Source organism: Aotus nancymaae, unplaced genomic scaffold (genome assembly GCF_030222135.1).
Source record: "Aotus nancymaae isolate 86718 unplaced genomic scaffold, 86718_ANA_hifiasm-v0.15.2.pri h1tg000058l, whole genome shotgun sequence".
In the NCBI taxonomy this organism is placed as follows: Eukaryota; Metazoa; Chordata; class Mammalia; order Primates; family Aotidae; genus Aotus; species Aotus nancymaae.
In genome coordinates, this window is record NW_026988472.1 from 5,103,535 (window position 1) to 5,225,430 (window position 121,896).

The following is a 121,896-nucleotide window of genomic DNA, read 5'->3' on the forward strand; positions in this document are numbered from 1 at the left end:
TAAAGGACCTCTTCAAGGAGAACTACAAACCACTGCTCAATGAAATAAGAGAGGACACAAACAGATAGAGAAAGCTTCCATGCTCATGGTTAGGAAGAATCAATATCATGAAAATGGCCATACTGGCTAAAGCAATTTATAGATTCAATGCTATTCCCATCAAGCTACCAATGACCTTCTTCACAGAATTGGAAAAAACCACCTTAAACTTCATATGGAACCAAAAGAGAGCCCGCATAGCCAAGTCAATTCTAAGCAAAAAGAACAAAGCTGGACACATCACACTACCTGACTTCAAACTATACTACAAGGCTACAGTAATCCAAACAGCATGGTACTGGTACCAAAAGAGATATAGACCAATGGAACAGAACAGAGGCCTCAGAGGCCACGCCACACATCTACAACCATCTGATCTTTGACAAACCTGACAAAAACAAGCAATGGGGAAAGGATTCCCTGTTTCATAAATGGTGTTGGGAAAACTGGCTCAACAGAAGTTATATATGAGGCCAACAAACATATGAAAAAATGCTCATCAGCACTGGTCACTAGAGAAATGCAAATCAAAACTACATTGAGATACCATCTCACACCAGTTAGAATGGCGATCATTAAAATATCTGGAGACAACAGATGCTGGAGAGGATGTGGAGAAATAGGAACACTTTTACACTGTTGGTGGGGGTGTAAATTAGTTCAACCATTGTGGAAGACAGTGTGGCAATTCCTCAAGGACCTAGAAATAGAAATTCCATTTGACCCAGCAATCCCATTACTGGGTATATACCCAAAGGATTAAATATCATTCTATTATAAGGACACATGCACATTTATGTTAATTGCAGCACTGTTTACAATAGCAAAGACTTGGAACCAATCCAAAAGCCCATTGATGATAGACTGGACAGGGAATATGTGGCAGATATACACCATGAAATACTATGCAGCCATAAAAAAAGATGAGTTCATGTCCTTTGTAGGGACATGGATGAACCTGGAAACCATCATTCTCAGCAAAATGACACAAGAACAGAAAATCAAACACCGCGTGTTCTCACTCATAGGCGGGTGTTGAACAATGAGAACACATGGACACAGGGAGGGGAGCATCACACACTGAGGTCTGTGGGGGGAGCTATGGGAGGGGCAGTGGGGGGTAGGGAGTTGGGGAGGGATAACATGCGGAAAAATGCCAGAGATACGTGATGGGGGGATGGAGGCAGCAAACCGCATTGTCGTGTATGTACCCATGCAACAATCCTGCATGTTCTTTACATGTACCCCAGAACCTAAAATGCAATAAACTATATATTTTTTAAAAAAAAAAAAAGAATGTATATTCTGTTAATTTGGGGTGGAGAGTTCTGTAGATGTCTATTAGGTCCACTTGATTCAGAGCTGAGTTCACGTCCTGGATATCTTTGTTAATTTTCTGTCTTGTTGATCTGTCTAATATTGACAGTGGGGTGTTAAGTCTCCCACTCTTATTGTGTGGGAGTCTAATTCTCTTTGAGGTTCTCTAAGAACTTGTTTTACGAATCTGGGCGCTCCTGTATTGGGTGCATATATATTTAGGATAGTTAGCTTTTCTTGTTGAATTGATCCCTTTACCATTATGTAATATGTTGAATACATTTTACAGATGTGTTATAATACCTTAAATATGACATAAAAACTCAAGTGACAAAAGAAAATAATAGACAAGGGATTGAGTGAAGATGGCCAACTGGAAGCAGCTACAGTACACGGCTCTCATGGACAGGAATGAAAGGGGTGAGTAAATAAAGCAACTTCAATGGAAACATCCAGGTTGTCTCACTGGGACTCATCAGAAAAACAGCTTGACTCACAGAGAACGGAGAAAGCAGGGCAGGTCAATGGGTCATCCAGAGTGACACTAAGCCAAAGGAACCTCCCCCGGCCTAGGAAAGCAGTGAGTGAAAGTGTGATTCCGGGAAACCACACTTCTCCCATGAATCATTGCAACCCGCAGGTCAGGAGATTCTCTCATGAACATACTCTACCAGGGACTTTTTTCTGACACACAGAACTTTATGAAGTCTTGGCAGAGCAGCTGCTAAGGCACGCACGGAGTCCCAGGAACTTTATATACTGTGGTCTCGGGATCCCCAGCAGCGGGGACTGCAACTCATGCAAGTTGGGCGCATATGAGAAATGACTGCTAATGGGTATGGAGTTTCTTTTGGGGCTAATGAAAATGCTTTAAAATTAATTGTGACGGTGGTTGCACAATCCTATAAATATACTAAAAACCATTGATGTGTATACTTTAAATGGGTGAATTATATGCTATGTGATTTATGTATCTCAATAATATATTATGTTATATATTTCAATAAGGGTTTACATATAAGAAAAGAAAACCCAGAGAACTTAACACCTTGTATTTCCTCAGGTTCCAACATCTCTAGCCAGTATCCTTTTTCAGTGCACCTTTCAGAGCCTTTTATCTTTGTTTTCTGTATAACATCTAGGGTTTTTAGTGGATAAATAGAGAAAATTGCATTTAATTTTTCTTGTCCTGTTAGCAGAAATCATTTGTTTTCAAAATTACCTTTTAACTTTTATTTTTAAAATTAGCTTATAATACATTTTTTATTTATTGTTCTATAAACTTTAACACACGTGTAGATTGGTTAACAACTACCACAGCAGGATACAGAACAGTACTATTAACTCCAAAACTGCCGTGTTCTATATCTTCATAGTCATGCCCTTTCCTCATTTCTAAATTCTGATAACCTCTGGTCTGTTTTCTGTTACTATATAAATGGAATTCTAAAAAGAATAAGAGATTTTTGAGAGTAGCTTCTTTTATTCCGTGTAGTGCCTTTGAGATTCATTGAAGTTGGTCTGTGTATCAGTAATTTGTTTCTTTTTCTTCCGGATTAGTATTCCATTACATGGATACACATACCACAGCTTGTCTATACATTCAATCATTAAAGGATATTTGGGTTATTTCCACTTTTAATGACTATGACTGGAGTTTTTAAAAACACTTGTGTACAGGTTTTTTATGTACATAGTTTTAATTTCTCTAGGGTAAATACTTGTTATGGGATTTCTAGGTCATATGTTAAGTATATGTTTAACTTAATAAGGAACTGCCAAACTGTTATGTAGCAATTCTACCATTTTGCATCTCTGCCAGCAAGATTTGAGAGTTCTAGTTCTCCTGCAACATCACCAGCACTTGATGGTGTTATATTTTCAAATTTAGGTATTGTCATAAGTATATGGTAGTATTTATTGCACCTTTAGCTTTTGTTTCCATAATGGCTAATTATGGCGAATATCTTTTCATGTGATTATTTGCCACATTATATCCTTTTTGGTCAAGTGTCTGCTTGAGTCTTTTGCCCATATTTAAATTGGGTTATTCATTTTCTAATTATTGACTTCTGTGGATTCTGGCCAGAAGGTTTTTGTTGAATATGTGATTTGCAAATATTATTTCTCACTTGGTGGTTCATCTTTTCCTTCTTTCAGCAGTGACTTTCTAAGAGCAAATGTTTTAAAATTTGATGAATTCCATTTTATCAATTATATCTTATTTATATTGTGCCTCTGTATCTAATAACTCTTGCTTATGCCCATTGTATAAAGATTTTATTCCATGTCTTCTTCTTTTTCACTGAGGCTAGGGTGCAGTGGTATGATCTTGGCTCACTGCAACCTCTGCCTCCCTGATTCAAGCAATTCTCCTGCCTCAGCCTCCCAAGTAGCTGGGATTACAAGTATGCACCACCATGCCCAAGTAATTTTTGTATTTTTCATAGAATTGGGGTTTCACCATATTGGTCAGGCTGGTCTTGAACTGTTGACCTTAAGTGATCTGCCCGCCTTGGCCTCCCTAAGTGCTGGGATTACAAGCATGAGCCAGTGCACCTGGATCATAGATACTCTATCAAGTTGAATAAATCCCCTTCTATTTTGTGGTGTTTTTTTTAAGTCATGAATGTTTTTTTGAGTGTGTGGTGTTTTTTTTTAAGTCATGAATGATTGTTGAACTTTTCCAGTTGATTCTCTGCATCAATTGATATGACAATATGAGTTTTTTTTCAATCTGTTTTGTATGGTGGGTTACATTTTTTATTGAACCAGTTCTGCGTTTCGAGACATAACTCATTTGCTTGTGAAGTTTTATTCTTTTTATATATTGCTAAATGTAATTAAGGAGAGATGGGAGAATTGCTGGAGTGATGTGTCAATGAAGTAAAGGGGGTGGGCTCAGGTGTCCAAGTAGAAAGGTTGGCCTTAGGAGCAGCAATCTGTAATCCACAATAATACAATTGGCATATGTGTAAGTAGGTGGGAAGATATGGTGAGAGACTGTGGAATTTTCTTCTGATGGCTTCTATTTTTGATATGTTAACCAGTGTAACCTGAGCATAGGAAAGGTAGAAAAGGATGTCAAGGCTAGCCATATGCAGAAAGCTGAGACTGGATCCCTTCCCTTACACCTTATACAAAAATTAACTCGAGATGGATTAAAGATTTAAATATGAGGCCTAAAACCATAAAAACCCCTAGAAGAAAACCTAGGCAATACCATTCAGGACATAGGCATAGGCAAGGACTTCATGACTAAAACACCAAAAGCAATGGCAACAAAAGCCAAAATAGGCAAATGGGATCTAATTAAACTAAAGAGCTTCTGTACAGCAAAAGAGACTATCATCAGAGTAAACAGGCAACCTACAGAATGAGAGAAAATTTTTGCAGTCTACCAATCTGACAAAGGGCTAATATCCAGAATCTACAAAGAACTTAAACAAATTTACAGGAGAAAAACAACCCCATAACAAATTTACAGGAGAAAAACAACCCCATCAAGAAGTGGGTGAAGGATATGGACAGACGTTTCTCAAAAGGAGACATTTATGCAGCCAACAAACATATGAAAAAAAGCTCATCATCACTGGTTATTAGAGAAATACAAATTAAAGTCACATTGAAATACCATCTCATGCCAGTTAGAATGGCAATTATTAAAAAATCAGGAGACAACAGATGCTAGAAAGAATGTGGAGAAATAGGAGTGCTTTCACACTGTTGGTGGGAGTGTAAATTGGTCAGCCACTGTGGAAGATAGTGTGGCAGTTCCTCAAGGATCTAGAACTAGAAATACCATTTGACCCTGCAATCCCATTACTGGGTATATACTTAAAGAATTATAAATCATTCTATTATAAAGACACATGCACACGTGTGTTTATTGCCACACTTTTCACAATAGCAAAGACTTGGAACCAATCCAAATGCCCGTCAATGATAGACTGGATAAAGAAAATGTGGTACATATACACCATGGAATACTATGCAGCCATAAAAAAGATGAGTTTATGTCCTTTGTAGGGACATGGATGAAGCTGGAAACCATCATTCTCAGCAAACTAACACAATAACAGAAAACCAAACACTGCATGTTCTCACTCATAATTGGGAGTTGAACAATGAGAACACATGGACACAAGGAGGGGAACATCACACACTGGGGACTGTCGGGTGTTGGGAGGCTAAGGGAGGGATAGCGTTAGGAGAAATACCTAATGTAAATGACAGGGCGATAGATGCAGCCAACCACCATGGCACATGTATACCTATGTAACAATCCTGCACGATCTGTGCATGTACCCCAGAACTTAAAGTACAATTAAAAAAAAAGAAAGAAGGAAAGAAAAAGTTGCCAAGAGTGCCAGGTCTAGGAAGGTTTAATACAATGAGTGAGGGCTCCATCTTTCTCCAGTGAGCCTTGGTGAGTCACTAAATATTCTGGAGTAGAGAAGTAGGATATGCTTAGAGCTGAAATTCAGACTTGATTTGGTAGGTAGGATGGATACGAAGGGGAAAAGTGGCAGGTGGACAGTAACCTCAGTTGAGAATGATGGGACCTAAACTAGGTGCAAAGATGGAGACAAGGAGTTTTTATTGGCAGAGCTAGAATTGAATAGAGTTGGCAGTTGTATAGCCGAGGTAGCAAAGCGGATATGCTTTATTCATTCATTCACTTATTTATTTACCTATTCAAGAAATATTAAGAGATTGACAGTGGTGCATTGGGAATTGGGCCTGAGTGATAGCTGTAGAGTGGGCTGGCAGCCTGGCAGGCTTTGTGACCCAAGCAAAGAAAATAACAGTGAGTGGTGGCCCTGGAGGATTGGGGCCTGATTGAGGGAGGGAGCAAAGCAGGGTGGCAGCCCACTTGGCTCAGGAGATTGGTTACATACAACGGGGTTGAATAAATAGGAAAATAAATATTTTGAGGATAATAAAATCCAGCTTTCTCACTGTCAGAGAAGGGAGTTAAAAATATGCAAGGGTTCAAAACTAGAATTAACCCTGGTATATATTACAGGAATTGGAAACAGTGTGAAAGCATGGTTTTCCATATATGGAAATATAGATATAAACTAAACATAAATATGAATATTATCTAGCTATCTACCTACTCATCATCTATTTTCTAGCTCTATCTGGAAGGAGTCTGGGAACAGCAACACCCTAGTAGCAATGAACATATCTAGTGCCCGGATCTTGACTTCTCAATACCATTCTCCACTAAAAGGAGCCAAGGATCATTGGAGAAATGGCTCATTCTAAGGCTAGCACTGGGAAAAAATACAAGATGAGCCTACCTGCTGGTATCCTGGAGGAGATGCTTTGGAGTTGGTGAGTCTGTCTACCACAATTATACCTTTGAATAATCCACCCCCACTTTTTAGTGCAAACAGGACCTGTAACTTGTTTCTAACCAATAGAATATGACAACAGTGATGGGATGTCCCTCCCACCATTAGGTTATATTATATAAAACTCTTTCTTGCTAGGATGGAGACTCTAGAGGCTTTTCTGGGTTTGATGAAATAAGTGCCCATGTTGGAAAAGCCTATGTGACAAGGTACTTCAGGTAGTCTCTGCAGGTGGCTTTTAGGAACTGCAGGAGGCCTCTCGTTGCTAACAGTCAAGAGTCAGCAAGAAGCCAGGGCCCTCAGTCCTATTGACACAAGAAAACAAAGTCTGCCTACAATCTTAGAAAGCTTGGAAGTGGATTCTTTCCACTCATGCCTCCAGATGATAAGGCAGCTTGGCTGACATCTTGATTTCAACCTTGCTAAAGCCTAAGCGGAGGACTCAGATAAACTGTTCCTGGAATCCTGACCTACAGAAATTGTGAGTAATAAGTGTGTAATATTTTAAGCTGCTAATTTTGTGGTAATTAATTTGCTACACAGAAACAATAAAACAATATAAGCCTAGAACATCTTGCTCTGTCAGAAAGTAAGAAGGGACTCAAATAACTGAAAGCTATGATAAAAGGACACTGAAGTAAATTTGAAGGTACTCTCACTAGACATATCTGGGATATACGAGATTCAAAATAAATAATAGTATTAGTATAATCCACTGAATAAAATGGGAAATAATTAGTTAACACTTAGATAAATAATAACCAATAAATCAACGGAAAGAAGAGAAAGCTCTTCCTTGCTACTGTAAGGACAACTAATCAGTGTAGAAGAAAAAATATAATTAGAAAATATTTGTTTTGCAACCATTATAGTAATAGTTAATTCAGGTAGAAACATCAATAATTGTTAAAACTAGAGGTGAAAGTGATAAATGAATATGGTAAATGATATTTTGATTGATGATAAATGAATATTTGTATAGCTTCAAAGTATCTTTCCACAAACAAATTAATTAGGTAAAAGAATAAATTTATAGTGGAAAACCTGGCAGATACCACCAAGAAATCAAGCTTAACATTATCAGCAGTTGGACATATTGACATTTGTACTTCCTGATATGATGCACCGTGAAGCGTACAACATCGCTTTCATAGTATTCCTGCCAAACATGCTTAATCTGCATCTAATCATGAGGAAGCACCAGACAAATCTTAACCTTTTGCCCTTTTGTCATTATTGCAATAGTTGGTACAACTTGAATGTACTCTCTGGGCAAAGAATACATGGGAGTCATTGTATTTATCTTGCAGTTTGCCCTCTGTAAGTTTAAAATTATTTCCAAATAAAAAATTTAAAAAGGGGCCAGGAGTGGTGTCTCACATCTATAATCCTAGCACTTTGGGAGGCCAAGGGAGGCGGATATGTCCAGCCGAGGAGTTCGAGGCCTGAGCAACATGGCAAAACCCCACCTCTACTAAAAATACAAAAATTAGCCAGGTGTGTTGGCGCATGCCTGTAGTCCCAGCTACTTGGGAGGTTGAGGTGGGAAGATCACCTGAGTCTGGGGAGGTCACGGCTGCAAGTGAGCTGTGATTGCACCACTGCATCCCAGCCTGTGTGACAGAGTGAGACCACCTCTCAAAATTAAACAAACAAAAAAAGAAATTTAGAAAGGAAATATGTACCAGGCACCGTCCCAGCAACAAAAACAGACCAAACAGCAACAAAAAACAGAAAGACATTCCTGTTCTCATGGGCTTTACATTTTAGTAGGAGAAAATGAAGACTATATAAATCATTATAATGTAGTGCAGGTAAGAAAAAATATTTTTAAAAATCATTATATCAAGTCAGTCACTTGGGAATAAATGCAATGGTTAATAATAAACCAGAGGAAGAGCATAAGAGAGTGACTCCAGGACCCAGCTATATGGATTTGTAGGACCTCTATTTAAATAAGACTACTCAGCAAAGGTCTCTTTGAGAGGTTATGTTTGAGTGGAAACCTAAAACATAAAGACTCAGTTATGCAAAGGTCTGGGGAAAGAGCACTCCAGGCATAGAAACCAAGAAGTTCAAAGGACCTGCAGGTGGGAATGAGCTTGGAAGTTTTAGAAGTCCCCCCAAAAGCCAGTGAAATCGTAGGATAATAGATTAGGCATGGCAGGAGGTAGAGCAGGTGTGTGTGTGTGTGTGTCTGTGTGTATGTTCGTGTGTGTTGGGATTATGAAGGTAGTTTAACATTGACTCCAACATTTTTTAAAAACACAGGTGAGAATTCAAAGCAATATAGTATGAACAGCAGAACTCTGAAATTTGACTTCTGGGTTCAAATCCAGTTTCTTCTACCAGCCATGTGACTCTGAGAAAATGCGTTAACCTTTCTGTGCCTCAGTTCCCTCATTTGTAAATGAGAACTAATAATAGCTCCAACCTAAATAGGTTACTTTGAGAGTTAAACAGATGGGTGCACGTAAAATGTTTTGAACAGTGTCCAGCATGCTAACCCAATATATGTTAGAAATTATCTTAGTTGATTTGGCCTGGACTTATTCACTGCCTGGTTGGTGTGTGTGTGGCAGGATCCCAGGAAGTATAGCTTGTCTGGCTGTATGTGTCTGGCAGGGGGGACAGAGGAGCCCAGGCCTAAGAAATGTGACCCTGCACAGTGAGGGAGGAGGGCTACTTCCTGCTCATTCCTACCTCCTACCAAAAGCACGTCCTGTGAAAGGGATTCTAGCAGGTGTGACCTATTGAATAAAACAGGAAACCATGCATTCACATTTACATAAATGAATAAAGATACAGTCAAAGTTCCTTATTGAATCCTAATTCTATTTTTTATACTTAACCTAGACCCAAATTCAAATCATGTTTGAACTCTTCTGGATAAAAGCCACTCCTAATCTCTGTCCCATATACAAATGAAGTCCTGATCTTTTGTCCAACCAAATCCTGACCACTTCTCCAATCCGAGGCCTGCTGCTGGCTCCAAATCTGGCCTAGCTCTGCCTTTCACTCCCAGAGGCCCAAACTTGGCCCCATCTTCGGCCTCCTATCTTCACTTAATCTGTTATTGGCCTTGACTCAGGCCGCATCACAGCTCCAGTCTCAATCTTGGTGCTATACTAGATAAGTGTGCTGATCTTAGGAACATTTCTTATGAGGCACTCAGATTCCTGCCTTTCGTTCCTAACATTTTTAGGGGAACCATAGTGTTGGGGTGAATGAAATTAGCTTGGGTGATGACAGATGCTACTCCCATAGTTTATTCGGCCTGATCTTTCACTTACTTATTATTAACCTTCAGTGTGCTATTCCTTTGTGCCTTTGCTCGTGTTCTTCTCTTCAACTGCATGCCTCCTCTGCTCCTCATCACCTCCCCAAATCCTTTAATAATCAACTCTTGATACCGTATACAGTGATACTATAATTCCCTTAGGACTTGTTTCTGGGCCAGTGGATTCTATACCCATGCCTTTTGGACTTGTACTCGCACTTAGTTTTACATCCTGACTTTTGGTGGGAAATTTCTGTATAGGAGGGGCTGATCAGTGGCATTCTGGGTGAATTGGGTCTTGAAACTATATTTGCACAGCACTTTAACAGAAATTGAGAAAACAAATTTTCTTTTCTTTCTTTTCTTTTCTTTCCTTTTTTTTTTTTTTTTTTTAGACTGAGTTTCACTCTTGTTTCCCAAGCTGGAGTGTAATGGCGCAATCTTGGCTCACTGTAAACTCTGCCTCCCGGATTCAAGTTATTTTCCTTCCTCAGCCTCCCAAGTACCTAGGATTACAGGTGCCCCCCACCATGCCTGGTTAATTTTTGTACTTTTAGTAGAGATGGGGTTTCACCACCTTGGCCAGGCTGGTCTCAAACTCCTGACCTCAGGTGCTCCACCCATCTTGGCCTCCCAAAGTGCTGGGATTACAGGTGTAAGCCACCACACCCAGCTGAGAAAACAAATTTTCTAAATCTAATAGTTTCAGGTGGGCTTCCATTCTGGGTAGCATGATAACCTGAATGACCTTCCTGATTTAAACAACTAAAATTTTTAATAGAATATAAAGAAAATTAGATAGTTTAAAATTCTCTATTGAACTACCATTTGATTAAGAAGTAGATAAATCCTTACAACAAGGTAGAGTATATGCATACAATGAGATACTACTGGGAATTAAAAGAGGACAAATGACGGAAACATGTTACAACATGGATGAATCTCAGAGACCTAATGCTACGTGAAAGGAAGCAGGCACAGATGAGCATACACTGTATGATTCCACTTAAATGAACTTCAAGAACAGGCAAAACTAACCTATGGTATTAGAAGTCAAAATAGTGTCTACATTTAGGGAGTAGGACTGGGAAGGGGCATGAGGGAAACCTGTGAGAGAAATGTTCTCTCTCTTTTTTTAGAGACAGGGTCTCACCCTGCAACCTGGAGTGCAGTGGTTTGATCATAGCTCACTGTAACCACAAACTTCTGGACTCTAGCAACCCTCCCACTTCAGCCTCCCAAGTAGCTGGGACTATACGTGTGTACCACTATGCCAGGTCTTTTTTTTTTTTTTTTTTTTTTTTTTTTTTTTTTTTTGAGGTAAGGTCTCACTCTATTGCCCAGGACGGACTGCAGTAATGTGATAGCTCACTGCAACCTCTGCCTCCTGGGCTCAAGCAATCCTCCCACGTCAGCCTCCCAAGTAGCTGGGACTACAGGTGCATGCCACCATGCCTGGCTAATTTTTGTATTTTTTATAGAGACAGGGTTTCACCATCTTGCCTAGGCTGGTCTCAAATTCCTGGCCCCAAGTGATCCTCTGGCCTCAGCCTCCCAAAAATTAACAGCATTTGTAGTGATCTGGATGAGATTGGAGACTATTATCCTAAGTGAAGTAACTCAGGAATGGAAAACCAAATATCGTATGTTCTCACTGATATGTGGAAGTTAGCTAAGCTATGAGGATGCAAAGACATAACAATGAGACAATGGACTTTGGGGACGTGCGGGGAAGAGTGGAAGCAGAGTGAGGGATAAAAGACTACAAATATGGAGCAATGTATACTGCTCAGGTGATGGGTGCACCAAAATCTCACAAATCACCACTAAGGAACTTACTCATGTAACCAAACGTCACCGGTACCCCAATAACTTACGGAAAAATAAAAAATAATAAATAAAATGGTTAGTTTCATGGTTATGTGAATTTCACCACAATAAAAAATTTAAATTAAAAAACTTAAAGTGTCATATATAAAAGCAATTAACATAATGACATGTATCTCCATGTGGATTTTTTTCTTGATTTGGGTCCATTGCTGGTGAGCTGGTATGATCTTTTGGGGGTGTTAAAGAACCTCGTTTTGTCATATTACTAGAACTGTTTTTCTGGTTCATTCTCATTTGGGTAGACTATGTCAGAGAGAAGATCTGGGATTCAAAGGCTGCCGTTCAGATTCTTCTGTCCTACAGGGTGCTCCCTTGATGTGGTGTTCTCCCTCTTTCCCTAGGAATGGGGACTCCTGAGAATCAAACTTTAATGATTCTTTTTGCTATTCTGGGTCTAGCCACCCAGAGGAGCTACTGGGCTCTGGGCTGGCACTGGGGAGTGTCTGCAAAGAGTACTGTAATGTGATCCATCTTCAGGTGTTGCAGCCATGGATACCAGCACCTACTCTGGTGGAGTTCATTCATGATTTGGCTCTCTGTTTGTCTATTATTGTTGTATAGGAATGCTTGTGACTTTTGCACATTGATTTTGTGTCCTGAGACTTTGCTGAAGTTGCTTATCAGCTTAAGGAGATTTGGGGCTGAGACGATGGAGTTTTCTAAATATACAATCATGTCACGGCAAACAGAGACAATCTGACTTCCTCTCTTCCTATTTCAGTACTCTTTATATCTTTCTCTTGCCTGATTACCCTGTCCAGAACTTCCAATACTATGTTGAATAGGAGTGGTGAGAGAGGGCATCCTTGTCTAGTGCCGGTTTTTAAAGGGCATCCAAATTGGAAAGGAAGAAATCAAATTATCAGACCAGGAATGGTGGCTCACACCTGTAATTCCAGCACTTTGGGAGGCCAGGGCAGGTGACTCACTGGAGGTCAGGAGTTTGAGTCCAGCCTGGCTAACATGGTGAAACCCCATCTCTACTAAAAAATACAAAAAAAAAAATCAAATTATCCTTGTTTGCAGATGATATGATCTTATATTTGGAAAAACCTAAACACTCCACACACACACAAAAAAAAGCTATTAGAACTGACAAATTCAGTAAAGATCAGTAGCATTTCTATAGGCCACCAACAAACAGTTTGAAAAGAAATCAAGAAAGTTAACCTATTTACCATAGCTAAAAGCAAAATAAAATACCTAGGAATCAACTTAACCAAAGAAGTGAAATTTCTTTACAATAAAAACTATAAAACATCGATGCAAGAAATTGAAGAAGACACAAACAAACAATTGAAAGATATTCCATGTTCATCAATGGGAAAATTTGATATAGTTCATATGTCCATACTGCTCAAAGCAACCTACACATTCGATGTAATCCCTATCAAAATTCCAATGACATTCTTTATAGAAATAGAAAAAAAATTCTAAAATTTATATGAAACCACAAAAGGCCCAGAATAGCCAAGGCTATCCTTAGCAAAAAGAACAAAACCAGAGGAATCATATTGCCTAATTTTAAATTACACTACAGAGCCATAGTAACGAAAGCAGCATGGAACTGGCATAAAAAACAGATGCACGGATCAGTATGACAGAATAGAGAACTCTGAGATAAATCTATACCTCTACAGTGAACTTACTTTCAACACAGGTGCCAAGACCCCACATTGGAGGAAAGACAGTCTCTTCAATAAATAGTGCTGGGAAAAACAGGATACCCATATACAGAAGAATGAAACTAGACCCTTATCTCTTGCCATATAAAAAAATCAATTCAAAGTGGATTAAAGCCTTAAATCTAAGACCTCAAATTGTGAAACTACTACAAGAAAACACTGGGTAACTCTCCAGAACATTGAATGCAGCAAAGGTGTTTTGAGTAATACCCCACAAGCACAGGCAACCAAAGAAAAACTTGACAAATGGGATCATATCAAGTTAAAAAAGCTCTTCACAGCAAAGGACACAATAAAAAACTTGGAAGAGACAACCCACAGAATGAGAGAAAATATTTTCAAACTACCCATCTGACAAGTGATTAATAATCACAGTATATAAGGAGCTCAACTCTATAGGAAAAAAATCTAATAATTCGATTGAAAATTGGCAAAAATCTGAATAGATATTTCTCAAAAGAAGACATACAAATTACAAACAGATATATGACAAGGTGCTCAATATCACTGATCATCAGAGAAATACAAGTTAAAACTACAATGAGATATCATCTTGCCCCAGTTAAAATGGCTTATATCCAAGAGACAGGCAAATTTTAAAAGAAATCAAATCAGTATATCAAAGAGATATCTGAACTCCCATGTTTATTGCAGCACTACTCACAATAGCCAAGATTTGGAAGCAACCTAAGTGTCCGTCGAATGGATAAAGAAAATATGATACATATATGCAATGGAGTACTTTTCAGCCATAAAAATGAGATCTTATCATTTGGAACCACATGGATGGAACTGGAGGTCATTATGTTAAGTGAAATAAGCCAGGCAGAAAAAGACAAACTTTGCATGTTCTCACTTATTGTGGGAGCTAAAAGTCAAAACAATTGAACTCAAGGAGATAGAGATCAGAACGATGATTACCTGATGCCAGGAAGGGTAGCTGTGGGGTGAGGGGGAAGTGAGGATGGTTTATGGGTACAAAAAATAGTAAAAATAATTTAAAAAACAAAAATAAAGAATAAATAAGATCTAGTGTTTGATAGCACAACAGGGTGACTATAGACCAAAACAATTTAATTGTATATTTTCAAATAGTTAAACGATTATAATTGGATTGTTTATAACAGTAAGGATAAATGCTTGAGGTGATGAATACTCCATTTACCCTGATGTGATTATTACATATTGCGTGCCTGTATCAAAATATCTCATGTATCCCATAAATATATACGCCTACTATGTACCCACAAAAATAAAAATTAAAAAATACTAAACCTAACCCAAATGTTTATCAAGACATACCTGAATAATCTGTATATCCAAAAAATGAAACACCACCCAGCAATATTAAAGAGTGAATGATTGATACATGCAACAACACAGAAGACTCTCAAAGTAATTACGCTGAATTTTAAAAGCTAGACAAATCAAGAGTATGTACTGCATTGAAATAATATATTCCATTTATATAAAGTTCTAGGAAATGAAAACAAATCTATAAGACAAAGAGCATAGCAATGGCAGCCTGGGACAGAAAGGGGGTGTATCAGGGAAGGGCTGAAAAAAAGAATTACAAAAAATAGAGGAAAGTTCTGGAACTGTGGACGATGTTCATGATATTGATTATGAAGTTGGTTTAATGGGACTAAACATAACAAATTGTACATGTTAAATATGTAAACTTTATTGTATGTCAATTCTGTCTCTATGAAGCTGTTACAAATAAAGAGTTCAGGCAATTTTGATTCATATGGCCTGGGGCAGCAGGAGGCAGGCACCTGAGACTATGTGTGACTTTGGACAAATTTTTCCCACTTTCTAAGTCTCAGTCTCCTCGTATATAATATGGTGAGGATAACATCTTCCTTCTTAAAGATAGTGATTGTGGAGATTACATGAGATCATTGTATAAAGCACTTTGTGCAGCATTTGGTTAATAGCTACTGTCCAATAAATATCTGCTATCATAATCAATTACTGATGTTTTATTTTGTTGTAGACAAATGCTTTGCAGATATTGTTGCTGATTCTCACAATAACCTTTTGGCATCTCTCTCACTTTGTAGACAAAAAAACAATTCAAAATAGTTGTTGTGACTTTCTGAAAGCCACAAAATGAATAACAAACCTGTGATTCGAACCCAACTCAGTATGATCTCTTTCCACTACACCACACTGCCTTTCTAGGGCCAATGTGTAGATGGCCTTGAACGCCAAACAGCTTTCTAATTCCGGCAACATAACTTCTATGAGACTCTCATATTATCTTTTAAAGAGTTAGATAAGCTAGCTCAGCTGTTCTAAAATTAGGCTGGCATAAATTTTACTTGTGGACTTCCTTAAAAATAAGGATTTGCAAATGCAGTATACCTATATTAATTGCAGCAGTCTAAACATTTTTAATGCCTTGCTCACATTAATTATGAATCTTGACTTCCCAAGATAGAATCCAAAAACCTGCATTTCTTGTTCGTCACCAATAACGCAACAAATAGACATCATGTATCTCCTGATATGAAGCAATGACAAGGAGACAAGAATTATTTTGTGGCATTCCTGACTGAAATGTATAACCTGAATCTAATTGCAAGGAAACTTAAGTCAAATGCAAATTGTTTGTCTTCCCCAAATTCATATGTTGAAGCCCTAACCTCCTGTGTGGTTGTATTTGGAGATGGGGTCTCTAAGGAAGTAATTAAGGTTAATTGAGGTCATAAGGATGAGTCCCTGAGTCAATAGGATTACTGTCCTTATAAGAAGAGATACAAGAGCTCTCTCTGTCTCTCTGTCTCTCCCCACCTAGTCTGTGGTATTTTGTTATGGCAGCCCTAGCCTACTAGGACATATGGTTTCAATTTTTACATTTAGATACCTGATTCATTTGGAGTTTATTCTTCTTCTCTATGGTGTGAGGTATGAATCTAATTTTCTTTCTTTTTTTTTCAAATGACTGTTCATTCTGAGCATCATTTGCTAAAAAAAAGCCATTTTGCCCCAGTGATTTATGATTTTGTCTTTATCAAATACTAAATTTCTACTTTGTTAAGGTGGGGTCTGCCAGGTTTTTCCACTCTAAAGGTACAATTCTTACCTTTGTAATTAATAAGTATCTATGTAGAGTTATTTTGAGATTATATAAATATCCCGTTTCTCATTCAATTTTCACCTATAAATTTTAGCATCCATTGATGATCCAAGCCTGATAGAATTCCCGTCATGTGTCACTTAACAACAGAGATATTTTCTGAGGAATGTGTCATTAGGCTATTTTGTCCTTATGCAAACATCATAAAGTATACTTACACAAACCTAAATGGTATAACCTACACACCTAAGCTGTATGGTATAGCTTAGTTCCTCTAGGCTATACACCTGCACAGCATGTTACTTTATTGAATACTGTAGGCAATTATAACACAATGGTGAGTATTTGTGTATCTAAACATAGAAAAGGTAATGCAGTGTGCTGTGATATAACAATGGGAATGACGTCAATAGATGATGGAAAATTTTCAGCTCCATTGTAATCTTATGGGACCACTGTCATATATCCGGCCTGTCATTGACTGAAACATTATGATGCAGTGCATAACTATATTACTATGGTGGTTGTCAAACAGTGATTCTCTAATTATTTCTAAGTTTAGTAGTCCACATGTTAATGGAAAAAGAACTTTCCCTGATCCCATATTTACTTATTTATTTATTCATTCATTTTATCAGTATGGGTTCATGAATATTTATTTTATAATAGTCTCCCATTATCTTCAGTTTTGCTTTCCATGGTTTCAATTACCCAAAGTCAACCATGGTCCAAAAATATTAAATAGAAAATTCCACAAATAGGCCCAGAGCGGTGGCTCACGCCTGTAATCCAAGCACTTTGGGAGGTCCAGGTGGGCGGATCATGAGGTCGGGAGTTCCAGATCAGCCTGGCCAACATAGTGAAATCTCCTCTCTACTAAAAATACAAAAAGTTAGCCGGGCATGGTTGTGGGCGCCTGTAATCCCAGCTACTCGGGAGACTGAGGCAGGAGAATCACTTGACCCCAAGAGGCAGAGGTTGCAGTGAGCCAAAATCTGCACTCCAGCCCGGATGACAGTGTGAGACTCCGTCTCGAAGAAAAGAAAAAAAAAAAGGAAAGAAAATTCCACAAATAAACAATAAACAATTCATAAGTTTTAAATTGTGTGCTGTTCTGAATAGCAAGATAAAATCTCACATTTTCCCACTCCATCCGCCCTGAGGCGTGAATTATCCCTTTGTCTAGGGTATCCACACCCTACACATTACCTGCCCGTTAGTCACTTAGTAGCTATCTAGGTCATGAGATTCAAAAAACATACGGGATTTGCTACTACTCATTGGGGGTCTTAGAACATATCCCCTACTGATAAGAGGGAACTACTGTATTCAATATGTTATAAGCCATTATGATTATTATTTTTATGCTCAAATTACTCCAGATTTTTGGTCTTTGGGAGATTTTTTGAGTGGCATCTGGTTCTTTTTGTGATGTTCCCATCATTATTTAAGCATCTCCTTTTCTCATACAGGAAGATAGTCTACATTCATTTTGTATTTCCTACTCCCAGCGGTGGAATCAGCCATTTCTTCAAGCAGTCAGTCATGGTTCCTTTTAGAAAAGATTAGTACTTAGAAATGACCATTATGTGTGTTCATTGACATTGGGAGTGTAAATGCTCCTAGGCCATTACAACAGATCAAGCTAGGAAATACATACTCACACCCACATACCCCTCTCCTCCCTCTCTCACCTCGTACCCCTTCATATGTATGCATGTATATATGTATGCATATTCATGTGTCCATCTATCTATCTCTCTAGGAAAACCGTATATTTATAACAGTATTTCTGTTATGACCTCAATGTTTGTGTCCACCCTCCCAAAATGTATATGTTGAAATCCTAACCCTCAATGTGATGGTATTAGGAAGTGGGACTTTTGAGAGGTAATTAAGTCACAAGAGCAGAACCCTCATGAATAGAATTAGTACCCTTAAAAAAGAGACACCAGAGAGATCCCTCGCTCTTTCCACCATATGAAGACACAATGAGAAGATGGCCATCCATGAACCAAAAAGTAAGCTCTCACCAGACACCAAATCTGCCAGTGCTTTGATCTTGGACTTCCTAGCCTCCAGAACTGTGAGAAATAAATTTCTGTTCTTTATAAGATTTTGCCCTATTTTATCATGACCTTAAAGTAACTTTGGTATTCTGTGAGATTGTTTATGTCTAACAAGAAAATATTATGGTCTAACTGTTAGTGCCAGGACAGTTTCTGAATATCAGAAGTTGCTCTTTTCTTTCTTTCTCACTGCCCCTTTGGCCAAAGGCAGATGAAGTCAGGTCACAGGACATTAACACATGGTATCCAGACTTTTTACCATTACCAAGCTCTAGCTGGTTAAGATCACAAAGGTGTCCACTGAATATAGTCTGTAGTTGATCCAGGGTTAACCTCTTCTTCTTCTCCTTCTAAAGTTGGACAATTTGTTGAATCATCTGACATGACAATAGATATAGAATAGTATTTAAGTTTCTGGACAGGATACATCAGACATATGTAGCACAGACAATTATCAGAAACAGAATTATTCATTATTTTAATAGTTCTCTAAACCAAGGTCCTAAATTATAAAACATAGGCAATAAAAAGTGTCATGATATCCATCTCAGACTACTTTAGAGAGTCAAGTGGCTTTTCTTTTAGCCTAGTTACAGACTGTTCCAACTTCCCTGTAGTATGTATACAGGTACAATAAGAAATGCTTTCCATAGTCCAAATTCCTCCTTGGCTGGCTAAGATGAAACCAAGGGCTATATGATTGTACTTGAAAATAATAGATAATGTATTTAGATTAGCTTTTTGGACTTTTAGAGCATAAGTAGTGGCATTTGTGACTTCTACTAACATTAGAGATAAAAATGAACCACCTCTTCTAGTTGTATTATTCCTACTATAGGAATTGCAGTTTGTAGAATACACAGGAAAAGGGAATCACTTATGCTTCCTGGAAGTTCTCTCAAATAACATCTGCTTGCCTCACACTGGATGTTTCTGGGTATCCTTCTGAAGGAAATGTGATCCATGGAAGAAATGGTAGTTTTAGATATTTAGACTCCTGTAATAATTACTCTGAATACACAGGGTAAGTTAGTGTTCATAGACAAGTATATGTCTAATGTCCACATGAAAAATAGCTCTACTGTGGCACAGATTGCATAGAGAGCATAAGTATCATTTATTACAGTAGGAGTGAGCCATCTAGAGATAAAAATTCCTTGAGTAAAATTAAATATTTCCTACAAGTAAGGCTGAAGTGTCTCTGAAAAGAATGCTGACTATCGCAGTAAGAATATCCCCCATATCAGTGCCTATTCCTGATTGACTTGGCCTTGCTGATAACATTGTAATGATCTAAGCATAAGCATTTTGTTGACATGAAGCCAAGGTCTAATTTTTGCAAAACTGAAGGTTGGGATTAATTATGTAAAGAAAACTCAAGTCAGAAGGGACCTATTAAAACATTTGCCTTCAGAAATATTTCTAGGAACAGCAATTAAATTTTTGTTGGCAGGGCCAGGTAAGGAGTGATAGAGCCAGCAATCTATTAGATTCCAAATCAATAGCTCTGGTCTGGGAAAAAATGTATAAAAAATTTTGTTTTTCGTTTTAAGTGGTAGAGGGAGACCATAGATGACCAGAAATTAAAGAATGGAGATAAAGGAGATTAATTTGCGTTTGCACAGATTGAGGGCATTAATGTGCAATAGTAGGTAAGATCAGTGGTAGACTGAAGAGACAGAAAGATTGTTAAAGAATTAGAAAATTAGTTTTGTCCCATCATCTTGGGCTAAAGCTTCCCAGATCACTACTTGTTCCATCATCTTGGGCAGAGGCTGTCTACTTCAGAAGTCAGCAGCTTCTGGAGGATTTCTTAGAATCCTCAATTTGATGTCTCCAGATGGAATGGATGTCTAGTATGAATCCAAGGATCGATACCTTGGAGCTTTACTGCTAAGTCAGTTGTTAACAGTACCTGATAAGATTCTTTACATCGAAGCTTAAGGACAGTTTTTCTCTGGTTCTTCTCCAGAAAACTTTTCAGGTTTCAGATCATGCAGATCCCATTTTGGCAGATATTTTGAAATGCAATTTGTACCTGTTGATGATAAAGCTGGATGTATTGTATAAATCTTTGCAGCGACTAATTATATCTGCTTGTAAGTATAAAATCTTAAGCTTGGATGAGGAAATTACCAAATGCATAAGGGCAGACTGTTATTTACTCATAGGAAATAATATCTGGGTTCTAGAGGTGGCAATCTTATAGAGATTAAAACTAAGCTAACTGGTAATGATTTAGGCCATGGTTATTTAAAAGTTTTGACAGCTTTGCTAATTTTAGTTTTAGAATTCTGTTAGTTCTCCACACTTCCTGAAGATTGTGGATGATAAGGACATTGAAGTTTCTGAATAAAAGGCAAAATTAACAAAGTTATTTAATAACTTTATAGTTACTTAATAACAGTAAAGAGAAATACGTGGGAAATACTTGGGAATTTCCCAAACTGGAAAAACAAAATCAAGCAATGTTTTTGTCCCATTTTAGGGCCATAATTCTCAGATAAGGAAAACTTTCCACACATCTTAAGAATAAACAGACAATAACTGGAACATATTCATAATCCCCTCATAGGTATTTATATAAAGTCCATTTGGAAGTGTTCAAAGGGCCCCCAAGGCTTTGATTCCTGTCCATGTCTCATCTTTAGAGTTTTGCCAGAATTGTGTCATTGGTGGGTAGGACTTGTTTTGGAAACATCCTAGACAATATCTGTAAAATTACTTCACCTGTGTTGGTTTAATTTATCTTTGCTGTTATGGCTAATATAATAAAACATGCTAAACTCTGTTTCTAAATTTTGAGCATTAACAGTCAGCTGTGTTGAGAGCACCAAATACTGTCTTTATGCAATGAGGAGCATAATTTTTCTCATTTCCTTTTTTCAAATTAGGGGCTTGCCTTTCATAGTTAATGACAGCCTTTTTAATTCCTCTAATTAAAAATTGTTTTAGGAGAAATTATCTTGGTTAATTCTGCCTTTCTTACCATAGTGGCCAGATAAAGCACTGCCTTGAGATTCTGGGTCTTTGTGCTTTGAGTGACCTTCCACTTTTATTATAGCTATTTTCTTAGGTAACTCCAAAGCATTGAAAAGTTCTAAAAGCATCTAAATGTCGTCCATCTGTACAGGGGTTATTGTTGAAGTAAGAAAGACTCTTTGTTCCCAAAACATTCCATAGTTGTATACTACCACAAATACATATCTACTATCAATATAAATAGTTTTCTATTTTATTCTTTGCCAGTTGACAGGTTTTGTTAAGGGCAGTTAATTTAGCCACCTGAGTTGATTTGATTTCCGGGAGTGGCATATATTCAAAAGGTTAATTCAGGTTTGTGACAGCATAATCTGCTTGATAATTTCCAATTTCCATTATTAAATAGGAACAATTCACAAATAACATTAGATCAGGGTTAATCACTAGACTCTCTAACAAATCTGTACAAAGCACAGATAACTCTAACAGAGATTAAATAAGCATGAGGTTTTACTTCTTCAGATAAAGGAAAGCACATAACTAGATTTTGCATATTGCAGTGGTAAGTAGTGATTTTTGAAAGGAAAGCAATCATATTTCATAGAATATCAGGCAACTAAATAAGAATTGTCACATATTTTCCATCAATAAAGGAGTGTTACAGTATAGAGAGCCATTAAATTTAGTAGAGACTTTGAATTAAGACAGCTGAGGCTTCCATAAGCTTTGCTGCTGCTGCTATTGCTCTTAGATAAGAGGTCTCAGATGTATACCCTGTTACTGAATTGAGGATTCTGCTGAATAACCTTGGCTATCAGATCTAATGAAAGACTGAAATAAGCAATAGGCCTTTTATGATTCTTACGTAGCTGAATCAGTACCTTTAGTGCTTTTTTTAGACTTTCTATGAACAAAATGGGAAAAGGATTTGTGAAACTAGAACCTTAAAAAGCAATCTTTAATATTCTGCCAATCTTTGCACATAAACTTGTACATTCTCCTTTTAGCCTGAAAAGCATACTATCATTGAAATATACTTTCATATATGGTTTCCATATAGTCAATACTCTAGTATTTGTCCAGACCATACATGAAGAAAAAGAAAAAAAGCTTTATACTAGCTAGGCAACCCCAGCATTGGGAGGTATTGTAGAGATTTAATAAACACACAGAATCAATCTTAAAGCTTTTCCCATTTTTGAGCTTAGTAAAATTTCGTCATTTCAATATTGTAAAAGATCATTGTATAAGGAGATAATCACAAGTAAATCTCAAATCCTTAAGGTCCCAATCAGGACTTTCAGATAAGTAAGAGAAAGTGTCAGTAAATCCATGGGGCATAGCAATCCAGCTATATCATTGGTTTTCTCAAAAGAAGTCAAATAAACATAGACTATCTGACTCCAGGATGCTAAAAACGCAGAACACAAGTTTGCTACAATGAAGTAGGTGGCTTCAGGTAGTATTTACGACAAAATAATACTTAGATTTGGGACTGACCACTGGGGGGAAAAAAAAAATACACAATCTTGTTTTTAGACTTAAGGTCTTACACAAATCAATATCTACTCACATGAGTCTTTTTAACAGGCAACACTGGAATATTACCTGGGCTAGTGTGAGAAATAACAAGTCATCATTTCATAAAATCTTCCACAATGGGCCTCAATCCTTCTTTAGTTTTAGATTTAGAAGGTATCAAACAACTTTAGGTAAGACTTTCAAGAAGTTTTTTTCTACATTAGGGGTTTAATCCCTGGAATTCTTCCCACATCCATAGAACTACTGGCCCAAAGAGAATAAGGAACCTCATATAAATCCTCAAATCTGGATATGGTCAAACTTATAAGGATAGTCAACTTGATATCTAACTACACCATTAAAGAATCACACATGGAAGGATACTCAGGTATTTTGAGAAATAGTTCACCTGAGGAGCATGTGATTTGGCAATACATTTACATAAAAGATCTCTTTAAATAAATTTACTGATTGGTGTCAGGGAGAAGAAATATATGTTTACTAGTGAGGAGGTTGAGCGTTACAGTAACAGGTTGGGGTATTGGGAATAGTTTGAGGATTGTTTGAAATTCCTATCACGAGAATAGTTTTAGGACTCCAAGGGAAATGAGTAGCAATTGTAGTGGGATTTTTTTTTTTTTTTTTTTTTTTTTGAGACAGAGTCTTGCTCCGTCGCCAGGCGCCAGGCGCCAGGCTGGAGTGCAGTGGCGCAATCTCGGCTCACCGCAACCTCCGCCTCCTGGATTCAGGCAATTCTCCTGCCTCAGCCTCCCGATTAGCTGGGATTACGGGCGCCCGCCACCATGCCCAGCTAACTTTTGCATTTTTAGTAGAGACGAGGTTTCACCATGTTGCCCAGGATGGTCTCGATCTCTTGACATCGTGATCCACCCGCCTCGGCCTCCCAAAGTGCTGGGATTACAGGCGTGAGCCACCGCGCCCATCCTGTAGTGGGATTTATAATCGACAGAGTAGAGCCCATATCTATCAGAAAAGTTTGGTTTTGTTTTTCTATTATTAAAGATAGTTCGCCTTATGATTTAAGGGAATCCCCCTCAGAGCAGCTTCATATAATAATTCTTTAGAAAAAAAAGAGTTGGTAGTTCATTTTTCTTTTTAGTTAAGATGGGACTTTTCCAGTGTCCCATTTATTTATAGTACCAGCAAGTGTCTTTGTTAAAGGGAAAATGTTTATTGCCCCTTGTGGAAGAGAAGCATCTATTTAAATGCTTTACCCATAAATGTACGAGGTTAGTTTTGGGTTTTATTTTCTCTTTTGATATCTAGAGCTGCTTTAAAATGTTTAGCCAAATGCTGAATTTCATGTAGTGACATATGGTTTCCCAGGCAATTTTTTCACATACCATATCTGCAATTTCCAGCTTTAATCTATCAACAAAAAGTGGAAAGGGCATTAGAAATGTCAACATTGGGGGCAAACCCTGAAAATTTTTTAAAGAATGCTTATTAGTCTGTTTTTGTGTATCTTATGGATCTATTCCGTCAAGGTCTAGTTTATTTTAGCGGGAAAGAGTTATGGTATAGTTTCAAAAAGGTTACGGCCTATTTGCTGTGTTTAAGGTGTCCTGATTGAGTAAAATGCATTTCCCTGTTTTGGAAGTCACTTTCTGGGTCTTTCCCATTGGCCTTTTCTAAGGTTTTGTATTTTCTGGCCCCACCAAAAGGTGAATTTGTTGGTTCAGGTCAACAAGCCCTGTGTCGTATGTGCCCACAATAAGTTTGAATTCTTTATTGAATTTCCCCTTAGGAATTAGAGAGATATGTAACAACTGCAGTGAGAACTGAATGTGACCAAGGCTTAAAAGCTGCATCCCAGTCACTGCCAGGGTCTTTCTTCTGTTGAGGACACAATCTTAAGGGACATTGAGGAAGAGATAGTATAACTTATTTAGAAGGAGAAGGCGGTAAAAGGAAGTACTCCATGAAAGTTAAGCAAGATTCTGATGGTGACGTCAAAGGAGGTAGTGGGAGAATGGGACACAGATGGGAAGAATTGGAATGGGATTTTAGTTGATCCACAAGGAAAATGGGCTTAGGCTGCTTATATTTTGCATTAGTTTTAGCTAGATGATCTTTTATAAAGGCAATTTTTTAGTGCAAATTTAATTTAAATGCCTCTTCATACCAATGAAAGAAAGCAAACCACTGACAGTCAGCATTTCAATTCTCTTTTGTTCAAAGGCACCTCTCAAATGAACAAGTTCGTTTACATCAAAAGATTCCAAGTAATTCCGCTGTAATTTCAAACTGAAATTGTGCCAGTTAGAAAGGTATACACAGGAGTTTGTGTTGTAGCAAGAAAAAATAAAGGAAACTGTTCGTTCTGGGGGAGATACAGTTTTAGATTGAAAAGATCCTATGAGAACCTCAATATGCCTGTAAGAATGGTGGTCGTGTGTCCTTGTATAACTAGATCTTGGTCAAAGACCATTACTCATCAGGGATAAGACAAACCTTCTGATTTCAGGCAGATGAAACTCAAACAAAAGCAGTTCACAAAGACAAAAACAAGAATGAGGGAAAAGTTCTTATACGGTTTCAAATGTTGATTATAGCAAAGTTTGTCCAAAAAAATACCAGTCTAAAAACAAATCTGAACTTCTTATCCCCCAAGACTGGTTTGAGGATAAACTTATCAGGTCTCTTCCCATTAACTCCCCCAGAATGGTTCTTCTTGTAGAAACACAACATTCAAGACAATAGACAAGCAGACAAGAAAAGTCATTTGGCAAGCAAGCTTCAGAAGCTAGAAAACAATTTCATAAAAAAACAACACAAATCCATTCAGAAAACCAAAATCACAAAGAGAGGCCTATTTTTAAGAAAGCAAAATAAACACAACATTGAAGACCTCCAACAAAATACCAGAGCTCTATTTATTTATTTGTTTATTTATTTATTTATTTTTGAGACGGAGTCTTGTTCTGTCACCCAGGCTGGAGTGCAGTGGGCTAATCAGAGCTCAGTTTAGTATAAATGTATCTTCTAATCAAAACTATGTGGCATATTGAGCACATAAAGAAAGAAGAAGTCTTAAATACTGTGGAATTAAGCATTCTGGTCCAATGCAGTGAGGGTCTTAGCTGAATGTTTGTGAATCTCTAATTCTGTCAATGCTACCCAGCCAATTACACACTGGTAATTGAAAAAGTTTGGTTTATTATTCATTGCAAGGAAGGGGAACACACATCATAGGGAATCATGGGATGTCTCAGTAAGTGGGTGTTAGAATTATAGGATTTGAACTTTGGTTAGATGATTTCAGGAAAGAGTCCAAGGAGGGGTGGGTTCATTCTAGGTTGGATGTTGTCATAAAGTAGGGGCAATTCTATTACTTCCTATCTCAACAAATCTTATCTACAGACTAGAATGGAAATAAAATTTTAATTAATAAAGAAGTAGTAGCCACTTATTTTGGCCAAGGGATGAAGATGTTCAGTCCTTTGTGGGTGGCACGAGGAACTTGCTTTAAAAATTATGAAGTGACCTTTCTTTGTCTCATTTTATCTTGGTCTCAGAATAAACTTATCCAAGGTGGCATTCTGTGATATTGTTTATGTCTAATAGAAGAATCATATGGTCTACCTGTGAGTGTCAGACCAGCTTCCAAATGTCAGGAACTGCCCTTTTCTTTCTTTCTCAAACATAAATCTGAGAGTGGAGCAGACATTAAGAAACCCCTCTAGCAAATCAGCCCAATATTAAACACAAGGTAAAGCTAGAGGAAATAGAATCCTATGGTGCTCTGAGGGTAACTATAACAACAGCAAAACCCAAACTCAGTTTAAATCCTGACTAGACTGATTAAATGCCTAGAGGAAAAGTAGGTATGCTCATTTCCAGGCATAAGAAATGTTTACATTAACCTCTACTGTCTTATACATGATGTCTAGCTTTCAACAGAAGTGTATGAGTCATACAGGGAAACCAGAAAAAAAAATACTGGCAAGAGATAAAGCTAGAATCAGTAACAGGCTCAGATGTGACACAGATGTTGGAACTATCAAATGGGAAATATGGGTAATTATGATAAATATATTAAAGCCTTCATTGGTAAATGTGAACAATATGCACGATTCCACAGGGGATTTCAGTAGAAAAGATAAAGCTACTAGAAAGAACCAAGTGGAAACGCTAGGAATGAAAAACATGCTAACAGAGATGAATAATGCTTTTGACAAGCTCACCTGAAAACACAATATAGCCAGGGAAAGAATCAGTGAACTTGAAGATAAATTAATAGAAATTAACCAACTTAAACACAAAGAAAGGAGGTGGGGGAAAGAACATCCAAGAATCAAAAAACAACATCAAATGATGTGTGCATGTGTATTAGAATTCCAAAAGGGAGAGAAAAAGGCAGAAAAAAAAACTTTGAAAGACAATAGGTGAAAATTTTCCAAACTTAATAAGACACCAAAACACAGATCGAATAATGTCAGAGAACACAAAGAACAATAAATACTGAAACAAAACAAAACAAACAAAAATCACCTATACATATCAAACTGCTAAAAATCAAAGAGAACAATCTTCAAAGCAACCAGAAAATATGTACATTTTACATACAGAGGAAAAAAAAGAATCATATCAGGTTTCTCATTAGAAACTCTGTAAGTCAGAGGACAATTTAGGGATATTTTTAATGTGCTGAAAGAAAAAACTACCTAAAATTCCATATTCAGCAAAATAGATCTTTCAAAAATGGTGCGGAGGATGGGGCGGGAAATGGACAGGGTATCAACTTCAGCATGGAGAGCTCCATGAAACATATTTCCCCAGTGAAACTGGTGAAAAAAATTAAAAACTACCATTTAAAGTCTCTGAAAATGGTTATAAAAGAATACAGTAAATGAAGAACAAACTTCAAGAAACATTTTTTTTAATTTGATAAAAAAGTCAAGTCAGTCATCGATGATAGACCGGACAGGGAAAATGTGGCACATATACACTATGGAATATTATGCAGCCATCAAAAACGATGAGTTTGTGTCCTTTGTAGGGACATGGATGAACCTGGAAACCATCATTCTCAGCAAACTGACACAAGAACAGAAAATCAAACACCGCATGTTCTCACTCATAGGTGGGTTTTGAACAATGAGAACACATGGACACAGGGAAGGGAGCATCACACACTGGGGTCTGTTGCGGGGAAATAGGAGAGGGACAGCAGGGGGTGGGGAGTTGGGGAGAGATAGCATGGGGAGAAATGCCAGATATAGGTGAAGGGGAGGAAGGCAGCAAATCATGCTGCCATGTGTGTACCTATGCAACAATCTAGCATGTTCTTCACGTGTACCCCAAAACCTAAAATGCAATTAAAAAATAATAATAATAAAATTAATTTAAAAAAAAGAAACTAACTCAGAACTGCACAACTTCATGGAAACTGAACAACTGGCTCTTGAATGTTGACTGGATAAACAATGAAATGAAGGCAGAAATAAAGATGTTCTTCAAAACCAATGAGAACGAAGACACAACATACCAGAATCTCTGGGACACATTTAAAGCAGTATCTAGAGGAAAAATTATAGCAATAAATGTTCACATGAGAAGCAAGGAAAGATCTAAAATCGACACCCTGTCTTCAAAATTGAAAGAGCTAGAGGAGCAAGATAAAAAAAACTCAAAACTGGTGGAAGACAAGAAATAACTAAGATCAGAGCAGAACTGAAGAAGATAGAGACACAAAAAAACCCTTCAAAAAATCAATATATCCAGGAGCTGGTTTTTTGAAAAGATCAACAAAATAGACAGACCACTAGCCAGATTAATAAAAAAGAAAAGAGAGAAGAATTAAATAGATGCAATAAAAAACAATAAAGGGGATATCACCACCAATTCCACAGAAATACAAACTACCATCAGAGATTACTACAAAAAACTCTATGCACATAAACCAGTAAACCAGGAAGAAATGGATAAATTCCTGGACACTTGCACCCTCCCAAGCCTAAATAACAAGGGCTGACGTTGAGGCAGCAATTAATAGGACTACCAACCATAAATAGCCCAGGTCCAGATGGGTTCACAGCCTAATTCTACCAGACATACAAAAAGAAGCTGGAAACTTCTGAAAGTATTCTAAACAATCCAAAAAGAAGGAATCCTTCCCAAATCATTTTATGAGACTAACATCATCCCGATACAGAAACCTGGCAGATACTCAACAAGAAAAGAAAACTTCAGGCCAATATCCATGATGAACAGAGATGCAAAAATCTTCAATAAAATACTGGCAAACCGATTGCAACAGCACGTCAAAAAGCTTATACATCACGATCAAGTAGGCTTCATCCCAGGGATGCAAGGCTGGTTCAACATATGCAAGTCTATAAATGTAATTCACCACATAAACAGAACCAAAGACAAAAACCAAATAATTATCTCAATAGATACAGAAAAGATATTCAACAAAATTCAACAGCCCTTTATTCTAAAAACTCTCAATACACTAGGTATCAATGGAATGTATCTCAAAACAATAAAAGCTATCTACCACAAACCAACAACCAATATCATACTGAATGGGCAAAAACTGGAAGCATTCCCTTTGAAATCTGGCACTAAAAAAGGATGCCCTCTCTCACCACTCCTATTCAATATAGTATTGGAAGTTATAGCCAGAGTAATCAGGCAAGGAAAAGAAATAAAGGGTATTCCATTAGGAAAGGAGGAAGTCAAATTGTCACTATTTGCAGATGACTTGATTGTATATTTAAAATACTCCATCATCTCAGCCCAAAATCTCCTTAAACTGATAAGCAACTTCAGCAAAGTCTCAGGATACAAAATCAATGTGCGAAAATCACAAGCATTCCTATACACCAATAACAGACTTAAAGAGAGCCAAATCAAGAATGAACTGCCAATCACAATTGTTACAAAGAGAATAAAATACCTAGCAATACAACTAACAAAGGATGTAAAAGGAGACCTCTTCAAGGAGAACTACAAATCACTGCTCAATGAAATAAGAGAGGACATAAACAGATGGGAAAACATTCCACACTCATGGTCAGAAAGAATCAATATTGTGAAAATGGCCATACTGCCCAAAGTAATTTATAGATTCAACACTATCCCCATCAAGCTACCAATGACCTTCCTCACAGAACTGGAAAAAACCACCTTAAACTTCATATGGAACCAAAAGAGAGCCCGCATAGCCAAGTCAATTCTAAGCAAAAAGAACAAAGCGGGAGGCATCACACTACCAGACATCAAACTATACTACAAGGCTATTTGGTACCAATACCATGTAATCAAAACAGCATGGTACTGGTACCAAAACAGAGATATAGACCAATGGAACAGAACAGAGGCCTCAGAGGCCACGCCACACATCTACAACCATCTGATCTTTGACAAACCTGACAAAAACAAGCAATGGGGAAAGGATTCCCTGTTTCATAAATGGTGTTGGCAAAACTGGCTAGCCATGTGCAGAAAGCAGAAACTGGACCCCTTCCTGACACTTTACACTAAAATTCACTCCAGATGGATTAAAGACTTAAACATAAGACCTAACACCATAAAAACTCTAGAAGAAAACCTAGGTAAAACCATTCAGGACATAGGCATAGGCAAGGACTTCATCACTAAAACACCAAAAGCATTGACAACAAAATCCAAAATAGATAAATGGGATTTAATTACACTCCAGAGCTTCTGTACAGCAAAAGAAACAATCATGAGAGTGAGCTGGCAACCAACAGATGGGTAAAACTTTTTGCAATCTACCCATCAGGAAAAGGGCTAATATCCAGAATCTGCAAAGAACTAAAACAGATTTACAAGAAAAAAACAAACAAACCCATTCAAAAGTGGGCAAAGGATATGAACAGATACTTTTCAAAAGAAGACATTTATGAGGCCAACAAACATATGAAAAAACGCTTATCATCACTGAGCATTAGAGAAATGCACATCAAAACCACATTGAGATACCATCTCATGCCAGTTAGAAAGGCGATCATTAAAACATCTGGAGACAACAGATGCTGGAGAGGATGTGGAGAAATAGGAACACTTTTACACTGTTGGTGGGAGTGTAAATTAGTTCAACCATTGTGGAAGACAGTGTGGCGATTCCTCAAGGACCTAGAAATAGAAATTCCATTTGACATAGCAATCCCATTACTGGGTATATATCCAAAGGATTATAAATCATTCTATTATAAAGACACATGCACACGTATGTTCATTGCAGCACTGTTTACAATATCAAAGATTTGGAACCAACTCAAATGCCCATTGATGATAGACTGGGCAAGGAAAATGTGGCACATATACACCATGGAATACTATGCAGCCATTAAAAATGCTGAGTTTGTGTGCTTTGTAGGGACATGGATGAATTTGAAAACCATAATTCTCAGCAAACTGACACAAGAACAGAAAATCAAACACCGCATGTTCTCACTCATAGGCGGGTGTTGAACAATGAGAACACATGGACACAGGGAAGGGAGCATCACACACTGGAGTGTGTTTGAGGGGGAATAGGGGAGGGACAGCGGGGGGTAGGGAAGTTAGGGAGGGATAACATGGGGAGAATTGCCAGATATAGGTGACAGGGGGATGGAGGCAGCAAACCACATTGCCATGTATGTACCCATACAACAATCCTACATGTTCTGCCCATGTACCCCAGAACCTAAAGTGCAATAAAATACATATATATATATATGAAAGTGAAATATCTGTACACTTGGAAACTTTAAAACATTGATTAAAAAAATGAAGAGAAACAAATAAACAGTAGCCTGTGTTCATGGATTATAAGAATTAATATTGTTTATATTAATTATAAAAATGTCCATATTATCCAAATTGACCTACAGATTCAATGCAATCTCTATCAAAGTTCCAATAGAAATAGCACAAGCAACACTGAAATTCATATGGAACCACAAAAGACCTAAAATATCCAATGAATTATTGAGCAAAATGAACGAAGTTAGAGGCATCATACTACCTGATCTCAAAATCTACTAAAAAGATATAGTAATTAAAACAGCGTGGCACTGGCATAGAAACAGAAACATAGACCAAGAGAACAGAATAGATAGCCCAAAAATAAACCATGTTTTTATGATGCTATGGTTTGATTATGGTGTGTACCCACCAAAATTCGTGTAAAAGCTAGGTCCCAAATGTAATGGTGTTGAGAGAAAGTGGAACCTTTAAGAGGCATTTGAGTTGTGAGGGATCGGCCAACATGTATGTATTAATACAGTCTCTAGGGATTGAGTGAGTTTTCACTCTTGAGGGACTAGATTGGTTACCATGAGAGAAGATTGTTATAAAATAAGGTTGCCTCTCATATTTGGTCTTTTTTCCACATGCCCACTTTTCTGCTACTCCACCATGTTGTGATGCAGTATAGGACCCTCACGAGAAGCTGAGCAGATGCCAGGACCATGCTCTTGGAGTTTTTAACAACCAGAACTGTGAGTGAAATAAACCTCTTTTCTTTATAAATCACCCAGCCTCAGGTTTTCTGCTATAGCAACACTAAGTGGATAAAGACTGATTTTCAACAGAGATGCCAAGAACACACAATGAGTAAAGAACAGTCTCTTCAATAAATAGTGTTGAAAAAACTGGATATCCACATGCAAGTGAATAAAATTAGACCTTTGTCTCCCACTATATACAAAATCAATTCAAAATAGATGAATGACTTAAATGCTAGACCTGAAACTATAAAACTACTACAAAATATAAAGAAAAAGCTTCATGACATTGGTCTGGGCAATGATGTTTTAGATATTACCACAAAGCACAGACAACAAAAGTGAAAATAAATAAATGGGATTATGTCAAACTAGAAAGCTTCTGCACAACCAAGGAAACAATCAAAAGATGAAGAGACAATCTACAGAATGGGAGAAAACATTTGAAAACCATGCATCTGATAAGGGGATAATATCTGAAATGCATAAGGAACTCAAACTCAATAGAAAGCAGACAAGTGACCTGATTTAAAAAAAAAAAAATGGTCAATAGGGCTGAGTGTGGTGGCTTGTGCCTGTAATCCGAGCACTTTGGGAGACAGAGGCAGATGGATCACAAATTCAGGAGTTTGAGACCAGCCTGACCAACATGGTGAAACCCCGTCTCTACTGAAAATACAAAAATTAGTCAGGCATGGTGGTGCATGCCTGTAATCCCTGTTTCTCAGGAGACTGAGGCAGGAGAATTTCTTGAACCCAGGAAGAGGAGATTGCAGTGAGTCAGGATCACACCACTGCATTCCAGCCTGAGCAACAGAGCAAGACTCCATCTTCAAAAAAAAAAGTCAATATATTTGAATAGATATTCCTCAAAAGAAGGCTACAAACATCCAGTGAGTATATGACAAAATGTTCAACATCACTAATCATAATGGAAATGCAAGTTAAAAGTACAATGAGCTATTATCTCACACCTGTTAGAATGACTTTTACCAAAGAGACAAAAGATAACAAGTGTTGTCAAAGATGTAGAGAAACCAGAACCTTGTACACTATTGGTGAAAATGTAAATAAGTATAGCCATTATGGAAAACAGCATGGAGGATCCTCAAAAACTTAAAAATAGAACTATCATATAATCCAGCAATCTGGCTACTGGGTATGTAGCCAAAGGAAATGAAATTGCTATATCGAAGAAATATCTGTATTCCCACGTTCACAGGGTATTATATATAATAGTCAACATATGAATCAATCAAATTGTCCTTCAACAGATGAGTGAATAAAGAAAATAGAGCATATATATACAATGAAATACCATTCAGTCTTTAAAAAGAAAAGTCTTCTATTTGCATTAACATGGATAAACCTGGAGGACATTATGTTAAGTGAAATTGGCAGGCAAGAAAGACAAATACCACATGATCTTAATTATATTTGGAATAAAAAAATAGTGGAACTCTGCTGCGCTGTCTATGGAGTGGTCATTCTTTTATTCTTCAACATTCTTAATAAAATTTTCACTTTACTCTATGGACTTACCCTGAATTCTTTCTATTGTGAGATCTAAGAATCCTCTCTTGGGGTCTAGATTGGGACTGCTTTCCTGTAATATCTTTCTGGCAACCATGGAATGAACTATAGTGTGGAAACCCTTGACCCAAAGGCTAACTTTGGATAGCTGGTGGGGTCCAGTGACATCTTTCTGGCAAATCCTGAAGGGATGATACTGAAGAGTCCCCTGACTCAAAGGAAAATCATCTGCTTTCACCGATTGGCTAACTTTGGGAAAGTAGAGTGCATATACCAGGGTAAAGTAGGATGCGGTTAGAGGCCCAACTTAGGGGAGTTAGAGTCTCTCCTAAAATAGAGAAGGTTAAAGGCTCCTCTCAATAAAAGGCAATGACACTTGACCGACCTTGAGTTAGAGGCCCAACTTAGGAAGGTTAGAGTCCCTTCTAAGATTTTGAGGGTTAGAGGCCCCTGTCAGTAAAATCCCTGTCGGTAAAGTCCCTCTTGGCTAAGAATGGATTTGGCAGTATGGGATGTTAACTGCTATTCTCTTTGGATTTATCTGCCTTGTAATGTTTGCTGATAGCTGTGGGTGACAGGGTTATGCATGTACAGGTTTGTGGGACATGAGAAGCTTTTTCCTCCCTAAAAGGGGAAACTTTAGAGCTGATGGGACTGCTGGAAAAAAATGCCTTCACACTAGCAGCCACCTGATCTTTTCAGCGTTGCTACAATGGGTGGGTCTTTCTCTGGCCTCCCTGAGCATTTTGCCTTCCCCACCTTGCTACAGGCAATGCTTTTCTCTCTCTCCTTTCCCTTTTATATCTTTTCTATTACTCAGGGTGACCATCTTGCCCAGAGACCACATGTTGAAACTCCTAATCAGAGGATGGATTAACAATTATGGGGGCAAGTTTGAATCTTACCAGTTTGATATTGGTTGCTAAGCAGAGTGGCTAATGTCTATGTTTTGTCACACATATTTACTCTAGTCAGAATGGAAAGATATAATTTTCCTTTGTGTTGCAGCTTGGCCCCCAGGGCTGTGGTGTAGACATCAGGGTCACTAGGGCCGTTCAGGGACAGAAAGCCCAGAAGTCTGGCATGCTGGCAAAAGGGCAAGAATTTATTACCAGTTAGACTTCCGGCCTCTCTCTTGGGAGCTTGACCTTGTAATCACGTGGCAGAACTTTCTCTTGGTCTCCACCATCACAGTGGCGGCCTGGGTTCAGGGTTCAATTCCCAGCTTAGGGGATGATCCTTTATTTTCTGTCTGTCTATGTATTTGTATATATTATGTGTGTGTAACATAAAAGAGCTTTAACTAATTTGTTTAAAAATAATAAGAGCTTAAATAAAATATTTTGTCAGAAAAGTAAAAAGTACAATGCCTTTTAGTTCATGTGACCTAAGTAATCTTAGGGAAGTAAAGACAGTTTTAAAAATTTTTGGTAAAATAAAAATATTTTCAAAAATGTAGACATTTGTTCTAAATTATGCAGGTGTTGCATAAACTGCTTCTTTGACTTTTGAAAATTGTTCAATTTACCTATCATGAATATATTATATTCTAGATAAGGCCTGAGGACATGTGGAATTAGCCATGCCCCAGCTATGCAAAGATGGTTATAAAGAAAAGATATTTTATATAAGAAAAGATGTTGTATAGTAAATTCTTGTTCTAAAGTAAAATGACTGGTTGTTTAAAAAGAGGGATTTTTTTATTTTATTATACTTACATTGTGGGATGCATGTGCAGAACGTACAGGTTTGTTACATAGGTATACATGTGCCATGGTGGTTTGCTGCACCCATCAACTCATCATCGACATTAGGTATTTCCCCTAATGATATCCCTCCCTTTGCCTCCCACCCCCCAACAGGCCCTGGTGTGTGATGTTCCCCTCCCTGTACCCATATGTTCTAAAAAGAGGGATGTTTAAGGCAAGTCAGAAAGTCTAAGCATGTCTGTGTAAGTCATGAAAAATTTGTGAAAGGGAATTTATGCAAAAAAAGCTTTGTACTATTTAAAGGTGATTAGGCCTCCTAAATGCCACTGTGGCTCTAACTGTACAGCTTGCCTGATTTACAGATAGGTAAGGCCTGGTACATGTGGAGTTAGCCATGCCCCCTAGCTATGCTGGAAAAAGTCAGTCCTTATCTGCACTTCTGTTTGGTGTGTCCTAGGATAGGCTACACACCTGGTACATAATTAAAATTGCTATTTACAGGGTTTTCACCAAAAGTAAAAGTTATTAAGAGTTAACATTGTATCATGTAATCGAGACTACTGAAGAAACAGTTTTACATGCAAGGTGTGTAAGAAAAGTTTAATGAGTTTTTGGTAAAATATTATAAGAGTTAAAGGATTTTTTTTTAATTAGATAGAATAAAGCTGGAGGTTTAACCAAGTTGTGGAAGGCTTGTAAAAAATTAACTATAAAAGAAATTATGTGTATGAACATATTAGCTAAAGTTAAAAGAGTATTATTCAGTTTTTTTTCATACATCAAACAGTTTATAATCTGCTCTTTGTCAACAATTGTCAATGATTATGGTCAAATTGATTAAACATATTAAGAATTGGGTCTGGATTCAGAGTCCAGAGTGCTAACCATTACACCATGGAAATGCAATTAAAAAAAGAATTGGGTCTGACATCAATAATGCACTAATGCAAGAGTGACATTTGGTTTATTTGATATAAAAAATCATACAGGAAGTATTGTCAAACATGAAATGGTGCTTAGTTTTCTTTTAGCTGTACTTGCATAAATATATTATTGGTATGTGTTCCAAAACCATGGGAAATGCCTATAATTCTGATATAACTGTGTGTTATTAACAATTGTTACATAAAATCATTGTATGCTACAGAGGTAACCAAATTTCTCTGTCAATCGTGTTTTTGACTGTGGCTGTCTTAAGACTTTTTCTCACCCACAGACAATTATTGACTTGTTTTAATCTTCTTCAAAGGGTGATTTATAAGCAGCTATAGGTTTCTTACATGCAGATTTCTGATAACTTTGAAAATTGTGACATTAGAGTAGAGGAAACAACTTTCAGAACTCTCATGAAGTGTTCACAAATACCAAGCAGAACAGGGGTTAACTGAATCAACTAAACTAAAAAAGTCTGAAGTAATATTTTTAACTTTGCTTAAAACATTGCTAATCCTTTGTTTTGTTTTTCAGAGTCAAGGAAACTTTTATTGTGAGCTATTTACAGGTTTTAGCGATTCAGTAAAGTATACTTCTGCGAACACAATTTTGGGTATATTTGTTTCTACCTGATTTCTCCAGAATTTGAAAACTAGTTGTGAGTATTCTTAATTTATGGCAGTATAGTTATTTGCATAAGTGCAATAAGAATCTGTTTTCTTTTCCAATAGGACACAATTGGAGAAATTGGTTATTTTACCAGGGCTTCGATTGGAATGGGATGCTTTCCTTTAAGAAATCAAACTTGACTTGTAAAGCCAATAAAAGCCTTTTGGGGTCAGTGGTTGCCTCATACCTTGCCTACATAGTCCCTGTACAGGGTGTCTGACCTGTGGTAAGTAAAGAATGCCACTTTCTAACAGGTACAGGAGCCCCAAGTTATCTTGGGACCACAAGAGGAGAGGAATTTATTCAGCTCATAGGTATTTGAGGGTGCAAACCCATGGCTGGGCTCAGCTTTTAAAAAGTCTTATCTCAGGTTCTGTCTATGGAACATAGTTCCATCAAGGCCAGTTTACAAAAAGCTTATATGAAAAATAATTTTTCTTGCTGCACTTTATACAAATAATCAGACCTAGTATAATAAAGCAAATTGGTCTTATCTTAATTTGTCTCTAGTAAAAATGGGAAACTAGAGAGATAAATATAATGTTTCAAGGACTGTGGTACACTTGTTATTAAATTCTAGTCTCATCAATTGTTTTTAAGTTTATTTCTGTAATTTAGGCTAACCTTGCTTATTCCTGTGAATAAACCAGTGAGCTCTGACTGCTGCTCAGAAGAAACAAGAGGGATGGGTAGTGTAAAAATCTGGATCAATAGTCTAATCCTGGGCACATATCAGAATCATCTAGCAACCCCATATCAACTTGGTTCCAACAGTTGCCCAGTTCATGAAAAGCCTTCTAATTTACTTTACTTGGGATAATTGTACTTATTTTGCTTTACTCTTGTAGAATATATTGCTGTTATACTCTTCAGGTAGGAATGCAGAGTAAGCTTACTGAATGTTTTCTTAAACTAAACACTTATTAATCTTCCAGATATCACCAAGAGTCATGAATGGTCCTCACCATACCAATGCTTTCTGGCTGAGCTCCTCTCTACCCTGAACACAAGAGACCCTAATATCTAGGCAGGAGTGTCATTGCCCCTATTCAGCCTGAAGAAGTTACAGAGGCTGGATCTTCGTCCCTCTGCAACCCTTAGGATTAAGGGTTCTTTTATAAAACAGAGGCATGTGAACCAGAGCAACCCCATCTTGAATAGAAGCTGGGTAAAATGACGCTGAGAACCAATAGGCTGCATTCCCAGATGGTTAAGGCATTCTAAGTTACAGGATGGTCGGCACAAGATACAGGTCATAAAGTCCTGCTGATAAAATAGGTTGCAGTAAAGGTGACCAAAACCCACCACAACCAAGATGGCCACAAGAGTAACCTCTGGTCGTCCTCTCTGCTACACTCTCACCAGAGCCATGACAGTTGACAAACACCATGGCAATGTCAGGAAGTTACCCTATATGGTCTAAAAAGGGGAAGCATGAATAATCCACCCCCTTGTTTAGCATATTATCAAGAAATAACCATAAAAATGGGCAACCAGCAAGCCCTAGGGACTGCTCTGTTTATGGAGTAGCCATTCTTGTATTCTTCTACCTTCTTAATAAACTTTCTTTCACTTAAAAAAAAATAGTGAAACTCATAGAAGTGAGAGTAAAATGGTGGTTACCAAGGTCTGGAGAGGTGGGGGATTAGAAGATGTTGTTCAAAGCATACAAAATTTCAGTTAGACAGGAAGAATGAGTTCAAAAGATCTATTGTACAATACAGTGATATATACTTAATGACAATGTACTGAATATGTGAAAATTGCTAAGAGTACATTTTCAGTGTTCTCACCACAAAGAAATGATGTGACGTAATGCATATGTTAAACAGCTTGATTTAGCCATTTCACACATATACATATTTGAGAACATCCTGTTGTATCCCTTAAATATATACAATTTTATTTGTCAAAAATGAAAAAAGGAAAGAAGGTGAACTCTGTTATCATACTATGCAGTGGCCCATGAGTATCATTTATGTCAAACTATTAAATATTATTGTTCAAATTACTTATATCCTTAAAAGTTTGTTAACTAAACTGCTTTCTCAGTTATGGAATTATGTTAAAATAATTAAAATGACTGCAATTTTGCTCATTTATCCTTTTATTTCTGTCAATTTTTGTTTTACATATTTCAACTATTGATGGGGTGAATACAAATTTATAAACACGTCTTATGACTAAATTGATCCCTTTATCATTAAAAATATTCTTATTTATATAAGGTAATATTCCTTGATTCAAAGTATATTTGTTCTAGCATTAATACAAGCACACCAGCTGTCTTTCTACTTTTAGCCCTACAACATTTGTAATATTTCACTGTACTCTCTTCTTGCTCCCATGATTTCTGTTATCTTTGGTTTTCCCTTGGAACATTTTCTTAAACACGGTGTAGGACTTGTAGTTCTATCAGCTGTAACATTCTATTATTGTAAAGGAGCCCAGTTGATGTGATGTTAATGTGCGGAGTGAGAGGAAACAGTCTGTACTCTTATGAGGCGGTCTCAGTCTTTTAGTGAATTGATGTCCCTGGTGTAGAAACTTCACAAGGGCTTCTGAGATTTTACCCCTCTTGTGTGAGGCAAGGAGGCTAGAAAGGGCTGGAGTTGGGGCAATCCCTCCCTCTACACTGGGCCTTGGGAGCTGGCTTGGAGAACTACCCTTTTTTCCTCAAGTTGCTCCACTCTGGTAAAACGAACTCAGACTTAAGCCCCAAGGCCTCTGTGGTTGGAAGATTAAGGAACAAAACTATAAAATCACAGGACACCTGAACCAAAAGCTCCAGAATATTATGGTATGAAATGCTGCTTGCAGAACTTTATGGATTCAGGGGATAAAGTCAAAGCCTCCTTGGTCTACGGCCTCAAAACTCTGATCCATGGGCACAGTAGTAGAACTGCAACAAGATTAAAATCGTCATGGCTCCTGACTCTATGGTTGCTAATTCTATAATACCAGTACTCTATACCTTTAGGCCTTTAAAGTAAAATTAAAAAATTATCTAACCCAAAACCCTGTGACCTCAGGAAGAATGAGAGTCTCTGTGACCTAAAGTTTTCTTGCTTCTGGATTCTAGGATCCCAGGTTACTCTTGCTTGAGGGTCCTATATGACCCTGGGCTTTTGTGGTTGAGGATCTCAACGGTTTCAGTCCCTACAGACCAATGTGTCAATGTTCTTAGAACTCTGTGGCTCCAGGTCCACAGGCTCCTGCTAGGTAAGATACCAGGACCCTAGGGTAGGCTCAAGTCTGTAAGACTAAAGAGTCATGGGATGATGGGATCTCTGCTCCCAGGATCCCATCGTTACCACACTGACTGATTTCTGGGCCTCCTGATGCTAGCACTAAGAAAGGTTTCCAGGATCCTTCTTACCTGCTTCATCTTGGTACCAAACATGGAGCCGCTTACGTCAATAACAAAAACCACATTCTTCTCCATAGGTGGAAGGCCTCTGGAGACAAAGTAGTGAACGAAATAGTCATCATAAATCTGGACCAAAAAGGAGTAAAACCAAGAAGGACTGTGAAAGCCAATCTAAATCAGGTCCCCTCTTATTCTCCTGCATAACACTCTGAGGTTTGCTTCCCAGGACCTCTCACTTTTTAAACAGGCTTGGGTGTGACTGTTTGCTCACTGTCCATCTCCTTCACTAGAACTGTGTCTCTGCTATTCAGACCTTCATCCCGGGGCCTGCCCCACAGCTATGGAGGGAATGAGACTGGCATGTAGCCCAGAATTCCAAGGATTAGGATCTCTGTAATATATGAGTTCCTGTCTGTGAGAGAGTTGGGCTTGCACAGCCTTGAGAGTCCCTAGGGATATTTTGCCTGAGCTGCAGAAACTCCAAGTATTGTTTTAACCTCCCCATATAGAGTGAGCCTGGGGCCCAGCTCTTTGCTGCCAGGGGCTGGAAGTTGCAAGACCTCCCTCTCCTCCTAAAACCTCCTTTCTGCTGTTGCTGGGCAGAACAGGGAGAGGAGGAGGAAGCCTAAGCTGAGTGCGCTGTTTATTCAGAGAGGATTGGTTACTCCAGGTACAGATGCCTTGGGCTGTTCTGGATGTGATTGGCTGCCAACTCCCCTCCCCCACTCCATTCCTCCCTCTGCAGAGACTGGGGGCTGGGACAGCTGAGGGAAGGGGAGGGGAGCTGGGAAGGCCTCTCAGGACCTGTGTCTGTTCAGCTCAGGGATGTCTGTGCTGGCTGAGGGTCTGTGCTCCCTGTGCTCCTGTGAAGCTGAAACCGGCTCTGCGCAGGGTCACAGGCTTGTGCTCCTCTCTGCCCTTCAGGCACACTCTGACCACAGGGCTGGACATTGCCTCTTCCCTCTCAGGGGGAAAGAGGAGATGGGAGGACATCCTGCTCTTCCCCCTCCACCTTGGCCTTTGAATTAATTCACGTGTGCAATTGCAGCCTCTGTCTCCACTAATCCTGTCACTCTGGTACAGTTCCAAAAGGCCTGCGTCACCCACGTTACAACTGCCCAAGCTAAGAGCAGAACCCAGTGGCCTCTGCACACTTCCCACACCTGGGCCACTGAGAGCTTCTGGGAAAATAATGCCTACCTTTCCCTGATCCCATGCCCACCGGGGCCCCCACTCCCTATCACATCACTCAGGGGCAGGACCCTGTTCACCAACCTCTCCCAGTCACCTCAGCAGTCATTCCATCCCACCCACCTGATTCAGGAAGAAAATTAAGAGCACGGGACCAGGGACACTTTGACTGCTCACCCCACCCTTGTACAGGGTCCACATTCCCACGTACCTCCTCCCTTAGTCTAAGGACAAAGAGGTGCTGCCTTGGACCCCACTCACACCAAATACCCAGTCCCACCTCTAATCCTCAGGTCCCCTCTCTCCAACCTTCTTCAACATGTACCCTACTGGGTCTTCCTTGGAATATAGAATTTTATTGTCTTTTCCATCCACTAAGACTAGCTCTCGTTCCCAATCCGCTCCCAAACTTCTCTCTAGCCTCTTTTTTCCCTGAAGCATCACAGACTGAGAAAGTGGACATCGTCAATGGGCTCAAGTGCAGATCACTCCTGGGGACCACCACAGGCTGGCTCCTGTGCCCATCCCGCATGAACACTTCCCTCACTAAAGACAACTGTGACTAGTTGCCTCCAAACTCAATGGCTGGGAGAGAAGTGAAGCAAGATAGTGGAATAGAAGCCCTCACTGATCGCTCACCTCCCAAGGAAGGACACCAATTTAACAGCCATCTACATATTTTTAAAGAAAACACCTTCAAAAGAACCGAAAATCAGGTGAGCATTCAGTAGCTGATTTTAACTTCATATCGATGAAAGAGGCACTGAAGCGGTAGAAAGAACAGTCTTAAATTGCTGACACTATCCCTACCCCACCCTCTACCTCTGCCCCCAGCAGCAGTGGCATGGTGTGGAAGAGCATTTCTGTGTGTTGGGGGAGGGAGAGTGCAGCAATTGTGAGGCATTGGACCTCAGTGTTGTTCTGTTAGAGCAGTAAAAAAAACTAAACCAAACTCAGCTGATGCCTGCACATGGAGGGATCATTTAAAACAGACCTAGCTACAGATGAATTACCCATGTCAGCAGTTGAAACGTGAGTTCCCACAAGCCTCGCTACCATGGGCTAAAGTGCTCCGGGGCTGTAAATAAACTTGAAAGACAGTCTAGGCCACAAGGACTGCAACTCCTAGGAGAGTCTTAGTGCTGAACTGGGCACAGAAAGAGTGGACTGAGGGACACACAACCTGAGATGCCAGATAGTGTAACTAAAGGAGTCCTGGCATTACCGCTTCTCTAACCCCAGGGTTCATAGTTTGTGGTTCCAGAATAGACCTCTTCATTCAGCCTGAGGAGATGAGAGTGGAAAGGACTTTGTCTTGCATCTTGTATACCAGCTCAGCCACAGCAGGATAGGGCACCAATCAGGATCATGAGATCCCCTTTCCAGGGCCTAACACCCAAACCACATTTCTAAACACACGTTGAGCCAGAAGGAAACCTACTGCCTTGAAGGGAAGGACCTATTCCTGGCAGTGTTCTTCACCTGCTAAATGAAGAGCCCTTGGGCCCTGAATAACCAGCAATGATATCCAGGTACTATACTGAGGGCCTTGGGTGAGATTCTGAGACATGCTGGCTTCAGGTGATGCACATTCCAAGTTGTGGTGGCTACTGTGAGAGACTCTTTAAGCTTTACAAAACCAGAGGGAAAAGTAAATGAGATATTGACTTGTACTTTAGGTACCAGCTTGGCCACAAGGGTGTAGAGCACCAAGCAGTCTCTTGAGGTCCTAGATTCTGGGCATTGGTTTTTGGATGGCCTACAATCCAACATCTGGACCTGCCCTAGGCGAAAGAGGAGGCTACTGCCCTGAAAGGTGAGGCCCAGGATAGGCTGCATTCACCACAAGGTGACTGAAGAGACTTTGGGCCTTAAAAGAACATCAGTCATAGTCTGTCAGTACTCTCTGTGAGCCTGTGGTGGCAGTGGCCATGAGGCGAGGTGCTTCTGCCTTTGAAAAGGGAAGTGAAGAGTGGGAAGGACTTTATTTTGTGGTTTGACTGCCAGCTTAGCCACAGGACAATAGAACAGCAGATAGAATTCTAAGGTGTTTGACTCTAGTCTCTGGCTCCTGGACAACGCCACTGGACCCACCTAGGGCCTGGGAGAACTCACTACACCAAAGCAAAGGACACAGGTCTGTCTGGTTTTGACACTTTGTGATTGCACAGCCCCAGGATCTTGAGAAAACATAGGTGAAAGCCAGCATGTGATTACTGTAGGCCTTGGGCGAGAACTAGTACTGCAATGGTTTCAAGTGTGACCCAGTGCAATCATAGTGGTGGTGGCCACAGGGGTGCTTGTGTCAATCCACCCCCAGTTTCAGGTGGCTCCCAACAGAGAGAGAGACTGTTTGTTTGGGAGAAAGTAAGGGAAGAGAACAAGAGTCTCTGTTAATGGAGAGAATTCTCTCAGATATTGTCCAACACCATCAAGACAATACTTCTATGAGTCTGCAAGAACCACAGCATTACTAGACTTGGGGTGACCCCTAAAGCAGATACAGTTTAGATCACAACATGTACATACATTTGAATATATGGAAAGTCTTCCCAAGAAGGATGGGTATAAGCAAGCCCAAACTGCAATAGTAAATAAATACCCAACTCTTCAATGCCCACACACAGAACATCTAAAAGTATCAAGAAAATGCAGGAAAATATGATGTCACCAAATGAACTGAATAAGGCAGCAGGGACCAATTCTGGAGAAGTAGCGATATGTAACCTTTCAGACAGAGAATTCAAAATAGCTGTGTTGAGGAAGCTTAAAGAAATTCAAGAAAACACAGAAAAGGAATTCAGAATTGTATCAGATGAAAGTAACAAAGAGAGTGAAATAATTTAAAAGAACTAAGAGGAAATTATGGAGGTGAAAAATACAATGATCAAGAATGCACCACCAGTCTTTTAAGAGTAAAACTCATCAAGCAGAAGAAAGAATTAGTGAATATCAAGATAGACTATTTGAAAATACATGGTCAGAAGAAACAAAAATAAAAAGAATAAGAAACAATGAAGGCTGCCTACAGGATCTAGAAAATAGCCACAGACAGGCAAATCCAGGAGCTAGTGGCCCTAATGAGGAGATAGAGAAAGAGATAGGGGTAGAAAATTTATTCAAAAGGATAATAACAGAGAACTTCCCAAACCAAGAGAAAGACATCAGTATCCAGATACAAAAAGGTGATAGGATACCAAGAAGATTTTACCTAAAAAAGATTACCTTGAGCCATTTAATAATCAAACTCCCGAAGGTCAAGGATTTTTAAAAAATCCTTAAAGCAGCAAGAGAACAGAAACAAATAACAGACAATACATCTCCAATACTTCTGTCAGCAGATGTTTCAGTGGAAACCTTAAAGGCCAAGAGAGAGTGGCATGACATATTTAAAATGCCGAAGGAAAAAAATACTTTCATCCTAGAATAGTATATACAGAGAAAATATCTTTCAAACATGAGGGAGAAATAGTTACCCAGACAAACAAGAGCTGAGGAATTTCATCAATGCCAGATATGTCCTACAAGAAATGCTAAAGGGAGTACTTGAATCAGAAAGAAGAAAATATTACTGAGCAATAAATAATCACCTGAAGGTATAAAACTTACTGGTAATAGTAAGTACGCAGAAAAACACAAAATATTATAACACCATAACAGTGGGGTGTAAACCACTCTTACACTAAGAAGACAGACTAAATGATGACCCAATCAAAAATACTAACTGCAACAACTTTTCAGGACATAGTACAATAAGATATACATAGAAACAACAAAGAAATAAAAAGCAGGAGGACGAAGTTAAGGCATAGAGTTTTTATTAATTTTCTTTTTAATTGTTAGTGCAAACAGTGTTCAGTTGTCAGCTTAAAAGAATGGTTTATAAGACAGCATTTACAAGCCTCGTGGTAACCTCAAAACAAAAAACACACAATGGATACACAGAAAATTAAAAAGTAAGAAACTAAATCATATCACCAAAGAAAACCTTTGCTAAAAGGAAGACAGGAAGGAAAAAGAAGAAGGAAGAGCAGACCACAACAAATAGGAAAACCAAAAACAAAATGGCAGGAGTAAGTCCTTCCATTGTCCAGGCATGGTGGCAGACACCTGTAATTCCAGCTACGTGGTAGGCTGACGCAGGAGAATTCCTTGAGCCCAGGAGGCAGAGGTTCCAGGGAGCTGAGATCATGCCGCTGTACTCCAGCACTGTTTACAATAACAAAGACTTGGAACCAAACCAAATGCCCATCAATGATTTACTGGACAGGGAAAATGTGGCACATACACACCATGGAATACTGTGCAGCCATAAAAAACAGTGAGTTCGTGTCCTTTGTACGGACATGGATGAACCTGGAAACCATCATTCTCAGCAAACTGACACAAGAACAGAAAATCAAACACTGCATGTTCTCAGTCATAGGTGGGTGTTGAACGATGAGAACACATGGATGCAGGGAGGGGAGCATCACACACTGGGGTCTCTTGGGGGGAAATAGGGGAGGGACAGCGGGGGGTGAGGAGTTGGGGATGGATAACATGGGGAGAAATGCCAGATATAAGTGATGGGGATGGAGGCAGCAAACCACATTGCCACGTGTGTACCTGTGCAACAATCTTACATGTTCTTCACATGTACCCCAAAACCTAAAATGCAATAAAATATATATAAAAAATATTGGAACTGATAAACGCAGTAAAGTTGCAAGATACAAAATCAACAAAACAAAATCAGTAGCATTTGTATATGTCAACAGTGATCAACCTGAAAAATAAATTCCATTTACAGTAGCCACGAATAAAATTAAACACTAGGAATGAACCAAAGTGAAACATCTATAAAGAAAAGTGTAAAACACTGTTAAAGGAAGTTCAAGAGGACACAAAAAAATGAAAAGATATTCCATGTTCATGGATTAGAAGAATCAATATTGTTAAAACATCCATACTACCCAAAGCAACCTACAGATTCAATGCAATCCCTATCAAAATCACAATGACATTATTCACAGATATTGAAAAACAACCCTAAAATTTAAATGAAACCACAAAAGAACCAGAATAGCCAAAGTTATCATAAGACAAAAGAATAAAACTAAAGGAATCACATTACCTAACTTCAAATTATACTGCAGAGCAATAGCAACAAAAACAGGTTGATACTGGGATAGAAACAGACATACACATCAATGGAAAATAATAGAGAACCCAGAAATACACTAATCTGTAGTGAACTGATTTTCAACACAGGTTCCAGGAACATACACTGGGGAATGAACAGTCTTTGCAATAAATGATGCTGGAAAAACTGGATATCCATATGCAGAAGAATGAAACTAGACCTCTCTCTCTCATCATATCCAAAAATCAAATCAAAATGGATTAAAGACTTAAATTGCAGACCTCAAACTATGGTACTATTAATACACAAGAAAACCTTGGGGAAATCTCCAGGGCATTGGTCTGGGCAAAAATTTCTTGAATAATGCCCAATAAGCACAGGCAACCATACTAAAAGTGGACAAATGGGATTACATCAAGTTAAAAAGCTTCCACACAGCAAGGGAAATGATCAACAAAGTGAAGAGACAACCCACAGAATGGGACAAAATATTTTCAAACTACTCATCTCGCCAGGGATTAATAACCAGAATACATAAGGAGCTCAAACAACTCCATAGGAAGAAATTTTAAAATACAATCAAAAAAGGGCAAAAGATGTGAATAGATATTTCTCAAAGGAAGACATACAAATGGCAAACAGACATATGACGAGGTACTCAACATAACTGATCATCGGAGAAGTGAAAATCAAAACTACAGTAAGATATGATCTCACCCCAGCTACCATGGCTTCTACCCAAGAGACAGGCCGTAAGAAATGCTGGCGAGGATGTGGAGAAAAGGGAACCCCATTCATTGTTGGTGGGCATGTAAATTAGTACAACCATATGGAGAACAGTGTGGAGGCTCCAATAAACTAAAACTTGGAGCTTCATCATACAATCCAGCCATTCCACTGCTGGGTATACACCCAAAAGAAAGAAAATCAGTATATCCAAGAGATATCTGCACCCTCCTTTTTATTACAGTCTGTTCGCAATAGCCAAGACTTGGAAACAACATAAGTGTCCATCGACAGATGAATGGATAAAGAAAATGTGGTACATACACACAATGGAGTACTATTCGGCCATAAAGGAATGAGATCCTGTCATTTGCAACAACATGAATGGAACTGGAGATCATTATGTTACGTGAAATAAGCCAGGCACACGAAAGCAAATCTCGCATGTTGTCACTCATTAGTGGGATCTAAAAAATGAAAGCAGTTGAACTCATGGAGGTAGAGAGTAGAAGATTGGTTAGCAGGGTCTGGTGGGTGTAGGGTAGTGGGGAGATCGGGGGAAGGCAAGGATGGTTAAGGGGTACAAAGAAAAGTGAGAAATAACGAATAAGACTTAGTATCTGATAGCATGACAGGGTGACTATAGTCAATAATAATGTAAGTGTACATTTAAAAGTAAGTCAAAGAGTATAACTGGATTGTTTGTAACACAGGGACAAATGCTTGAGGGGATGGGTACCCCATGATGCAATTATTACGGATCACATGTCTGTAGCAAAACATCTCACTTACCCCGTAAATACATCTACCGTGTACCCACAAAAGTGAAAAATAACAACTTTACTAAAACAAACAAACCCAATGGCTGTATTTTGAGTCTCTTGGGACTGCCTCCCCCGCCCATGTACGTCAATGTTGAACATGGATGACAGATGCTGTCTTCAAAAGGCGTTTTTCGCTGCCATCTGCGACAGCAAGCGCTCCTTATTCTCTACCGCCTCTGTCTGCCCACTCCCTTCGCAGTGCTTCCCAATATTTGTCAGGTCAAAGCATGAAAAGAAAATGATCATGCTGGTGCAGCTCAATGGACTGAACTGCTGGGGACTGGGGCTCTGGGTAGGCTGTGTGCAGTCGACGGGGTGGCCGTGGCCGAGGGGATCCGTAGCTGCTGGATCGGGCCGTTCCACCTCAGCTGTGCCTTGAGGGATCTTCCCTTCTGGCTCCACACACACTCCCTGGGTGACCTCCCTCTGTGGCTTGGCTTCTACCACAGGACCCCTACCAGTCACTTCGAATCTCTTCCCCCATCTAGGGCTCCCACAATTGCCCCTCACCAGTGGGTACACACTCACTGCTGGACCTGGGCCCTGCTTTGTCTCAAGAAGCCTCCCATGCATCCTGCCCAAACAGTGAATTCGTTGTCCTGCCCCTACGTGGCCCTTGTATGCCTTCCCAGTCGGAGTCACCATCATCCACATGGTCACTCTGGAGACAAATCTCAGTGTTGCCTTCAATCCTCAAGTGGCCCCCATTCCCTGCAGCCAATCAGCCTCCAATTCCCGTTCCTTTTCTCTGCTGGATACTTCTCCGGGCCACCCTCCTCTTCATCCCTCACTGACCAAGCCCGCTCTCAGGTCTCATTTTTCTCAGGTTTCCCTCTTCTACGTGACCTCTCCCATCCATGCTGCTCAGAGGCAGCGGCTGGGACCCTGTAAACACGACCTCGCAACGTCATTTTCTCTCATGGCTCCCTGGTCACCTACAGGACAAATGCCACGTTCCTCGTGTTGCCCTGCAGGACTCTCCAGCCTTCTGCGTGGCTCTTTGGTTTCTCATCTCACATCTCCGCTCCAGAATGCCAAGCTATTTGTAATTCCCTACACATGCTCGGTGAGTCTTAGCCTGTTTCTTTTCTCGTGCAGCCACCACTTTGCTGGAATGCCTTTCCCTCCCACATGCCGCCTTCCATGGCCCACTTTTATTCATTCCTTAGCACACAGGTCAGCCTTGGTCTTCTCCGGGGAACCTTCTCGGACTGCCTTTCCTCTGCATTATGGCTTCCATCCTACCTTGTGTGTCATGGAAGGGACACTTCTACCCTAGTGCCCGTATTGGGTTCCTGTGTCTTACCCAAAGACGATAAGTAGGCTGTATGTGTGATACCCTTAGGAGCTCCCAACGTTGGCCAATACAATAAGGTGTATGACACAGATTAGGTGCCCAGTGATCCCCAGCGGGTTGGACGTGCTGAGCTTTGAATGAGGGGCACACTCAAGTAGGAAGTGGGAGCTGAACTGAGTGCTCCTGGCGGGGTATCAGCAGGGTTCAGGGCTCACGGTGCATGAAAGTTCCTGGTTGTACTAGTCAATGCCTAATCCCATGCCTTCCATCTGTATTTCCACTGCAGGCAGCTGCGGCAATGGTAAAGAATGAACAGCAGAGGAATGCCTCCGTGAACTAAACACACCCACATGGCAGAACACCAGGTTAAAGCCCCTGCTGCCACCTGCTGGCAAGGTACCCTCAGCTCCTATCCTGACAAGAGAATAACTTCTACTCCCCGTACACAACAGACTGAGCCACACCTCTGTGCCTCTGCACATTCCGTTCCTCCTCTCTGCATGCTTTTCCCTTCACCTTATCGACCGACTTGCAGATTACATCTGATTCATTTTTCCCATGCTAACTTAAATTCCAACTCCTTTAGGGTGATGGTCCTGAAACCCTCCTCCACTGGCACCCCCGCAGAACCCATGACAGACTTACACATAGCACCTAGAACATTGATGGCTGTCAAGGCTCTGCGTATCTGGCTGCTTCCGGATGGGGAGACGGCAGAGGGAGATGAGTGGCTGTGTCTGACTCACTTCTGAGTTGTCAGAGTCAATGAGTACAGGACTGGCCTAGTCCACATATTCATTCAACAAATGAATGAATGATGCATGAGAAGAGGTTTAACCACAGGACACTTTTAGTCCAGGGCAGACAAAGGAATTGTTGATGGATTGCAGTCATCAAGGAGGAGGTGTTCTGGCAGGGTTTCAGGGACACAAGGATGCTGAGTAGTGGAGCAAGAGGAAGAAGTCATTCTCAGGGCAGCAGCCACCATGAGCAAATGCTCACACAGACGAGAGGCAGGCTCGGCTGCTTTGGAGAAAGGTGTGGTGTGGTGTGGGGCAGCTGGAGGGCGGTTTGTGTGCTGGGGTTGAGAGTCCTGTGGTGGGAGATTCAGGGTGGGACCAGATGTCTCAGGCTACCCTGCGATCCTCATGCTCAAGCCAGACCCCTGGGATCAGTGCTCTGTGCATTCCCGTCTTAGACAGCGTGGGACCTCTGCTGTTTTTCATGAGTGTGGAAGCTCAGAATTGAAGGGCTCCCTGTTTAGGCAGATGACTCTGCTGAAGCAAAAAGGATTGTTAAAAGCCGAGAGAGAGCAAGGAAGCCCCAGAGAACACAGGAGCGCATAGGAGCTGCAGAACGCGTGAGAGCCCATGAGCATGGGCGCCCAATTAGTGGCCAAGGGTTCATTTCTCAGAAGGACTGTCTTCGAGTGGGCTATGACTTGCTTCAGTTAGGGATGGTTCCTCTGAGCACTTGATTCAGTGAAGACAGTTTCAGGTCTCCAACCCTTTGGGGGATTCAATGTGCCTCCCAAGGTTGAAGCCATGTGTCTTTTCACGTCAGCGTATCCTTGTTCGCTAGCTCTCACTTATCCCTAGGGAAACTAGAGTGAACAACTTGGAGAGGCCCGATCATTGCTCAGGCCTGTCTGACCCCAGAGCCAACCTTTTCTCCCCTTCCCCAGGCCCCCTCACCTGCACGTCTCCAATGATGTCCTCCATGACCACGTCGTACTGCACCAGGAAGTCGGCCATGATGCCTGAGCCAGAGAAGGCCGACTGATCTGGCAATGTCGGGCAGTAGGTGATTCGAACACAGGTCTCTCCCCTCTCGATCTTGGTGGATGGGGGCGAATCAGCCTCACCTGTACGGGTGGGGAGGATTGGGGCAGGGCTGTGCGGAGGGCTCGCCAGACAAAAGAGCCAGGGAAAGGGCAGCGCAAGGGGTAAAGGGTGCTATGTGGGGAGGGTGAGAAGTGTAGCCCCTGGCCAACCTCTGGTGCCACCTGCCTACAACACCCTTCCACCTGCCCCACACTCCTCTCCCAGTCCCACAGTCAGCTCCTCTCTGCCTCCTCCATCAAGCCCAGCTGGACAGACTCAGCCTGGCCCTCAGCTCCCAGGCCCTGGCAGTGTGATCCTCACTGGTAAACTCACCCTGCCTCACTGCCCATGCAACCTGGGGCCCAGTCTCTGGAGACATGGCATGTCCTGAGGTAGACCAGCAGCCAGCGTCTCTTCCCAGAGAGGCAGTGCAGCCAGTGTGTGTCCAGGAGACAGACAGACACACAGACAAGGTCTGGGTCTCCTCCCTTCCCCCCACTGCTGTGGGAGACAGCAGCCTAGCAAGGTTGTCTTCTGGATCAGATTTACTATTTCTTCTTTTCTTTCTGCCTTCTGAGTCTGGGCATCACGTGTGAGAACAAGCCTTTTAGAGTCTCATGAAATCACAGAGGAATCTCTGGTCCCGGATGTTTGCTGAGCTGGCCACAAGATCATCTCCTCTGGAATCCAAGACAAATGTCCATTTAGAAATGTCTCTGTGCCTCCTTTTTTTCCAGAAAATAGAAACTGGGAATTCTGCTCCCCCTCCTTCCTGCTACAGCTGTCAGGAAGCTCAGGGGCACACGGAGCCCCATACTCTCTGAGGCGCCTGCTCACATACATTCCCTTGGCTTCCTTCCTCTCGGAGCTCTTTGTTCTGCTTTCTCCCCCACAGGATTGGTTCGACCCTCTGTTTTAACCTTTAAGGAGAATGGGGGAGGGACCTGCCATTTATAGCTTAGGGCTGAAGAGTTCAGGCTGCAGGGACTCAGATGGCCTGTGGGCCCAGGTCCCCGCTGCTGCCGTGTGTCCCTGTAAGCCTCAGGCTCCTCATCTACAGCACAGACATGACCACAGCTCCTACTTCACAGGCAGTTGTGGGAAATAAACGAGGCCATTCGTGTAAAGCGTTTGGAGCCACAGCCGCATCTCAGTGAGTGCCACCTGATGCTAATGAGTACGGTCATCGTGCAATCTTCTCTGCACCTCATAATCGGGAGGGAGGAATTCTCTCAAAGTCTCACAGTGGTCCTGGGCTGTAGATGCCGGCTCGTCCATTTTACAGATGGGAAAAGTGAAGTCGAGCAATGGAGTGACCGGCTTTGATGGTCCCACGTTAGGGGAGTGTCAGCGCTGGGATTTGGTTCCAGTGTGTGTCTGTCTGTGTGTGCTACATCCGCTGTCCACCACAGTGCCTCTCTGGGCCAACAGGGTCGAATCAGGTGGGACCTCCAATGCTAAACAGCTTTATACGGGCGGACACATGCACTGGGGATTTCTCTGCGCCTGTCCTCCCATCTCTCAGATGAGGTGAGCAGGCCGGCTCCGTGGTTCTCCAGGCTGGCTGGACGTCAAGGCCGCCTGAGACTGGTTAAAGACACAGCTTCCCGGGCCCCATCCCCGTGCTATTGAACCAGACCCTGAAGGCTGGGCTCCAGGAATCTGCGTTTCTAGGAGCCCATGTTGTGATTCTGATGTAGCCAGTCTGGCCTTCCAAAACCTCTGGGTGAAATGTGAAGCAAGCCTGTTCAGGCAGGACACCTCTTCCCTCCAGGGCATGAGGCGGTGTCCTCCAGGGAGGCTGCGCTTGCTGTGTGCTCACTGTCCTGCCATTCTCAGTGGGGATCCAGGGAAAAGCATGATTTGGCCAGTGTGGCTTCTACAAACTCAGCAGAATAAACAGGGAAAGTTTCACACATAAATTCCTCATTCACACTTATTTTCTCATTCATTCATGCATTTCCTGGCATTACTTTCACCCACTCCTTCCCTCACTCACATTTATTCATTCCTTTTTACGCTCACATTCACTCTCTTTTGTGTCAGGCAGAATGCTGTCCCAAAACGCATGGTAAACTCCATGGGAAACTGATGGTAAACTCATGAGGACCTAATTTACAGAGGTGGGTGGCATTAGAGGACCCTCAAGGGATGGGCAGAGATGGAGGAACTGTATCCGCCAAAAATCATTACCACCCCAAGCCCTGTTGGGCCAAGGTGCAATGGCAGTTAAAAGAAAGTGACAAGAGTCACAGCCACGGAAGAGGATCTGCCCACGGGAGCTGATGGCCCAAGTTAGGGGAGCCTCGCGACACCTAAAGCACAACCCAGCAGGTAGGGAGGCATAGGAATAAATACCCGAAATCTCTCGCTCTGACCTCCGCCCGTCGGGTGCCGTGTCTCTCACTTGCAGGACAAGGAGTCCAGATGATGCAATCAGCAAGGGTCAGTCTCCTGAAGCACAGAGCGGGACAGGCATGGATGGGGAGTGGATTTAGAGGGGCAGGTGGGGAGTAACGAAGAGAGCCCCCCACCATTAGCCCCAGAGCTGCCCTTGCTCCTGCTTGGGTCTGGCCCAGCCACCTGTCCTCCATCAAGATCTTCAATGTGGGCACATGCTACGTGGTAACCAAAGCATGGTCCCAACCAGAGCCACACAGTCTACTACCTCGTGAGCACCCCGCCACGCCCCACTCCATCCACCTCTGCCAGCATGGTGAGAGCAAACAACCTCAGAGGCTGCACTGGAGGCAGCTCTCACCTCTCAGCTCACAGCCAGCAGGTAGGGAGGGCCACAGACACCCAGATGGGTTGGCTGGGCTGTCCCAGGTGGGCTGCGGGTGTAGTGGTGGCCACTCTCTGGGCCCTGAGGTGGGGGAGACCTGGGGGGGGGGTAGAATCAGATTCCATCACTCCTGCTCGCCCACCTGTCAGCCACTCAGTCTTGACCCAGCCGCCGAATGGCTCCCAATGCCACCTGTTCTGCAGGTCTAAGAGCTTGGCCCTGGCACCCAAGGCCAGCCAGCTGCTCCACGACAGTGACCCCCTGTCCGACTGGTCCCCTCATCTTTCTCACGGCTCTGTGCCTTCGCTGGTGCAGCTCCCCCACCTAGACTGCCCTCCTCTGTCCCCTCTGTCAGCAGGTAACCATCACTGGTCACACAGACAGCTGCCCTGAGAGACCCACCCTTGAATCACTCTTCTCCCCTCCTCACCCCAACACAGGTGTCACACTGGCAGCCTCTGTCTCCACCCACAACCGTGTCCCTCCTGCCCTCCCCACTCCCAGGGCCCAGCACCGGCTCCATGGTGTGGTCCAGGAAGCCCTCCCCACCCTCTCCTTCCTCCCAGGCAGGTTGCCACGCCCTGGGCTCCAGCTCTTCCAGTTCTGGCCCATGTGTGGCTCTCTTGACCCGAATCTCTCCTCCCCAGCCCAGGACAGTGACCTGCACGTTCCGGGTGCTGGCTGAATGAAGGGATCCATTTCCACAGCATCTGGCCCGCGCCTGGGCTTGCTAGCACAGGTATTGTTCCTGCTGGCAGAACTGCTAGGGGGTGGGACAGGTGGGAAATGAAGTGCAGGAAGGACAGTTGTTGTCACGGTTGTCATTTATTGTCGATTGTCGGACACCTATGCACAGTCATGGTGCCATCTGCTTCAGCCTGTGTGGCTCACTTCATCTTCACCACAGCTCCATGGGGTGGGCATTCATGCCACCGGTTTATGGATGAGTAAGCAGAGAGCGGCCCCAGGCCAGGCGGCCAGGATGAGACAGAGCCAGAACTGAAAGCAGGGTCTACCTGCCTGTCCTCAGCTCCGCCACTGGAGAGGTAGAGGTCCCAAGGCAAGGCGCTACCCAGATGGCCGTGTCCTGGTGGCTCCTTTTCTGTTACCTCCAGACTGGCAGCCTCCCCTGGAGGTGGACTCTGACTTGTGACTCCCCCATGTCCCACTCCTCAGAGCAGAGTCAGAGGCCACTGGAGGCGTGACCCCGGCCCATGGCAGGCCCTGCAGCCAGGGGTGTCTTGGTTGGAGCCAGCCCGGCCGTACCCACCAGCTCGGAGCCCAGATGGACACGTGGACGCCTCCACAGGGCATGCCTTCCGGGACACAAACCTGTGTGTGTGTGCATGCACACAGCCGGCGCCACCTTCACGCTCATCACAGAGCACCAGGCCCAGTTTACAAAGCACGTCCCCGTCGAGGTAGCTCTCACTTGCACAGCGCCCACTGTGCACCAGGCCTCGGTCTGGGCACTCCCCACCCACTTTCTAAAGTGCGGCCCCCAGAGAGCAGGCTGGGTGAGCCAGTGCTCTATGGGTATGAGGCCGGTGATGGACAGGGACATGTCTGAGGGCACAAAGGGCCATGTAAGTGAGCTGGGGGAGTTTAACCTACGGCTCCTACCTCCCAGTCAAGGGCTCCTTCCACCAGAGCACGCTGACTGCTGACTCATGTCCATAATGAAATGTATGTACGAAATGCCTATTTCCTCACATATAAATGTGTGCCTGGACCTATGCACCTGTGCACATGTTCCTAACACATGCCATCAGTGGGATTAACAACACATCTTTACACAGAGGAGCGAATCGCTAGCTCCCTTCATGGTTCCCCTCGGTGCTGCCAGTGTTTCCCTCACTGGACTGGCCGTGTCTTGAGAACAAGAATGCCCCAGCACCCAGCACAGGGTGCACACTACATTAACCCGGTAGTCACTACACATGGCTGTTGAATGAACAAATAAATGTCTGAACGAGTCGAGTATCTGACAGACTGGGATGCCGTGTGGAGCCTGCGACAAGCCCCATCTGTGAATCAAAGCATGAGCTTCTAGCACTTTGGAGCAAAAGCCATGCTCTCTTCAAATAACCGCTCACCTTTTGAGAGGCGGCACCTGGCACCTGACGATTAATTCAGCAAAGTTAAACTACTGACTCCTCGTAGAGTACGAGCACCTAACCGTGGGACCCCAAGTGACCATGCAACCTGAGCTGCCCACCCTGGGCCTGTGCCACGTGCTCCATCAAACCATAAAGTCAGGCAGGCAGTGACGATGCTTCATCTCCAAAGGGAAGTGGCCACAGGAGATCAGACCGGAGTGGGTCCCGCAGGCACGAGTGAGTCACGGGAGGCTCACCTCCCCATCACGCCTTCTCCTGCCTCATTGCTTGCTCTCCCTCAACTCACACTGAGGGCCTTGTGCAGCCTTCCCAACAACCAGCTCCCCAAATAAGGAAAAAAGCCCGGGAGCATGGCTTGCAGATGACCGTATGATAAGCAGGAAGTAGCTGGAGGCCGAGCTGTGGTGCAACAGCCCCACTCAGGTGTGACCCGGTCGGGAAGAAAGGAAGGGAAATCCTCCTGGAGTCAAAACTCAGCAGCCTGCATGTGATTGATCTCTGTTCAGAAAGCGACCCAGCCAGGGGCACTGATCAATACAGATTGTGTCTGTCAGATAGTCAGAGACTGCGAAGGAACAAGATTAGATAACTGATAGCAATCATGACAATGTAATAAAATCCTTAGAGTACTTATTATGTGCAGGGCACAGTTCTAATTGCTTTGCCTGCATATATGTGAGGAGCACGTGGACAGATCTCTCAGGACGGGTTGTGTGGGAATATTTGTGTCCCATGTGAGTGCTCATCAAAAGAAGCACGATTACCCAGCCTGTGGAAATCAGTCAACCTCTTCTTCAGACACCCAGTGCTTGTTCAATGAGCCAATGAACAAAATTATCATAGAAGAAGGGATGGATGTTATGCACCAGTTCAACATTGATTTACCTTCACATTTAACTTTTAACTTGAATATTTTATTCATTATTAACCCTGTATTGAATAAAAAGAGTAAGGTTTATTTTTATGTATAAAGCACAAATAGAGTTATTAAATAGATATCTACAGTATATCTGTGTAAATAAAACTACATGGGGAAGGACAATTCGGGTAAAAATGTCTAAAAAGGCTTCTTAGAGGGTGATAAAAAAATAGGTGGAGAAGCTGCTGAAGGGGATCAGCCCACCACTAGCCAAGGGGAAGATACATGATACAGTCTAGAATTATTTGGAATTTAATTAAAAATATACTGAAAACTGAAAATTGTGGCAGTTCATTCGTCACAGTAAGGGCCTCACAGTAACGGCCTCCAGGCTGATAAAGATGGCAAAAACATAAACAAGGGTCTGTCCTCATTTCCCCTGCCACTCCCTCTCCCTGCTACGAACACTCCCTCTCCCTGCTCCCCTAGAGCAGAGAGACCTGCTCTCTCCTTCCCTGTCCCACCTGCCTTCAATCCTGACGCTTGGGGATTGGGGAGTGAGGAGTGAGGAAGAGCCAACCCCTTCTCCTGTCAAATTCTAGGCTTTGTGGGAAGGGAAGAAGAGGTGGGTGCCCTGCAAGCCCCGTGGCCTGTGGAGGGAAGGCAAGCAGAAAGAACAGAGTTCTTCATGACTATGATTCACACTTAACTCTATCAAACAGTTGGAACTCACTTTTATTAGTATCACAGTCCCCGAGTTCCTCACCACCCCATCATCCCCCATCCCCTCCATTTTCAGATGGACATCAGCTGAGAATCTGAGGGGGTCCCAGACACAGTACCCACTGAGAGTCCTTCCTAAGAGGCCAGGGCAGCCTGTGACTTTGTCTACTGTCCTGGGTACTACCCAGGCCCTGAGGAGACCGTATCCTAGTCTTCAATGGAAGAGCCTCTGCTTCTAGTGAAGATCACTTCAGCAGGTCTCAATTCACAGCCACAGGTAAGGAGCTGTCTTGCTGCAGTTGGAGCTGTGTTTCTCTTTTTAAAATTCTGTTCCCTAAGCAATAAACACCCTTCCTTTACTGCCTATAGATTCTACAGGAGGGGAGAGGTGGCCGTTCCAGGGGCCTCATTGTCCACAAGATTGTCCCAGTGATTAGGAGCCCGGTCATGTGGGGACTGGAGATGGTAAGAGCTTTGTGGGTAGAAAGGTGGTCTGGGGCAGTACCCCCTAAAAACAGGGAGATGAAACTCTGATAGCCTGAGGGCCTTGTCCCTTAGTGAGCAGTGTAGCTAAGAGGACACCACCTTCAACAACATGTGGACACGTTGGCACCTGGCTCATAATGCTCCCGTCTCCCACCTCCTGCCACCATCTGGGTGATTTCACTGTCCACATGGATAACCCCACCGATATCCTGGCCTCCAAGACCACTGATTCTACATCTGCAGGAAGCATCTCTCCCCTTCGGCTACCCATTCCTTGAACCCCACCATCACCCAGAGCTCTCTCTGCTCTGACTTCCTAAATGCAATCATCCCACTGTCTGACTAGTCCCCTAGATCACACTTCTGGTTCTCTCAACACCCCTTTCCAGATACCTAGAATGCTGCCAGCCATATAGCAGGCACTCCTAATGAGGACTTCACTGAGACTCCTGTACTGTCAGATGCATATCACTCACAGAGATACCAGACTCCTGCACTGTCCTTCAGTCTCTCACACACTGTCCTCATCCCTCCTCCCCAAGCCTGCCTGGGTCCCATGGTCCATTTCTTCCACCGTGTACAACTACTACATGTCAGGTACCATGGACACAGCAGTGAAGGTACAGACTCATCCAGTCACTGCCCTAGTCCTGTGTTCTTAATTCTAGATCCAAACAGCAGAACCCAATCCTTGGAAAAAACCAACACTCATCTTCATGGTTCCCATACCAAAATTACTGAGCACCTTGCTATGTTCCTCCCAAAATCGTGGGCTCCATCCTCTATTGGGGCCTCCCTACTGCTCAACATCCTCTCACAGCCCGCCTCTCTGAGTCCTATCCAAGTAGTCCCTTCTCCCAGGCCTTCCCACAACCCGTCTCCTCATCACCTCCAGGACTGGGCTCAGAAGTCAACGTTCAACTTCTCCCTCTCCATTGGCTCCTGCCCTACTCAAGTCTCTCTCTCCTTCCCCAAGAAAATGCTCCCTTGTTCCTGTATCTCCATTTAGCTCTCTATCTCTCTTTCCTCATTCAAATTTCCCGAAAAGGGATTCTATATTTGATGTCCAGTCCCTTCTACTTATGTTTTGTGCTCCAGATTTGCCGACCTCAAGCCTCTCCTTCAAAGTGTGTCCTCTGTGCCTACGGTCTTTGTAACTCCACCCCACTAAAATCCCACCACCCTGAAGGCTAGACATGAGGCCCAAGCTATCCCAGAAAGGCATGTTAATCTCACTCCTGGGAATCCAACAATGTCACCTTGAACTAAACACAGACTGAGGTGGAAACTCCCAATTCATTCATTTTTAGATGTGATACCAAAATGTGACAGCCCACCAAAAAAAGCAATAAACTCAGAAATGGCAAATAGATTTAATGCAGACTGTCAACTTCAATTGATTGATAGTGGCTGCCTAGAGTGCTGTGTTGAGTAGGATTCTGAGGACGCACCCTGGCTTGAAGAGAAAGACTGGCAGGATTAACAATATCTGAAAACACAAGTAAGAGAAAATGAAAGAGTCAATTGACATCCAGCGAACAGGAAGGAATAAAATGCCAAAAGCAGTGTCTTGGCACACTCTCCACATCACTCTTCAACTTGGGCTTTCCTAGAATCATCCAGCTTCTCATCCCAGCCCCATGAGCCCCAGATGTCCCCACTGAAACCAAGGCAGATACCTGAAATCTCACTTGTAGGAGAAACCACAGGCACCAGAGCTGCCGCTGGTGCTGGCACCAGCTCCACCAAGGCCAGCGAAGAGCCCAAATGTGAGAGTGGCGGTCAGGCTGGTACCAGCACTGAAGCCACCACCGGTGCTGGCACTGGCACTGTTATTGGTACTGGTACTGGTACCGGTGCTGGCACTGCCACTCTCTTGGCCTTTGGCTTTAGCTTCCGCTCCCGCCTGGATCCGGGCTTTGGCCCAGGGTCCGATATCAGCATCATCCCAGTTGCAGGGCCCGGCAGCGTTCTCCGCGCCGAGCCCAATGCCCATTCGAGCTCTAATCTCGGCCCTCGCCTTGGCTTCAGCTGCAGCCTCAGCTGCAGCCTTCAAATCCGCTTCCATCGCCTCTCGGTACTGAGCTGCCCATTCCTTGGGATCCTTCTTTTGTACCTGAAACAAAAATAACCATCAGAAGGAGCATCATCAGAGGATTAAGCATCTACTCTTTATACTAGGCACTATGATATATGCTTAGTGGAAAAAGATAACAGTAATATAATATTACCAGTAATTATGCACCTAATATTCCATCCCTACTCTGACCCTTACTAGCTACACGACTTTGGATACGTCACCTACCGACCTCTCTGGGCCTCAGTTTTCTCATCTGTAACAGGGCAATGACATATCAGGTTGTAAGGCTTAAATGATTCAGGTAAAGTGCCTGTCACAGTGTTCTGACAATTAACAGAAGTACCAAAACATTCTGATTTGAACTGCAGGCTACTCTGCACACAGCCTGCCCCAGCCAGGGGACCCCATGCTCTTGATTTGCAGAGCTCAGGCAGCTCTCCAATTACCTTGCAGGCAAACTTGAGGACTTTCATCTTGCTGGTCTCATAGTAAGAGCGCAGGCCCCAGTAGAACTCATATTCAGGGGGATTACTATTGGGGACTCTGGCATAGTCCAGGTACCTTGGAAAGAGAAGTTCAAAGCCTTTATTTCTAAGATCACTCATGGCCTACCCATGCATAGAGTGGACAGGCTCTAGATGGCAACATTCCCCACTAACACTGCAGTCTTTCTTCCAATATTGAGCCCTATCCCACTGGCCCTGCCCGGAAGCCACATAGAGGTGTTAGGGGACATTTGTTCATAGGGAAGCCATAAGTTTGAGGCCCTTATCACAATGACCCCAGATTCCTGTTGGGTGTGTTGTAAACAGAGGAGCCATTCTTTGGGCCCCCTGCTCTGAGCACACCCCACTGCAAGTCTCTTGGCCTCAGCCTGGCCAAGCCCAGAAAGGTCCACCACAGAAAATGACCGGAAAGACTACAGAGGAAGAAATGTTTCACACATGCTGAATTCCTGACCCTTCGTGTGTGTATGTTTCTGTGTGCACATGTGTGTGGCTGTGTGAGTACCCGCATGTCCTCCAAGGACCAAGGATAGGGTGAGCCTTGGCCAAAAAGTCAAGAGGACTGGGCTCCAGGCCCAAATGGGCCCCTTAGCAGCTGTGGGCCATACTCAGATCTCCCCTCTCAGAGCCCCAGGTCCCTCAACTGTAAAACGGGGATGGGATGACAGTACCTATTCTGCAGGGTAGTTATGAAAATGAAATGAGATGTACAAGTCAAGTTCCCAGCATGGTACCTGGTTGCCTGAAGCTACCATTCTATGTCATTTCTTTATGGAAATTAACTCATATGGAGCTCTAGTCAGCAGAGTAAAAAGAACTAAGGCTTTGGAGCCAAGTTCTAAACACAACTTTTTCACTGTGTAACACTGAGCAAATGACTTCCCCTCTCTAAGCCTCAATTTCTACATTTGTGCAATGATGGTAATGACAATCCCTCCCTTGTAGAATTGTTCTCAAGACAAATGTTAAGGTACATGTAACAGATCAGGAAACACGTGTTGCTCCTGTATCCCATCATCGCCCAAAGAATAACCTACCACCTACATGCACACAAATATGCACATACATATACACATAGACACATCCATGCATGCACCATGGCTTTATCACTCAGTTCTGAAATAGGCCAACTGCAAGGAACACATGACCACCAGACAAAGATACTTACTTCTGCTTCACAAACTCGTCAGTGATGAGTTTCTTCACATCCCCAAAGAGTGAATGATGTATCCTGAGAGAATAAAAAGAAAAATAACCAAACAAATTCACTCAAGGCTGTGGCACTTCCCAGATGTGGGCAGAGGAATTTCCAAGATGGAAAAGAGGTTTCCAGCACAAGAGGGAAGCTCCAAAGAAGCCCAAGAGACACTGAGAGAGGGAGCAGAGTGTTCAGGACCATTTCCCCATCCACCCAGGTCAGAACCCTGGGCCCTCTACCCAGTCCAGCACCCCCACCCACTCCACCAGACCACCAGATTGATGCAATCCTAGGACCGTCCTCTCTTGCCAAAGGACAACATGGACAGCAAGCGCTGAGAGAGCCCAATCATACCCAGGGCGCAGCCCCAACTTGCGCAGCACCTCCCAGATGACAGCTGCGAGGGGAGGCAAGAGGAGACAGGGACAGAAATTGAACACATGGAATCCAGACCATGGCCTCCCATTCAGCTGCATGCCCAGACACTCACCCTCACTGGACCGATTTCCATTCATGAAGATGATGCTAAGAAGCACCATGAGCAGACCCAGCTTGGGTGAGTCCTTAGTCCTAGAGAAATAACAGGACAGAGAGGTTTATGTCCAGTAACTGTCTGCAATAGACACACTGGCCAGCTCACTAGGCTAGCCTCTCCCAGATTCCTCAGATACAGAATTCTGCCCAGTCTCTGCTTCCAGCTCTATGCCACCCTGGGAAAGGCACTTAAGACTTGCAAGCCTTGGTCTATTATTCAGTAAAACGGGAAAATCATATTCTCCCTTTCCTGGGTTTCCAAGAAGACAGAAGAATTGCAGTAAACCTGGTATAACACAAGCACTCAGTCAATGTGAGTCCTTTCTTTCTCTCCCCGAACCTTCAGCCCCACTGACACTCCTGCGTTTCATGCATCCTGATCCACCCACAACAGGAAGCCCTCCTTGAGAACCACTCTGCCAAGGCCAGGCCAGATACTCAGTCAGAAGAGGCAAACAATGACAGGCCTGCCTTCCGGGGAAGCTTCTACAGAGACAGCAAACCTGACAGCAGGAATGTCCCACCCCAGGCTCCTATACCCTTCAATCATAAATCAGGCATCACTACTATGAGCAAGGCTCCAACTATGCATGGGAGCTGGGACAGGGCTTTTGAGACCCTATTTTTCCTGACTTTCTAAGAGGATAGAGGAAGCAGGACAAAGAAGGAGTAGCAGCACACGGCCAAAAGCAGAAGCCCCCCACGCCTCAGCCCTTTCCCAGCTTACGTTCCCAGTATGCCTGCATCAGTGGGCTCTAAGGTGCTGAGAAGAATGTACAAGTGGTCATTCTTATCAATTTCCTTCAATTGAATCCCAAATACCTGTGGATGGGGAGAACAGCTTGTGAGATGACAAATTCAGCTTCCAGGGCATGCTGCAACTCCCTATGTACCTAGGAGTTGTGTATGCGTGAGAAATCAGTGAGCTGACGCACATAAAAGACACAGCTAAGTGCCTGGCACCCAGTAACCACGCAGCAAATGTACTATTGTCATCGGCATCTTTGTGATGAGTGGGAATCTAGGGAGACAGAGAATGGGGAATGAAAGGGAGAAGTGAGATCTGAAATGCATGGCAGGAGCTGCAGACAGAAGCTAGGACTAAGTTGGGTGTCTTGGGTCTTAGCTGTGCTTTTACCAACTTGCTATGTGACCCATTGCTAGTCTACACTCCTTCCTAGGTCATTGTCTGCCCATCAGCATAGTGATGGGGCTGGATTAGGAGGCCTCTTTGGTTTCCCTGAGAAGGGACTTGTACATCTTTGTTCAATTCAAGGCTTCCCCACTGTACCCATCCCCAGGGCTGCCCCTTCACCTTCTCCAAGGAATAGCCTGCTCGTTCAATGATTTCAGGGTACACGTCAGTGTATTCTTTGATGATGTCCTTCAGCATGTCTGCAATGGGAGAGCATTACGAGCACCTGGACTGAAGAGATGCCAGGTGGCCCCCATGCCCAAGCTACACACCATGAGTGGCATAACCAGGTTCTGAGCTTATCAACAGAGATGCTAGCACTGCCAAATTAGAACTTTGGGAGGACGGAGATATAAGCATAAGAGCAAGGGATACCCCTAGCACAATGGTGCGAGGGCAATAGAGGGCAGAGCTCGGGGCAGAGGGAGAATTGGTAGGACTTTACCTGAGCGCTTGATGGGAATCTTCGTCTGGTCTTTAGCCAACAGGTACTTCACCAAATCATTTGCCTGGCAGAGTAGAAAAAGATGGAAAGACCAAAACAAGTTTGCAGAAAACTTGAGACGATGGCAAAGAAAAGGGCAGCCAAGGCAGTAGAAAAGGCAGAGCAAAAAGGACAGCATTCTTACCCTCCCTTGCAAAAGGGCCACATCCCGAGGTGGTGGTGCTTCAGGCTCTTGGGATGACTGGAGCTTGGCAGCTCTGCGGCGAGCCTTGCCCCTCCGGGCTTTAGGTGATCTCAAGGAAAGCAAGGCTCTCCGGGCCCAAGCAGCCAACCGAGTCCTTGATGCCCTGCGGGCCCAAAAGGCTATGGGACCTCTTGAAGCCCTGCGGGCCATTGAGGCCATTAGGGCCTTTGAGACCCTTCGGCCACCTGTGGTTCCAGAAGCCTGACTCTGATCACTGCTGCCATCCTCTTCCCCATCCAGATGCTTCACCTGCATCAACAGAGAGGAAGCTCGACATCACCAGATGAAGCAGGTGGTCCTTTTCCTTTCCCTATCTCTTCCAGGAAGCACCCGCTAATCCCACTCCTGTAGTAACAGCCTGACTCACTAGATGTTGGCCATGCTGAATCCCGGGTTCGTTTCTCACTGACTTCCAGGCAGGAGTTTCATCTGCCCAGCAGGCTAGGAGCAAACCAAGGGTGGGTGCGGCCTGAGTCGTCTTCTCTTTCTGTGCCCACTACTGGCTCTGCTTGAACCATCCTAGACAAGCCTCTCTGGGACTCAGCTTCCTCTCTATAAAATTGGGGCTATGAGAATTACTTTCAAGATTTAATGAGATAACCTGCATAAATGTGCTTAGCTCAAGGCCTAACTTACTTTCAAGATTTAATGAGATAATCTGCATAAATATGCTTAGCTCAAGGCCTAACTTACTTTCAAGATTTAATGAGATAATCTGCATAAATATGCTTAGCTCAAGGCCTAACACAGGGCAGCTACTATGTAAATATAAATTGCATTGTATTCAGATTGCAGCTAGGTGTATTCCTGTCTCATCTCCCCATCAGTCTTCAAGCTCTCTGAAGACAGGAATTAAATCACATTCCTCTCAGTGCCCCCCACAGCCCTGATAAGCACAAGGATCTCTCTAAATGTCTGTAGAACAAATGAACCAACTGAGAGGAGAGGAGTAGAAACCCAAGGGTGGTGACTGCAGAGGTCTTACCTTTCGGGCTTTCTTGGCTTTGACCTTGGGCCGAGTATCCTGATTTTCCTGAGCCTGGACAGCTGTACTCTCAGGCTCAGGTTCATCTGCTGGGGCCTGAGAGGCAGCAGCCTCAGTCTCCTGGGCCTTTGCATTGACCTTCGTATCAGCCACACAGCTGGCCTTTTTGGTCTCAGTGGCAGGCACTGTCACAGCCTGTGGGTCAGCATTCTGTTTCTTGGTGTCAGCTGCTGGACTCTTGTTTTCAGCTGCCAGAACCGGGGTATCAGTCAGCTGAGTAGTAGATGAGGCCTGGGTGGCAGGTGCCTCCTGAGCCTCTGGGGTCTTTGAGACCTCTGTGGCCTTTGAGACCCCAGAGGCTTTTGAGACCTTCACATCCTCTGAGATCTCTGGTGCCTTTGAGGCCTTCGGTGTCTCTGGGGCCTCCACATTCTGGGTCACTGTCAATTGAGTCTGCATCGTCAAGCTACTGTCCTTTTCTGAAGCTTCAGCCTGCAAGAGGAAGCAGGGAAGTTCACGGATCTTCTTCCCATCCCCAACTAAGCAAATGGCCCAAAATTCCAAGGCCACACTTCTCTGACCAGTACTGACTCCTACCGGTGTGCTCTGACCACCTCAACCCAACAAGGCCTCCCTTTCCTCTGAGCAAGAACTGATGGCAGAAAAGGGGCCCGCCCACCTTCTCTCCCTCCCTCCACTGGGCAGGGGGACACCCAGGCAGTAAAGTAGGTGGAGAAAGACAAGGATGGGAGGGGAAGAGCCAAGGGATGTGGGGTGGCAACAAGGGCTGGAGAGGAAAAACAGTTGGGGAAAGGACAGAAAGAGGCCTTACCTGGAAGCGAGTTACACCCGCACCACTCTCGCTTGTGTCAGACATGTCTCAATTTGGCCTGGCAAGAAAGAGCTGAGCCTGAAGGGGAGAAGGCCTGGGTCAAGTTGAAGCCCACTGAACGTCCTCTTCCCTGTTGTGCCTGGAGGCTGATCCTCACCTTCCGTAGGTCCCCAATTCCAACCCCCTCCACCACCCCCAACGACTCCGTTCTCAGATACAGGAATCCAAAGCGTCTAAGTCTCAATTCTCTGCAGCCGCACCCTCCCCTTTCTCCAGGAAGATGTGCCAGCGCGGCAGCTCTGAGGACCCCGCCCCTTTTCCCAGTGCACCCCCCACCCAGCCGCAGGTTGATAGAGCGCATGCGCGTCGGCTGCAGGGCCGATCTCAGCCCCGCCCGCTTTCCCAGCACGAGCCCTTTCTTTGATGTCCACCGTGCACATGCGCATTCAGCAGCTGGCTCGTCTCAGGGCTGGCCCTTCTCAACACGCCCCTTTCTAGCGATACATACTGCGCATGCGCGATGGTCGTGGTCTCAGCCTGGCACTCTGCCCCAATACACGCCCCTCTCCAGGTCCGCAGTACCATTCGGTCCCGCCCCCTCCCCAACAAGCCTTCCTCCAAAATTTTCGCAGTGTTTGGTGGTCCCGGCCCCTCCCCTACTCACGCCCTACCAAGTCGTGTCTCTTGGCCCCGCCCTTCTTCCTAACACGCCCCCCTCCAAACAGGCGCATCTTGGTTCCGCTCCTTCCCTATTACACCCCCTCCTCAAATAAATATTGAGCTAGCGATTCCATCTTGGGCCCGGCCAAACCGGGTCCAGTCCCCTCCCTTCTCAGCCGGATGGATCCGGTACGATCCGGTCCTTATGGCAGGTTTTCTCCAGATCCCAGAGGGTGGGGCCGACCCCTAGCGGGGCTCTTATCCAAAAGACGGCCTGGCTGCTCACCTCGTCCTCCTACGATTCCCGAGTGCGTCCACTCACTCCAAGCCCCTCCGAAACTCGGAGACTGCCCTCCCCGCTCTAGGCCGGAAGTGGTCCCGCCCCTTTCCGCCTCCCTAGGGGGCCTCCGTCCCAGCCTGTCTGCCCCTCCCCCGCTCCCTGCTCCTCATTCCTTTTGCCCCCCTCCGTATTCCCTTAGCCTCGCTCCCTACTCCCTACTCCCACCTAACATTTCCTATTTACTCCACAGAATTCCCTCTTCCCATTCCTTACATCCTCCTCCGTGTTACGTTTGCACACCCTGCCCCTCAGTATTCCTTAACCCCTCTCTGCATCCCTGATTAACTCTTCTCAGGATCTTCACTCCCCCTCAGTGTTCTCCTCCCCGTTTGTATTCCTCATCCCCCTCCCAACATTCCCGGTTCCCCGTTTTTCTCCCCTCCTCCTCGGCTAGTCTCTGCTCCCAGTCTGTGCAGCCTACTACTTTCTCAGTCGTCCTCATTGCCTACACCCTACTCCAGGTCACCTCTGCTTCAGCTGCAGTGGTGCAGTAAGAATTGCTCATCTGCCTGGCTATGGGTTCGAGGGGTCTGGAACCATTAACTGACCGCCGTAAAACCCCAATCTCAACGCCCCTCACCTTGTCCTCCAGCGAGTTCGGGATGCGTCTGCCTTCTCTCAGTCCCTCTCGAAGTCTCAGCCTCCTGGACTAGAGCTGCAGACAGCCCAACCCAGCCCAGCCCCTTTCCGCAGCCCCCTGCCACCCCCCCTCGCCTTCCTCGGGGGTGGGGCAATGGGGCCCCGCTCAGGGCTGTCTGACGCCAAAGCCCATGTTTATGCCACTGTACCAGGCTCAGTCTGAAGCTCTTCCAACCCAAACCGCCCCCTGAAAGCAAGTCATTCATTGAATTTATTTATTTTTATATCTTCACTTTTTCTTATTAGAAAGGTAATATGTTGTCGTTGTTTTGTTGTTGTTCTCGTAAAAATTCAAACAATGCAGAAATATGTAATATACCAATGAAAGACCACTCTCATCTCCCAGAAATAACCACTATTACCATTTTGCTATGCAGATTTTTTTTCTATTCCTATACTAATTATTCAGGTTCTCTCTCCAACAAATGGGACACTATCCGTATTTTTTTCCAGTTATAGATCTTTCCGTTAGTCACATTTTTCTAAACAGCTGCATGATCTTTTCCTGTATAGATGTCCCATAATGTATTGAACCAGTCCAGTACACATATACATTTGGGGCACTTTTTTTGTTGTTGTTATTTATGGTATTTTTTGCTAGCTCAAATGCTACAAAAAAGTCTTCCATTTCGACACAAAATTTCTCAATGTATTCCTAAAAAGTACATGGAATAACATTCCCACCAACAATGTCTCTTGTGTACATGTTACATATTAGAAATATTTTTCATGTTATTTTATGATAACTTTTGCCAAACAAAAATGTTTAATTATTATGTAGTCAAATATATCTGTTTTTCCTTTATCACAACTGGATTCTGCTGCTTGCTTAAAGATGCTTTTCACACTCCTATAACAGTCCCCGTTTTTTTTCAAGCACTTTTACAGCTTTATTATTTACATTTAGATGTTTGATCATTTCAAAATTTATTTTCTATACGGATGCAGCTTGATTACTCTCCAAAATCATAGTCTCTTACCCCTACATCATGTGCAAACTAATCCATCTTTCCCTCTCTGCTTTGAAATGGCTCTCTATCCATGAGAGCCCCACTAGGGGTAGGCCCCACCCTCTGGGATCAGGAGAAAACCTGCCATAAGGACCTGATCTTATCGTATCCACATAATAAATTTACATAAGCAATTGGATCTATTCAAGAGAACAAAATAAGATGTGAAATAATAGGAAGTAGACAAATCATCCTTAATTACTGACTATGTAACTGCAGACCTGGAAAACCCAAGAGCATCAACTAAAAAGTTATTAGAAACCATAGTAAAATTCAGCACAATGGTTAGTTGCAGAAATAATATTCAATACCTTTCCACATCCAAATGTAATTCAAATGGTCACAAGTCTTCTGCTTTATGTGGTCACCTTTTGCTACGCAAATAACATATCATGAATCCCTATGTTCCATGGATAATTCAAGATACATACACACACACACACACACACACACACACACACACACACACACAGAGAGAGATTTCTTGCATATTCAAGGCAGGCTTCTGTTTTCCCGCCTCTTCCTTTCTCTGAATTATTGCTTTCTCCGAGTGTGTGATATCAGTTTACCATGTTCTTGCCTCCTGGATTTTCTCCCTTATCCACACTAGACATAGCCCCTCCTTTTTTTCTACTTCTGGTATCTCAAATTCCCCATTTCTTCCAAATCATGGCAAGTTGGCACGTTTTGAATGCCAAGATAAGGACTTTGGTCTTGATCCTGAGAGCACCCAGGAGTTATTAAAGGATTCTAGGCAAGGATACAGCATAGGTTTGTGTTTTAGAAAGAACACCTAGCTGCTATATGGAGTACGGATTAGGTGTTGTCTTGGAAACAGGGAGAGTACTTATGACTTTTGTAGTCATCTAGGTAAGCAATGATTGTGCTTTGGCCTAGAGTGGTGGCAGGTAGTCAGAAGTGATCAAATTCAGGAGATAACAAAGAAGTAAAAAGCAATTGAACTTGAGTAACTGGATTGTGAAGAGAAGGGCAAGGAGGAGGGGAGTGTCAAAGGGAACTCTGGGGGATCTGATTTGAGAGACTGTATGAATGGTAACCCCTTTCACTGCGATCAGGAATAATGAAGGAAGAGTGGATTTGAGGAGCAAGTTAGAGGAGAACAGAATATTGATTTTGAGGCACCTGTGGCATGTCCCAGTGGAAATGTACCACAGGCAACTGAATATACATGTCTGAAGCTCAGAGAAATGGTCTGGGCTGAGGTTACAGATCTGGGAGTCATCAGTACATAATTCGTTCTTTAATTCATGAGAAAGGGCAACACCACCCCAATGAATGCACAGTGCTAGAAGAGACATGGGCCCACAGAAGAGCCCTGCAGCCCAACAGCATCTTTGGTATAGGTGGAGGAAATTGAGCTCATGAAAGAGTCTGATAAGGAGTGACCAAAGAGGTAGAGAGAAAAACAGGCGAGGCGTGGTGGCTCACGCCTGTAATCCCAGCACTTTGGGAGGCCAAGGCTGGCAGATCACCTGAGATCAGGAGTTCAAGACCAGCCTTGGTGAAACCCCATCTCTACTTAAAATACAAAAAATTAGCTGGGTGTGGTGGAGCACACCTGTAATCCCAGCTACTCAGGTGGCTGAGGCAGGACAATCACTTGAACCTGGGAGGTAGAGGTTGCAGTGAGCCGAGATCACGCCACTGCACTCCAGCCTGGGTAACAGACTGAGACACCATCTCAAAAAAATAAAATAAAAACCCAGGAGAAAGGAGTGTCACAAAACCAAGGGAAGAGATTGTTTCAAAAGGAGGGAGGAGTGTCGAGGTCAATAGTGATGAATGCTGCCAAGAATCAAGAAAAGTAAGACCTGAAAAAATGTCTGGGGATTTTGACGATCGAGTGGTGGTCTCTGGTGACCTTGGAAGGAACAGTTTCAGTGCACATGTTTGTGACATAGATTGCTCATTGCTTACCCTGATATCCATCCTCCTCTTCTTCCCTAGTAATAAGCCATCTGATCTTTAGCTAGATACATAGCATCCCCAAATAAAGGCCAAGAGGACTAGGGTCACACTCTAAAGACACAGGATTAGTAAACTAAAAAGAACCTGGATCCGTAACAACTTCATGAAGTCAACGTGAACTGCCTACCGCTGGATTTCTTTTAGGTGAGGCAAATAAATGTACGTCTTATTTAAGCCATTGTTATTTCAGAGTCTATTCCATGCAGCAGTTTCCTGATTGTAGTAAGTTGAGATATGAGATATTCATGACAATGGGTATGGAATGCTTTCCCAAAAAACACCTGAGCTTATTGATTTCAAGGCTCTCCCAAAATCCAGCCCCGACTGCTTTTACAGCCCTTTCCTTCTGTTTTTTTGAGCATACTAAATACAGTTGCCTATATTCCACCTAAACAGAACGCTTCATTATAACCAGATATGCCCTGCCTTCTCTTGCCTAGGAGCCTTTGCTCATGCAATTTTGTCCCCATGGGGAACACCCTCTGTTACAACTACCCTTCTGGTATATCTACGCTCTGTTACAACCTCCAACATTTTAAGTTTCACAGTGTTTTAGGTCCCAGTTGGGTCTTTGAGATCCTGGGGTAACAAAGGAATACAGAGTCAGAACCTTAGGAGATATTGTTGGATTCAAGGAAGTCAGGAAAAATCTCAGTCCAAATCCATCAGAGACATTCCCAAAGATTGTCAAACCCAAACTTCCCCAGACCCCTTCCAATTCCACCACCTTCATAACATAATACCATAAACACCCTTATCTTATAACCTGGGGATCAGAGGGCAGGAGGCAACCTTATCGGGAGAGAAAAGACAAATTAGTTCATAATCTTTACCCTTTGACCAGAGATATTTCCTCCTGCCTTCTCCTTGTGAACTCTTGAAATCTTGATCTTCAGCATCCACCCATAAACTCTGAAGAACCTAGGTCACTGGGTCTCAGACCCATTTCTAGCACCCACAGATCAATAGACAAATATCTGAGACCATATAGATCCTACATATCAACTAAGGGGAAAGATGAAAGGCTGTTATCATCAGGCAGCTCTGTTCTGAAGATAAGAAAAGGCAAGCTAAGCATTGCTTAGTGCAGAATGCTGGGACGCAACTGTCTAATACCACAGGCATCCAAGACTCCAGATCCCTGAAGTTCAAATGGAAAGCCCAGAATATCCCCACCACCAATCCTATCCTGGCACATTTCCCTTCTCCCAAAATATACAGAATCCGTATCTCTGAATTTTGGAAAATTCAGAGGTGATGCTGGGAGTGGGTGGCAAAGGTTTCCTTTTAAGGCTTCCCATCACTTCTTTAGTCATTTAAACCATGCAGCTCAGCATAGAAATCAACTTTAAATTGGACATCAGACTTTCTTGTTCTTCAGATTTCCATAGCCATTCCCACCATTTGGAAAGGCCTGATAATTGTTCCTTCTCCTAGGCCCCATTCCACATCCCTGTTGGACCCTTTCTGTCCCCCAACATGCTGGCAACTTCTCTCCTTTCCATTTCCAGGCTCCTGTGTTTCTTTCTCTCTCTCTCTCTCTCTCTCTCTCTCTCTCTCTATCTCTCTCTCTCTCTCCCTCTCTCTCTCTCTCTCTCCCTCCCCCCCCCACCCCACCCCTAGGGTCTCACTCTGTCACCCTGGTTGAAGTGCAGTGATGTGATCCCGGCTCACTGCAACCTCCACCTTCTGGGCTCAAGTGATCCTCCCACCCCAGCCTCCAGAAGTAGCTGGGACTACAGGCACATGCCACCATACCCAACTAATTTTTTTTTTTTTTTGTATTTTTGGTAAAGACAGGGTTTCACCATGTTGCCCAGGCTGGTCCCAAATTCTTGGACTCAAGCGATCCGCCTGCCTCGGCCTCCCAAATTGTTGGGATTACAGGCATGAGCCACCACAACTGGCCTTTGTCCTCTTTCTTGAGCTGCTAGTAAAATCTCATTTTTCCCCTTTTATCTGTAGGGTAGTCTAATTTACTTCGTTTCATTCTAAGCCCTAAGGGCTATCTTTCCACAGCAAAAATGACATTTTGTTAAACAAAAGACAAATTTTCCATGGATGAGGAAACCTGCTACCTATTTTTGGACTAACTCTGATTCTCCCCTGTTCTCTGTATATCAAGTCCTTCCTCAGCACAAGCTATGAGCCATGATTAGGCCATTCAACGGAAAATGAGCACCAACTATGTATTAGACACCTCTACAGAGGTGGCCCTTGCTCTTAAGGGGCTTCTTTTTATATTGCGTGAACACTAGCCTCATTTCACACATGGCAATATTAAGAGTGAGAGACGTAACTTGCCCAAGGCAAGGCGACCAGTAGGTGGCACAGAGAGGACTTGAACCCAGGTCAGTGGAATATCAAATACCAAAGCCTTAACCACTACACTATACTTTGTCCAATTTTTTAAGTCCCAGAATATCCTTTCCAACACTCTTCACAGACATATGCTAGGCACATTACAGTATGTTTTTCATCTATGGAGGCAAGTCTAACCAGATATCCACATGCCCATTTAGATATTGTCATAAAGTGTCATAGGAAATATAATTACATCATTGTTATGAGATCAACATGCAGTTTTTAACATTTGATTTTTATGAATTTCATGCTTGTACATGACAACAAATGAAATAGTACAGAAGATCATATGATAAAAACAAATAGTCCCCTGCCTCAACCCTCCCCATCTCCATCCCACCCCCTCAAAGCCAACTTTTAACAGGTTTTAGTTTTAGCTCTACTGTTGGTTCCCTTTACAACTCTAGATAATATGTATGTTATGTTTCTTTTAAAAACAAATAGACAGTATCCTACTGACTCCCAGAGATGGCAATGAAGATTTTGTTTCTGTACACTCCCTCACTTTTCCCTCTACTCCCCTGCAATGGTTAACACTGATTTTTGGTTTTGGTTAATTTTGTAACTTGAAAAAAATATACTCAGACCTCTATTTCATATTCCATCCATTTTTGACAGGTAATTTTGACTCCCAACTTTTTTTTTTTTTTTTGAGACGGAGTTTCACTCTTGTTGCCAGGCTGAAGTGCAGTGGCATGATCTCGGCTCACCACAACCTCCACCTTCCGAGTTCAAGCGATTCCCTGCCTCAGCCTCCTGAGTAGCTGGGGTTACAGGCATGCCCCACCGTGCCTGGCTAATTTTTTGTGGGGGGGAGGGGGGATAGTGGGGGGGGTGGGGAGTTGGGGAGGGATAGCATGGGGAGAAATGCCAGATATAGGTGAAGGGGAGGGAGGCAGCAAATCATACTGCCACGTGTGCACCTGTGCAACAACCTTGCATGTTATTCACATGTACCCCAAAACCTAAAATGCAATAAAAATAAATAAATAAATAAATACAATAATATTTTTACAATAATTGTAAAAATACAAAAAATTAGCCAAGCGTGACAGAGTTTCTCCATGTTGGTCAGGCTAGTCTCGAACTCCTGACCTCGTGATCTGCCCACCTCGGCCTCCCAAAGTGCTGGGATTACAGGCGTAAGCCACCACGCCCGGCCCAACTCCTCACTTTTTAAGACAAGGATATTATGGCCACAACCCTCCCCCTGCCCATTCAATGTCCCATATTGTTAGTTCTATCTTTCCTTTTACATTGCCCTGGTTATTAACATTTACATTCTGTTCTGCAGCCACAATCAGATCTTCCCTGCTTTGTCTCCCCAGGTTGACTCTACAACCTGAAAACCAATAAACAGCATTCACATTATCATGGCTATGTAAATATTTTTCAAAATCTAGCCAAGTAGTGAGCCTGGAATATACTTCCTTCTCTTCAAGTTCAATGTCACAATCTTTGAGCCTCTCAGAGGAGAATATTTCTAGCATCAAGGTCAAATTGAGTGTTTCTTATACTCTATCAGCTGTTCACAATCATTAATTACATTTTATTTTGCCTTGTATTTGGCCAAGACTTTCTTGAATAATTACACACACACACACACACACACACACACACACGCACACACACACAGAGTTTCTAAAAGCCTTTCTTTTTTCCTGGAATTATATGCTTTTATTGTATTCACTCATTCAACAAATATTTTTTGAATGTCTACTACGTGCCAGGTACGGTTCTAGGAGATTAGGCTACGGCAGTGAAGAAGACAGGTAGCAATCCTTGGCCCCCATGGAGCTGATTCTAGTAAGGGAGAGAGAAAAAATAATCAGATAAATCAGTAACATGTATCCAAATTAAAATGTGTGATAAGTGCTATGGAGAAAAATTTCAGTTTTAAATAGATTGGTCACAACAATGTGTTGTATATTTCAAAATAGCTAGAAAAGATGACTTGAAACATTCCCAACACATAGAAATGATAAATGCTCAAGGCAATGGATACCATAAATACCCTGACTTGATTATTACACGTTCTGTGCATGTAACAAAATATCAATGTATCCCATAAATTTGTACAAATGTTATGTATCAATGACAAAAAATTAAAAAGTAAGTAAATAGGCTGGTCAGGGAAAGACTCACTGAAAAGGTGCATGTGGGCAAAGTTTAGCATAAGGTAAGAGAACTAGTCAGGTGGATACCTCAGCCTCCCAAAGTGCTGGGATTCCAGATGTGAGCCACCACATCTGGCCTAATATGTGTTCGATAAAGTTTCTTTCATTGTTTAGTTTTCTCCGTCTAGAACTCCTATTATTCAAATGTTTAACTTGCTAGATTAATCCAGGTCTCTTAAATTTTCTCTCACATTTTCTGTTGCCTTGGGTTTTTTGCTCTATATTCAGGGAGATTTCCTCAATGTCATTTCCCAGTCCTGAAAAATTTATTATTTCAGTAACTTATTTTTAATTTCTAAGGAATCTCTGTTTTCTCTGATCGTTCCTGTTTTATGGCATCTAGTTCTTGTTTTATGCATGTTATACCTTCTTGAATGTTATTGAGAATAGCATCATTTTTTTCCCCTGAAGTTCTCTTTTGTTTTCCAGATCCCCAAATTGCTCTAGGGTCAGTGCTAATGATTTCTTTTAGTATTTTGCTTTCATGCTACAGGCTTCCTTAATTTGCTTGAGGTTCCTCGGCTACTCATTCATATTTAAGAGGCAAGGACTGGGTAGCTGATGGGAGTTTTCTCTATTGCTGTTTAAGCAGAGCTGTTCTCTAGCTAGGGTTCTCTCTCGTGAGGAAATCCTGAGAGGAAACTTGCTGTGGACTTGTGGGAGGTGGCAACTGACAGGTTTTGGGACCCACAGATGCCAGAATGAGGAGACTTTGTTGTGATGCCAAATGCCCTAGGACAAATATGAGTGTTCCTGGGGCAGTTTGTAAAATGTCAGAGATTTTGCCCCTGAGAGCAAGTACTGGAGCTGTCAGTGCTCCCTGTGTGGGTGAGTGGAGGTGGGAGGGACAGGGGCGGCAGGGTTCTAACTGAAGCTGATAGTCCTTGTGCAGATCTTCAAGTATTTTCCTTTTTCTCAGCCCCACTCCCCACCCCTACCCTCCACAGGACCTGCAGATCCTGAGTCCAGAGCACCTCAGCTCCTCCCTTCTCCCTCCACTCAGGTCTCCCTAGGACAGGGAGCTTTCCATACTTCTGACCTCTGTCTGTCATGCCTCATCCTGCCCTCCTTCTAGCAGCTATTTACTGATCACTTACCATATGCCAAACATTCTAAAAGTACAAACTCACTTAATCTTCAAAAGAACTTTATGAAGTAGGTGCTACTACTATTCTTATTTTATAGATGAAGAAACTGAGGCTACAGAGTGGTTAGCTAACTTGCTCAATATTATACAGTCAGTAAGTGGCAGAACTGAGATTCAAACCCAGGTGATCTGAGTCCAGAGCCTGTATTTTGAAACCACTATGCTATATTCCTTCTCAGTCCTGCCCCAGGCTGCCTTGGCCTCTGGCTATTCTGGAGATTGTAACCTTATTATGTCTGTGGGACCCCTAAATTGTTATGGGATCCTGAGTAAGTCCCTCCCAGCACTAGGCTAAATATCAGGAAAGACCAGCATTGGGGGCTTGCCTTGCCAATCCCTCTCCCATCTCTGCTACCTTTTTAAGATGATCAATGCTAAGTGACCTTTCTCTGGCCCCAGTTACTGTGCCCCTGTGGATGTTTATAGGAAAGAGAAACCCCACCCTGAGCCAACACACCAAACAGACAGACCCAGCACTCTGGTATGTTTAGTTTCCATTCATCTTACAGCTGGATGAGGGGAAAAAAGGAAGCATGGAACTGGCCCTTCTCCAGGCAAGATGCCAGTCCCAGCTCTTGGACAATCCTGGCTTGTGTGAGCCTCAATGCCACATTCAGAGCCTTCCCCACCCTTCAGGATGGTCCCTCCCTCTCAAGAGAAGGGCTACCTGGAGGTTTAAAAGAGCAAGGGTTTGGAAATCGGGCTCAGATCTTCTGTACATGAACAACAGATCCAGGCCAGAGGTGGTATCATGTCTGGGTGGAGGTACCTCATCTGTGTCAGCTTTTTGCTGACCATTCTTCTTGAACTGACATACCAGGGACTTCCTGTCCCCCCTTCATCAAGCACGAAGGTCAGTTCTGGGATGAGGGAACAAAGCTTGGGGATTTGTGATAAAATTAGCTTCTTGGGGGGAATTTGGGAAGGTTTTTCAGTCTGTTTCATGACTGAGAAGTTAGAGCCAGAGAAAAGAGGTACTATTTGCTGAGCACATGTCAGGTGCTACACCAGGGGTCCCAGAATTATTATTTCATTTAGTCCTCACAGTATCTCTGTGAGCTGGGCTATATTATTATCCCCATTATAGAGAAGAGAAAACAGAGGTTCCAAGATTAAGACACAGGAAGTGGCAGAGCCAGAATTTGAACCTAGGTCCATCTGATCTCAAATTGTCCTCATTTCACACTGGCCCACACTGGGAAGGAACTGACTGTGCATCATATGTGGGAAGAGAGGGACCATTACCTCAAAAAAAGGGGAGGAGGAAGATAGATCTTGCTGTGTGACCTCGAAATGGACGCCAGATACTTATCATGCTTGCAGTGCATGATTGTGCTTATAAGTGCAATTCTTTACACCTGAGATCCTAAAGAAGAAAAAAATCAACATTTATCACAGTGCCTTGTACAGAGTAGGATTCAATGAATGGCGGCTGCTCTGTTATATTCTAAAGCCTTGCTACTCAAAGTGAAATCTGTGGACTAGCAGCAGCAGCATCCCATGGGAGCTTGTTAGAAAGATAAAATCTCAGCCCTCACTCCAGTCTTGCTGGATCAGAATCTTCATTTTAACAAGATCTCTAGGAGAGTCATGTGCACATTAAAGTTAAAGAAGTGCTTGTCCAGAGAGGTCCCTTGATCTCTAATCTTCTGTGAGTCTTGCGTTCTGAGACTTGATAAAGCTTGCTGACGTAATCAGGCAGATAAACAAAATGGATGGCAGAAGCTGTTTTCCTTCTCTGGGCCTCAGTTTCTCCACCTGTATACTTTGAGGCCCGTGCAGGAATATTGCGTTCCCAAGTAGTAGCCCATCTAGGCTGAGGACTTAGTCTACCTAAAACACCTCTTCCTGTCTTCTCTCTCAGCTGTTAATGACAAGCTATTCCGTGCGCTCCACGGTGGTGTCTCGCTATGCCCACACCTTGGTCACCTCTGTCCTGTTCAATCCACATGCTGAAGTCCATGAAGCCATCTTTGACCTGGATCTGCCTCATCTTGCCTTTATCTCCAATTTCACTATGTGAGTCTGCTTCCAAAGTCACCACTTCATTCATTTGTGCATATATTTGTATATTCTTGCATTTTTTTCTGTCAGCAGAGCATGGTGATTAAGAGAACGTACGCTGAGATCAGATTTCTTGAGTCTGAATCCTGGCTCTGCCAGTTTGGGACCCAGGGCAAGTTACTTCATTTCTGGGAGACTCATTTTATACATCTACAAAGTGGGGATAAAATTAGAACCCACTTTCAAGAATTAAATAAATTAATATATGTGGAAACATATGCTAAAATTAGCACCAGGCACATATTAAGTAGTTGATAATATTAGCTTTATTACTTGTTAAACAAACGTCTCCTGATGCTGACTGTGTGACTTACACTGTGCTGAGTCCAACAGAAAGAGGAAGGTGAACTGCATATAGTCCCTAGTCTCAAAGAGTTCACAGTTTAACAGGGGGATATAAAAATAGAAACTGGCCCAGCACAGTGGCTCACACCTGTAATCCCAGAGCTTTGGGAGGCTGAAGTGGGAGGATCGCTTGAGGCCATGAGTTCAAGACTAGCCTGGGCAATATAGGGAGAACCCATCTCTAGAAAAACATTAAAAATTAGCAGAGGGTGGTGGCGCATGCCTATAATCTCAGCTACTCAGAAGGCTGAGGCAGGAGGATCGCTTGAGCATGCGAGGTTGAGGCTGCAGTGCACTATGATCTGCACTCTAGCCTGGGTGACAGAGTGAGACTGTCTCTAAAAAAGAGCGTTGGGCTGAGGGGCAGCTAGTAGATTACTTTAGTAAAGTATGCTAGGGAAAAAGGGAAGTCTGAATGTGAAATGGCTGGAATGGTGAGGTGGACCAGAAGACAATGGTGAGTTCCTATTCCCGGGCTGGTGGAGAAAACCTCAGAAAGATGACACCTAAACTGAGGCTTGAAACAGGACATCTTCACCAGGCAACCAGGGTGAGGGCAGGACCGGAGGAATCCAGGAAAAAGGAATAAAGGCACAAATGTTCCCTCAATTAGAGGAACTGCAAGTAATTCCATGTCACCGCACTGTCAGGGACAGACAAGAGGTAGAAGAGTGGTAAAAAATGAGACGTGAGACGCAGAGAAAGACGAGGCCGTGGAGGGCTTCCAATGTTAGAACACCTACTTGGGTCTCACTTAGTGGTCTCTAAACCATCTCATGTGTTTGCACACCTATCAGGAAAAACTTGATCATATACTCCCAAAACATATGTACTTATTAATTTATGCGTTATGTAAATATACTACTGAGCAAATATATTAGGTACATTATGAAGCATGTAAATATCTATCACTAAAGGATGAGGAAAAAGCCCTATAAATAGAGTGGGAATATTATTTTCCCACTCCCTCTCGATTTGTCTCCAGCATCCCCTGGGGCATGTGCACCCCTCTTTAGGAATAGGTATGGGCCATAATGAGGAGACATGGCAAGGTTTTAAGCAAGGAGAGATGATTGTGAAGTGGTAGTGGGCTGGAGCGACCAGCTAGGTGGCCAGGAGCTGAGTAGGGAAACAGGGGCAGAACCCACGTGGGGGATGCGGAAGGTGGGAGCAGAACAGCAGCGGTGGTGGATCTGAGAGACCATCGAGGGAGAAACAACCTGACTGTAGTGGGGAGTAAGTCAATATAGATGGTGTTTACCTTTTTGCGGCTTGTTAGAACTGGTGGATGACAGTGCCCTGTTGAGGTGATAAACAAGGAAGCCGGAGCAGATAAAGAGAAAGCTTCGTGAGGACTCATTAGCCAGTATCACACCTTAGTGTGAATTACAAAAAGGCCCCTGCCTTAAGGTAGAGGGACTATCAGATTTACTAGATTACTGAGCCGAGCACAAACAGAATATCTGCCCTTGTGCAGCCCCACTTGTCCCTGTTAGTTGGGAGAAGGTTCTTGTGCCATCAATAATCTATATAACCTGAAACAGCAGCCCTGGGGCGGGTCTAGGCTGTGCCGTCAAGAACCTCCTGGCACTTCCCCTGGAAAAGGATTGCGTTAGAGCAGGGGCCCAGTATGGAGTCAGTGCCAGGGAGTTTAGGGAAGAAGTGCTGAGGCAGTCAAGGAGGGCTTCCTGGAAGCAGGATTTCCACATGGGTAAGATTTGAAGGGAACAAGATCGTCGCGTGTTGGGACCCAGGGGAATCAAGGATCAAAAAGAGCAGGCATGGGTCTGGCGTCTGGGGGCTAACCAGAGAGGCTGGCAGTCAAATGATGTAAGGGCCAAGTAGTCAAGCAGAATTTGGATTTTTGCTTCAATAGAAAAAAAAAACACCAAAAGAGTTTTCAAAAAAAATTAAGCAAAGCAGGCTGGAGGAAATGTTCTTGGGCAGACTCCGTGGAAAGTATGCTGGCTGGAGGCAGCACACACACAGAGGCCCCAGTGTCCTGCTGCCAGACCAGCTCCACCCTACCCCCCCTCACCCCCCAGGAGACCTTGAGGAGGTGCCAGCTCGGCCCACCCCCACACTAGCCCAGCCACAGCAATACTCTGTTTCAGCTGCCTAGAAACACTTCTTGCCTGAGTGGTCTCTTCTGCCGCCTGCCTATCCTCCCTCAGTGTTCCTGGAAGCTCCTGCCTTTGTCAAGCAACTTTCCTGATGCCTGTGCCTCAGTTACTCCATTTGTAAAATAGAAAGTGTTGTTCCTGCCTCCTACAGACTTGTGCTAACTTTCTCTAGGACACCTAACTATCACTCCTCAAAGGTCAGCTCTGACCCATCCCTCCCCTTTGCAAGATTTGTCCAAACGCTCCATTCACCATGGCAAAAAGTCTTTGCGGCTGTATGAGCTCATTGAGTCTTGTGTTCAAAGCCCCCTATTCTCTAGGCCGACTCTTCCACTCCAACTTTCTCTCCATACCTCCCTTCTCTGACCCTCCACTCCAGCCAAATTTAACTACTTGCTGACCCCTGAAACACACTCTGTGTTTTCCTGCTGTCTGTCCAGGGTGTCCACTCCACAGATAATCGTTGAGTACCTCCTCTGTGCCAAGCCGTATTCCAGGCACCACAGATAACAGCAGCAAATAAAGTGGTAAGAGTCAGTCAGATTGTGGATGTCTTCTAAAGATGGAGCTGAAAATCCCTGATGGATCGGATGTGGACTGTGAGACAAAGAGGAGTATCCAACATGACTCTAAGATTTTTAGCTGAGCTACTATGTCCTGAAACAAGGATACCAGAGGACAAGCAGATTTGGGAGGGGAGAGTTATCAGGAGCTCAGTTTTGGATATGTTCAGCTTGAGGTGTCTGTGGAACATTCTAGTGGAGATGTCAAGTAAGCAACTGGATGTATGGGTCTGGAGTTCAGGGCACAAATCCACACTGGAGATAGAGATTTGGGAGTCATCTGTGTGTAAATGGTATTTAAGGCCATGGAGCTAAATGACATCACCTAGAGAGTCAATGTAGAAAGAACATAGGACGGAAGGGGAGAGGGACGGAGAGGAGAGGATAGAAGGTTGATAAGAGAGCCTTGGAGTGTTCCAAAGGTTTAGAGGTCAGGAAGAGAAAGAGCCAGCAGAGGAAACTGAGAAGGCATGGCCGGTGAGGATTATCTTTCCATATCCTCCCTGACTTTCAGGCCTAGCTTCAAGGCTACCTTCTCTAGGACCCTTTCCTGAAGACTTGGGCAGAAGTGTCCTCTCCCTTCTTTGAGCTTCTTTTTACTTTATTAGCTTCCTTAGAGAAATAGGGAAAACGGGGGTAAGCAAGTCTGAGCTCCCTGCAGACAAGGCCTCCTCCTTAATCAGGCCCAGAAGGCTTTGCACACTTCTTTCACAATTTTTACCAGTTATACCACTCATATTACTGACTTAATATATTTTATATTAATATGGCCGTATTACTGAATATTTTTTTCAATAGATATATTTTCTGAGTTAGTCTTATTCTGAGCAACAATACCTATGAGATCATGCGTTTAATGTGCTAGTTGTATTTTTAGTAAACATTACTGGAAATACATAACAATTATAATAAAAGCATTCGGTTATCTCATACCTAACATTATGTTGTGTGCCAAAGGTAGAATTCATTCAGCACTTTGGGAAACACGAAACTCTAACACCAGATCCACCATATGCTGTGTGGCCTCTATTTCCCCATCTGATAAATGGAGATAATGGTAACTACTGCACTCTGTTTATCCCCCTTTCCTTTTCTCTCCTTTTCTTGCCGTTCACACTGGGGCTTTCTGGCATGGTGCTGTTCCTTCTCTTTCCCTATCTCTATCCCCTTCCTCTTTCTACCTCATGTGTCTCTTGCTCTGTCTCTGATCAACTCTTTATTTTCTGTCTCTGCTGTCCCTCCTCTTTCTTGCCCCCTTAGGACCATCAACAATAAAGTCTACGTTGCAGAAGTCAAAGAGAAGCACCAGGCAAAGAAAATCTATGAAGAAGCCCATCAGCAGGGAAAAACAGCTGCTCACGTAGGTATCAGGTAAGGCCCCATCCAGTCCAAACATGACTTAATCATCTTAGCTGTGTGACCAGGGGAGATGCACGTTCTCTCTGGTCCTCAGTCTCCCTCTCTGTAAAGTGGGGACATGACGTCTACTTCACAGGATCATGGGACAATGATGTGAATTAATGAATGTCAAAGCCTGTAACAGAGTGGGTGTTCAATAAATGGAAATTTACTTCCCCATTTCCACTTTTCTACTGTCAGCAGATTGTGGCTTATTTAAGAACTGGCACCTTCCGGGAAGGTTACATGCAAGTGAGATTTTTCTAAATTGAATTTTGTTTCCTGAGTTCCATTCAGCCGGCAGAAATGTATTGTCTTCCTTCAGTGTTTCCTCCCAGCTTTCAAGAGAGCTTCATGGAGCAAAAAACTTTAGCTTTGCCTCCAGCAAACTTAGTTACTGACATATACATAAGCTCCTTCAAAATCATAGGGGAGGGGATAGGAGGGGCTGTTAGAAGGGGATGAGGCATTGTATGTAAATTGAAAACTCTTTTGTAAGATGAATCATTAGACTCTAGTTGGTCTGTTCTAGATTCAGATTTTCATGGACTAAGTTCCCTTAAGACTGGGCCACCTGTGAGATAATTTCTCAAGCAGAATATTTAGGAGGTTGAATGAGGGAAGGAGGGACAGAGAGACTGATGAGTGCGTGCATGGATGACAGACCATGGGCCAGTGACTCAGTTGAACAAGAAGCCTAGTCAGGTCTGCTGGGACCAGGTTTAGGGGGAGCAAAACCAGCCCCTGTACTCCTCAGAAGATCCCTTTCTCTTCCCACCCTCCTCCCTTTCCTGCCCAGGGACCGGGAATCAGAGAAGTTCCGCATCTCCACCAGCCTGGCAGCAGGCACAGAGGTGACTTTTTCCCTGGCCTATGAGGAACTGCTTCAGCGGCACCAGGGCCAGTACCAGCTGGTGATGAGCCTGAGGCCCGGCCAATTGGTGAAGAGGCTGAGCATAGAGGTTACAGTGTCAGAAAGGACAGGCATCTCCTATGTGCACATACCACCCCTGAGGACCAGCCGCCTGCGCACCAATACCTATGCAAGTATGTGGGCAGCACTATAGATCACCCATCAGACTTGGCCTTCCCTGATTGAGAACCTTCCCGATTCCATTGGGTTTCCCTCTAGTGTCACTTCTGCTCTGTACTCACTGCCAAGTTCCTTACTGATTCAGTGAGAAGAGGGCATGTTTGACGTTGAAAATATTTGGATTTTAACTTTGGCCTGGTCCTGACAGGCTGTATGACCTGGCACATTACAAACTTCCCAGACTCTTGATTTCCCTAGAAAAAACATCAGTGACAAGGGAGGGCTTGTTGAGTGGGCTCATGAAGTTAAATCATGGGTTAACCATGCTGAAGTTTGCAGAAGCCACACTGGCCAAATCATGCTTTTCCCTGGATCCCCACTGAGAATGGCAGGACAGTGAGCACACAGCAAGCGCAGCCTCCCTGGAGGACACCGTCTCATGCCCTGGAGGGAAGAGGTGTCCTGCCTGAACAGGCTTGCTTCACATTTCACCCAGAGGTTTTGGAAGGCCAGACTGGCTACATCAGAATCACAACATGGGCTCCTAGAAACGCAGATTCCTGGAGCCCAGCCTTCAGGGTCTGGTTCAATAGCACGGGGATGGGGCCCGGGAAGCTGTGTCTTTAACCAGTCTCAGGCGGCCTTGACGTCCAGCCAGCCTGGAGAACCACGGAGCTGGCCTGCTCACCTCATCTGAGAGATGGGAGGACAGGCGCAGAGAAATCCCCAGTGCATGTGTCCGCCCGTATAAAGCTGTTTAGCATTGGAGGTCCCACCTGATTCGACCCTGTTGGCCCAGAGAGGCACTGTGGTGGACAGCGGATGTAGCACACACAGACAGACACACACTGGAACCAAATCCCAGCGCTGACACTCCCCTAACGTGGGACCATCAAAGCCGGTCACTCCATTGCTCGACTTCACTTTTCCCATCTGTAAAATGGACGAGCCGGCATCTACAGCCCAGGACCACTGTGAGACTTTGAGAGAATTCCTCCCTCCCGATTATGAGGTGCAGAGAAGATTGCACGATGACCGTACTCATTAGCATCAGGTGGCACTCACTGAGATGCGGCTGTGGCTCCAAACGCTTTACGTGAATGGCCTCGTTTATTTCCCACAACTGCCTGTGAAGTAGGAGCTGTGGTCATGTCTGTGCTGTAGATGAGGAGCCAGAGGCTTACAGGGACGCACGGCAGCAGCGGGGACCTGGGCCCACAGGCCATCTGAGTCCCTGCAGCCTGAACTCTTCAGCCCTAAGCTATAAATGGCAGGTCCCTCCCCCATTCTCCTTAAAGGTTAAAACAGAGGGTCGAACCAATCCTGTGGGGGAGAAAGCAGAACAAAGAGCTCCGAGAGGAAGGAAGCCAAGGGAATGTATGTGAGCAGGCGCCTCAGAGAGTATGGGGCTCCGTGTGCCCCTGAGCTTCCTGACAGCTGTAGCAGGAAGGAGGGGGAGCAGAATTCCCAGTTTCTATTTTCTGGAAAAAAAGGAGGCACAGAGACATTTCTAAATGGACATTTGTCTTGGATTCCAGAGGAGATGATCTTGTGGCCAGCTCAGCAAACATCCGGGACCAGAGATTCCTCTGTGATTTCATGAGACTCTAAAAGGCTTGTTCTCACACGTGATGCCCAGACTCAGAAGGCAGAAAGAAAAGAAGAAATAGTAAATCTGATCCAGAAGACAACCTTGCTAGGCTGCTGTCTCCCACAGCAGTGGGGAGAAGGGAGGAGACCCAGACCTTGTCTGTGTGTCTGTCTGTCTCCTGGACACACACTGGCTGCACTGCCTCTCTGGGAAGAGACGCTGGCTGCTGGTCTACCTCAGGACATGCCATGTCTCCAGAGACTGGGCCCCAGGTTGCATGGGCAGTGAGGCAGGGTGAGTTTACCAGTGAGGATCACACTGCCAGGGCCTGGGAGCTGAGGGCCAGGCTGAGTCTGTCCAGCTGGGCTTGATGGAGGAGGCAGAGAGGAGCTGACTGTGGGACTGGGAGAGGAGTGTGGGGCAGGTGGAAGGGTGTTGTAGGCAGGTGGCACCAGAGGTTGGCCAGGGGCTACACTTCTCACCCTCCCCACATAGCACCCTTTACCCCTTGCGCTGCCCTTTCCCTGGCTCTTTTGTCTGGCGAGCCCTCCGCACAGCCCTGCCCCAATCCTCCCCACCCGTACAGGTGAGGCTGATTCGCCCCCATCCACCAAGATCGAGAGGGGAGAGACCTGTGTTCGAATCACCTACTGCCCGACATTGCAAGATCAGTCGGCCTTCTCTGGCTCAGGCATCATGGCCGACTTCCTGGTGCAGTACGACGTGGTCATGGAGGACATCATTGGAGACGTGCAGGTGAGGGGGCCTGGGGAAGGGGAGAAAAGGTTGGCTCTGGGGCCAGACAGGCCTGAGCAATGATCGGGCCTCTCCAAGTTGTTCACTCTAGTTTCCCTAGGGATAAGCGAGAGCTAGCGAACAAGGATACGCTGACGTGAAAAGACACATGGCTTCAACCTTGGGAGGCACATTGAATCCCCCAAAGGGTTGGAGACCTGGAACTGTCTTCACTGAATCAAGTGCTCAGAGGAACCATCCCTAACTGAAGCAAGTCATAGCCCACTCGAAGACAGTCCTTCTGAGAGATGAACCCTTGGCCACTAATTGGGCGCCCATGCTCATGGGCTCTCACGCGTTCTGCAGCTCCTATGCGCTCCTGTGTTCTCTGGGGCTTCCTCGCTCTCTCTTGGCTTTTAACAATCCTTTTTGCTTCAGCAGAGTCATCTGCCTAAACAGGGAGCCCTTCAATTCTGAGCTTCCACACTCATGAAAAACAGCAGAGGTCCCACGCTGTCTAAGACGGGAATGCACAGAGCACTGATCCCAGGGGTCTGGCTTGAGCATGAGGATCGCAGGGTAGCCTGAGACATCTGGTCCCACCCTGAATCTCCCACCACAGGACTCTCAACCCCAGCACACAAACCGCCCTCCAGCTGCCCCACACCACACCACACCTTTCTCCAAAGCACCCGAGCCTGCCTCTCGTCTGTGTGAGCATTTGCTCATGGTGGCTGCTGCCCTGAGAATGACTTCTTCCTCTTGCTCCACTACTCAGCATCCTTGTGTCCCTGAAACCCTGCCAGAACACCTCCTCCTTGATGACTGCAATCCATCAACAATTCCTTTGTCTGCCCTGGACTAAAAGTGTCCTGTGGTTAAACCTCTTCTCATGCATCATTCATTCATTTGTTGAATGAATATGTGGACTAGGCCAGTCCTGTACTCATTGACTCTGACAACTCAGAAGTGAGTCAGACACAGCCACTCATCTCCCTCTGCCGTCTCCCCATCCGGAAGCAGCCAGATACGCAGAGCCTTGACAGCCATCAAAGTTCTAGGTGCTATGTGTAAGTCTGTCATGGGTTCTGTGGGGGTGCCAGTGGAGGAGGGTTTCAGGACCATCACCCTAAAGGAGTTGGAATTTAAGTTAGCATGGGAAAAATGAATCAGATGTATCTGCAAGTCGGTCGATAAGGTGAAGGGAAAAGCATGCAGAGAGGAGGAACGGAATGTGCAGAGGCACAGAGGTGTGGCTCAGTCTGTTGTGTACGGGGAGTAGAAGTTATTCTCTTGTCAGGATAGGAGCTGAGGGTACCTTGCCAGCAGGTGGCAGCAGGGGCTTTAACCTGGTGTTCTGCCATGTGGGTGTGTTTAGTTCACGGAGGCATTCCTCTGCTGTTCATTCTTTACCATTGCCACAGCTGCCTGCAGTGGAAATACAGATGGAAGGCATGGGATTAGGCATTGACTAGTACAACCAGGAACTTTCATGCACCGTGAGCCCTGAACCCTGCTGATACCCCGCCAGGAGCACTCAGTTCAGCTCCCACTTCCTACTTGAGTGTGCCCCTCATTCAAAGCTCAGCACGTCCAACCCGCTGGGGATCACTGGGCACCTAATCTGTGTCATACACCTTATTGTATTGGCCAACGTTGGGAGCTCCAAAGGGTATCACACATACAGCCTACTTATCGTCTGTGGGTAAGACACAGGAACCCAATACGGGCACTAGGGTAGAAGTGTCCCTTCCATGACACACAAGGTAGGATGGAAGCCATAATGCAGAGGAAAGGCAGTCCGAGAAGGTTCCCCGGAGAAGACCAAGGCTGACCTGTGTGCTAAGGAATGAATAAAAGTGGGCCATGGAAGGCGGCATGTGGGAGGGAAAGGCATTCCAGCAAAGTGGTGGCTGCACGAGAAAAGAAACAGGCTAAGACTCACCGAGCATGTGTAGGGAATTACAAATAGCTTGGCATTCTGGAGCGGAGATGTGAGATGAGAAACCAAAGAGCCACGCAGAAGGCTGGAGAGTCCTGCAGGGCAACACGAGGAACGTGGCATTTGTCCTGTAGGTGACCAGGGAGCCATGAGAGAAAATGACGTTGCAAGGTCGTGTTTACAGGGTCCCAGCCTCTGCCTCTGAGCAGCATGGATGGGAGAGGTCACGTAGAAGAGGGAAACCTGAGAAAAATGAGACCTGAGCGCGGGCTTGGTCAGTGAGGCATGAAGAGGAGGGTGGCCCGGAGAAGTATCCAGCAGAGAAAAGGAACGGGAATTGGAGGCTGATTGGCTGCAGGGAATGGGGGCCACTTGAGGATTGAAGGCAACACTGAGATTTGTCTCCAGAGTGACCATGTGGATGATGGTGACTCCGACTGGGAAGGCATACAAGGGCCACGTAGGGGCAGGACAACGAATTCACTGTTTGGGCAGGATGCATGGGAGGTTTCTTGAGACAAAGCAGGGCCCAGGTCCAGCAGTGAGTGTGTACCCACTGGTGAGGGGCAATTGTGGGAGCCCTAGATGGGGGAAGAGATTCGAAGTGACTGGTAGGGGTCCTGTGGTAGAAGCCAAGCCACAGAGGGAGGTCACCCAGGGAGTGTGTGTGGAGCCAGAAGGGAAGATCCCTCAAGGCACAGCTGAGGTGGAACGGCCCGATCCAGCAGCTACGGATCCCCTCGGCCACGGCCACCCCATCAACTGCACACAGCCTACCCAGAGCCCCAGTCCCCAGCAGTTCAGTCCATTGAGCTGCACCAGCATGATCATTTTCTTTTCATGCTTTGACCTGACAAATATTGGGAAGCACTGCGAAGGGAGTGGGCAGACAGAGGCGGTAGAGAATAAGGAGCGCTTGCTGTCGCAGATGGCAGCGAAAAACACCTTTTGAAGACAGCATCTGTCATCCATGTTCAACATTGACGTACATGGGCGGGGGAGGCAGTCCCAAGAGACTCAAAATACAGCCATTGGGTTTGTTTGTTTTAGTAAAGTTGTTATTTTTCACTTTTGTGGGTACACGGTAGATGTATTTACGGGGTAAGTGAGATGTTTTGCTACAGACATGTGATCCGTAATAATTGCATCATGGGGTACCCATCCCCTCAAGCATTTGTCCCTGTGTTACAAACAATCCAGTTATACTCTTTGACTTACTTTTAAATGTACACTTACATTATTATTGACTATAGTCACCCTGTCATGCTATCAGATACTAAGTCTTATTCGTTATTTCTCACTTTTCTTTGTACCCCTTAACCATCCTTGCCTTCCCCCGATCTCCCCACTACCCTACACCCACCAGACCCTGCTAACCAATCTTCTACTCTCTACCTCCATGAGTTCAACTGCTTTCATTTTTTAGATCCCACTAATGAGTGACAACATGCGAGATTTGCTTTCGTGTGCCTGGCTTATTTCACGTAACATAATGATCTCCAGTTCCATTCATGTTGTTGCAAATGACAGGATCTCATTCCTTTATGGCCGAATAGTACTCCATTGTGTGTATGTACCACATTTTCTTTATCCATTCATCTGTCGATGGACACTTACGTTGTTTCCAAGTCTTGGCCATTGCGAACAGACTGTAATAAAAAGGAGGGTGCAGATATCTCTTGGATATACTGATTTTCTTTCTTTTGGGTGTATACCCAGCAGTGGAATGGCTGGATTGTATGATGAAGCTCCAAGTTTTAGTTTATTGGAGCCTCCACACTGTTCTCCATATGGTTGTACTAATTTACATGCCCACCAACAATGAATGGGGTTCCCTTTTCTCCACATCCTCGCCAGCATTTCTTACGGCCTGTCTCTTGGGTAGAAGCCATGGTAGCTGGGGTGAGATCATATCTTACTGTAGTTTTGATTTTCACTTCTCCGATGATCAGTTATGTTGAGTACCTCGTCATATGTCTGTTTGCCATTTGTATGTCTTCCTTTGAGAAATATCTATTCACATCTTTTGCCCTTTTTTGATTGTATTTTAAAATTTCTTCCTATGGAGTTGTTTGAGCTCCTTATGTATTCTGGTTATTAATCCCTGGCGAGATGAGTATTTTGAAAATATTTTGTCCCATTCTGTGGGTTGTCTCTTCACTTTGTTGATCATTTCCCTTGCTGTGTGGAAGTTTTTTAACTTGATGTAATCCCGTTTGTCCACTTTTAGTATGGTTGCCTGTGCTTATTGGGCATTATTCAAGAAATTTTTGCACAGACCAATGCCCTGGAGATTTCCCCAAGGTTTTCTTGTAGTATTAATAGCATCATAGTTTGAGGTCTGGGATTTAAGTCTTTAATCTATTTGGATTTGATTTTTGGATATGATGTGAGAGAGGTCTCGTTTCATTATTCTACATATGGATAGCCAGTTTTCCCAACACCATTTATTGCAGAGACTGTTCTTTCCCCAGTGTATGTTCTTGGCACCTGTGTTGAAAATCAGTTCACTATAGATTAGTGTATTTCTGAGTTCTCTATTCTTTTCCATAAGTCTATGTGTCTATTTCTATCCCAGTACCAATCTGTTTGTGTTGCTATTACTCTGCAGTGTAATTTGAAGTTAGACAATGTGATTCCTCCAGTTTCGTTCTTTTTGGCTTAGGATAGCTTTGGCTATTCTGGGTCTTTTCTGGTTCCATTTAAATTTTAGAATTGTTTTTTCAATGACTGTAAAGAATGTCTTTGGGATTTTGATAAAGGTTGCTTTGAATCTGTAGATTGCTTTAGGTAGTATGGACATTTTAACAATATTGATTCTTCCAATCCATGAATATGGAATATCTTTCCATTTTTTTGTGTGTGTCCTCTTCAATTTCCTTTAACAGTGTTTTATACTTTTCATTACAGAAATGTTTCACTTCTTTGGTTAATTCCTAGTACTTAATTTTATTTGTGCCTATTATGAATGGGATTTCTTTTCAAATTTCTTTTTCAGATTGTTCAGTTGGCATATACAAATGCTAGTGATTTTGTTTTGTTGATTTTGTACCCTGCAACTCTACTGCATTTGTTTATCAGTTCTAATATTTTTTGTAGGATCTTTAGGGGTTTCTAAGTATAAGATCATATCATCTGCAAACAAGGATGACTTGATTTCTTCCTTTCCAATTCAGATGCCCTTTACTTCTTTTTCTCGTCTGATTGCTCTAGGTAGGCCTTCCAGAACTTTGTTGAACAACAGTGGTGAAAGTGGGCATCTGTGTCATGCTCCACACCTTAGGGGAAAGGCTTTCAGTTTTTCCCCATTCGGTATGATACTAGCTGTGGGTCTGTCATATATGGCTTTTATTATGTTGGGGTATGTTCCTTCTATTCCCAGCGTTTTGAAGGTTTTTGTCATGAAGAACTGTTGAGTCTTATTAAATGCTTTTTCAGCATTAATTGAAATGATCATATGGTTTTTGTCCTTCATTCAGTTGATAGAATATATCACATTGCTTTGCATATGTTCACCCATCCTTACATCTCAGTGATAAATCCCACTTGGTCATGATGATCTTTTGAATGTGTCATTGAGTTCAATTTGCTAGTATTTTGTTGCAGATGTGTGCATCCATATTCATCAGAGTCATTGGCCTATAGTTTTCATTTTTTGATGTCTCTTTTGTCTGGTTTCAGTATCAGGGCAATACTGGTCATGTAGAATGAGTTTGGAAGTATTCCATCCTCCTCTATTTTTTGGAATAGTTTGAGTAGGATTGGTATTAGTTCTTCTTAAACTGTTTTGTAGAGCTGGGTGCTGTGGCTCATGCCTGTAATCCCAGCTCTTAGGGAGGCAGAGGAGGGAGGATAGCTTGGGCCTAGGAGTTCGAGACCTGCCTGGGCAATATAGCGAGACCCCATTCTCCACAAAAAGGAAAACAACAAAAAGACAAAAATAAACAACAACAACAAAAATAAGTATAACTGTGTTGTAGAATTCAGCCATGAAGTCATCAGGTCCTGGCCTTTCTTTACCGGGATACTTTTTACCATAGCTTTGATCCTGTTGTGTGTTATTGTTCTGTTTGTGCTGCGAATTTCTTCATGCTTCACTCATGGTAGGTTGTATATGTCTAAGAATTTGTCCATTTGTTCTAGATTTTCTTTTTGTTAATTTAACTTTTATGTTCAGGGGTACACATGCAGGTTTGTTATATAGGTAAATGTGGGTCATGGGGGTTTGTTGCACAGATTATTTTGTCACCCTGGTATTAACCCTAGTACCCATTAATTATTATTAGTTTTATTTATTTATTTATTTATTTATTTATTTTGAGATGGAGTTTCGCTCTTTTTGCCCAGTCTGGAGTGCAATGGTGCAATCTTGGCTAAATGCAACCCCGCCTCTTGGGTTCAAGCGATTCTTCTGCCTCAGCCTCCCAAGTAGCTGGGATTCCAGGCACCTGCCACCACGCCCAGCTAATTTTTTTTTTCTTTTTTTTGTATTTTTAGTAGAGACAAGGTTTCACTATGTTGGCCAGGCTGGTCTCAAACTCCTGACCTAAGGCAATCACCTGCCTCGGCCTCTCAAAGTGCTGGAATTACAGGCATGAGCCACCATGCCCAGTCCATTAGTTATTTTTGCTTGTTTGTTTGTTTGTTTGTTTTGAGACAGAGTTTCGCTATTGTTGCCCAGGCTGGAGTGCAATGGTGCAATCTTGGCTCACAGCAACCTCGGCCTCCTGAATTCAAGCGATTCTCCTGCCTCAGCCTCCCGAATAGCTGGGATCACAGGCATACACCAGCATGCCCAGCTAATTTTGTATTTTTTGTAGAGACGAGGTTTCTCCATGTTGGTCATTCTGGTCTCAAACTCCCAACCTCAGGTGAGCTGCCTGCCTTGGCCTCCCAAAGTGCTGGGATTACAGGTGTGAGCCACCGCGTCTGGCCCCATTAGTTATTTTTCCTGATTCTCACTCTCCTACCACCCTCCATCCTCTGACAGGCCCCAGGGGGTGTTGTTCCCCTCTATGTGTCCATGTGTTCTTATCACTTAGCTCCCACTCATAATTGAGGACATGCAGTATTTGGTTTTCTGTTTCTGTGTTAGTTTGCTAAGGATAATGACCTCCAGCTTCTTCTCTGTTCCTGTTAAAAACAATCTCATTGTTTTTAATGGTTGCATACTATTTCATGGTGTATATTTACCATATTTTCTTATCCAGTCTATCATTGATGGACATTTAGGTTGATTCCATGTTTTTGCCATTGTATATAGTGCTGCAATGGACATACATATGCATGTGTCTTTATAATAGAAAAACATATACCCCTGTGATTATATACCCAGTAATGGGATTGCTGGGTCAAATGTTATTTCTGATTTTAGGTTTTTGAGGAATCGCCACACTGTCTTCCATATTGATGGAACTAATTTACACTCTCATCAACAGTGTTTAAGCATTCTGTTTTCTCTGCAACCTTGCCTATATCTGTTGTTTTTGGACTTTTTAATAGTAGCCATTCTGACTGGTTGTGAGATGATATCTCATTGTGGTTTTTATTTGTGTTTTTCTAATGATCAGCAATGTTGAGCTTTTTCTTCATATGATTGTTAGCTGCATGTATGTCTTCTTCTGAGAAGTGTCTGTTCATCCCTTTCCTTACTTTTTAATGTGGCTGTTTGTTTTTTCTTGCAAATTTGTTTAAGTTCCTTATAGATGCTGCATATTAGACCTTTGTCAGATGCATAGTTTGCAAACATTTTCTTATGTCTGTTCACTGTGTTGATAGTTTCCTTTGCTATTTAGAAGCTGTTTAGTTTAATTGGATCCCAAATGTCCATTTTTGCTTTTGTTGCAACTGCTTTTGGCATCTTCATCATGAAATCTTTACCCTTTCCTATGTCCAGAATGGTATTGCCTAGGTTGTCTTCCAGGTTTTTTATAGTTTTAGGTTTTACATTTAAGTTTTTAAACCATCTTGAGTTCATTTTTGTGTATGGTGTGAGGAAGGGGTGCAGTTTTATTTTTCCGCAAATGGCTTGCCAGTTATCCCAGCACCATTTACTGAATAGGAAACACTTTCCTCATTGCTTCTTTTTGTCAGGTTTGTCAAAGATCAGATAGTTGTAGGTGTGTGGCCTTATTTCTGGGTTCTCTACTCTCTTCTAGATTTTCTAACTTATTGGCATATAATTGCTCATAGTAGGCACTAATGATCCTTTGAATTTCTGCAGTGTCATTTTGTAATGTCCACATTTTTATCTCTGATTTTATTTATTTGGATCTTCTCTTTTTTTAGCTAGTCTGAGTAGAGATTTGTCGATTTTGTTGAACTTTAAAAAAAAAAAAACTCTTTTTGTTTCCTTGATCTTTTGTATTGTTTTCTTCATTTCAATTTCTTTATTTGTGCTCTAATCCTTATTATTTGTTTTCTTCTAGTAGTTTTGGATTTAGTTTGCTCTTGCTTTTCTAGGTCCTTAAGATGCATCGTTATGTTGTTTACATTTTTCTTCTTATGTGGTGTAGGCACTTGTAGCTATAAAGTTCCCTCTGAGTCCTGCTTTTGCTGTATCCCACAGATTTTGGTATATTGTTTCTCCATTGTCACCTGTTTTGAGAAATTTTTCAATCTCTTTCTGAATTTCTTCATTGACCCACTGTTCATTCAGGAGCATGTCTTTCTGTAGCTTCCAAACTTCCTCTTGCTATTGATTTCTAGTGCTATTCCACTGTGGTCAGAGAAGGTCCTTGATGGTATTCAATTGTTTTGCATTTTCAGACTTGTTTTGTGACCTAATATATGGTGTATCTTTGAGAATGAACCATGTGCTGAAGAAAATAATGCATATTCTGCCACCATTGGATGAAGTGTTCTGTAAGTATCTGTTAGGTTTCTGATCTATAGTGCAGACTAAGTCTGATGTTTCCTTGTTGATTTCTGTCTGCAAGATGTCCAGTGCTGAATGTGGGGTCTTGAGGACTCTAGCAATTATCATATTGGAGTCTGTCTCTCTCTTTAGCTCTAATAATATTTACTTTATGTATCTTGGTTCTCCAGTATTAGGTACATATATTTTCACAATTGTTATATCCTCTTGCCAAATAGACCCCTTTATCATCATCAGACCCCTTCTTTGTCTCTTCTTGTAGATAATGTCTCCATATAGCTCCTCCTCATCTTTTCTTTCTTCCTTTTTTTTGTTTCCATTGGCATGGAATATCATCTTCCATCCCTTTATTTTTAGTCTATGTGTGTCTTTATAGATGAAGTGTTTTTCTTAGAGGCAACAGATCAGTGGATCTTATTTTTTTAAATCCATTCAGCAACTCTATGTCTTTTGATTGGAGAGTTTAGCCCATTTACATTCAATGTTATTATTGACAAGTAAGGACTTATTCCTGCCATTTTGTTATTGGTTTTCCTATTTTTTGTGGTCTGCTCATCCTTCTCTTTTTTCCTTCCTGTCTTTCTTTTAGCAAGGTGATTTTCTTTGGTGATATGATTCAGTTTCTTACTTTAAATTTTCTGTGTATCTGTTGTGTGTTTTTTGTTTTGAGGTTACCACGAGGCTTGTAAATGCTGTCTTATAAACCATTCTTTTAAGCTGACAACTGAACACTGTTTGCACTAACAATTAAAAAGAAAATTAATAAAAACTCTATGCCTTAACTTCGTCCTCCTGCTTTTTATTTCTTTGTTGTTTCTATGTATATCTTATTGTACTATGTCCTGAAAAGTTGTTGCAGTTAGTATTTTTGATTGGGTCATCATTTAGTCTGTCTTCTTAGTGTAAGAGTGGTTTACACCCCACTGTTATGGTGTTATAATATTTTGTGTTTTTCTGCGTACTTACTATTACCAGTAAGTTTTATATCTTCAGGTGATTATTTATTGCTCAGTAATGTTTTTTTCTTTCTGATTCAAGTACTCCCTTTAGTATTTCTTGTAGGACAGGTCTGGCATTTATGAAATCCCTCAGCTCTTTTTTGTCTGGGAGACTCTTTATTTCTCCTTCATGTTTGAGAGATATTTTCTCCAGATACAGTATTCTAGGGTAAAAGTAGTTTTTCCTTCAGCATTTTAAATGTCATGACACTTTCTGTTGGCCTTTAAGGATTCCCCTGAAAAGTCTGCTGACAGAAATATTGGAGATGTATTGTCTGTTATTTGTTTCTCGTCTCTTGCTGCTTTTAGGATTCTTTCTTTATCCTTGACCTTTGGGAGTTTGATTATTAAATGCCTCAAAGTTGTACTTTTTGGGTAAAATCTACTTGGTGTTTTATCGCCTTCTTGTATCTGGATATTGATGTCTTTCTCTGGGTTTGGGAAGTTCTCTGTTATTATCCCTTTGAATAAACTTTCTACCCTACCCCTATCTCTTTCTCTATTTCCTCATTAGGGCCACTAACTCTTAGATTTGCCTGTCTGTGGCTATTTTCTGGATCCTGTAGGCAGCCTTCATTGCTTCTTATTCTTTTTTCTTTTGTCTCCTCTGAGTGTTTGCTTTCAAATAGCCTATCTTGTAATTCACTAATTGTTTTATCTGCTTGAACAAGTCTGCTTTTAAAAGACTGGTACAGGCCAGGCACAGTGGCTCATGCCTGTAATCCCAGCACTTTGGGATGCTGAGACAGGTTGACCACTTGAGGCCAGAACTTTGAGACCAGCCTGGACAAAATGATGAAACACTGTACTGAAAATACAAAAGTTAGCCAGGCATGGTGGCACATGCCTGTAATCCCAGCTACTCAGGAGGCTGAGGCAGGAGAATCACTTAAACCCAGGAGGCAGAGGTTGCAGTGAGCCAACATCATGCCACTGCACTCTAGCCTGGGTGACAGAGGGAGACTCTGTTTTAAAAAAAATAAAAAATAAAAAGACTCTGGTGTATTCTTCAGCATGTCAATTGCATTTCCCAGAATTTCTACTTGGTTCTTTAAATTATTTCAATCTCTTTGTTACTTTAATCTGATAGAATTCTGAATGTCTTCTCTGTGTTATCTCAAATTTCTTTGAGTTTCCTCAATACAGCTATTTTGAATTCTCTGTTTGAAAGGTCACATATCTCTATTTCTTCAGAATTGGTCCCTGTTGACTTATTTAGTTCATTTGGTAATGTCATGTTTTCCTGGATTATCTTGATACTTTTAGATGTTCTTCTGTGTCTGGGCATTTAAAAGTTAGGTATTTATTATTGCCTTCACAGTCTGGTCTTGTTTGTACCCATCCATCTTGGGAAGACTTTCCAGATATCCAAATGTACGTACATGTTGTGATCTAAGCTGTATCTGCTTTAGGGGGCACCCCAAGCCTAGTAATGCTGTGGTTCTTGCAGATTCATAGAAGCATTGTCTTGATAGTCTTGAACAATATCTGGGAGAATTCTCTCCATTACTAGGCAGAAAATGGAGAGAATTCTCCCATCCATTGAGTTTGGAGGAATACTCTCCATTACTCACTTCCCTTACTTTCTTCCAAACAAACAGAGTCAGTCTCTCTCTCTCTCTCTCTCTCTCTCTCTCTCTCTCTCTCTCTGTCTCTCTCTCTCTCTCTCTCTCTCTGTTGGGAGCCACCTGAAGCTGGGGTGGATCGACACAAGCACTCCTGTGGCCACCACCACTATGACTGCACTGGGTCAGACTTGAAGCCAGCACAGTACTGGGTCTCGCCCAAAGTCTACTGTAACCACCTCCTGGATTCTGCCTCTGTTTAATCAAGACCTTGGGGCTATACAATCAGAAAGTGTCAAAACCAACCAGGCTTGTATCCATTGCTTTGGGATAGTGAATTCCCTCTGGCCCCAGGTGGATCCAGAAGTGTCATTCAGGAGCCAGAGACTAGAGTCAAACACCTTAGAATTCTACCTAATGTTCTATTGTCCTGCTGCTAAACTGGCAGTCAAACCACAAAATACAGTTCTTCCTACTCTTCCCTTCCTTTTTCAAAGGCAGAAGCACCTCACCTCATGGAAACTGCCACCACAGGCTCACAAGGAGTACTGACAGACTACCACCAATGTTCCCTTAAGGCCCAAAGGCTCTTCAGTCAGCTTGTGGTGTATGCTGCCTATCATTAGCCTCACCTTTCAGGGCAATAGGCTCTTCTCTGGACTAGAGCAGGCCCAGAAGTTGGATTCTAGACCATCCAAGAGCCAATGCCTAGAATCTAGGACCCCAAGAGCCTGTCTGGTGCTCTATACCTTTGTGGTCAAGCTGATACTTAAGCTTTCTGGCAATATATCATTTACTTTATCCTGCTGCGGCTGAGCTGGTATACAAGATAATAAGACGAAGTCGTTTCCACTCTTCCCTCTCCTGTCCTCAAGCAGAATGAAGTGGTCTCTTTTGGAGCCACAAGTTGTGGAACCTGGGGTTAGAGGAGGGGTGACGCCAGCACTCCCTTAGCTGCCCCAGCTGGTGTCTCAGTAGGTTTTGTGCCCGCTAAGTGCACTGTCTCTGGGCCTAGTTCAGCACTAGACTCCTCCTAGGAGTTGCAGTCCTTGTGCTTAGACTGTCTTTCAAGTTTATTTAGAGTCCTAGAAAACTTTAGCCCATGGTGGCAAGGCTTGCAGGAACTCAAGGGCCAACTGCTGACATGCTGACATGCTGACATGGGTAATTCATCTGTAGCTAGGTCTGTTTTAAATGATCCCTCCATGTGCAGGCATCAGCTGAGTTTGGTTTAGTTTTTTTTACTGCTCTAACAGAACAACACTGAGGTCCAATGCCTCACAATTGCTGCACTCTCCCTCCCCCAACACACAGAAATGCTCTTCCACACCATGCCACTGCTGCTGGGGGCAGAGGTGGAGGGTGGGGTAGGGATAGCGTCAGCAATTTAAGACTGTTCTTTCTACCGCTTCAGTGCCTCTTTCATCGATATGAAGTTAAAATCAGCTACTGAATGCTCACCTGATTTTCGGTTCTTTTGAAGGTGCTTTTTTTTAAAAATATGTAGATGGCTGTTAAATTGGTGTCCTTCCTTGGGAGGTGAGCGATCAGTGAGGGCTTCTATTCCACTATCTTGCTTCACTTCTCTCCCAGCCATTGAGTTTGGAGGCAACTAGTCACAGTTGTCTTTAGTGAGGGAAGTGTTCATGCGGGATGGGCACAGGAGCCAGCCTGTGGTGGTCCCCAGGAGTGATCTGCACTTGAGCCCATTGAGGATGTCCACTTTCTCAGTCTGTGATGCTTCAGGGAAAAAAGAGGCTAGAGAGAAGTTTGGGAGTGGATTGGGAACGAGAGCTAGTCTTAGTGGATGGAAAAGACAATAAAATTCTATATTCCAAGGAAGACCCAGTAGGGTACATGTTGAAGAAGGTTGGAGAGAGGGGACCTGAGGATTAGAGGTGGGGCTGGGCACTTGGTGTGAGTGGGGTCCAAGGCAGCACCTCTTTGTCCTTAGACTAAGGGAGGAGGTACGTGGGAATGTGGACCCTGTACAAGGGTGGGGTGAGCAGTCAAAGTGTCCCTGGTCCCGTGCTCTTAATTTTCTTCCTGAATCAGGTGGGTGGGATGGAATGACTGCTGAGGTGACTGGGAGAGGTTGGTGAACAGGGTCCTGCCCCTGAGTTATGTGATAGGGAGTGGGGGCCCCGGTGGGCATGGGATCAGGGAAAGGTAGGCATTATTTTCCCAGAAGCTCTCAGTGGCCCAGGTGTGGGAAGTGTGCAGAGGCCACTGGGTTCTGCTCTTAGCTTGGGCAGTTGTAACGTGGGTGACGCAGGCCTTTTGGAACTGTACCAGAGTGACAGGATTAGTGGAGACAGAGGCTGCAATTGCACACGTGAATTAATTCAAAGGCCAAGGTGGAGGGGGAAGAGCAGGATGTCCTCCCATCTCCTCTTTCCCCCTGAGAGGGAAGAGGCAACGTCCAGCCTTGTGGTCAGAGTGTGCCTGAAGGGCAGAGAGGAGCACAAGCCTGTGACCCTGCGCAGAGCCGGTTTCAGCTTCACAGGAGCACAGGGAGCACAGACCCTCAGCCAGCACAGACATCCCTGAGCTGAACAGACACAGGTCCTGAGAGGCCTTCCCAGCTCCCCTCCCCTTCCCTCAGCTGTCCCAGCCCCCAGTCTCTGCAGAGGGAGGAATGGAGTGGGGGAGGGGAGTTGGCAGCCAATCACATCCAGAACAGCCCAAGGCATCTGTACCTGGAGTAACCAATCCTCTCTGAATAAACAGCGCACTCAGCTTAGGCTTCCTCCTCCTCTCCCTGTTCTGCCCAGCAACAGCAGAAAGGAGGTTTTAGGAGGAGAGGGAGGCCTTGCAACTTCCAGCCCCTGGCAGCAAAGAGCTGGGCCCCAGGCTCACTCTATATGGGGAGGTTAAAACAATACTTGGAGTTTCTGCAGCTCAGGCAAAATATCCCTAGGGACTCTCAAGGCTGTGCAAGCCCAACTCTCTCACAGACAGGAACTCATATATTACAGAGATCCTAATCCTTGGAATTCTGGGCTACATGCCAGTCTCATTCCCTCCATAGCTGTGGGGCAGGCCCCGGGATGAAGGTCTGAATAGCAGAGACACAGTTCTAGTGAAGGAGATGGACAGTGAGCAAACAGTCACACCCAAGTCTGTTTAAAAAGTGAGAGGTCCTGGGAAGCAAACCTCAGAGTGTTATGCAGGAGAATAAGAGGGGACCTGATTTAGATTGGCTTTCACAGTCCTTCTTGGTTTTACTTCTTTTTGGTCCAGATTTACGATGGCTATTTCGTTCACTACTTTGCCCCCAGAAGCCTTCCACCTATTGAGAAGAATGTGGTTTTTGTTATTGATGCAAGCGGCTCCATGTTTGGTACCAAGATGAAGCAGGTAAGAAGGATTCTGGAAATCTTTCTTAGTTCAAGTATCAGAAGAACCAGAAAGCAGAGAGCGTGGTAACAATGGGACCCTGGGTACAGAGGTCCCACCATCCCGTGACCATTGAGTGTTACAGGCTTGAACCTACCCTAGGGCCCCGGTATCTTACCTAACAGGAGCCTGTGGACCTGGAGCCATAGAGTCCTAAGAACATTGACACATTGGTTTATGAAGACTGAAGCCATTGAGACCCTCAACCACAAAAGCCCAGGGTCATAGAGGACCCTCAAGCTAGAGCACCTCAGGATCCTAGAATACTGAAGTAAGAAAACCTTAGGTCACAGAGACTCTCATTCTTCTTCAGACCACAAGGTTTGAGTCTTTGTTAACTTTTTAAATTTTACTTTAAAGGCCTAATAGTATAGAGTACTGGCATTATAGAATTAGAAACCATAGAGTTGGGAGCCATATTGATTTTAATCTTGTTGCAGTTCTACCACTGTGCCCATGGATCAGAGGCCATAGACCAAGGAAGCTTTGACTTTATCCTCTGAATCCTTGAAGTTCTGCAAGCAGCATCTCATACCATAATACTCTGGAGCTCTTTGTTCTGGTGTCTTGCAAATGTATAGCTTTTGTTCCTTAATCTTTCAGTCATGGGGCCCTTGGAACCAAAGACTGAGTTTGTGTTACCAGAGTCAAGCAACCTGAGAAAAAATGGGTAGTACCCCAAGCCAGCTCCCAAGCCCCAGTGTAGAGGGATGAGTCTCCCCAAATCCAGCCCTTTCTAGCCTTCTTCTTTCACTCAAGAGGGGTAAAATCTCAGAAACCCCTGTAAGTTTGTATCCCAGGGACACCAATTCACTGAAAGACTGCGACCTCCCCATAAGAGTATAGAATGCTTCCTCTCACTCCACACATTATCACCATATCAACTGTGCTTCTCTACAATAACAGAAAGTTACAGCTGATTGAACTACAAGCTCAAATCCTATTTAAGAAAATGTTCTTAGGGAAAACCAAAGACAACCGAAATAACCAAAATACGACATTAGAAGTAATTGTGGCCAGACACAGTGGCTCACACTTGTAATCCTAGCACTTTGGGAGGCTGAGGTAGGCGGATCACTTGAGCTCAGGAATTTGAGGCCAGCCTGGGCAACATGGCAAAACTCTGTCTCTATGAAAAATACAAAAATTAGCTACGCGTGATGGTGTGCACCCGTAGTCCCAGCTACTGAGGAGGCTGCATTTGGGGGATGGCTTGAGCCCAGCAGGTGGAGCTTGCAATGAGCCAAGATCACACCACTACTCCTAAAGAGCAACAGAGCAAGACCCTGTCAAAAAAAAAAAGTGTTAATTTTGGCCTCTGACACCTAAAACTGCTCCAAACAGGAAACATTACCTAACTTGTAGCCAGATAAACTTAAAACCTAACACTAAATGCCATTCAGTTTAGTTCCTTTTACCTGATACATCATGTCTGGCTTTCAATCTACAATGAGAAGGCATGATAAAAGGAGAAAAACACTGTCTGAAGAGAGAAAACAAACATCACAGCCAGACTTCAATATGTCAGAGATGTTGAAATTATCAAACAATTTTATTTTTGATTGACAGATTTTTTCCAACTTTTATTTTCGGTTCAGTGGATACCTGCGCAGGTTTGTTACGTGGGTAAATCGAGTGTTGCAGATGTTTGGTGTACAGATTATTTTGTCACCCAGGTAATGAGCACAGGACATAATAGGTCATTTTTCAATCTTCACCCTTCTCCGACCCTCCACCCTCAAGTAGGCCCCAGTGTCTGTTGTTCACTTCTTTGTGTACATGTGTATTCAATGTTTAGCTCCCACTGATAAGTGAGAACATGCAGCATTGGTTTTCTGTTCCTGTATTAACTCACTTAGGATGATTGCCTCCAGCTCCCATCCCTGTTCCTGCAAAGGACAGGATTTCATTCTTTTTTAAGGCTGCATAGTATTCCATGATATATATGTACCGCATTTCTTTATCCAGTCCACCATTGATGGGCATTTAGGTTGATTCCATGTCTTTGCTATTGTGAATAGTGCTGCAGTGAACATATATGTGCATGTGTCTTTATGGTAGAATGATGTATATTCCTTTGGGTATATACCCAGTAATGAGATTGCTGGGTCGAATGGTATTTCTGTTTTTAGATACTTGATGAATGGCCACACTGTCTTCTGCAGTGGCTGAAGTAATGTACACTCTCACCAACAGTATATAACCATTCTCTTTTCTCCACACCTTGCCAGTATCTGTTTGGGTTTTTTTTTTATTTATTTTTTAGTAATAGCCATTCTGACTGATGTGGTATCTCATTGTGGTTTTGATTTCCATTTCTCTAATGATCAGTGATGTTAAGCATTTTTTTCATATGCTTGTCGTCTACATTTATGTCTTCTTTTCAGAAGTATCTGTTCGTGTCCTTTGCCAATTTTTTAATGGAATAAACCAAGAATTTAAAAACCCATGATTAATATGCCATGGGCACTAATGGATAAAGTGTACCACACATAAGGGCAAAACATGGTAGTGTAAGCAGAGACATGAAAATCCTAGGAAAATAAAAGGGAAATGCTGGATATCAGAAATAGTGTAACAGGAATGAAGAATGTCTTTGATTCACTCATCAGTAGACTGGACATGGTTGGGTAAAGAATCAGTGAGCTTCAAAATACCTTCATAGAAATTCCTAAAGCTAAAAAATAAAAAAGAATTTTAAGCTACACCTTAGAATATCCAAGAACTGTGGAACCATTTTAAAAGTGTTATATATACATCATGGAAATAATAAAAGGAGAAGAAAGAGAGAAAGGAACAGAATAAATATTTTAAGTAATAATAGATACAAATTTTCCAAAATAAATTATGCATACCAAACCTCAGGTCCAAGAAGCTTAGGAGAACACAAAGCAGGATAAATACTAAACAATCTATACCTAGGCATATCGTATTCAGACAGCAGAAAAATTTTTTTAAAAGCCAGAGGAAGAAGTACCTTACCAAGAGGAGTGAGGATATGAACTATATCAGAGTTTTCTTCAGAAACCATGGGAGCAAGAAGAAAGTGGAGTGAAATATTACAAGTGTTGAAGGAAAAAACCGCACCAGCCTAGAATTCTGTATACATCAAATTATTCTTCCAAAGTGAAAGAAAAATAAAGACTTTCTCAAAAAACCCCAAAAATTTGGCAAATTGTCACCAATAAACTTGCTTTGCAAGAAATGTTAAAAGAAGTTCTACATAAAGAAAATGGTATAACTCAGATACTTGGATCTACATAAAGATAAGAGAAGTGTTAGAGAGGAATAAATGAAGGTAAAGTAAAATACTGTTTTCTTATTAACTGACCTAACAGACAATATTTTTTCAAAGTAATAGTAATGTATTTAGTGAATGTAGCTTATGAATAAGTGAAATTAATGAGAGTAATATTGTATAGGATGAGAGGGAATAGTTTGGAATACTCTGTTACAAGTTACTTGCACTATGCATAAAGCTGCATAGTATTATTGGAAAGTGGATTGGGATTGGTTGTAAATGTATACTGCAAACTCTAGGGGAACTGCTAAATTTTTTTAAGTCTAATGCATATGCTAAAGATAAGATAAAATGGCATCATGTAAAATGCCCAATTAAAACTGGAGAAGCCAGAAATTACGTGGAAGACATAAGAATAAAAGAATTTAAAAAGAATAGAAAACATTTACAACTATGGCAAATATTAATCCAACTATGTCAGTAATGACTGTAATCATAAATAGTTTAAATACACCAATTAAAAGACAAAGACTTTCAGTGTGGATAATAAAATAAGACCCGATTGTAGGTTGTTTATAAGAAACCCACTTTAAATATAAAGATGCAGATTAATCAAAAGAAAAGGGATAGAGAAAGATATACCATGCTAACACAAATTAAAGAAAGCTGGGATAGCTGTATTCATTTTAGACAAAATAGACTTCAAAGCAAGGAAATTCTCAGCAATAAACAGTTGCATTATATGATATAACAATAAAACAAATATAATGATAAAGGGGAAATTCTCCAAGAAGACAAACAATCCTTAATGTGCATACGACGACCAACAACATACCAAAGCATATGAAGTAAAAACTGATGAAACTGGAAGGTAAAAATACATGAAAACACTATTGTATTAGAGATTTCACCATCCCTTTATTAGAGTGATTGTCAGATCTAGCAGGCAGAAAATCAGTAAAGGACATAGCTGAACTGAACAGCACAATCAATCAACTGAATTGAATTGACATTTCTAGAATACTTTATTCAACAACAGCAGATTACACATTCTTTTCAAGTTCACATGGAACATTTACCAAGATAGACCATATCCTCAGCCTTAAAACATACCTTAACAAATTTAAAATAATATAAATTATGCCAAGTACACTCTCAAACCAAATGGAATTGAACTGGAAGTCCATTACAGAAAGATAGCTGCGAAATCGCAAAGTAACTGGAGATTAAACAGCACACTTCTCCAAACAATCTAGTCCTGGTCAACAAGAGGTTCTGACTTCTAGGCCCTCATAGGCGCTCACTCTTCTTCTGCTCTTCTCAAGAAAGGTCATCCTCTTAAGTCTCTTCCCTCTCTATGGAAACAAGAGTATGGTTTTTAGCTCCCTGTCCCAGAATGTACAACCTAGCCCCAGAGCTCTCCCTATGGCGGGAAAGACTCTAATCCACTTAGAAGCATTCAAGACATTTCCTATCAGTTTGAGGTGTAGAGAAAAATGGGTCTCAAGTGTCCTTCCTGTGGTCTCTGAAATCCATACCTATATAAAGGATTGAAAGCATAATACTGTGCTTAGGATCACTGATTTAAAACGTCCCACATGTGTATTTGAATCCCTCATCCATCAATGACTAGCTGTGTGACCTTAAGCAAGTCATCATCTCTCTGAACCTCAGTGTCATCACCTGTAAAATGAGGATAATATTAGTACCTTCTTCATTGTGTTGATGTGATAATTAAATAAGCTGATGCATCTAAAGTATTTAGCACAGTGCCTGGAACATAGCAAGTGTCCTGTAAATGATACCAAATAGTAGACCCTATATACTCTATTCCCTGAACCTCCTATGGGCCTAGCCCTATGCTAGTATTGCCATGGAGACAAGAACAAGAAGCATTATAATCCCTTCTCTCAAAGGATTCAACATTTGGATGAAAAGTAAAAATATTTCATGGAAAACAGTGAACGGACTGGGACAGGGAATATGTAAGTGAGAAGGGCATAAGTCAGGGTTGGCAACTTAAGGAAGAGCTGTCCAGAGAAGGAGCGACTGAAAGAATAGTAAAGTTGTGAATAAATAAAGGGGAAGTGGGAGAGTATGCTATCTAAAGAGCACAACAAGAGCAAGGTTTATGGAGTCGAACTAGAATCTGAGTTTTCTAGGGGCTGGTGTGACTAGCCTGGAAGAAATGGAGGGTGAGGCAGAAAAGCGGATTAGAGCAGAACCAAAGCATGGAAAGTCATTGAAAGGCAGCTATAGAGACCTAGGATCATAAAGGTCCTAAACTTTAGAGTCCTGGAATCATTGAATCCTGGGTCATGGAGTCCAGGGATCATATAGCAAATGAATTTTCAAGCTCTAAAAACATGGAGCTTTGGCCGGGCGCGGTGGCTCACGCCTGTAATCCTAGCACTTTGGGAGGCCGAGGTGGGTGGACCACCTGAGGTAAGGAGTTCAAGACCAGCCTGGCCATCATGGTGAAACCCCATCTTTTTTTTTTTTTTTTTTTTTTGAGACGGAGTTTCGCTCTTGTTACCCAGGCTGGAGTGCAATGGCGCGATCTCGGCCTACCGCAACCTCCGCCTCCTGGGTTCAGGCAATTCTCCTGCCTCAGCCTCCTGAGTAGCTGGGATTACAGGCACGCACCACCGTGCTCAGCTAATTTTTTTAATGTATTTTTAGTAGAGACGGGGTTTCACCATATTGACCAGGATGGTCTCGATCTTCTGACCTCGTGATCCACCTGCCTCAGCCTCCCAAAGTGCAACCCCATCTTAAAAAAAAAAAAAAAAACATGGAGCTTGAACCTTTTAGAGCACTAGTGCCCAATATGAAGTTCTTAATGATGGAAATGACCTAAAATTCTGTGCTATCTAATACAGTAGCCACTGACCACGTATGGCTATTGAACCCTTGAAATGTGGCTACTGCAAGTAAAGAATTGAATGTTTAAATTTTTCTTTAATTTTAGCTAATTTATATTCAAATGTAAGTAGCTACATGTGCCTATTAGCTATCATATTAAACAGTGTAGTTCTATGCCTTGGAACCCATAGAGTACTTTCACCTGAGAATCCTAGATTCACAGAGTCCTGCAGTCAGAGGGTCTTAAAACCATATAATGCTTAGATTTTAGTGCCTTGTGTAGAAAGAGCCTTTCAATCTCATAGACTTTAAGTCTTGTCCCATTCCCTTCATTTCATCCATATCCCACAGACTAAAAAGGCCATGAATGTGATTCTCAGTGACCTTCAAGCCAATGACTACTTCAACATCATCTCCTTTTCTGACACAGTTAGTGTCTGGAAAGCTGAAGGCTCAATCCAGGCCACCACCCAGAATGTCCACAGTGCCAAGGACTATCTGCATCGCATGGAAGCTGATGGTTGTAAGTATTAGATCTACCCACCCAAAGTGACAGGCTGTGGTGGTATGGGAAATTCCTGAAACTCTCTCTTCATTCCCCCATCCTCCTCAATTCTCACAGTGCCTGAAATATCAAGACTAGATTTCACACAAATATGGTCCTTTGTCCTCTGCGTTCTCCCATCACCCTTTTCTTGAAGAAAGAGCGCAGCTGATTCTCCATGTATCTTAGGGTACATTTCTTTTTGGTCTCAGTTTCCTCCTCCTTAAAGCAAATCCTTGAAAGAATTTGCTAAACTTTCTTTAAATCAATAATCTAGATATTTATTTCCAAGCATTTGAGCAAGCTGCTGCCCTGATTCTGGCTTTTGAGCAATCATCTCTGACAATTACTGAAGTCTCCCACTGCCTCCTGTCAACTCTGTCCTTTCTTCCCCTGTAGCAAGAAGGTGTGTGGGGGGTGCTACCCTTGGGAACCTGCCAGTCTGACTTGGGAATGAGACATCTCCCCTCCCGACCCTGCACCACCAAGGAAACAAAGAACAATATGAGAGAGAGAGTGATAAAAGCCAAGGACATGTGGGTCCCAGTGTCAGATATCAGCAAGTCTGGGTGGGAGTGAAGAAGTTGGGAAGGAGAAACAGTGAATACAGCCTGAGCAAAGATAAGGAGCTGTGAGCCTGGGAGGTTGGTGAGGTGCCCAGGGTGTCTGCAATGGGGGTAAAAGTGACCAGAGAAGATGGTCTCACAATCTGTTCCCCAAATAGGGACCGACATCAACTCAGCTCTGCTGGCAGCTGCTTCAGTGCTGAACCATAGCAACCAGGAGCCTGGGAGGGTCCCCAGTGTGGGAAGGATCCCTCTTATCATCTTCCTGACAGATGGGGAGCCCACAACCGGCGTGACGACCCCCAGTGTGATCCTCTCCAATGTCCGTCAGGCGCTAGGCCATAGGGTATCCCTTTTCAGCTTGGCCTTTGGGGATGATGCTGACTTTACACTGCTGCGCCGCCTTTCCCTGGAAAACCGGGGAATAGCCCGGCGCATATATGAGGGCACTGATGCGGCCCTACAGCTGGAGGGCCTCTATGAGGAGATCTCCATGCCTCTGCTGGCAGATGTGCGTCTGGACTACCTGGGCGGCTTGGTTGGGGCCTCCCCTTGGGCCGTTTTCCCCAACTACTTTGGTGGCTCAGAGCTGGTGGTGGCAGGCCAGGTGCAGCCAGGCAAACAGGAGCTGGGCATCCACCTGGCAGCCCGTGGCCCCAAGGATCAGCTTCTTGTGGCCCGCCACAGTGAAGGGGCCACCAACAATAGCCAGAAGGCATTTGGTTGCCCAGGGGAGCCAGACCCAAATGTGGCCCACTTCATCCGCCGCCTCTGGGCCTATGTCACCATTGGAGAGCTGCTGGATGCACGCTTCCAAGCTCGTGACACCACCACTCGCCACCTGCTGTCTGCCAAAGTCCTCAACCTGTCCCTTGAATACAACTTTGTCACACCTCTGACTTCACTGATCATGGTGCAACCCAAAGAGGCCAGTGAGGAGACCAGGAGACAGATCTCCACCACAGCTGGGCCAAACACCATGATGCCCTCATCCAGCAGCAGGCATGGCCTAGGGGTAAGCACAGCTCAGCCAGCCTTGGTGCCCAAGGCTATCTCCCCCAAATCAAGGCCTGTAAAACCAAAGTTCTACTTATCCTCAACTACTACAGCCTCTACCAAGAAGATGCTCAGTTCCAAAGAATTGGAACCGTTGGGAGAGAGCCCTCGTACCCTATCGACGCCCACATACCCAAAGGCCAAAACTCCAGCACAACAGGATTCTGGCACCTTGGCCCAGCCAAGTCTCAGGACAAAACCTACTGTTCCTGTACCCTCAAATTCTGGTGCTCTGTTGCCTCCGAAGCCCAGCACTCCATCACAGCAGAATCCTGATATATTACCCATGAACTCCAGGACACAAGTCCCAACTCTGAAACCTGGCATCCCAGCCTCACCCAAAGCTAGCACTGTGAAACATGTTACTCCACTGCATTCCAAACCTGGTGCGCCATCACACCCCCAACTTGGGGCATTCACATCACAGTCACCTAAAGGCCTGCCACTGTCAAGACCTGGCGTCTCTACACTTCAGGTTCCCAAGTACCCACCAAACACCAGACCTAGGGTTCCTGCTCCCAAGACCCGAAACAATATGCCACACCCCAGACCTGGGATCATCTTATCCAAGACCCCTAAAATCTCATTATCTCTTAAACTGAGTGCCCCACCACACCAAATTTCCACAAGCATACCACTTTCCAAGCCTGAGACCCCAAGTCCCCACATTCCCCAAACCCCACTACCTCCTAGACCTGACAGACTGAGACCCCCACCTACTGAGAGCCTAAGCACATTCCCAAATACAATCTTAAGTTCCACAGGTCCCAGCAATGCCACGATCACCTCTGTCCTTGAACCCCTCCCCATACCCTTTGCCCCCACTCTGCCCCCTGGAAGGTTCTGGCATCAGCATGACCTGCTGCTGGGTCCCCAGAAGACCAGGCAAGTTCTGGGACCATCTATGCCAGGAGTTCCAACAATGAGCCTACTCAACAGCTCCAGGCCTGCAACAGAAGGCAGCCCTCCAAACCTGCCAATCTTGCTGCCTTCCAGCAACCTCCCTGAGGCCATCAGTCTGCTCCTTCTCCCTGAGGAGCTAGTGCTGCTGTCTGAGTCAACAGTGGAATCCAAGTTTGTGGAGTCCTTGAACCCACCAGCATTCTATACCTTCCTCACTCCTGATGCAGATGGTGAGTGCCACGGGTAAGAGGTCAAGCCACGAGGGTGAGGTATGAATGGACAGTACCAGGAGCCGGGAATCTACAAGGCTTATGCAGACTCCAGTGCTGGAATCGCTGCTTCCTTGCTTGCTTGCTTTGGGGCTTTGGACCAGTTACTTAACTTCTCTGGGCTTCAGTATACATACACGGAATTAGAGGCCTTGGGAGAGGAGGGATGTTGAGACTGGGAAGGCTGAACAGAAACAAATTAGCCAGGGGTTAGCTTTGACATTCGTTACGTTGGACAAGAGAACTGCTGATGTTTCCCAAGCAGGGAGGGATGTATCATTGGCAAGTCAGGTGTTACTGGTTTTTCTGAGCTCTGTGAATAGTCCTGCTTAATGACAGGGGTAGAAGGATTGGGGAAGATCATTAAAATCATTAAAATAATAAGTTACCATTTGTAAGCTCTTCTCATGCACAGTACTGCTCTACACGTTGTACTCGTGTCTCAATCAAACCTCACAAGAAACTGTTGATATCTTCATTTTACACATGAGGACAATGAAGCCCAGAGAGGTAAAATAACTTTCTCCATGTCAGACAGCTAGTCAGAGAGTTGAACTCATACAATCTGGTCACAGAATGAATGTGATTCAGCGCTCCAGTATCCTGCCTTCCTGAGAGAAGTAGAGACATTTCCTATGTGACCTTGTAGGGCAGGATTACAACCAGTTGAGGGTGCCTAAGTCACAGGGATGCAAATTTGGGTATGACATCCTCTACGTGCATCTTTCCTCAGACACCCCACCAATGTCCCATCCATCCTCGATTATTGGCAATGTTACCTCTAATATATTTACCAAATCCATCCACTTCTCACCACCTCAGTTGTCACTATGCGACAGCAGACCACCATTATGTCTCACCTAGAAAACTGTTCAAGCCTCCTCACTGGTTTCCCTGTGTCCTCTCCTGTCCTGCTACATGCCAATCTTTCCCAGCGGCCAAAGGGATCCTTTAAATACACAAATCACTTCATGACCCTTCCCTATTTAAAATCCCTCAATAGTTTCCCATCATACTTAAAATGAAGTTAAAAGTCCTCTTCATGGTCAGTAGGCTCTGTGTGATCTGCTCCCTACCCTCATTCCTCTATGACCTCACCGTCTCTCACCGGTTCTCTTAACTCCAGCTCCTCTGGTCTCTACTTTGCTCCTCCAATGAATGCCCTACCCTGTCTCCACTCAGGGACTTTTTTCAAGCTACTCTCTCTCTCTGCTTGATAATCACCTGACTGGCTTTGTCCTACCGCTTCCTGCTGCCCTCATCCCTTCCATCGCCCTTCAAACTCCAGCTCATGCCTTAGATCTCAGCTCAGACTCCTTACCCACCCTCCCCCAAGCAGGCTACTTCAAGTTTCTGTTTAACTCCCTCAGTCACCCCATTAATTTTTTCTGATAGCATTTATCACCATTTGTGATAAATTATTATTTCATTCATTTCTGCCACCCCCTACGAAACTATGAGCTTCACCAGGTCAGAAAATATGTCTGTCTTTTTCACCACCATATACATGATACCTAAGCAATGCCTGAATAAATGAATGGACAAATGAATGTATAAATGGTATAAGGAAGAACTTTGAACATATCTGAGCTTGAAAGACTAAGAAGCTGTGGAGAGCATAAGGTCCCAGTCCTGGAGATGGGCAGGTTAGCCTGCAAAGCCAGTGAGGGCTCTCCTTATCAGAAGGATTGTGAGCCTTTTCCTTGGGAATTTGAAGGGTTTTCTTATTTCTTTTGTGCTTGGCAGGAAGTCCAAACTGGGATGGTGATTCTGAGGAGATCCTGGGAGGAGCTGGAGGCAGCATGGAATCTCAAGGACGTTCTGTGGGGTTAGCAAAAGGTGAGCAAGGAGCTCCCCTGACAAAGATCCCCTAGACCTTCATTTCCATTCCATTAGGACTCTTATTGACATTGTGGGAGCCCAGAAGGAGGTAAGGTATTAGTTTTCTATGGTTGTGTAACAATTACCACAAATTTAGTAGCTTAAAACAACACCAATTAATAGTCTCACAGTTCTGTAAGTCAGTAGTCTAGAAATAGGTTAAATTCTCTTCTCAGGATCTCACAAGACTGAAATGAAGGTGTCTGTCACACTGATCTCTCATCCTCTTCCACACTCATTCACGTTGTTGACAGAATTTAGTTCTTTGTGTTGCTGGAACTGAGGTCCCTGTTTTCTTGCTGGCTGTTGGCTGGGGGATCACTCTCAGCTGCTAGAGGTTACCTGGGGCCACTCTCAGTACTTAGAAGTCTCCTGCATTCCTTGTCACGTGGTCTCTCTCCATCTTCAAAGGCAGCCAGAGAGCACTCCCCTAACGCTAAACACTTCTCACACTTTAAATTTCTCTGACTCCTCTGTCTCTGACCTCTAGATGCAAATTTTAAGGGCTTACATGATTAGGTCAGGCCCACCTGTATAATATCCCCTTCATAAGGTCAATAGGGTCACATGAAATAGACTGTTTCTGGGAGGATATTTCATCATATTCACAACTCTGGGGAATTTTACAGAGTGTGTACACCAAAGGATCCTGGGGTCATCTTAGAATTCTACCTACCACCGGCAGAGAGCAAAGAAAATAGCATTTGGGCTGGCCTTGAAGGATAATTAGAAATTGATCCTTCATAGTTAAGGGAAAGGAAAACATTCCAAGTGGCAGGAAAAACAGGAGTAAAGGGTCACTAGGAAGAGAAGGCAGGACACTCATAACTACAGTTTGATTGGGCTAGAGCGTAAAGACTGGAGAGCTAGGCAGGGACTGGATTTCAGAGAAGGCTTAAATGCTGACAGGAGTATGGCCCTTATCTGGGAGGAGGTCCCAGAATTCCTAGGAATATGATAGATTACTCCCTTCCCAACACAGTCTCTCTCTCCTTTGCAGGCACATTGTCTAGCGTCTTCACCTTCTCCTCCTCAGGTAAGCCAGTCACCCCATGGCTCCCCTGTTTGAGTACAGGGTAGCTTGTGCACTGGGACTGGGGCTGGGGAAATAGACATGACCTCTTCCCTTCCCCTCCTGTCTCTTCCCTCTCCTTTCCATTTATTCCTTTAACTTTAGAGTTGTATCTTCTGCCTTGCAGTGGATGGGGACCCCCACTTTGTGATCCAAATCCCACACTCAGAAGAGAAGATCTGCTTCACACTGAATGGGCACCCTGGGGACTTGCTACAGCTCATAGAGGACCCAAAGGCAGGTAAGAGCCCCAAGGACTCCAGCACCATACACCACAGCTGGATAGATCCATGTCAATACCCCTAGACATTTGTGGACTAATACCCCAGACACACAGCAATGCACCTCGCTAACATGCACACAAGAACACACCAAGACACAAAGGAACACACATGAATACACTCAAACACCAGGACACTCACAGATACACACAAGGGCATGGAGTAAACTCACACGAATATGATGGGACTTCAGAAAGTTTGTGGTAAAATGGAATTAAAAGATAAAAAACTAAAAACATAAACTTTATTTCTCAATATGAGCTCCATCAAGTACAAGACACTTTTGTAAGCAACAATAGCAGCCAGTTAGTCCCTCCCTAAAGAACTGAGGCTCCTGGGAATTTAGCCACGTTAATGAAAGTCTTTTATGCATTATTTAAAAAAGGAAGAAAAATTGGTGTCCTTTAAAGATTTTTTAATATTAGGAAGCAAAAATAAGTCAGAAGGAGCCAAATCAGGACTGTAAGGTAAATGCCTAATGATTTCCAATCAAAACTCTGGAAAAATTGCCCTTGTTTGATGAGAGAAATGAGTAGAAGCATTGTCATGGTGTAGAGGAATTCTCTGGTGAAGCTTTCCCAGGCATTTTTCTACTAAAGCTTTGGCTAACTTTCTCTAAATGTTCTCATAATATGCACCTAGACACATGGTGACACACAATACATGCCCAGATATATACAATGGCATGCACAGCAACACCCTCGGGCATACAAGCACTGAATACCTCCAGCTTGATCTCAGTTTCCAGGAATTCAACACATACAGGCAGCAAACATACTCTGCTACTCTAGTTATATGAAACATACTGATGCATGGAAATATCCACCAAGCCATACAATGATACAAATCCAAATGCACACACACTGACACTCCAGATACACGTCAGTACAGACTAACACATAACTAGGTGCACACAACATACACTATTGCATCAAGACATATAACACCAACATATCCAGGGGCACGCACATAAACATACAACCAAAACGACGCGTTCTAACATACCACCTTCTCCAACATGCAGATGTACTGATGTGCCCAGAGTTACTCATAGGAGCATAACCGCACACACACATTTACACACTCAGAGGCAAACACATGTATCTATGTAAGCAAACACACTGGAATAAGCATGTGCACACATACTGCATGCCCCCACCCCACACACTGTTCAGGAAGGAGCAGCCAGGTGGATCACGGTAGAAGTAGTTGTCTCCGGAGCGGGCTTTCTAGCCACAAATCTGTACTACTTCATCTGCCCATGCTGTGTGTGACCATGTAAATGACCACGCAAAAGCCACTGCTCCAGGCCCACACTCCCCTCCCTCCAGGGCTGCACGTGAGTGGGAAGCTGCTTGGCGCACCACCAAGGCCGGGCCACGAGGACCAGACTCGCACCTACTTCCAGATCATCACAGTCACTACAGACAAACCCCGAGCCTACACTATCACCATCAGCCGCAGTTCTATATCTTTGCGAGGTGAGGGTACCTTGCGCCTGTCCTGGGACCGACCTGCCGTGCTGAAGAGGCCCCAGCTGGAGCTCTCCGTAGCTGCTGCAGCCCGCCTTACCATCCGCCTTGGGCCCTACCTTGAATTCCTGGTCCTCCGGCACCGCTACAGACATCCCAGTACCCTGCAACTACCCCATCTGGGGTTCTATGTGGCCAATGGCTTGGGCCTCAGCCCCTCAGCCCGTGGCCTGATGGGTAAGTCCAGCTAAGGCTGAGAGGGGCCAGGGGGCATCAGCCTCCAAAAAGACCCTGCCAGGGTGAAAGGCACCCATGCCCCCCAACCAGGAAGAGGAATCAAAGACAGGCTCTTCCCTTAAGGAACCCTTCATCTTGGGAGAGGACAGACCCAGATAGGGATAGTGAACACAGGAAGGGATCATTGCTGGACAGAAAGCTGCCCAGGGAGCTAAGAAAACCAGAGTGGGGGAACTTGCCCAGTCTCAGAGCTCGAGAAAGACCTCCTGGGGGAGGTAGACACACCCACGCTGAGTCTGAAAGGCTAAACGAGGGTATGGAGAAAAGGAACAGAAGTTGGAGGAAATGGAGCTGAGTGGTCAGAGTTGAATGCCAGGATGAAGAATTTGGCTTTATCCGGAAAGCAATGAGGAGTCACGAAGGGTTATAAGCAGAGGAGAGACACAGTCATATCTGGGTGTTACAAAGATCCCTCTGGAGACTGCTGTGAAGGTAGATTGCAGGAAGCCAGGCTGTAGGTCAGGAGACACTGGCAGAACCTGAGGCAGAGGCTCACACCAAAGAGCTTGGGCACTGATAGTGGGTTGAACGATGTTTTTACCTCCTCTCGGCCTCCTGCCTCCTTTTGTCTCCTTCTTCCTAATCTTCCCTGTCTTCTCCTCCAAACCTGGCTATCCTCCTTTCTCTGCCATTTCATCCATCCACTTTGGCTCCCTACTTCCATATCACACTCCAGTCCCATCTGCACAGTTCCCAAAATGCCCAGACTCTTCCCTCCTCTGGTCCTTTGCTGCACCTCCTCCCTCCTCCTTTAAATCCCTCTGGATTTCCTGCTCTAAGTTCCTTTCAGATCTCTGAGCAGGGACTCAGGCCATTGCCCTGACTAGCAGTGCATCTCTCTCCCTCAGGGCAGTTCCAGCACGCAGACATCCGACTGGTGACAGGACCTATGGGGCCACGCTTACGAAGGCACCAGGGCCCAGATGTGCCTGTGATTCTAGGCAAGAGGCTGCTGAAGGACTCACCAAAGCTGCTGCCCCGCTGGGCTTCCTGCTGGCTGGTGAAGCGCTCTCATGTAGAGCAGCTTCTGGGTCACCCCTACCTCTCCTATGTCCTGTGATGGCAGAGCCAGGAGACCTGAATTTGGGAGATCCAGAAACCAGGACATGGGGTGAGCCAGCCACAGAGACCCAAGGACATGGAAGCACACACAGGGACACACAGACTTACGCATGTTCTAAGGAACACATATACAAGGGTATACAAACACACAGACATGCAGAGGCCTAGAGTCAGAAACCCCTGCATCTTCATGGTCCGTCATGTCTCCAGTTTCACTCCCTCCAAATCCAAGATACACGCCAGCTTTACAAGTCACTTTTGTAAAACAAAAAACAGTCAGTAGTTCCGCTCACAACTTTCCCTAACTCCTATGTATTTAAGGCTCTTAGAGTTTCCTAACAAACCACGCTCACTCCTACCACTGGACCACCATTTCATGTGCTTTTCCTTCTGCATGAGACATGCTTCCTTTGTTCCTGTAGGTGAATGTAATTCATCCTTCAAGTCCTAGTTATTACCTCCTCTAGGAGGCCTTTTCTGATGCCTGCCCTAGATTGAGTTTGGTCCTGTCCTCTGGGTTCCTATAGACCCCCGCCCTCCAAGCTCACAGCACTTATACTGTGTAGTAATCATCTGTTTACTTGTCTTAGATACCTGACTTAGACTGTGAGCTCTTTGAGGGCAAGGACCTTTTCTGAATCATCTATGTAGCCCCAGTGCCTCTCACATAATATAGGTGCTTAGTAAATATTTGTTAAAAGAGTGAATGAATGAATTAACAAAAAAGGATCCCATAACATAGCAGTAGACACACATATATACACACTCACAACCAAAGACACAGGATCACACCCAGAAAAACAGTGGCAAGGACACAGATACGGATGGAGAATAGAGGGACAGACACTTATGGAAACACAGGAATCACAAAACAAACATGGACGTAGGGGTATAGAGACATAAAAAGATGGGGGCAGGGAGCCAGAGTGGCAGCATTGGGAACATAAACTCGGAGAAAAATGAAGAGATGCTCTCTTGCTGAGACTCTGTGTCTTTGTGGTTTTCAATTACTGTCCCTGTCACAAAGAGGTGAGGAGTAAAAAACAAGGTCACTTAGGTACAAACACACAATGAGTAATGTAAAGACACTGCTATATAACTATATACAAACTAAGAGATGGATAAACACAGAGATCCAGACACAGGAGCAGAGGTATCAAAACACACAGAGACATGGGGACATAGGTAACCAAGGAGACACTGACCAGGACCACAGTCCAAGATCAGAAGGGCAGAAACTCAGAGATACACTGACATGCTGATTTGCAAACATGAGGCAGGGAATAGGAAGAGAACACAGAAACACAGGGCCAGAGACATACAAACATATAGAAACAGAGATGTTACACAGACCCAGGCTTGGTGACAAAGATAGGGACATAGGCAGAGGAATACACTAAGAGTGAGACAGGAGCACAGATTCATATGTTCACAGATCCACAGATAAAGACATGGAGACTCAGACACTTTGCACGGTTACAAGAAAAGAGATAAGGTTCAGGTCAGAGACATAAGGAGAAGCAAGGTGCAGACCCAGGTAAAATGGGGACATTGTGACATAGTGACAGGGACATTGGGAATTCAGAGACAGAGAACCCAGAACAAGTAGACATAGGGATGTGAACCCACAAACACAGTCATACGGACACAGGCTAGACGCAGAGACGGAAACACAGGGACATGTCTGGTAAGATAGAAACAGGAACAAGGAAACCTAAACACATAGAAACAGACAGGCAGAATATAAGCAAATGGGCATAAACATGTGACAAAGAAGTATATCCAGAGAAGCAAGGAAGGAGGCAGAGACACAGAAGCAAAATGCACCCGGCAACACCAGAAAAAGTTACACACAAATAGACAACCAAGACCACAACAGAAGGCATGGGAACTGGGAATCAGACCCAAGTACACAGAGACAGTGGCTTAAAGATAAAAAGATATGGAACCAGACACCACACGCAAACAGAGAGGCAGGAACACAGAGGAGGTGAGCCAGACCAAAACAAAGCCAGGGGCAGAGTGACACAGAAAGAGAAACAGATGCAGAAAGACAGCCTGACAAACAGACTCATCGAAATGTCAGCAGTCATGGGAACCCAGAGAAAAAGACACAGGAACCGAAAACGAGAGGGACTGAATCACAGAACAACTTAAGGCACGGCCACAGGAACATAAAGAAACAGTAATACAGAGATATTGACAAAAGCTGGGGAAAATAGATGGAGAAGAGGATAAATACAGAAACACAGACGTGGAAAGCAAACTTCCAGAAATGCACAGACTCAGGGACTCACTAACACAGGGCATATGGAAAGAGGCCTCTGCAGATTTGTGAACACACCGACCCTGGAACACAGAGCCTCAGAGACACCCAGACAGAAGAAAGCAGAGGGAGGCAATGTAAGATGGCGTAATAGAACACTCCACCTATCGTTCCCTGCCTTCCTCACAAGGACACAAATTAAAGAACAATCTACACAAAAAAAAGCAGCTTCATAAGAACAAAAAGTCAGATGAGCACTCACAGTACCTGGTTTTAACTTCATATCACTGAAAGAGGCACTGAAGGGGTAGGAAAAACAGTCTCGAATCACCAACACCACCTCCCCATCCCCAACCTCAGCAGAGGCTGAGGGGTGTGGAGAGAGAATCTAACTACTTGGGAGAGGGAAAGCACAGCAATTGAAGTGAGGCATTGAACTCAGTGCTGTCCTGTCACAGCAGAAAGCAAAATAAGGAACTCGACTGACGCCTGCATACGGAGGGAGCATTTAAACCAGCCCTAGCCAGAGGGGAATTGCTCATCCCAGCATTGAAATTTGAGTTCCCACAAGCCACACCACCTTGGGCCAAAGTGCTCTGGGGCCACAAATAAACATGAAAGGCAGTCTAGGACACAAGGACTGCAACTCCTAAGCAAGTCCTAGTGCTGAACTGGGCTCTGAGACAGTGGACTGGGGAGGGGAGGGCACGGAACAGACTGAGACAGTAGCCGGGGTGGCAAAGGGAGTCCTGGCCCAACACCTCCCCTAACCCCAGGCTGCACAACTGGCAGCTCCAAAAGAGACTTCTTCCTTCCACTTGAGGAGAGAAGAGGGAAGAGTGGGGAGGACTTCATCTTGCATCTTGGAAACCACCTAAGCTACAATGGGATAAGGCACTGGTCAGAGTTGTGAGGCCCCCTTTCTAGGCCGCAGTTCCCAGACAACATTTCTAGACACACCCTGGGCAAGAAGGGAACCTGCTGCATTGAAGGGAAGGACCCAGCTGTGGCAAGATTCCTTACCTGCTAACTGAAGAGCCCTTGGTCCCTGAATAACTAGCAGTGATACCCAGATACTACGTCAAAAGCCTTAGGACTCTGAGACTTGCTGGCTTCAGATAAGACTCAACACATTCCCAGCTGTGATGGCTATGGGGCAAGACTCCTTCCACTAAAGTGGAAGGAAAAGTAAAGGGGACTTTGTCTTGCACCTTAGGTACCAGCTCAACCTTGCAGGATAGAGCATGAAGAGGACTCTTAGGGTCACCAATTCCAGGTATTTGATCTTGGACTACATTTCTCTACCTGCCCTAGGGCAGAGGGGAGCCCACTGCCCCAAATGGTGAGTCCCAGGCCAGGCAACATCCGATACACGCTGACTGAAGAGCCCTGAATTCTTAAGAGAACATCAGTGGTAGCCTGGCAGTAATCCCCGCGAGCCTGCGGTGGCAGTGGCCATGGGGTGGAGGCTCCTCTGCCTTTAGAAAAGTGAGGGAAGAGTGGAAGGACTGTGTCTCGTGGATTGAGTTTCAGCTCAGCTGTAGTAAAATAGAATACCAGGTAGATTTCTAAGGTTTTGGACTCCAGTATCTGGTACCTGGATGACATCTCTGGACCTGCTTGAGGCCTGAGAGAATTCACTGCCCTGAAGGGAAGGACATAAGCCTGACTGACTTTGCCACCTGCTGATTATAGAGCCCCAGGGTCTTGAGCAAACAGAGGTGGTAGCCAGAGAGTGGTTATGCCAAGACTTGGGTGAGGCCCAGTGCTGTGCTGGCTTCAAGTCTGACACAGTGCAGTTTTAATAGTGCTGGCCACAGGGGTGCTTGTTTCACTCCACGCAGAGCTCCTGGTGCTTCATAACAGAAAGACTTATTTGTTTGGGAGAAAGAGAAAGAAGAGAAAAAAGAGTCTCTGCCTGGAAATCCAAAGGATTCTTCCAGATCTTGTCCAAGACCATCAAGACAATACCTCTAAAAGTCTGCAAGAACAACAGCATTACTGGGCTTTGGGTGCCCCTAATGAACATACAGCTTAGATCACAACACCCAAGTCTTTTCTAATATCTGGAAAGCCTTCCCAAGAAGGATGGGTACAAACAGGCCCAGATTGTGAAGGCTAGACTAAATACCTAACTCTTCAATGACCAAACACAGGCAAACATCCACAAGTCTCAAGACCATCGAGAAGAGCATGACCTCACCAAATGAACTAAATAAGGCACCAAGGACCATTCCTGGAGAAATAGATA

At 43.5% G+C, this 121,896-nt stretch overlaps 2 protein-coding genes, 1 long non-coding RNA gene and 1 other non-coding gene across 5 annotated transcripts; 1 reads left to right on the forward strand and 3 right to left on the reverse strand.

Moving 5' to 3' along the window:
* Positions 1 to 60,246: 60,246 nt before the first annotated feature.
* On the reverse strand, positions 60,247 to 68,580 carry MAGED2 (MAGE family member D2). 2 transcript variants are annotated; one of them, XM_012471744.2, is made up of 13 exons: positions 68,492 to 68,580; positions 66,912 to 66,989; positions 66,080 to 66,571; positions 65,035 to 65,343; positions 64,851 to 64,914; positions 64,526 to 64,605; positions 63,938 to 64,032; positions 63,167 to 63,246; positions 63,031 to 63,073; positions 62,647 to 62,709; positions 61,419 to 61,533; positions 60,572 to 61,008; positions 60,247 to 60,381 (listed from the first exon to the last, which is right to left on the reverse strand). In XM_012471744.2, exons 2-12 carry the CDS (start codon positions 66,954 to 66,956, stop codon positions 60,580 to 60,582), a joined length of 1,815 nt encoding a protein of 604 aa, XP_012327167.1. In that variant the 5' UTR covers positions 66,957 to 66,989; positions 68,492 to 68,580; the 3' UTR covers positions 60,247 to 60,381; positions 60,572 to 60,579. The 2 variants fall into 2 exon arrangements, with proteins under 2 accessions (XP_012327167.1, XP_012327168.1); XM_012471745.2 differs by lacking the exon at positions 68,492 to 68,580 and adding an exon at positions 67,858 to 67,962.
* Positions 61,696 to 61,823, reverse strand: LOC135270000 (small nucleolar RNA SNORA11). The gene has a single exon (XR_010338228.1). It is a non-coding gene; the product is annotated as a small nucleolar RNA SNORA11 (small nucleolar RNA).
* A 9,363-nt stretch (positions 68,581 to 77,943) lies between the features above and the next one.
* On the forward strand, positions 77,944 to 118,434 carry ITIH6 (inter-alpha-trypsin inhibitor heavy chain family member 6). Its single transcript, XM_021671546.2, has 13 exons — positions 77,944 to 78,090; positions 79,102 to 79,256; positions 83,593 to 83,703; positions 84,530 to 84,777; positions 86,941 to 87,110; positions 101,715 to 101,831; positions 108,328 to 108,499; positions 109,245 to 111,275; positions 113,061 to 113,153; positions 114,196 to 114,231; positions 114,395 to 114,508; positions 115,880 to 116,257; positions 117,166 to 118,434. Exons 1-13 carry the CDS (start codon positions 77,989 to 77,991, stop codon positions 117,375 to 117,377), a joined length of 3,939 nt encoding a protein of 1,312 aa, XP_021527221.2. The 5' UTR covers positions 77,944 to 77,988; the 3' UTR covers positions 117,378 to 118,434.
* Positions 106,118 to 120,152, reverse strand: LOC110568409 (uncharacterized). Its single transcript, XR_002478705.2, has 2 exons — positions 119,913 to 120,152; positions 106,118 to 106,466 (listed from the first exon to the last, which is right to left on the reverse strand). It is a non-coding gene; the product is annotated as an uncharacterized LOC110568409 (long non-coding RNA).
* Positions 120,153 to 121,896: the final 1,744 nt, after the last annotated feature.

Bases quoted from the DNA above. Each gene is read 5' to 3' on its own strand.
- MAGED2 (XM_012471744.2), bottom strand. From the start codon at position 66,956: ATGTCTGACACAAGCGAGAGTGGTGCGGGTGTAACTCGCTTCCAG. The intron at 64,606-64,850 runs GTAAAGTCCTAC...CTCCCATTGCAG, and splicing joins GATTCCCATCAAGCGCTCAG to ACATGCTGAAGGACATCATC. The intron at 61,534-62,646 runs GTAAGTATCTTT...TCTCTTTCCAAG, and splicing joins GACGAGTTTGTGAAGCAGAA to GTACCTGGACTATGCCAGAG.
- ITIH6 (XM_021671546.2), top strand. From the start codon at position 77,989: ATGTCTGGGTGGAGGTACCTCATCTGTGTCAGCTTTTTGCTGACCATT. The intron at 84,778-86,940 runs GTATGTGGGCAG...CCACCCGTACAG, and splicing joins GCGCACCAATACCTATGCAA to GTGAGGCTGATTCGCCCCCA. The intron at 87,111-101,714 runs GTGAGGGGGCCT...TTTTTGGTCCAG, and splicing joins ACATCATTGGAGACGTGCAG to ATTTACGATGGCTATTTCGT.